The following is a 144179-nucleotide window of genomic DNA, read 5'->3' as shown; positions in this document are numbered from 1 at the left end:
CAAGGGAGTCCAAAGCTTTTTGCGAATGAGACTCAGGCCCCAGCAGAAGGCAGAACACGACTCGCCATGTGTTTCATCAAGCTAGCACTGCGGCCCCACTTTTGCCTGGAAGTCTCATCACTAGCTTTCTAACTCAAAGAAACAACAGTGTAGAGAAATCGTGCTTTAGTTACTGTCGACCTCCAGGCAGAGGAAGCAGTATACAGGGTACCGTGGGTGAGAGCCTGGGGAACGGTTTCCATGCGTGAAACCGAGGGAGAAACCGTTCCGGGCAGAAGGCACCTCTGGACTCAGCTCTTGCTACCTGAAGCTAACTCTACTGCTCCATGTGTGCTTGGAATGCTCCGTGCTCAACACTGCCTTTTAAGGAACAAGCCTGTAAAGAATCCCAGCTGCAGCTCATTCGCCTACCAGGCTACTAAGGCGACAAAGCAATGGTGTATAGTTACTGCCCTTTATGTAACATTGCCGTTCCTGAAGACGGAGGAATTTTAGAGTGCTCCTGTAGGAGAGACCGGGAAAGGGTCCCATACGTGAAATGGAGTGAGAAACAGGCCGGTGTGGAAGGGAGCTCTCAACTCACCTCTTGTTTCTGATGCTAGGACCCTTGCCCCGGGGGTGCCTGCAGGCCTAAAGCCAACCACCTAACTCAAGGGAACAACTCTTTAGAGAATTCCTGCTTCGGCTAAAAGAGCCACGCCTGAGGGTGGACGCATTTTGCTGTGTGCAAGGGTGAGCGCCCTGCAGCTGAGTCCCAAACCATTTTCTGTGTGAGACTCAGGCCCCGGAAGAAAGCAGAACACGACTCCCCACTTGTTTCATGAAGCTAGCACTGCGGGCCCACTTTTGCATGGAAGTCTAATGGCTAGCATTCTAACTCGGAGAAACAACACTAGAGAAACCGTGCTTTAGGTACCGTCGACCTCTGTGTGGGAGGAAGCAGTTTAGGGTGTACTGTGGGTGAGAGCCTGAGGACGGGTTCCATTTCGGAAAATCGGGGGAGGGACAGGCTGGTACACAAGGCAGCTCTCCGCTCACACCATGGCTATGGGGCTAGTACCGTTGCCCCGGGTGTGTGTGCAGGCTTAAAGACAACCACCTAACTCGAAGGAAAAACTTGGTAGAGAATCCATGCTTCAGCTAAAACAGCCACTCCAGAGGGTGGAAGCATTTTGTTGTGTGCGTGCGTGAGAGCCCTGCGAGGGAGTCCAAAGCTTTTTGCGAGTGAGACTCAGGCCCCAGCAGAAGGCAGAACACGACTCGCCCTGTGTTTCATCAAGCTAGCACTGCGGCCCCACTTTTGCCTGGAAGTCTAATCGCTAGCGTTCAAACTCGAAGAAACAACAGTGTAGAGAAAGCGTGCTTTAGCTACCGTCGACCTCTGTGTGTGAGAAAGCAGTTTACGCTGCACTGTGGGTGAGAGCCTGGGGACAGGTTCCATAGGTAAAATCGAGGGAGAGACAGGCCAGTGCAGAAGGCAGCTGTCAACTCACCTCTTGTTTACGAGGCTAGTGCAGTTGCCCCGGGTGTGCCTGCAGGCCTAAAGCCAAGCACCTAAGTCGAAGGAACAACTCTGTAGAGAATTCCTGCTTCAGCGAACATAGGCATTCCTGAGGCTGGAAGCATTTTGCTGTGTGCCTGCGTGAGAGAAGTGCAATGGGGTCCCAAACGATTTTCCGTGTGAGACTCAGGCCCCGGGAGAAGGGAGGACACGCCTCCCCACTTGTTTCATGAAGTTAGCACTGCGGCCCCACTTTTGCATGGAAGTCTAATCGCTAGCGTTGTAACTCGGAGAAACAACACTGTAGAGAAACCGTGCTTGAGCTACCGTCGACCTCTGTGGGAGGAAGCAGTATAGGGTGTACTGTGGGTGAGAGCCTGGGGACGGGTTCCATTTCGTAAAACCGGGGGAGAGACAGGCCGGTACACAAGGCAGCCGTCCACTCATACCATGGCTATGGGGCTAGCACCGTTACCCCGGGTGTGCGTGCAGGCTTAAAGACAACCACCTACCTCGAAGGAAAAACTTGGTAGAGAATCCATGCTTCAGCTAAAACAGCCACTCCAGAGGGTGGGGAAGCATTTTGTTGTGTGCGTGCGTGAGAGCCCTGCGAGGGAGTCCAAAGCTTTTTGCGAGTGAGACTCAGGCCCCAGCAGAAGGCAGAACACGACTCGCCATGTGTTTCATCAAGCTAGCACTGCGGCCCCACTTTCGCATGGAAGTCTAATCGCTAGCGTTCTCCCTCGAAGAAACAACACGGTAGAGAAATCGTGCTTTAGCGACCATCCACGTCTCTGAGGGAGGAAGCAGTTTCCAGGCTACCGTGGGTGAGAGCCTGGGCAACGGGTTCCTTACGTGAGACCGAGGGAGAAGAAGTCCGGGCCAGAAGGCACCTCTCGACTCAGCTCTTGTTACCTGAAGCTAACACTACCGCTCCATGTGTGCATAGGAATGCCAAGTGCTCCACACTGATTTGGCAGAAAGAAGCCAGTCAAGAATCCCAGCTTCAGCTCATTCGCCTCTCCACAGGGTGGCAGCATTTTCAACTGTGCTTGAGTGCAAACCTGGGGAATGAGTCCCAGCAGAATTCCGAGGGAGAAAGAAGCATGGGCAGGAGGTAGCTATCGACTCAACTCTTGTTTCAGGAAACTAGATCGGCTCTCCCGTGTGTGCGTGTAGTCCTAAGTGCCATCCACCCGACGCAAGGGAACAAAAGTGCAGAGGACCCGGGCCTCAGCAAAGATCGCCCTTCCTGAGCGTGCACTTCATCTATTGTGTGTTTTTGTGAAAGCATGAGAAATGGAACCTAAACGTAACTCGGAGTGAGAAGCAGGCCTGGAAGGAAGGCTGCTGTGGACTCACCTCTTGTTTGAGGAGATTAGCACTGCTGTACCCTGTGTGCCTGGATGCCTAGTTCCCAGGCTACTAACACCAAGAATCAATGCTCTAGAGTTACTGCGCTTTAGTTAACATTGCCGTTCCTGAAGCCAGGGGAATTTGACAGTGCTCGTGTATGAGAGCCCGGGGAAAGGGTGCCATACGTGAAATGGAGTGAGAAACAGGCCGGAGCGGAAGGCAGCTCTCAACTCACCTCTTGTTTCTGAGGCTGGTACCCTTGCCCCGGGTGTGCCTGCAGGCCTAAAGCCAACCACCTAACTCAAAGGAACAACTCTGTAGAGAATTCCTGCTTCGGCTAAAGTAGCCATGCAGGAGGGTGGACGCATTTTGCTGTGTGCATGCGTGAGCGCACTGCAAGGGAGTCCAGAACCATTTTCCGTGTGGGACTCGGGCCCCGGCAGAAGGCAGAACACGACTCCCCACTTGTTTCCTGAGGCTAGCACTGCGGCCCCACTTCTGCATGGAAGTCTAATAGCAAGCGTTCTTTTTTTTTTTTTTATTAAATTTTTTATTCTTATGTTAATCCCCATACATTACATCAGTAGTTTTAGATAGAGTGTTCCATGATTCATTGTTTGTGCATAACACCCAGTGCTCCATGCAGAACGTGCCCTCCTCAATACCCATCACCAGGCTAACCCATCCTCCCACCCCCCCTCCCCTCTAGAACCCTCCGTTTGTTTTTCAGAGTCCATCGTCTCTCATGGTTCTTCTCCCCCTCCGATTTCCCCCCCCTTCATTCTTCCCCTCCTGCTACATTCTTCTTCTCTTTTTCTTTCTTAACATATATTGCATTATTTGTTTCAGAGGTACAGATCTGAGATTCAACAGTCTTGCACAATTCACAGCGCTTACCAGAACACATACCCTTCCCAGTGTCCATCACCCAGTCACCCCATCCCTCCCACCCCACCCCCCACTCCAGCAACCCTCAGTTTGTTTCCTGAGATTAAGAATTCCTCATATCAGTGAGGTCATATGATACATGTCTTTCTCTGTTTCACTTATTTCGCTCAGCATAATACCCTCCAGTTCCATCCACGTCGTTGCAAATGGCAAGATCTCATTCCTTTTGATGGCTGCATAATATTCCATTGTGTGTGTGTGTGTATATAGATATAGATATTTATATATATATACCACATCTTCTTTATCCATTCATCTGTTGATGGACATCTTGGCTCTTTCCACAGTTTGGCTATTGTGGACATTAATAGCAAGCGTTCTAACTCGGAGAAACAACACTGAAGAGAAACCGTGCTTTAGCTCCCGACGACCTCTGGGTGGGAGGAAGCAGTTTAGGGTGTACTGTGGGTGAGAGCCTGGGGATGGGTTCCGTTTCGAAAATCGAGGGAGAGACAGGCCGGAGAGAAGGCAGCTCTCAACTCACACCATGCTTATGGGGCTAGTACCGTTGCCCCGCGTGTGTGTGCAGGCTTCATGAAAACCGCCTATCTCAAAGGAAAAACTCGGTGGAGAATCCATGCTTCAGCTAAAACAGCCGCTCCTGAGGGGGCAAGCATTTTGTTGTGTGCGTGCATGAGAGCCCTGCAAGGGAGTCCAAAGCTTTTTGCGAGTGAGACTCAGGCCCCAGCAGAAGGCAGAACACGACTCGCCATGTGTTTCATCAAGCTAGCACTGCGGCCCCACTTTTGCCTGGAAGTCTCATCACTAGCGTTCTAACTCAAAGAAACAACAGTGTAGAGAAATCGTGCTTTAGTTACTGTCGACCTCCAGGCGGAGGAAGCAGTATACATGGTACGGTGGGTGAGAGCCTGGGGAACGGTTTCCATGCGTGAAACCGAGGGAGAAACCGTTCCGGGCAGAAGGCACCTCTGGACTCAGCTCTTGCTACCTGAAGCTAACTCTACTGCTCCATGTGTGCTTGGAATGCTCCGTGCTCAACACTGCCTTGGAAGGAACAAGCCTGTAAAGAATCCCAGCTGCAGCTCATTCGCCTACCAGGCTACTAAGGCCACAAAGCAATGGTGTATAGTTACTGCCCTTTATGTAACATTGCCGTTCCTGAAGACGGAGGAATTTTAGAGTGCTCCTGTAGGAGAGACCGGGAAAGGGTCCCATACGTGAAATGGAGTGAGAAACAGGCCGGTGTGGAAGGGAGCTCTCAACTCACCTCTTGTTTCTGATGCTAGTACCCTTGCCCCGGGGGTGCCTGCAGGCCTAAAGCCAACCACCTAACTCAAGGGAACAACTCTTTAGAGAATTCCTGCTTCGGCGAACATAGGCATTCCTGAGGCTGGAAGCATTTTGCTGTGTGCCTGCGGGAGAGAAGTGCAATGGGGTCCCAAACGATTTTCCGTGTGAGACTCAGGCCCCGGGAGAAGGGAGGACACGCCTCCCCACTTGTTTCATGAAGTTAGCACTGCGGCCCCACTTTTGCATGGAAGTCTAATCGCTAGCGTTGTAACTCGGAGAAACAACACTGTAGAGAAACCGTGCTTGAGCTACCGTCGACCTCTGTGGGAGGAAGCAGTATAGGGTGTACTGTGGGTGAGAGCCTGGGGACGGGTTCCATTTCGTAAAACCGGGGGAGAGACAGGCCGGTACACAAGGCAGCCGTCCACTCATACCATGGCTATGGGGCTAGCACCGTTACCCCGGGTGTGCGTGCAGGCTTAAAGACAACCACCTACCTCGAAGGAAAAACTTGGTAGAGAATCCATGCTTCAGCTAAAACAGCCACTCCAGAGGGTGGGGAAGCATTTTGTTGTGTGCGTGCGTGAGAGCCCTGCGAGGGAGTCCAAAGCTTTTTGCGAGTGAGACTCAGGCCCCAGCAGAAGGCAGAACACGACTCGCCATGTGTTTCATCAAGCTAGCACTGCGGCCCCACTTTCGCATGGAAGTCTAATCGCTAGCGTTCTCCCTCGAAGAAACAACACGGTAGAGAAATCGTGCTTTAGCTACCATCCACGTCTCTGAGGGAGGAAGCAGTTTCCAGGCTACCGTGGGTGAGAGCCTGGGCAACGGGTTCCTTACGTGAGACCGAGGGAGAAGAAGTCCGGGCCAGAAGGCACCTCTCGACTCACCTCTTGTTACCTGAAGCTAACACTACCGCTCCATGTGTGCATAGGAATGCCAAGTGCTCCACACTGATTTGGCAGAAAGAAGCCAGTCAAGAATCCCAGCTTCAGCTCATTCGCCTCTCCACAGGGTGGCAGCATTTTCAACTCTGCTTGAGTGCAAACCTGGGGAATGAGTCCCAGCAGAATTCCGAGGGAGAAAGAAGCATGGGCAGGAGGTAGCTATCGACTCAACTCTTGTTTCAGGAAACTAGATCGGCTCTCCCGTGTGTGCGTGTAGTCCTAAGTGCCATCCACCCGACGCAAGGGAACAAAAGTGCAGAGGACCCGGGCCTCAGCAAAGATCGCCCTTCCTGAGCGTGCACTTCATCTATTGTGTGTTTTTGTGAAAGCATGAGAAATGGAACCTAAACGTAACTCGGAGTGAGAAGCAGGCCTGGAAGGAAGGCTGCTGTGGACTCACCTCTTGTTTGAGGAGATTAGCACTGCTGTACCCTGTGTGCCTGGATGCCTAGTTCCCAGGCTACTAACACCAAGAATCAATGCTCTAGAGTGACTGCGCTTTAGTTAACATTGCCGTTCCTGAAGCCAGGGGAATTTGACAGTGCTCGTGTATGAGAGCCCGGGGAAAGGGTCCCATACGTGAAATGGAGTGAGAAAACGGGCCGGAGCGGAAGGCAGCTCTCAACTCACCTCTTGTTTCTGAGGCTGGTACCCTTGCCCCGGGTGTGCCTGCAGGCCTAAAGCCAACCACCTAACTCAAAGGAACAACTCTGTAGAGAATTCCTGCTTCGGGTAAAGTAGCCATGCCGGAGGGTGGACGCATTTTGCTGTGTGCATGCGTGAGCGCACTGCAAGGGAGTCCAGAACCATTTTCCGTGTGGGACTCGGGCCCCGGCAGAAGGCAGAACACGACTCCCCACTTGTTTCCTGAGGCTAGCACTGCGGCCCCACTTCTGCATGGAAGTCTAATAGCAAGCGTTCTTTTTTTTTTTTTATTAAATTTTTTATTCTTATGTTAATCCCCATACATTACATCAGTAGTTTTAGATAGAGTGTTCCATGATTCATTGTTTGTGCATAACACCCAGTGCTCCATGCAGAACGTGCCCTCCTCAATACCCATCACCAGGCTAACCCATCCTCCCACCCCCCTCCCCTCTAGAACCCTCCGTTTGTTTTTCAGAGTCCATCGTCTCTCATGGTTCTTCTCCCCCTCCGATTTCTCCCCCTTCCTTCTTCCCCTCCTGCTACATGCTTCTTCTTCTTTTTTTCTTTCTTAACATATATTGCATTATTTGTTTCAGAGGTACAGATCTGAGATTCAACAGTCTTGCACAATTCACAGCGCTTACCAGAACACATACCCTCCCCAGTGTCCAGCACCCAGTCACCCCATCCCTCCCACCCCACCCCCCACTCCAGCAACCCTCAGTTTGTTTCCTGAGATTAAGAATTCCTCATATCAGTGAGGTCATATGATACATGTCTTTCTCTGTTTGACTTATTTCGCTCAGCATAATACCCTCCAGTTCCATCCACGTCGTTGCAAATGGCAAGATCTCATTCCTTTTGATGGCTGCATAATATTCCATTCTGTGTGTGTGTGTATATAGATATAGATATATATATATATATACCACATCTTCTTTATCCATTCATCTGTTGATGGACATCTTGGCTCTTTCCACAGTTTGGCTCTTGTGGACATTAATAGCAAGCGTTCTAACTCGGAGAAACAACACTGAAGAGAAACCGTGCTTTAGCTCCCGACGACCTCTGTGTGGGAGGAAGCAGTTTAGGGTGTACTGTGGGTGAGAGCCTGGGGACGGTTCCGTTTCGTAAAATCGAGGGTGAGACAGGCCGGAGAGAAGGCAGCTCTCAACTCACACCATGCTCATGGGGCTAGTACCGTTGCCCCGGGTGTGTGTGCAGGCTTCATGAAAACCGCCTAACTCGAAGGAAAAACTCGGTGGAGAATCCATGCTTCAGCTAAAACAGCCGCTCCTGAGGGGGGAAGCATTTTGTTGTGTGCGTGCATGAGAGCCCTGCAAGGGAGTCCAAAGCTTTTTGCGAGTGAGACTCAGGCCCCAGCAGAAGGCAGAACACGACTCGCCATGTGTTTCATCAAGCTAGCACTGCGGCCCCACTTTTGCCTGGAAGTCTCATCACTAGCGTTCTAACTCAAAGAAACAGCAGTGTAGAGAAATCGTGCTTTAGTTACTGTCGACCTCCAGGCCGAGGAAGCAGTATACAGGGTACCGTGGGTGAGAGCCTGGGGAACGGTTTCCATGCGTGAAACCGAGGGAGAAACCGTTCCGGGCAGAAGGCACCTCTGGACTCAGCTCTTGCTACCTGAAGCTAACACTACTGCTCCATGTGTGCTTGGAATGCTCCGTGCTCAACACTGCCTTGGAAGGAACAAGCCTGTAAAGAATCCCAGCTGCAGCTCATTCGCCTACCAGGCTACTAAGGCCACAAAGCAATGGTGTATAGTTACTGCCCTTTATGTAACATTGCCGTTCCTGAAGACGGAGGAATTTTAGAGTGCTCCTGTAGGAGAGACCGGGAAAGGGTCCCATACGTGAAATGGAGTGAGAAACAGGCCGGTGTGGAAGGGAGCTCTCAACTCACCTCTTGTTTCTGATGCTAGTACCCTTGCCCCGGGGGTGCCTGCAGGCCTAAAGCCAACCACCTAACTCAAGGGAACAACTCTTTAGAGAATTCCTGCTTCGGCTAAAAGAGCCATGCGTGAGGGTGGACGCATTTTGCTGTGTGCAAGGGTGAGCGCCCTGCAGCTGAGTCCCAAACCATTTTCTGTGTGAGACTCAGGCCCCGGAAGAAAGCAGAACACGACTCCCCACTTGTTTCATGAAGTTAGCACTGCGGCCCCACTTTTGCATGGAAGTCTAATCGCTAGCATTCTAACTCGGAGAAACAACACTAGAGAAACCGTGCTTTAGGTACCGTCGACCTCTGTGTGGGAGGAAGCAGTTTAGGGTGTACTGTGGGTGAGAGCCTGAGGACGGGTTCCATTTCGGAAAATCGGGGGAGGGACAGGCCGGTACACAAGGCAGCTCTCCGCTCACACCATGGCTATGGGTTTAGTACCGTTGCCCCGGGTGTGCGTGCAGGCTTAAAGACAACCACCTAACTCGAAGGAAAAACTTGGTAGAGAATCCATGCTTCAGCTAAAACAGCCACTCCAGAGGGTGGGGAAGCATTTTGTTGTGTGCGTGCGTGAGAGCCCTGCGAGGGAGTCCAAAGCTTTTTGCGAGTGAGACTCAGGCCCCAGCAGAAGGCAGAACACGACTCGCCATGTGTTTCATCAAGCTAGCACTGCGGCCCCACTTTTGCCTGGAAGTCTAATCGCTAGCGTTCAAACTCGAAGAAACAACAGTGTAGAGAAAGCGTGCTTTAGCTACCGTCGACCTCTGTGTGTGAGAAAGCAGTTTACGCTGCACTGTGGGTGAGAGCCTGGGGACAGGTTCCATAGGTAAAATCGAGGGAGAGACAGGCCAGTGCAGAAGGCAGCTGTCAACTCACCTCTTGTTTACGAGGCTAGTGCAGTTGCCCCGGGTGTGCCTGCAGGCCTAAAGCCAAGCACCTAAGTCGAAGGAACAACTCTGTAGAGAATTCCTGCTTCAGCGAACATAGGCATTCCTGAGGCTGGAAGCATTTTGCTGTGTGCCTGCGTGAGAGAAGTGCAATGGGGTCCCAAACGATTTTCCGTGTGAGACTCAGGCCCCGGGAGAAGGGAGGACACGCCTCCCCACTTGTTTCATGAAGTTAGCACTGCGGCCCCACTTTTGCATGGAAGTCTAATCGCTAGCGTTGTAACTCGGAGAAACAACACTGTAGAGAAACCGTGCTTTAGCTACCGTCGACCTCTGTGGGAGGAAGCAGTATAGGGTGTACTGTGGGTGAGAGCCTGGGGACGGGTTCCATTTCGTAAAACCGGGGGAGAGACAGGCCGGTACACAAGGCAGCCGTCCACTCATACCATGGCTATGGGGCTAGCACCGTTACCCCGGGTGTGCGTGCAGGCTTAAAGACAACCACCTACCTCGAAGGAAAAACTTGGTAGAGAATCCATGCTTCAGCTAAAACAGCCACTCCAGAGGGTGGGGAAGCATTTTGTTGTGTGCGTGCGTGAGAGCCCTGCGAGGGAGTCCAAAGCTTTTTGCGAGTGAGACTCAGGCCCCAGCAGAAGGCAGAACACGACTCGCCATGTGTTTCATCAAGCTAGCACTGCGGCCCCACTTTCGCATGGAAGTCTAATCGCTAGCGTTCTCCCTCGAAGAAACAACACGGTAGAGAAATCGTGCTTTAGCTACCATCCACGTCTCTGAGGGAGGAAGCAGTTTCCAGGCTACCGTGGGTGAGAGCCTGGGCAACGGGTTCCTTACGTGAGACCGAGGGAGAAGAAGTCCGGGCCAGAAGGCACCTCTCGACTCAGCTCTTGTTACCTGAAGCTAACACTACCGCTCCATGTGTGCATAGGAATGCCAAGTGCTCCACACTGATTTGGCAGAAAGAAGCCAGTCAAGAATCCCAGCTTCAGCTCATTCGCCTCTCCACAGGGTGGCAGCATTTTCAACTCTGCTTGAGTGCAAACCTGGGGAATGAGTCCCAGCAGAATTCCGAGGGAGAAAGAAGCATGGGCAGGAGGTAGCTATCGACTCAACTCTTGTTTCAGGAAACTAGATCGGCTCTCCCGTGTGTGCGTGTAGTCCTAAGTGCCATCCACCCGACGCAAGGGAACAAAAGTGCAGAGGACCCGGGCCTCAGCAAAGATCGCCCTTCCTGAGCGTGCACTTCATCTATTGTGTGTTTTTGTGAAAGCATGAGAAATGGAACCTAAACGTAACTCGGAGTGAGAAGCAGGCCTGGAAGGAAGGCTGCTGTGGACTCACCTCTTGTTTGAGGAGATTAGCACTGCTGTACCCTGTGTGCCTGAATGCCTAGTTCCCAGGCTACTAACACCAAGAATCAATGCTCTAGAGTTACTGCGCTTTAGTTAACATTGCCGTTCCTGAAGCCAGGGGAATTTGACAGTGCTCGTGTATGAGAGCCCGGGGAAAGGGTCCCATACGTGAAATGGAGTGAGAAACAGGCCGGAGCGGAAGGCAGCTCTCAACTCAGCTCTTGTTTCTGAGGCTGGTACCCTTGCCCCGGGTGTGCCTGCAGGCCTAAAGCCAACCACCTAACTCAAAGGAACAACTCTGTAGAGAATTCCTGCTTCGGCTAAAGTAGCCATGCCGGAGGGTGGACGCATTTTGCTGTGTGCATGCGTGAGCGCACTGCAAGAGAGTCCAGAACCATTTTCCGTGTGGGACTCGGGCCCCGGCAGAAGGCAGAACACGACTCCCCACTTGTTTCCTGAGGCTAGCACTGCGGCCCCACTTTTGCATGGAAGTCTAATAGCAAGCGTTCTTTTTTTTTTTTTTTATTAAATTTTTTATTCTTATGTTAATCCCCATACATTACATCAGTAGTTTTAGATATAGTGTTCCATGATTCATTGTTTGTGCATAACACCCAGTGCTCCATGCAGAACGTGCCCTCCTCAATACCCATCACCAGGCTAACCCATCCTCCCACCCCCCTCCCCTCTAGAAACCTCCGTTTGTTTTTCAGAGTCCATCGTCTCTCATGGTTCTTCTCCACCTCCGATTTCTCCCCCTTCATTCTTCCCCTCCTGCTACATTCTTCTTCTTCTTTTTTTCTTTCTTAACATATATTGCATTATTTGTTTCAGAGGTACAGATCTGAGATTCAACAGTCTTGCACAATTCACAGCGCTTACCAGAACACATACCCTCCCCAGTGTCCAGCACCCAGTCACCCCATCCCTCCCACCCCACCCCCCACTCCAGCAACCCTCAGTTTGTTTCCTGAGATTAAGAATTCCTCATATCAGTGAGGTCATATGATACATGTCTTTCTCTGTTTGACTTATTTCGCTCAGCATAATACCCTCCAGTTCCATCCACGTCGTTGCAAATGGCAAGATCTCATTCCTTTTGATGGCTGCATAATATTCCATTGTGTGTGTGTGTGTGTATATAGATATAGATATAGATATATATATACCACATCTTCTTTATCCATTCATCTGTTGATGGACATCTTGGCTCTTTCCACAGTTTGGCTATTGTGGACATTAATAGCAAGCGTTCTAACTCGGAGAAACAACACTGAAGAGAAACCGTGCTTTAGCTCCCGACGACCTCTGGGTGGGAGGAAGCAGTTTAGGGTGTACTGTGGGTGAGAGCCTGGGGACGGGTTCTGTTTCGTAAAATCGAGGGAGAGACAGGCCGGAGAGAAGGCAGCTCTCAACTCACACCATGCTTATGGGGCTAGTACCGTTGCCCCGGGTGTGTGTGCAGGCTTCATGAAAACCGCCTAACTCGAAGGAAAAACTCGGTGGAGAATCCATGCTTCAGCTAAAACAGCCGCTCCTGAGGGGGGAAGCATTTTGTTGTGTGCGTGCATGAGAGCCCTGCAAGGGAGTCCAAAGCTTTTTGCGAGTGAGACTCAGGCCCCAGCAGAAGGCAGAACACGACTCGCCATGTGTTTCATCAAGCTAGCACTGCGGCCCCACTTTTGCCTGGAAGTCTCATCACTAGCGTTCTAACTCAAAGAAACAACAGTGTAGAGAAATCGTGCTTTAGTTACTGTCGACCTCCAGGCGGAGGAAGCAGTATACAGGGTACCGTGGGTGAGAGCCTGGGGAACGGTTTCCATGCGTGAAACCGAGGGAGAAACCGTTCCGGGCAGAAGGCACCTCTGGACTCAGCTCTTGCTACCTGAAGCTAACACTACTGCTCCATGTGTGCTTGGAATGCTCCGTGCTCAACACTGCCTTGGAAGGAACAAGCCTGTAAAGAATCCCAGCTGCAGCTCATTCGCCTACCAGGCTACTAAGGCCACAAAGCAATGGTGTATAGTTACTGCCCTTTATGTAACATTGCCGTTCCTGAAGACGGAGGAATTTTAGAGTGCTCCTGTAGGAGAGACCGGGAAAGGGTCCCATACGTGAAATGGAGTGAGAAACAGGCCGGTGTGGAAGGGAGCTCTCAACTCACCTCTCGTTTCTGATGCTAGTACCCTTGCCCCGGGGGTGCCTGCAGGCCTAAAGCCAACCACCTAACTCAAGGGAACAACTCTTTAGAGAATTCCTGCTTTGGCTAAAAGAGCCATGCGTGAGGGTGGACGCATTTTGCTGTGTGCAAGGGTGAGCGCCCTGCAGCTGAGTCCCAAACCATTTTCTGTGTGAGACTCAGGCCCCGGAAGAAAGCAGAACACGACTCCCCACTTGTTTCATGAAGCTAGCACTGCGGGCCCACTTTTGCATGGAAGTCTAATGGCTAGCATTCTAACTCGGAGAAACAACACTAGAGAAACCGTGCTTTAGGTACCGTCGACCTCTGTGTGGGAGGAAGCAGTTTAGGGTGTACTGTGGGTGAGAGCCTGAGGACGGGTTCCATTTCGGAAAATCGGGGGAGGGACAGGCCGGTACACAAGGCAGCTCTCCGCTCACACCATGGCTATGGGGCTAGTACCGTTGCCCCGGGTGTGCGTGCAGGCTTAAAGACAACCACCTAACTCGAAGGAAAAACTTGGTAGAGAATCCATGCTTCAGCTAAAACAGCCACTCCAGAGGGTGGGGAAGCATTTTGTTGTGTGCGTGCGTGAGAGCCCTGCGAGGGAGTCCAAAGCTTTTTGCGAGTGAGACTCAGGCCCCAGCAGAAGGAGAACACGACTCGCCATGTGTTTCATCAAGCTAGCACTGCGGCCCCACTTTTGCCTGGAAGTCTAATCGCTAGCGTTCAAACTCGAAGAAACAACAGTGTAGAGAAAGCGTGCTTTAGCTACCGTCGACCTCTGTGTGTGAGAAAGCAGTTTACGCTGCACTGTGGGTGAGAGCCTGGGGACAGGTTCCATAGGTAAAATCGAGGGAGAGACAGGCCAGTGCAGAAGGCAGCTGTCAACTCACCTCTTGTTTACGAGGCTAGTGCAGTTGCCCCGGGTGTGCCTGCAGGCCTAAAGCCAAGCACCTAAGTCGAAGGAACAACTCTGTAGAGAATTCCTGCTTCAGCGAACATAGGCATTCCTGAGGCTGGAAGCATTTTGCTGTGTGCCTGCGTGAGAGAAGTGCAATGGGGTCCCAAACGATTTTCCGTGTGAGACTCAGGCCCCGGGAGAAGGGAGGACACGCCTCCCCACTTGTTTCATGAAGTTAGCACTGCGGCCCCACTTTTGCATGGAAGTCTAATCGCTAGCGTTGTAACTCGGAGAAACAACACTGTAGAGAAACCGTGCTTGAGCTACCGTCGACCTCTGTGGGAGGAAGCAGTATAGGGTGTACTGTGGTTGAGAAACTGGGGTCGGGTTCCATTTCGTAAAACCGGGGGAGAGACAGGCCGGTACACAAGGCAGCCGTCCACTCATACCATGGCTATGGGGCTAGCACCGTTACCCCGGGTGTGCGTGCAGGCTTAAAGACAACCACCTAACTCGAAGGAAAAACTTGGTAGAGAATCCATGCTTCAGCTAAAACAGCCACTCCAGAGGGTGGGGAAGCATTTTGTTGTGTGCGTGCGTGAGAGCCCTGCGAGGGAGTCCAAAGCTTTTTGCGAGTGAGACTCAGGCCCCAGCAGAAGGCAGAACACGACTCGCCATGTGTTTCATCAAGCTAGCACTGCGGCCCCACTTTCGCATGGAAGTCTAATCGCTAGCGTTCTCCCTCGAAGAAACAACACGGTAGAGAAATCGTGCTTTAGCTTCCATCCACGTCTCTGAGGGAGGAAGCAGTTTCCAGGCTACCGTGGGTGAGAGCCTGGGCAACGGGTTCCTTACGTGAGACCGAGGGAGAAGAAGTCCGGGCCAGAAGGCACCTCTCGACTCAGCTCTTGTTACCTGAAGCTAACACTACCGCTCCATGTGTGCATAGGAATGCCAAGTGCTCCACACTGATTTGGCAGAAAGAAGCCAGTCAAGAATCCCAGCTTCAGCTCATTCGCCTCTCCACAGGGTGGCAGCATTTTCAACTCTGCTTGAGTGCAAACGTGGGGAATGAGTCCCAGCAGAATTCCGAGGGAGAAAGAAGCATGGGCAGGAGGTAGCTATCGACTCAACTCTTGTTTCAGGAAACTAGATCGGCTCTCCCGTGTGTGCGTGTAGTCCTAAGTGCCATCCACCCGACGCAAGGGAACAAAAGTGCAGAGGACCCGGGCCTCAGCAAAGATCGCCCTTCCTGAGCGTGCACTTCATCTATTGTGTGTTTTTGTGAAAGCATGAGAAATGGAACCTAAACGTAACTCGGAGTGAGAAGCAGGCCTGGAAGGAAGGCTGCTGTGGACTCACCTCTTGTTTGAGGAGATTAGCACTGCTGTACCCTGTGTGCCTGGATGCCTAGTTCCCAGGCTACTAACACCAAGAATCAATGCTCTAGAGTGACTGCGCTTTAGTTAACATTGCCGTTCCTGAAGCCAGGGGAATTTGACAGTGCTCGTGTATGAGAGCCCGGGGAAAGGGTCCCATACGTGAAATGGAGTGAGAAACAGGCCGGAGCGGAAGGCAGCTCTCAACTCACCTCTTGTTTCTGAGGCTGGTACCCTTGCCCCGGGTGTGCCTGCAGGCCTAAAGCCAACCACCTAACTCAAAGGAACAACTCTGTAGAGAATTCCTGCTTCGGCTAAAGTAGCCATGCCGGAGGGTGGACGCATTTTGCTGTGTGCATGCGTGAGCGCACTGCAAGGGAGTCCAGAACCATTTTCCGTGTGGGACTCGGGCCCCGGCAGAAGGCAGAACACGACTCCCCACTTGTTTCCTGAGGCTAGCACTGCGGCCCCACTTTTGCATGGAAGTCTAATAGCAAGCGTTCTTTTTTTTTTTTTTTTATTAAATTTTTTATTCTTATGTTAATCCCCATACATTACATCAGTAGTTTTAGATATAGTGTTCCATGATTCATTGTTTGTGCATAACACCCAGTGCTCCATGCAGAACGTGCCCTCCTCAATACCCATCACCAGGCTAACCCATCCTCCCACCCCCCTCCCCTCTAGAAACCTCCGTTTGTTTTTCAGAGTCCATCGTCTCTCATGGTTCTTCTCCCCCTCCGATTTCTCCCCCTTCATTCTTCCCCTCCTGCTACATACTTATTCTTCTCTTTTTCTTTCTTAACATATATTGCATTATTTGTTTCAGAGGTACAGATCTGAGATTGAACAGTCTTGCACAATTCACAACGCTTACCAGAACACATACCCTCCCCAGTGTCCAGCACCCAGTCACCCCATCCCTCCCACCCCACCCCCCACTCCAGCAACCCTCAGTTTGTTTCCTGAGATTAAGAATTCCTCATATCAGTGAGGTCATATGATACATGTCTTTCTCTGTTTGACTTATTTCGCTCAGCATAATACCCTCCAGTTCCATCCACGTCGTTGCAAATGGCAAGATCTCATTCCTTTTGATGGCTGCATAATATTCCATTGTGTGTGTGAGTATATATAGATATAGATATATAGATATATAGATATATATATACCACATCTTCTTTATCCATTCATCTGTTGATGGACATCTTGGCTCTTTCCACAGTTTGGCTATTGTGGACATTAATAGCAAGCGTTCTAACTCGGAGAAACAACACTGAAGAGAAACCGTGCTTTAGCTCCCGACGACCTCTGTGTGGGAGGAAGCAGTTTAGGGTGTACTGTGGGTGAGAGCCTGGGGACGGGTTCCGTTTCGTAAAATCGAGGAAGAGACAGGCCGGAGAGAAGGCAGCTCTCAACTCACACTATGGTTATGGGGCTAGTACCGTTGCCCCGGGTGTGTGTGCAGGCTTCATGAAAACCGCCTAACTCGAAGGAAAAACTCGGTGGAGAATCCATGCTTCAGCTAAAACAGCCGCTCCTGAGGGGGGAAGCATTTTGTTGTGTGCGTGCATGAGAGCCCTGCAAGGGAGTCCAAAGCTTTTTGCGAGTGAGACTCAGGCCCCAGCAGAAGGCAGAACACGACTCGCCATGTGTTTCATCAAGCTAGCACTGCGGCCCCACTTTTGCCTGGAAGTCTCATCACTAGCGTTCTAACTCAAAGAAACAACAGTGTAGAGAAATCGTGCTTTAGTTACTGTCGACCTCCAGGCGGAGGAAGCAGTATACAGGGTACCGTGGGTGAGAGCCTGGGGAACGGTTTCCATGCGTGAAACCGAGGGAGAAACCGTTCCGGGCAGAAGGCACCTCTGGACTCAGCTCTTGCTACCTGAAGCTAACACTACTGCTCCATGTGTGCTTGGAATGCTCCGTGCTCAACACTGCCTTGGAAGGAACAAGCCTGTAAAGAATCCCAGCTGCAGCTCATTCGCCTACCAGGCTACTAAGGCCACAAAGCAATGGTGTATAGTTACTGCCCTTTATGTAACATTGCCGTTCCTGAAGACGGAGGAATTTTAGAGTGCTCCTGTAGGAGAGACCGGGAAAGGGTCCCATACGTGAAATGGAGTGAGAAACAGGCCGGTGTGGAAGGGAGCTCTCAACTCACCTCTTGTTTCTGATGCTAGTACCCTTGCCCCGGGGGTGCCTGCAGGCCTAAAGCCAACCACCCAACTCAAGGGAACAACTCTTTAGAGAATTCCTGCTTCGGCTAAAAGAGCCACGCCTGAGGGTGGAAGCATTTTGCTGTGTGCAAGGGTGAGCGCCCTGCAGCTGAGTCCCAAACCATTTTCTGTGTGAGACTCAGGCCCCGGAAGAAAGCAGAACACGATTCCCCACTTGTTTCATGAAGCTAGCAATGCGGGCCCACTTTTGCATGGAAGTCTAATCGCGAGCATTCTAACTCGGAGAAACAACACTAGAGAAACCGTGCTTTAGGTACCGTCGACCTCTGTGTGGGAGGAAGCAGTTTAGGGTGTACTGTGGGTGAGAGCCTGAGGACGGGTTCCATTTCGGAAAATCGGGGGAGGGACAGGCCGGTACACAAGGCAGCTCTCCGCTCACACCATGGCTATGGGGCTAGTACCATTGCCCCGGGTGTGCGTGCAGGCTTAAAGACAACCACCTAACTCGAAGGAAAAACTTGGTAGAGAATCCATGCTTCAGCTAAAACAGCCACTCCAGAGGGTGGGGAAGCATTTTGTTGTGTGCGTGCGTGAGAGCCCTGCGAGGGAGTCCAAAGCTTTTTGCGAGTGAGACTCAGGCCCCAGCAGAAGGCAGAACACGACTCGCCATGTGTTTCATCAAGCTAGCACTGCGGCCCCACTTTTGCCTGGAAGTCTAATCGCTAGCGTTCAAACTCGAAGAAACAACAGTGTAGAGAAAGCGTGCTTTAGCTACCGTCGACCTCTGTGTGTGAGAAAGCAGTTTACGCTGCACTGTGGGTGAGAGCCTGGGGACAGGTTCCATAGGTAAAATCGAGGGAGAGACAGGCCAGTGCAGAAGGCAGCTGTCAACTCACCTCTTGTTTACGAGGCTAGTGCAGTTGCCCCGGGTGTGCCTGCAGGCCTAAAGCCAACCACCTAACTCAAAGGAACAACTCTGTAGAGAATTCCTGCTTCGGCTAAAGTAGCCATGCCGGAGGGTGGACGCATTTTGCTGTGTGCATGCGTGAGCGCACTGCAAGGGAGTCCAGAACCATTTTCCGTGTGGGACTCGGGCCCCGGCAGAAGGCAGAACACGACTCCCCACTTGTTTCCGGAGGCTAGCACTGCGGCCCCACTTCTGCATGGAAGTCTAATAGCAAGCGTTCTTTTTTTTTTTTTTATTAAATTTTTTATTCTTATGTTAATCCCCATACATTACATCAGTAGTTTTAGATAGAGTGTTCCATGATTCATTGTTTGTGCATAACACCCAGTGCTCCATGCAGAACGTGCCCTCCTCAATACCCATCACCAGGCTAACCCATCCTCCCACCCCCCTCCCCTCTAGAACCCTCCGTTTGTTTTTCAGAGTCCATCGTCTCTCATGGTTCTTCTCCCCCTCCGATTTCTCCCCCTTCATTCTTTCCCTCCTGCTACATTCTTCTTCTTCTCTTTTTCTTTCTTAACATATATTGCATTATTTGTTTCAGAGGTACAGATCTCAGATTCAACAGTCTTGCACAATTCACAGCGCTTACCAGAACACATACCCTCCCCAGTGTCCATCACCCAGTCACCCCATCCCTCCCACCACACCCCCCACTCCAGCAACCCTCAGTTTGTTTCCTGAGATTAAGAATTCCTCATATCAGTGCGGTCATATGATACATGTCTTTCTCTGTTTGACTTATTTCGCTCAGCATAATACCCTCCAGTTCCATCCACGTCGTTGCAAATGGCAAGATCTCATTCCTTTTGATGGCTGCATAATATTCCATTGTGTGTGTGAGTATATATAGATATAAATATATAGATATATAGATATATATATACCACATCTTCTTTATCCATTCATCTGTTGATGGACATCTTGGCTCTTTCCACAGTTTGGCTATTGTGGACATTAATAGCAAGCGTTCTAACTCGGAGAAACAACACTGAAGAGAAACCGTGCTTTAGCTCCCGACGACCTCTGTGTGGGAGGAAGCAGTTTAGGGTGTACTGTGGGTGAGAGCCTGGGGACGGGTTCCGTTTCGTAAAATCGAGGGAGAGACAGGCCGGAGAGAAGGCAGCTCTCAACTCACACTATGGTTATGGGGCTAGTACCGTTGCCCCGGGTGTGTGTGCAGGCTTCATGAAAACCGCCTAACTCGAAGGAAAAACTCGGTGGAGAATCCATGCTTCAGCTAAAACAGCCGCTCCTGAGGGGGGAAGCATTTTGTTGTGTGCGTGCATGAGAGCCCTGCAAGGGAGTCCAAAGCTTTTTGCGAGTGAGACTCAGGCCCCAGCAGAAGGCAGAACACGACTCCCCCTGTGTTTCATCCAGCTAGCACTGCGGCCCCACTTTTGCCTGGAAGTCTCATCACTAGCGTTCTAACTCAAAGAAACAACAGTGTAGAGAAATCGTGCTTTAGTTACTGTCGACCTCCAGGCGGAGGAAGCAGTATACAGGGTACCGTGGGTGAGAGCCTGGGGAACGGTTTCCATGCGTGAAACCGAGGGAGAAACCGTTCCGGGCAGAAGGCACCTCTGGACTCAGCTCTTGCTACCTGAAGCTAACACTACTGCTCCATGTGTGCTTGGAATGCTCCGTGCTCAACACTGCCTTGGAAGGAACAAGCCTGTAAAGAATCCCAGCTGCAGCTCATTCGCCTACCAGGCTACTAAGGCCACAAAGCAATGGTGTATAGTTACTGCCCTTTATGTAACATTGCCGTTCCTGAGGACGGAGGAATTTTAGAGTGCTCCTGTAGGAGAGACCGGCAAACGGTCCCATACGTGAAATGGAGTGAGAAACAGGCCGGTGTGGAAGGGAGCTCTCAACTCACCTCTTGTTTCTGATGCTAGTACCCTTGCCCCGGGGGTGCCTGCAGGCCTAAAGCCAACCACCTAACTCAAGGGAACAACTCTTTAGAGAATTCCTGCTTCGGCTAAAAGAGCCACGCCTGAGGGTGGACGCATTTTGCTGTGTGCAAGGGTGAGCGCCCTGCAGCTGAGTCCCAAACCATTTTCTGTGTGAGACTCAGGCCCCGGAAGAAAGCAGAACACGACTCCCCACTTGTTTCATGAAGCTAGCACTGCGGGCCCACTTTTGCATGGAAGTCTAATGGCTAGCATTCTAACTCGGAGAAACAACACTAGAGAAACCGTGCTTTAGGTACCGTCGACCTCTGTGTGGGAGGAAGCAGTTTAGGGTGTACTGTGGGTGAGAGCCTGAGGACGGGTTCCATTTCGGAAAATCGGGGGAGGGACAGGCCGGTACACAAGGCAGCTCTCCGCTCACACCATGGCTATGGGGCTAGTACCGTTGCCCCGGGTGTGCGTGCAGGCTTAAAGACAACCACCTACCTCGAAGGAAAAACTTGGTAGAGAATCCATGCTTCAGCTAAAACAGCCACTCCAGAGGGTGGGGAAGCATTTTGTTGTGTGCGTGCGTGAGAGCCCTGCGAGGGAGTCCAAAGCTTTTTGCGAGTGAGACTCAGGCCCCAGCAGAAGGCAGAACACGACTCGCCATGTGTTTCATCAAGCTAGCACTGCGGCCCCACTTTCGCATGGAAGTCTAATCGCTAGCGTTCTCCCTCGAAGAAACAACACGGTAGAGAAATCGTGCTTTAGCTACCATCCACGTCTCTGAGGGAGGAAGCAGTTTCCAGGCTACCGTGGGTGAGAGCCTGGGCAACGGGTTCCTTACGCGAGACCGAGGGAGAAGAAGTCCGGGCCAGAAGGCACCTCTCGACTCAGCTCTTGTTACCTGAAGCTAACACTACCGCTCCATGTGTGCATAGGAATGCCAAGTGCTCCACACTGATTTGGCAGAAAGAAGCCAGTCAAGAATCCCAGCTTCAGCTCATTCGCCTCTCCACAGGGTGGCAGCATTTTCAACTCTGCTTGAGTGCAAACCTGGGGAATGAGTCCCAGCAGAATTCCGAGGGAGAAAGAAGCATGGGCAGGAGGTAGCTATCGACTCAACTCTTGTTTCAGGAAACTAGATCGGCTCTCCCGTGTGTGCGTGTAGTCCTAAGTGCCATCCACCCGACGCAAGGGAACAAAAGTGCAGAGGACCCGGGCCTCAGCAAAGATCGCCCTTCCTGAGCGTGCACTTCATCTATTGTGTGTTTTTGTGAAAGCATGAGAAATGGAACCTAAACGTAACTCGGAGTGAGAAGCAGGCCTGGAAGGAAGGCTGCTGTGGACTCACCTCTTGTTTGAGGAGATTAGCACTGCTGTACCCTGTGTGCCTGGATGCCTAGTTCCCAGGCTACTAACACCAAGAATCAACGCTCTAGAGTTACTGCGCTTTAGTTAACATTGCCGTTCCTGAAGCCAGGGGAATTTGACAGTGCTCGTGTATGAGAGCCCGGGGAAAGGGTCCCATACGTGAAATGGAGTGAGAAACAGGCCGGAGCGGAAGGCAGCTCTCAACTCACCTCTTGTTTCTGAGGCTGGTACCCTTGCCCCGGGTGTGCCTGCAGGCCTAAAGCCAACCACCTAACTCAAAGGAACAACTCTGTAGAGAATTCCTGCTTCGGCTAAAGTAGCCATGCCGGAGGGTGGACGCATTTTGCTGTGTGCATGCGTGAGCGCACTGCAAGGGAGTCCAGAACCATTTTCCGTGTGGGACTCGGGCCCCGGCAGAAGGCAGAACACGACTCCCCACTTGTTTCCGGAGGCTAGCACTGCGGCCCCACTTTTGCATGGAAGTCTAATAGCAAGCGTTCTTTTTTTTTTTTTTATTAAATTTTTTATTCTTATGTTAATCCCCATACATTACATCAGTAGTTTTAGATATAGTGTTCCATGATTCATTGTTTGTGCATAACACCCAGTGCTCCATGCAGAACGTGCCCTCCTCAATACCCATCACCAGGCTAACCCATCCTCCCACCCCCCTCCCCTCTAGAACCCTCCGTTTGTTTTTCAGAGTCCATCGTCTCTCATGGTTCTTCTCCCCCTCCGATTTCTCCCCCTTCATTCTTCCCCTCCTGCTACATTCTTCTTCTTCTTTTTTTCTTTCTTAACATATATTGCATTATTTGTTTCAGAGGTACAGATCTGAGATTCAACAGTCTTGCACAATTCACAGCGCTTACCAGAACACATACCCTCCCCAGTGTCCATCACCCAGTCACCCCATCCCTCCCACCCCACCCCCCACTCCAGCAACCCTCAGTTTGTTTCCTGAGATTAAGAATTCCTCATATCAGTGAGGTCATATGATACATGTCTTTCTCTGTTTGACTTATTTCGCTCAGCATAATACCCTCCAGTTCCATCCACGTCGTTGCAAATGGCAAGATCTCATTCCTTTTGATGGCTGCATAATATTCCATTGTGTGTGTGTGTGTATATAGATATAGATATAGATATAGATATAGATATAGATATAGATATAGATATAAACCACATCTTCTTTTCCATTCATCTGTTGATGGACATCTTGGCTCTTTCCACAGTTTGGCTATTGTGGACATTAATAGCAAGCGTTCTAACTCGGAGAAACAACACTGAAGAGAAACCGTGCTTTAGCTCCCGACGACCTCTGGGTGGGAGGAAGCAGTTTAGGGTGTACTGTGGGTGAGAGCCTGGGGACGGGTTCCGTTTCGTAAAATCGAGGGAGAGACAGGCCGGAGAGAAGGCAGCTCTCAACTCACACCATGCTTACGGGCTAGTACCGTTGCCCCGGGTGTGTGTGCAGGCTTCATGAAAACCGCCTAACTCGAAGGAAAAACTCGGTGGAGAATCCATGCTTCAGCTAAAACAGCCGCTCCTGAGGGGGGAAGCATTTTGTTGTGTGCGTGCATGAGAGCCCTGCAAGGGAGTCCAAAGCTTTTTGCGAGTGAGACTCAGGCCCCAGCAGAAGGCAGAACACGACTCCCCCTGTGTTTCATCCAGCTAGCACTGCGGCCCCACTTTTGCCTGGAAGTCTCATCACTAGCGTTCTAACTCAAAGAAACAACAGTGTAGAGAAATCGTGCTTTAGTTACTGTCGACCTCCAGGCGGAGGAAGCAGTATACAGGGTACCGTGGGTGAGAGCCTGGGGAACGGTTTCCATGCGTGAAACCGAGGGAGAAACCGTTCCGGGCAGAAGGCACCTCTGGACTCAGCTCTTGCTACCTGAAGCTAACACTACTGCTCCATGTGTGCTTGGAATGCTCCGTGCTCAACACTGCCTTGGAAGGAACAAGCCTGTAAAGAATCCCAGCTGCAGCTCATTCGCCTACCAGGCTACTAAGGCCACGAAGCAATGGTGTATAGTTACTGCCCTTTATGTAACATTGCCGTTCCTGAAGACGGAGGAATTTTACAGTGCTCCTGTAGGAGAGACCGGGAAAGGGTCCCATACGTGAAATGGAGTGAGAAACAGGCCGGTGTGGAAGGGAGCTCTCAACTCACCTCTTGTTTCTGATGCTAGTACCCTTGCCCCGGGGGTGCCTGCAGGCCTAAAGCCAACCACCCAGCTCAAGGGAACAACTCTTTAGAGAATTCCTGCTTCGGCTAAAAGAGCCACGCCTGAGGGTGGACGCATTTTGCTGTGTGCAAGGGTGAGCGCCCTGCAGCTGAGTCCCAAACCATTTTCTGTGTGAGACTCAGGCCCCGGAAGAAAGCAGAACACGACTCCCCACTTGTTTCATGAAGCTAGCACTGCGGCCCCACTTTTGCATGGAAGTCTAATCGCGAGCATTCTAACTCGGTGAAACAACACTAGAGAAACCGTGCTTTAGGTACCGTCGACCTCTGTGTGGGAGGAAGCAGTTTAGGGTGTACTGTGGGTGAGAGCCTGAGGACGGGTTCCATTTCGGAAAATCGGGGGAGGGACAGGCCGGTACACAAGGCAGCTCTCCGCTCACACCATGGCTATGGGGCTAGTACCGTTGCCCCGGGTGTGCGTGCAGGCTTAAAGACAACCACCTAACTCGAAGGAAAAACTTGGTAGAGAATCCATGCTTCAGCTAAAACAGCCAGTCCAGAGGGTGGAAGCATTTTGTTGTGTGCGTGCGTGAGAGCCCTGCGAGGGAGTCCAAAGCTTTTTGCGAGTGAGACTCAGGCCCCAGCAGAAGGCAGAACACGACTCGCCATGTGTTTCATCAAGCTAGCTCTGCGGCCCCACTTTTGCCTGGAAGTCTAATCGCTAGCGTTCAAACTCGAAGAAACAACAGTGTAGAGAAAGAGTGCTTTAGCTACCGTCGACCTCTGTGTGTGAGAAAGCAGTTTACGCTGCACTGTGGGTGAGAGCCTGGGGACAGGTTCCATAGGTAAAATCGAGGGAGAGACAGGCCAGTGCAGAAGGCAGCTGTCAACTCACCTCTTGTTTACGAGGCTAGTGCAGTTGCCCCGGGTGTGCCTGCAGGCCTAAAGCCAAGCACCTAAGTCGAAGGAACAACTCTGTAGAGAATTCCTGCTTCAGCGAACATAGGCATTCCTGAGGCTGGAAGCATTTTGCTGTGTGCCTGCGTGAGAGAAGTGCAATGGGGTCCCAAACGATTTTCCGTGTGAGACTCAGGCCCCGGGAGAAGGGAGGACACGCCTCCCCACTTGTTTCATGAAGTTAGCACTGCGGCCCCACTTTTGCATGGAAGTCTAATCGCTAGCGTTGTAACTCGGAGAAACAACACTGTAGAGAAACCGTGCTTTAGCTACCGTCGACCTCTGTGGGAGGAAGCAGTATAGGGTGTACTGTGGGTGAGAGCCTGGGGACGGGTTCCATTTCGTAAAACCGGGGGAGAGACAGGCCGGTACACAAGGCAGCCGTCCACTCATACCATGGCTATGGGGCTAGCACCGTTACCCCGGGTGTGCGTGCAGGCTTAAAGACAACCACCTACCTCGAAGGAAAAACTTGGTAGAGAATCCATGCTTCAGCTAAAACAGCCACTCCAGAGGGTGGGGAAGCATTTTGTTGTGTGCGTGCGTGAGAGCCCTGCGAGGGAGTCCAACGCTTTTTGCGAGTGAGACTCAGGCCCCAGCAGAAGGCAGAACACGACTCGCCATGTGTTTCATCAAGCCAGCACTGCGGCCCCACTTTCGCATGGAAGTCTAATCGCTAGCGTTCTCACTCGAAGAAACAACACGGTAGAGAAATCGTGCTTTAGCTACCATCCACGTCTCTGAGGGAGGAAGCAGTTTCCAGGCTACCGTGGCTGAGAGCCTGGGCAACGGGTTCCTTACGTGAGACCGAGGGAGAAGAAGTCCGGGCCAGAAGGCACCTCTCGACTCAGCTCTTGTTACCTGAAGCTAACACTACCGCTCCATGTGTGCATAGGAATGCCAAGTGCTCCACACTGATTTGGCAGAAAGAAGCCAGTCAAGAATCCCAGCTTCAGCTCATTCGCCTCTCCACAGGGTGGCAGCATTTTCAACTCTGCTTGAGTGCAAACCTGGGGAATGAGTCCCAGCAGAATTCCGAGGGAGAAAGAAGCATGGGCAGGAGGTAGCTATCGACTCAACTCTTGTTTCAGGAAACTAGATCGGCTCTCCCGTGTGTGCGTGTAGTCCTAAGTGCCATCCACCCGACGCAAGGGAACAAAAGTGCAGAGGACCCGGGCCTCAGCAAAGATCGCCCTTCCTGAGCGTGCACTTCATCTATTGTGTGTTTTTGTGAAAGCATGAGAAATGGAACCTAAACGTAACTCGGAGTGAGAAGCAGGCCTGGAAGGAAGGCTGCTGTGGACTCACCTCTTGTTTGAGGAGATTAGCACTGCTGTACCCTGTGTGCCTGGATGCCTAGTTCCGAGGCTACTAACACCAAGAATCAATGCTCTAGAGTGACTGCGCTTTAGTTAACATTGCCGTTCCTGAAGCCAGGGGAATTTGACAGTGCTCGTGTATGAGAGCCCGGGGAAAGGGTCCCATACGTGAAATGGAGTGAGAAACAGGCCGGAGCGGAAGGCAGCTCTCAACTCACCTCTTGTTTCTGAGGCTGGTACCCTTGCCCCGGGTGTGCCTGCAGGCCTAAAGCCAACCACCTAACTCAAAGGAACAACTCTGTAGAGAATTCCTGCTTCGGCTAAAGTAGCCATGCCGGAGGGTGGACGCATTTTGCTGTGTGCATGCGTGAGCGCACTGCAAGGGAGTCCAGAACCATTTTCCGTGTGGGACTCGGGCCCCGGCAGAAGGCAGGACACGACTCCCCACTTGTTTCCTGAGGCTAGCACTGCGGCCCCACTTCTGCATGGAAGTCTAATAGCAAGCGTTCTTTTTTTTTTTTTTATTAAATTTTTTATTCTTATGTTAATCCCCATACATTACATCAGTAGTTTTAGATATAGTGTTCCATGATTCATTGTTTGTGCATAACACCCAGTGCTCCATGCAGAACGTGCCCTCCTCAATACCCATCACCAGGCTAACCCATCCTCCCACCCCCCTCCCCTCTAGAACCCTCCGTTTGTTTTTCAGAGTCCATCGTCTCTCATGGTTCTTCTCCCCCTCCGATTTCTCCCCCTTCATTCTTCCCCTCCTGCTACATTCTTCTTCTTCTTTTTTTCTTTCTTAACATATATTGCATTATTTGTTTCAGAGGTACAGATCTGAGATTCAACAGTCTTGCACAATTCACAGCGCTTACCAGAACACATACCCTCCCCAGTGTCCATCACCCAGTCACCCCATCCCTCCCACCCCACCCCCCACTCCAGCAACCCTCAGTTTGTTTCCTGAGATTAAGAATTCCTCATATCAGTGAGGTCATATGATACATGTCTTTCTCTGTTTGACTTATTTCGCTCAGCATAATACCCTCCAGTTCCATCCACGTCGTTGCAAATGGCAAGATCTCATTCCTTTTGATGGCTGCATAATATTCCATTGTGTGTGTGTGTGTATATAGATATAGATATAGATATAGATATAGATATAGATATAGATATAAACCACATCTTCTTTTCCATTCATCTGTTGATGGACATCTTGGCTCTTTCCACAGTTTGGCTATTGTGGACATTAATAGCAAGCGTTCTAACTCGGAGAAACAACACTGAAGAGAAACCGTGCTTTAGCTCCCGACGACCTCTGGGTGGGAGGAAGCAGTTTAGGGTGTACTGTGGGTGAGAGCCTGGGGACGGGTTCCGTTTCGTAAAATCGAGGGAGAGACAGGCCGGAGAGAAGGCAGCTCTCAACTCACACCATGCTTATGGGGCTAGTACCGTTGCCCCGGGTGTGTGTGCAGGCTTCATGAAAACCGCCTAACTCGAAGGAAAAACTCGGTGGAGAATCCATGCTTCAGCTAAAACAGCCGCTCCTGAGGGGGGAAGCATTTTGTTGTGTGCGTGCATGAGAGCCCTGCAAGGGAGTCCAAAGCTTTTTGCGAGTGAGACTCAGGCCCCAGCAGAAGGCAGAACACGACTCCCCCTGTGTTTCATCCAGCTAGCACTGCGGCCCCACTTTTGCCTGGAAGTCTCATCACTAGCGTTCTAACTCAAAGAAACAACAGTGTAGAGAAATCGTGCTTTAGTTACTGTCGACCTCCAGGCGGAGGAAGCAGTATACAGGGTACCGTGGGTGAGAGCCTGGGGAACGGTTTCCATGCGTGAAACCGAGGGAGAAACCGTTCCGGGCAGAAGGCACCTCTGGACTCAGCTCTTGCTACCTGAAGCTAACACTACTGCTCCATGTGTGCTTGGAATGCTCCGTGCTCAACACTGCCTTGGAAGGAACAAGCCTGTAAAGAATCCCAGCTGCAGCTCATTCGCCTACCAGGCTACTAAGGCCACGAAGCAATGGTGTATAGTTACTGCCCTTTATGTAACATTGCCGTTCCTGAAGACGGAGGAATTTTACAGTGCTCCTGTAGGAGAGACCGGGAAAGGGTCCCATACGTGAAATGGAGTGAGAAACAGGCCGGTGTGGAAGGGAGCTCTCAACTCACCTCTTGTTTCTGATGCTAGTACCCTTGCCCCGGGGGTGCCTGCAGGCCTAAAGCCAACCACCCAGCTCAAGGGAACAACTCTTTAGAGAATTCCTGCTTCGGCTAAAAGAGCCACGCCTGAGGGTGGACGCATTTTGCTGTGTGCAAGGGTGAGCGCCCTGCAGCTGAGTCCCAAACCATTTTCTGTGTGAGACTCAGGCCCCGGAAGAAAGCAGAACACGACTCCCCACTTGTTTCATGAAGCTAGCACTGCGGCCCCACTTTTGCATGGAAGTCTAATCGCGAGCATTCTAACTCGGTGAAACAACACTAGAGAAACCGTGCTTTAGGTACCGTCGACCTCTGTGTGGGAGGAAGCAGTTTAGGGTGTACTGTGGGTGAGAGCCTGAGGACGGGTTCCATTTCGGAAAATCGGGGGAGGGACAGGCCGGTACACAAGGCAGCTCTCCGCTCACACCATGGCTATGGGGCTAGTACCGTTGCCCCGGGTGTGCGTGCAGGCTTAAAGACAACCACCTAACTCGAAGGAAAAACTTGGTAGAGAATCCATGCTTCAGCTAAAACAGCCAGTCCAGAGGGTGGAAGCATTTTGTTGTGTGCGTGCGTGAGAGCCCTGCGAGGGAGTCCAAAGCTTTTTGCGAGTGAGACTCAGGCCCCAGCAGAAGGCAGAACACGACTCGCCATGTGTTTCATCAAGCTAGCTCTGCGGCCCCACTTTTGCCTGGAAGTCTAATCGCTAGCGTTCAAACTCGAAGAAACAACAGTGTAGAGAAAGCGTGCTTTAGCTACCGTCGACCTCTGTGTGTGAGAAAGCAGTTTACGCTGCACTGTGGGTGAGAGCCTGGGGACAGGTTCCATAGGTAAAATCGAGGGAGAGACAGGCCAGTGCAGAAGGCAGCTGTCAACTCACCTCTTGTTTACGAGGCTAGTGCAGTTGCCCCGGGTGTGCCTGCAGGCCTAAAGCCAAGCACCTAAGTCGAAGGAACAACTCTGTAGAGAATTCCTGCTTCAGCGAACATAGGCATTCCTGAGGCTGGAAGCATTTTGCTGTGTGCCTGCGTGAGAGAAGTGCAATGGGGTCCCAAACGATTTTCCGTGTGAGACTCAGGCCCCGGGAGAAGGGAGGACACGCCTCCCCACTTGTTTCATGAAGTTAGCACTGCGGCCCCACTTTTGCATGGAAGTCTAATCGCTAGCGTTGTAACTCGGAGAAACAACACTGTAGAGAAACCGTGCTTTAGCTACAGTCGACCTCTGTGGGAGGAAGCAGTATAGGGTGTACTGTGGGTGAGAGCCTGGGGACGGGTTCCATTTCGTAAAACCGGGGGAGAGACAGGCCGGTACACAAGGCAGCCGTCCACTCATACCATGGCTATGGGGCTAGCACCGTTACCCCGGGTGTGCGTGCAGGCTTAAAGACAACCACCTACCTCGAAGGAAAAACTTGGTAGAGAATCCATGCTTCAGCTAAAACAGCCACTCCAGAGGGTGGGGAAGCATTTTGTTGTGTGCGTGCGTGAGAGCCCTGCGAGGGAGTCCAACGCTTTTTGCGAGTGAGACTCAGGCCCCAGCAGAAGGCAGAACACGACTCGCCATGTGTTTCATCAAGCCAGCACTGCGGCCCCACTTTCGCATGGAAGTCTAATCGCTAGCGTTCTCACTCGAAGAAACAACACGGTAGAGAAATCGTGCTTTAGCTACCATCCACGTCTCTGAGGGAGGAAGCAGTTTCCAGGCTACCGTGGCTGAGAGCCTGGGCAACGGGTTCCTTACGTGAGACCGAGGGAGAAGAAGTCCGGGCCAGAAGGCACCTCTCGACTCAGCTCTTGTTACCTGAAGCTAACACTACCGCTCCATGTGTGCATAGGAATGCCAAGTGCTCCACACTGATTTGGCAGAAAGAAGCCAGTCAAGAATCCCAGCTTCAGCTCATTCGCCTCTCCACAGGGTGGCAGCATTTTCAACTCTGCTTGAGTGCAAACCTGGGGAATGAGTCCCAGCAGAATTCCGAGGGAGAAAGAAGCATGGGCAGGAGGTAGCTATCGACTCAACTCTTGTTTCAGGAAACTAGATCGGCTCTCCCGTGTGTGCGTGTAGTCCTAAGTGCCATCCACCCGACGCAAGGGAACAAAAGTGCAGAGGACCCGGGCCTCAGCAAAGATCGCCCTTCCTGAGCGTGCACTTCATCTATTGTGTGTTTTTGTGAAAGCATGAGAAATGGAACCTAAACGTAACTCGGAGTGAGAAGCAGGCCTGGAAGGAAGGCTGCTGTGGACTCACCTCTTGTTTGAGGAGATTAGCACTGCTGTACCCTGTGTGCCTGGATGCCTAGTTCCCAGGCTACTAACACCAAGAATCAATGCTCTAGAGTGACTGCGCTTTAGTTAACATTGCCGTTCCTGAAGCCAGGGGAATTTGACAGTGCTCGTGTATGAGAGCCCGGGGAAAGGGTCCCATACGTGAAATGGAGTGAGAAACAGGCCGGAGCGGAAGGCAGCTCTCAACTCACCTCTTGTTTCTGAGGCTGGTACCCTTGCCCCGGGTGTGCCTGCAGGCCTAAAGCCAACCACCTAACTCAAAGGAACAACTCTGTAGAGAATTCCTGCTTCGGCTAAAGTAGCCATGCCGGAGGGTGGACGCATTTTGCTGTGTGCATGCGTGAGCGCACTGCAAGGGAGTCCAGAACCATTTTCCGTGTGGGACTCGGGCCCCGGCAGAAGGCAGGACACGACTCCCCACTTGTTTCCTGAGGCTAGCACTGCGGCCCCACTTCTGCATGGAAGTCTAATAGCAAGCGTTCTTTTTTTTTTTTTTATTAAATTTTTTATTCTTATGTTAATCCCCATACATTACATCAGTAGTTTTAGATATAGTGTTCCATGATTCATTGTTTGTGCATAACACCCAGTGCTCCATGCAGAACGTGCCCTCCTCAATACCCATCACCAGGCTAACCCATCCTCCCACCCCCCTCCCCTCTAGAACCCTCCGTTTGTTTTTCAGAGTCCATCGTCTCTCATGGTTCTTCTCCCCCTCCGATTTCTCCCCCTTCATTCTTCCCCTCCTGCTACATTCTTCTTCTTCTTTTTTTCTTTCTTAACATATATTGCATTATTTGTTTCAGAGGTACAGATCTGAGATTCAACAGTCTTGCACAATTCACAGCGCTTACCAGAACACATACCCTCCCCAGTGTCCATCACCCAGTCACCCCATCCCTCCCACCCCACCCCCCACTCCAGCAACCCTCAGTTTGTTTCCTGAGATTAAGAATTCCTCATATCAGTGAGGTCATATGATACATGTCTTTCTCTGTTTGACTTATTTCGCTCAGCATAATACCCTCCAGTTCCATCCACGTCGTTGCAAATGGCAAGATCTCATTCCTTTTGATGGCTGCATAATATTCCATTGTGTGTGTGTGTGTATATAGATATAGATATAGATATAGATATAGATATAGATATAGATATAGATATAAACCACATCTTCTTTTCCATTCATCTGTTGATGGACATCTTGGCTCTTTCCACAGTTTGGCTATTGTGGACATTAATAGCAAGCGTTCTAACTCGGAGAAACAACACTGAAGAGAAACCGTGCTTTAGCTCCCGACGACCTCTGGGTGGGAGGAAGCAGTTTAGGGTGTACTGTGGGTGAGAGCCTGGGGACGGGTTCCGTTTCGTAAAATCGAGGGAGAGACAGGCCGGAGAGAAGGCAGCTCTCAACTCACACCATGCTTATGGGGCTAGTACCGTTGCCCCGGGTGTGTGTGCAGGCTTCATGAAAACCGCCTAACTCGAAGGAAAAACTCGGTGGAGAATCCATGCTTCAGCTAAAACAGCCGCTCCTGAGGGGGGAAGCATTTTGTTGTGTGCGTGCATGAGAGCCCTGCAAGGGAGTCCAAAGCTTTTTGCGAGTGAGACTCAGGCCCCAGCAGAAGGCAGAACACGACTCCCCCTGTGTTTCATCCAGCTAGCACTGCGGCCCCACTTTTGCCTGGAAGTCTCATCACTAGCGTTCTAACTCAAAGAAACAACAGTGTAGAGAAATCGTGCTTTAGTTACTGTCGACCTCCAGGCGGAGGAAGCAGTATACAGGGTACCGTGGGTGAGAGCCTGGGGAACGGTTTCCATGCGTGAAACCGAGGGAGAAACCGTTCCGGGCAGAAGGCACCTCTGGACTCAGCTCTTGCTACCTGAAGCTAACACTACTGCTCCATGTGTGCTTGGAATGCTCCGTGCTCAACACTGCCTTGGAAGGAACAAGCCTGTAAAGAATCCCAGCTGCAGCTCATTCGCCTACCAGGCTACTAAGGCCACGAAGCAATGGTGTATAGTTACTGCCCTTTATGTAACATTGCCGTTCCTGAAGACGGAGGAATTTTACAGTGCTCCTGTAGGAGAGACCGGGAAAGGGTCCCATACGTGAAATGGAGTGAGAAACAGGCCGGTGTGGAAGGGAGCTCTCAACTCACCTCTTGTTTCTGATGCTAGTACCCTTGCCCCGGGGGTGCCTGCAGGCCTAAAGCCAACCACCCAGCTCAAGGGAACAACTCTTTAGAGAATTCCTGCTTCGGCTAAAAGAGCCACGCCTGAGGGTGGACGCATTTTGCTGTGTGCAAGGGTGAGCGCCCTGCAGCTGAGTCCCAAACCATTTTCTGTGTGAGACTCAGGCCCCGGAAGAAAGCAGAACACGACTCCCCACTTGTTTCATGAAGCTAGCACTGCGGCCCCACTTTTGCATGGAAGTCTAATCGCGAGCATTCTAACTCGGTGAAACAACACTAGAGAAACCGTGCTTTAGGTACCGTCGACCTCTGTGTGGGAGGAAGCAGTTTAGGGTGTACTGTGGGTGAGAGCCTGAGGACGGGTTCCATTTCGGAAAATCGGGGGAGGGACAGGCCGGTACACAAGGCAGCTCTCCGCTCACACCATGGCTATGGGGCTAGTACCGTTGCCCCGGGTGTGCGTGCAGGCTTAAAGACAACCACCTAACTCGAAGGAAAAACTTGGTAGAGAATCCATGCTTCAGCTAAAACAGCCAGTCCAGAGGGTGGAAGCATTTTGTTGTGTGCGTGCGTGAGAGCCCTGCGAGGGAGTCCAAAGCTTTTTGCGAGTGAGACTCAGGCCCCAGCAGAAGGCAGAACACGACTCGCCATGTGTTTCATCAAGCTAGCTCTGCGGCCCCACTTTTGCCTGGAAGTCTAATCGCTAGCGTTCAAACTCGAAGAAACAACAGTGTAGAGAAAGCGTGCTTTAGCTACCGTCGACCTCTGTGTGTGAGAAAGCAGTTTACGCTGCACTGTGGGTGAGAGCCTGGGGACAGGTTCCATAGGTAAAATCGAGGGAGAGACAGGCCAGTGCAGAAGGCAGCTGTCAACTCACCTCTTGTTTACGAGGCTAGTGCAGTTGCCCCGGGTGTGCCTGCAGGCCTAAAGCCAAGCACCTAAGTCGAAGGAACAACTCTGTAGAGAATTCCTGCTTCAGCGAACATAGGCATTCCTGAGGCTGGAAGCATTTTGCTGTGTGCCTGCGTGAGAGAAGTGCAATGGGGTCCCAAACGATTTTCCGTGTGAGACTCAGGCCCCGGGAGAAGGGAGGACACGCCTCCCCACTTGTTTCATGAAGTTAGCACTGCGGCCCCACTTTTGCATGGAAGTCTAATCGCTAGCGTTGTAACTCGGAGAAACAACACTGTAGAGAAACCGTGCTTTAGCTACCGTCGACCTCTGTGGGAGGAAGCAGTATAGGGTGTACTGTGGGTGAGAGCCTGGGGACGGGTTCCATTTCGTAAAACCGGGGGAGAGACAGGCCGGTACACAAGGCAGCCGTCCACTCATACCATGGCTATGGGGCTAGCACCGTTACCCCGGGTGTGCGTGCAGGCTTAAAGACAACCACCTACCTCGAAGGAAAAACTTGGTAGAGAATCCATGCTTCAGCTAAAACAGCCACTCCAGAGGGTGGGGAAGCATTTTGTTGTGTGCGTGCGTGAGAGCCCTGCGAGGGAGTCCAACGCTTTTTGCGAGTGAGACTCAGGCCCCAGCAGAAGGCAGAACACGACTCGCCATGTGTTTCATCAAGCCAGCACTGCGGCCCCACTTTCGCATGGAAGTCTAATCGCTAGCGTTCTCACTCGAAGAAACAACACGGTAGAGAAATCGTGCTTTAGCTACCATCCACGTCTCTGAGGGAGGAAGCAGTTTCCAGGCTACCGTGGCTGAGAGCCTGGGCAACGGGTTCCTTACGTGAGACCGAGGGAGAAGAAGTCCGGGCCAGAAGGCACCTCTCGACTCAGCTCTTGTTACCTGAAGCTAACACTACCGCTCCATGTGTGCATAGGAATGCCAAGTGCTCCACACTGATTTGGCAGAAAGAAGCCAGTCAAGAATCCCAGCTTCAGCTCATTCGCCTCTCCACAGGGTGGCAGCATTTTCAACTCTGCTTGAGTGCAAACCTGGGGAATGAGTCCCAGCAGAATTCCGAGGGAGAAAGAAGCATGGGCAGGAGGTAGCTATCGACTCAACTCTTGTTTCAGGAAACTAGATCGGCTCTCCCGTGTGTGCGTGTAGTCCTAAGTGCCATCCACCCGACGCAAGGGAACAAAAGTGCAGAGGACCCGGGCCTCAGCAAAGATCGCCCTTCCTGAGCGTGCACTTCATCTATTGTGTGTTTTTGTGAAAGCATGAGAAATGGAACCTAAACGTAACTCGGAGTGAGAAGCAGGCCTGGAAGGAAGGCTGCTGTGGACTCACCTCTTGTTTGAGGAGATTAGCACTGCTGTACCCTGTGTGCCTGGATGCCTAGTTCCCAGGCTACTAACACCAAGAATCAATGCTCTAGAGTGACTGCGCTTTAGTTAACATTGCCGTTCCTGAAGCCAGGGGAATTTGACAGTGCTCGTGTATGAGAGCCCGGGGAAAGGGTCCCATACGTGAAATGGAGTGAGAAACAGGCCGGAGCGGAAGGCAGCTCTCAACTCACCTCTTGTTTCTGAGGCTGGTACCCTTGCCCCGGGTGTGCCTGCAGGCCTAAAGCCAACCACCTAACTCAAAGGAACAACTCTGTAGAGAATTCCTGCTTCGGCTAAAGTAGCCATGCCGGAGGGTGGACGCATTTTGCTGTGTGCATGCGTGAGCGCACTGCAAGGGAGTCCAGAACCATTTTCCGTGTGGGACTCGGGCCCCGGCAGAAGGCAGGACACGACTCCCCACTTGTTTCCTGAGGCTAGCACTGCGGCCCCACTTCTGCATGGAAGTCTAATAGCAAGCGTTCTTTTTTTTTTTTTTATTAAATTTTTTATTCTTATGTTAATCCCCATACATTACATCAGTAGTTTTAGATATAGTGTTCCATGATTCATTGTTTGTGCATAACACCCAGTGCTCCATGCAGAACGTGCCCTCCTCAATACCCATCACCAGGCTAACCCATCCTCCCACCCCCCTCCCCTCTAGAACCCTCCGTTTGTTTTTCAGAGTCCATCGTCTCTCATGGTTCTTCTCCCCCTCCGATTTCTCCCCCTTCATTCTTCCCCTCCTGCTACATTCTTCTTCTTCTTTTTTTCTTTCTTAACATATATTGCATTATTTGTTTCAGAGGTACAGATCTGAGATTCAACAGTCTTGCACAATTCACAGCGCTTACCAGAACACATACCCTCCCCAGTGTCCATCACCCAGTCACCCCATCCCTCCCACCCCACCCCCCACTCCAGCAACCCTCAGTTTGTTTCCTGAGATTAAGAATTCCTCATATCAGTGAGGTCATATGATACATGTCTTTCTCTGTTTGACTTATTTCGCTCAGCATAATACCCTCCAGTTCCATCCACGTCGTTGCAAATGGCAAGATCTCATTCCTTTTGATGGCTGCATAATATTCCATTGTGTGTGTGTGTGTATATAGATATAGATATAGATATAGATATAGATATAGATATAGATATAAACCACATCTTCTTTTCCATTCATCTGTTGATGGACATCTTGGCTCTTTCCACAGTTTGGCTATTGTGGACATTAATAGCAAGCGTTCTAACTCGGAGAAACAACACTGAAGAGAAACCGTGCTTTAGCTCCCGACGACCTCTGGGTGGGAGGAAGCAGTTTAGGGTGTACTGTGGGTGAGAGCCTGGGGACGGGTTCCGTTTCGTAAAATCGAGGGAGAGACAGGCCGGAGAGAAGGCAGCTCTCAACTCACACCATGCTTATGGGGCTAGTACCGTTGCCCCGGGTGTGTGTGCAGGCTTCATGAAAACCGCCTAACTCGAAGGAAAAACTCGGTGGAGAATCCATGCTTCAGCTAAAACAGCCGCTCCTGAGGGGGGAAGCATTTTGTTGTGTGCGTGCATGAGAGCCCTGCAAGGGAGTCCAAAGCTTTTTGCGAGTGAGACTCAGGCCCCAGCAGAAGGCAGAACACGACTCCCCCTGTGTTTCATCCAGCTAGCACTGCGGCCCCACTTTTGCCTGGAAGTCTCATCACTAGCGTTCTAACTCAAAGAAACAACAGTGTAGAGAAATCGTGCTTTAGTTACTGTCGACCTCCAGGCGGAGGAAGCAGTATACAGGGTACCGTGGGTGAGAGCCTGGGGAACGGTTTCCATGCGTGAAACCGAGGGAGAAACCGTTCCGGGCAGAAGGCACCTCTGGACTCAGCTCTTGCTACCTGAAGCTAACACTACTGCTCCATGTGTGCTTGGAATGCTCCGTGCTCAACACTGCCTTGGAAGGAACAAGCCTGTAAAGAATCCCAGCTGCAGCTCATTCGCCTACCAGGCTACTAAGGCCACGAAGCAATGGTGTATAGTTACTGCCCTTTATGTAACATTGCCGTTCCTGAAGATGGAGGAATTTTACAGTGCTCCTGTAGGAGAGACCGGGAAAGGGTCCCATACGTGAAATGGAGTGAGAAACAGGCCGGTGTGGAAGGGAGCTCTCAACTCACCTCTTGTTTCTGATGCTAGTACCCTTGCCCCGGGGGTGCCTGCAGGCCTAAAGCCAACCACCCAGCTCAAGGGAACAACTCTTTAGAGAATTCCTGCTTCGGCTAAAAGAGCCACGCCTGAGGGTGGACGCATTTTGCTGTGTGCAAGGGTGAGCGCCCTGCAGCTGAGTCCCAAACCATTTTCTGTGTGAGACTCAGGCCCCGGAAGAAAGCAGAACACGACTCCCCACTTGTTTCATGAAGCTAGCACTGCGGCCCCACTTTTGCATGGAAGTCTAATCGCGAGCATTCTAACTCGGTGAAACAACACTAGAGAAACCGTGCTTTAGGTACCGTCGACCTCTGTGTGGGAGGAAGCAGTTTAGGGTGTACTGTGGGTGAGAGCCTGAGGACGGGTTCCATTTCGGAAAATCGGGGGAGGGACAGGCCGGTACACAAGGCAGCTCTCCGCTCACACCATGGCTATGGGGCTAGTACCGTTGCCCCGGGTGTGCGTGCAGGCTTAAAGACAACCACCTAACTCGAAGGAAAAACTTGGTAGAGAATCCATGCTTCAGCTAAAACAGCCAGTCCAGAGGGTGGAAGCATTTTGTTGTGTGCGTGCGTGAGAGCCCTGCGAGGGAGTCCAAAGCTTTTTGCGAGTGAGACTCAGGCCCCAGCAGAAGGCAGAACACGACTCGCCATGTGTTTCATCAAGCTAGCTCTGCGGCCCCACTTTTGCCTGGAAGTCTAATCGCTAGCGTTCAAACTCGAAGAAACAACAGTGTAGAGAAAGCGTGCTTTAGCTACCGTCGACCTCTGTGTGTGAGAAAGCAGTTTACGCTGCACTGTGGGTGAGAGCCTGGGGACAGGTTCCATAGGTAAAATCGAGGGAGAGACAGGCCAGTGCAGAAGGCAGCTGTCAACTCACCTCTTGTTTACGAGGCTAGTGCAGTTGCCCCGGGTGTGCCTGCAGGCCTAAAGCCAAGCACCTAAGTCGAAGGAACAACTCTGTAGAGAATTCCTGCTTCAGCGAACATAGGCATTCCTGAGGCTGGAAGCATTTTGCTGTGTGCCTGCGTGAGAGAAGTGCAATGGGGTCCCAAACGATTTTCCGTGTGAGACTCAGGCCCCGGGAGAAGGGAGGACACGCCTCCCCACTTGTTTCATGAAGTCAGCACTGCGGCCCCACTTTTGCATGGAAGTCTAATCGCTAGCGTTGTAACTCGGAGAAACAACACTGTAGAGAAACCGTGCTTTAGCTACCGTCGACCTCTGTGGGAGGAAGCAGTATAGGGTGTACTGTGGGTGAGAGCCTGGGGACGGGTTCCATTTCGTAAAACCGGGGGAGAGACAGGCCGGTACACAAGGCAGCCGTCCACTCATACCATGGCTATGGGGCTAGCACCGTTACCCCGGGTGTGCGTGCAGGCTTAAAGACAACCACCTACCTCGAAGGAAAAACTTGGTAGAGAATCCATGCTTCAGCTAAAACAGCCACTCCAGAGGGTGGGGAAGCATTTTGTTGTGTGCGTGCGTGAGAGCCCTGCGAGGGAGTCCAACGCTTTTTGCGAGTGAGACTCAGGCCCCAGCAGAAGGCAGAACACGACTCGCCATGTGTTTCATCAAGCCAGCACTGCGGCCCCACTTTCTCATGGAAGTCTAATCGCTAGCGTTCTCACTCGAAGAAACAACACGGTAGAGAAATCGTGCTTTAGCTACCATCCACGTCTCTGAGGGAGGAAGCAGTTTCCAGGCTACCGTGGCTGAGAGCCTGGGCAACGGGTTCCTTACGTGAGACCGAGGGAGAAGAAGTCCGGGCCAGAAGGCACCTCTCGACTCAGCTCTTGTTACCTGAAGCTAACACTACCGCTCCATGTGTGCATAGGAATGCCAAGTGCTCCACACTGATTTGGCAGAAAGAAGCCAGTCAAGAATCCCAGCTTCAGCTCATTCGCCTCTCCACAGGGTGGCAGCATTTTCAACTCTGCTTGAGTGCAAACCTGGGGAATGAGTCCCAGCAGAATTCCGAGGGAGAAAGAAGCATGGGCAGGAGGTAGCTATCGACTCAACTCTTGTTTCAGGAAACTAGATCGGCTCTCCCGTGTGTGCGTGTAGTCCTAAGTGCCATCCACCCGACGCAAGGGAACAAAAGTGCAGAGGACCCGGGCCTCAGCAAAGATCGCCCTTCCTGAGCGTGCACTTCATCTATTGTGTGTTTTTGTGAAAGCATGAGAAATGGAACCTAAACGTAACTCGGAGTGAGAAGCAGGCCTGGAAGGAAGGCTGCTGTGGACTCACCTCTTGTTTGAGGAGATTAGCACTGCTGTACCCTGTGTGCCTGGATGCCTAGTTCCCAGGCTACTAACACCAAGAATCAATGCTCTAGAGTGACTGCGCTTTAGTTAACATTGCCGTTCCTGAAGCCAGGGGAATTTGACAGTGCTCGTGTATGAGAGCCCGGGGAAAGGGTCCCATACGTGAAATGGAGTGAGAAACAGGCCGGAGCGGAAGGCAGCTCTCAACTCACCTCTTGTTTCTGAGGCTGGTACCCTTGCCCCGGGTGTGCCTGCAGGCCTAAAGCCAACCACCTAACTCAAAGGAACAACTCTGTAGAGAATTCCTGCTTCGGCTAAAGTAGCCATGCCGGAGGGTGGACGCATTTTGCTGTGTGCATGCGTGAGCGCACTGCAAGGGAGTCCAGAACCATTTTCCGTGTGGGACTCGGGCCCCGGCAGAAGGCAGGACACGACTCCCCACTTGTTTCCTGAGGCTAGCACTGCGGCCCCACTTTTGCATGGAAGTCTAATAGCAAGCGTTCTTTTTTTTTTTTTTATTAAATTTTTTATTCTTATGTTAATCCCCATACATTACATCAGTAGTTTTAGATATAGTGTTCCATGATTCATTGTTTGTGCATAACACCCAGTGCTCCATGCAGAACGTGCCCTCCTCAATACCCATCACCAGGCTAACCCATCCTCCCACCCCCCTCCCCTCTAGAACCCTCCGTTTGTTTTTCAGAGTCCATCGTCTCTCATGGTTCTTCTCCCCCTCCGATTTCTCCCCCTTCATTCTTCCCCTCCTGCTACATTCTTCTTCTTCTTTTTTTCTTTCTTAACATATATTGCATTATTTGTTTCAGAGGTACAGATCTGAGATTCAACAGTCTTGCACAATTCACAGCGCTTACCAGAACACATACCCTCCCCAGTGTCCATCACCCAGTCACCCCATCCCTCCCACCCCACCCCCCACTCCAGCAACCCTCAGTTTGTTTCCTGAGATTAAGAATTCCTCATATCAGTGAGGTCATATGATACATGTCTTTCTCTGTTTGACTTATTTCGCTCAGCATAATACCCTCCAGTTCCATCCACGTCGTTGCAAATGGCAAGATCTCATTCCTTTTGATGGCTGCATAATATTCCATTGTGTGTGTGTGTGTATATAGATATAGATATAGATATAGATATAGATATAGATATAAACCACATCTTCTTTTCCATTCATCTGTTGATGGACATCTTGGCTCTTTCCACAGTTTGGCTATTGTGGACATTAATAGCAAGCGTTCTAACTCGGAGAAACAACACTGAAGAGAAACCGTGCTTTAGCTCCCGACGACCTCTGGGTGGGAGGAAGCAGTTTAGGGTGTACTGTGGGTGAGAGCCTGGGGACGGGTTCCGTTTCGTAAAATCGAGGGAGAGACAGGCCGGAGAGAAGGCAGCTCTCAACTCACACCATGCTTATGGGGCTAGTACCGTTGCCCCGGGTGTGTGTGCAGGCTTCATGAAAACCGCCTAACTCGAAGGAAAAACTCGGTGGAGAATCCATGCTTCAGCTAAAACAGCCGCTCCTGAGGGGGGAAGCATTTTGTTGTGTGCGTGCATGAGAGCCCTGCAAGGGAGTCCAAAGCTTTTTGCGAGTGAGACTCAGGCCCCAGCAGAAGGCAGAACACGACTCCCCCTGTGTTTCATCCAGCTAGCACTGCGGCCCCACTTTTGCCTGGAAGTCTCATCACTAGCGTTCTAACTCAAAGAAACAACAGTGTAGAGAAATCGTGCTTTAGTTACTGTCGACCTCCAGGCGGAGGAAGCAGTATACAGGGTACCGTGGGTGAGAGCCTGGGGAACGGTTTCCATGCGTGAAACCGAGGGAGAAACCGTTCCGGGCAGAAGGCACCTCTGGACTCAGCTCTTGCTACCTGAAGCTAACACTACTGCTCCATGTGTGCTTGGAATGCTCCGTGCTCAACACTGCCTTGGAAGGAACAAGCCTGTAAAGAATCCCAGCTGCAGCTCATTCGCCTACCAGGCTACTAAGGCCACGAAGCAATGGTGTATAGTTACTGCCCTTTATGTAACATTGCCGTTCCTGAAGACGGAGGAATTTTACAGTGCTCCTGTAGGAGAGACCGGGAAAGGGTCCCATACGTGAAATGGAGTGAGAAACAGGCCGGTGTGGAAGGGAGCTCTCAACTCACCTCTTGTTTCTGATGCTAGTACCCTTGCCCCGGGGGTGCCTGCAGGCCTAAAGCCAACCACCCAGCTCAAGGGAACAACTCTTTAGAGAATTCCTGCTTCGGCTAAAAGAGCCACGCCTGAGGGTGGACGCATTTTGCTGTGTGCAAGGGTGAGCGCCCTGCAGCTGAGTCCCAAACCATTTTCTGTGTGAGACTCAGGCCCCGGAAGAAAGCAGAACACGACTCCCCACTTGTTTCATGAAGCTAGCACTGCGGCCCCACTTTTGCATGGAAGTCTAATCGCGAGCATTCTAACTCGGTGAAACAACACTAGAGAAACCGTGCTTTAGGTACCGTCGACCTCTGTGTGGGAGGAAGCAGTTTAGGGTGTACTGTGGGTGAGAGCCTGAGGACGGGTTCCATTTCGGAAAATCGGGGGAGGGACAGGCCGGTACACAAGGCAGCTCTCCACTCACACCATGGCTATGGGGCTAGTACCGTTGCCCCGGGTGTGCGTGCAGGCTTAAAGACAACCACCTAACTCGAAGGAAAAACTTGGTAGAGAATCCATGCTTCAGCTAAAACAGCCAGTCCAGAGGGTGGAAGCATTTTGTTGTGTGCGTGCGTGAGAGCCCTGCGAGGGAGTCCAAAGCTTTTTGCGAGTGAGACTCAGGCCCCAGCAGAAGGCAGAACACGACTCGCCATGTGTTTCATCAAGCTAGCTCTGCGGCCCCACTTTTGCCTGGAAGTCTAATCGCTAGCGTTCAAACTCGAAGAAACAACAGTGTAGAGAAAGCGTGCTTTAGCTACCGTCGACCTCTGTGTGTGAGAAAGCAGTTTACGCTGCACTGTGGGTGAGAGCCTGGGGACAGGTTCCATAGGTAAAATCGAGGGAGAGACAGGCCAGTGCAGAAGGCAGCTGTCAACTCACCTCTTGTTTACGAGGCTAGTGCAGTTGCCCCGGGTGTGCCTGCAGGCCTAAAGCCAAGCACCTAAGTCGAAGGAACAACTCTGTAGAGAATTCCTGCTTCAGCGAACATAGGCATTCCTGAGGCTGGAAGCATTTTGCTGTGTGCCTGCGTGAGAGAAGTGCAATGGGGTCCCAAACGATTTTCCGTGTGAGACTCAGGCCCCGGGAGAAGGGAGGACACGCCTCCCCACTTGTTTCATGAAGTCAGCACTGCGGCCCCACTTTTGCATGGAAGTCTAATCGCTAGCGTTGTAACTCGGAGAAACAACACTGTAGAGAAACCGTGCTTTAGCTACCGTCGACCTCTGTGGGAGGAAGCAGTATAGGGTGTACTGTGGGTGAGAGCCTGGGGACGGGTTCCATTTCGTAAAACCGGGGGAGAGACAGGCCGGTACACAAGGCAGCCGTCCACTCATACCATGGCTATGGGGCTAGCACCGTTACCCCGGGTGTGCGTGCAGGCTTAAAGACAACCACCTACCTCGAAGGAAAAACTTGGTAGAGAATCCATGCTTCAGCTAAAACAGCCACTCCAGAGGGTGGGGAAGCATTTTGTTGTGTGCGTGCGTGAGAGCCCTGCGAGGGAGTCCAACGCTTTTTGCGAGTGAGACTCAGGCCCCAGCAGAAGGCAGAACACGACTCGCCATGTGTTTCATCAAGCCAGCACTGCGGCCCCACTTTCTCATGGAAGTCTAATCGCTAGCGTTCTCACTCGAAGAAACAACACGGTAGAGAAATCGTGCTTTAGCTACCATCCACGTCTCTGAGGGAGGAAGCAGTTTCCAGGCTACCGTGGCTGAGAGCCTGGGCAACGGGTTCCTTACGTGAGACCGAGGGAGAAGAAGTCCGGGCCAGAAGGCACCTCTCGACTCAGCTCTTGTTACCTGAAGCTAACACTACCGCTCCATGTGTGCATAGGAATGCCAAGTGCTCCACACTGATTTGGCAGAAAGAAGCCAGTCAAGAATCCCAGCTTCAGCTCATTCGCCTCTCCACAGGGTGGCAGCATTTTCAACTCTGCTTGAGTGCAAACCTGGGGAATGAGTCCCAGCAGAATTCCGAGGGAGAAAGAAGCATGGGCAGGAGGTAGCTATCGACTCAACTCTTGTTTCAGGAAACTAGATCGGCTCTCCCGTGTGTGCGTGTAGTCCTAAGTGCCATCCACCCGACGCAAGGGAACAAAAGTGCAGAGGACCCGGGCCTCAGCAAAGATCGCCCTTCCTGAGCGTGCACTTCATCTATTGTGTGTTTTTGTGAAAGCATGAGAAATGGAACCTAAACGTAACTCGGAGTGAGAAGCAGGCCTGGAAGGAAGGCTGCTGTGGACTCACCTCTTGTTTGAGGAGATTAGCACTGCTGTACCCTGTGTGCCTGGATGCCTAGTTCCCAGGCTACTAACACCAAGAATCAATGCTCTAGAGTGACTGCGCTTTAGTTAACATTGCCGTTCCTGAAGCCAGGGGAATTTGACAGTGCTCGTGTATGAGAGCCCGGGGAAAGGGTCCCATACGTGAAATGGAGTGAGAAACAGGCCGGAGCGGAAGGCAGCTCTCAACTCACCTCTTGTTTCTGAGGCTGGTACCCTTGCCCCGGGTGTGCCTGCAGGCCTAAAGCCAACCACCTAACTCAAAGGAACAACTCTGTAGAGAATTCCTGCTTCGGCTAAAGTAGCCATGCCGGAGGGTGGACGCATTTTGCTGTGTGCATGCGTGAGCGCACTGCAAGGGAGTCCAGAACCATTTTCCGTGTGGGACTCGGGCCCCGGCAGAAGGCAGGACACGACTCCCCACTTGTTTCCTGAGGCTAGCACTGCGGCCCCACTTTTGCATGGAAGTCTAATAGCAAGCGTTCTTTTTTTTTTTTTTATTAAATTTTTTATTCTTATGTTAATCCCCATACATTACATCAGTAGTTTTAGATATAGTGTTCCATGATTCATTGTTTGTGCATAACACCCAGTGCTCCATGCAGAACGTGCCCTCCTCAATACCCATCACCAGGCTAACCCATCCTCCCACCCCCCTCCCCTCTAGAACCCTCCGTTTGTTTTTCAGAGTCCATCGTCTCTCATGGTTCTTCTCCCCCTCCGATTTCTCCCCCTTCATTCTTCCCCTCCTGCTACATTCTTCTTCTTCTTTTTTTCTTTCTTAACATATATTGCATTATTTGTTTCAGAGGTACAGATCTGAGATTCAACAGTCTTGCACAATTCACAGCGCTTACCAGAACACATACCCTCCCCAGTGTCCATCACCCAGTCACCCCATCCCTCCCACCCCACCCCCCACTCCAGCAACCCTCAGTTTGTTTCCTGAGATTAAGAATTCCTCATATCAGTGAGGTCATATGATACATGTCTTTCTCTGTTTGACTTATTTCGCTCAGCATAATACCCTCCAGTTCCATCCACGTCGTTGCAAATGGCAAGATCTCATTCCTTTTGATGGCTGCATAATATTCCATTGTGTGTGTGTGTGTATATAGATATAGATATAGATATAGATATAGATATAGATATAAACCACATCTTCTTTTCCATTCATCTGTTGATGGACATCTTGGCTCTTTCCACAGTTTGGCTATTGTGGACATTAATAGCAAGCGTTCTAACTCGGAGAAACAACACTGAAGAGAAACCGTGCTTTAGCTCCCGACGACCTCTGGGTGGGAGGAAGCAGTTTAGGGTGTACTGTGGGTGAGAGCCTGGGGACGGGTTCCGTTTCGTAAAATCGAGGGAGAGACAGGCCGGAGAGAAGGCAGCTCTCAACTCACACCATGCTTATGGGGCTAGTACCGTTGCCCCGGGTGTGTGTGCAGGCTTCATGAAAACCGCCTAACTCGAAGGAAAAACTCGGTGGAGAATCCATGCTTCAGCTAAAACAGCCGCTCCTGAGGGGGGAAGCATTTTGTTGTGTGCGTGCATGAGAGCCCTGCAAGGGAGTCCAAAGCTTTTTGCGAGTGAGACTCAGGCCCCAGCAGAAGGCAGAACACGACTCCCCCTGTGTTTCATCCAGCTAGCACTGCGGCCCCACTTTTGCCTGGAAGTCTCATCACTAGCGTTCTAACTCAAAGAAACAACAGTGTAGAGAAATCGTGCTTTAGTTACTGTCGACCTCCAGGCGGAGGAAGCAGTATACAGGGTACCGTGGGTGAGAGCCTGGGGAACGGTTTCCATGCGTGAAACCGAGGGAGAAACCGTTCCGGGCAGAAGGCACCTCTGGACTCAGCTCTTGCTACCTGAAGCTAACACTACTGCTCCATGTGTGCTTGGAATGCTCCGTGCTCAACACTGCCTTGGAAGGAACAAGCCTGTAAAGAATCCCAGCTGCAGCTCATTCGCCTACCAGGCTACTAAGGCCACGAAGCAATGGTGTATAGTTACTGCCCTTTATGTAACATTGCCGTTCCTGAAGACGGAGGAATTTTACAGTGCTCCTGTAGGAGAGACCGGGAAAGGGTCCCATACGTGAAATGGAGTGAGAAACAGGCCGGTGTGGAAGGGAGCTCTCAACTCACCTCTTGTTTCTGATGCTAGTACCCTTGCCCCGGGGGTGCCTGCAGGCCTAAAGCCAACCACCCAGCTCAAGGGAACAACTCTTTAGAGAATTCCTGCTTCGGCTAAAAGAGCCACGCCTGAGGGTGGACGCATTTTGCTGTGTGCAAGGGTGAGCGCCCTGCAGCTGAGTCCCAAACCATTTTCTGTGTGAGACTCAGGCCCCGGAAGAAAGCAGAACACGACTCCCCACTTGTTTCATGAAGCTAGCACTGCGGCCCCACTTTTGCATGGAAGTCTAATCGCGAGCATTCTAACTCGGTGAAACAACACTAGAGAAACCGTGCTTTAGGTACCGTCGACCTCTGTGTGGGAGGAAGCAGTTTAGGGTGTACTGTGGGTGAGAGCCTGAGGACGGGTTCCATTTCGGAAAATCGGGGGAGGGACAGGCCGGTACACAAGGCAGCTCTCCGCTCACACCATGGCTATGGGGCTAGTACCGTTGCCCCGGGTGTGCGTGCAGGCTTAAAGACAACCACCTAACTCGAAGGAAAAACTTGGTAGAGAATCCATGCTTCAGCTAAAACAGCCAGTCCAGAGGGTGGAAGCATTTTGTTGTGTGCGTGCGTGAGAGCCCTGCGAGGGAGTCCAAAGCTTTTTGCGAGTGAGACTCAGGCCCCAGCAGAAGGCAGAACACGACTCGCCATGTGTTTCATCAAGCTAGCTCTGCGGCCCCACTTTTGCCTGGAAGTCTAATCGCTAGCGTTCAAACTCGAAGAAACAACAGTGTAGAGAAAGCGTGCTTTAGCTACCGTCGACCTCTGTGTGTGAGAAAGCAGTTTACGCTGCACTGTGGGTGAGAGCCTGGGGACAGGTTCCATAGGTAAAATCGAGGGAGAGACAGGCCAGTGCAGAAGGCAGCTGTCAACTCACCTCTTGTTTACGAGGCTAGTGCAGTTGCCCCGGGTGTGCCTGCAGGCCTAAAGCCAAGCACCTAAGTCGAAGGAACAACTCTGTAGAGAATTCCTGCTTCAGCGAACATAGGCATTCCTGAGGCTGGAAGCATTTTGCTGTGTGCCTGCGTGAGAGAAGTGCAATGGGGTCCCAAACGATTTTCCGTGTGAGACTCAGGCCCCGGGAGAAGGGAGGACACGCCTCCCCACTTGTTTCATGAAGTTAGCACTGCGGCCCCACTTTTGCATGGAAGTCTAATCGCTAGCGTTGTAACTCGGAGAAACAACACTGTAGAGAAACCGTGCTTTAGCTACCGTCGACCTCTGTGGGAGGAAGCAGTATAGGGTGTACTGTGGGTGAGAGCCTGGGGACGGGTTCCATTTCGTAAAACCGGGGGAGAGACAGGCCGGTACACAAGGCAGCCGTCCACTCATACCATGGCTATGGGGCTAGCACCGTTACCCCGGGTGTGCGTGCAGGCTTAAAGACAACCACCTACCTCGAAGGAAAAACTTGGTAGAGAATCCATGCTTCAGCTAAAACAGCCACTCCAGAGGGTGGGGAAGCATTTTGTTGTGTGCGTGCGTGAGAGCCCTGCGAGGGAGTCCAACGCTTTTTGCGAGTGAGACTCAGGCCCCAGCAGAAGGCAGAACACGACTCGCCATGTGTTTCATCAAGCCAGCACTGCGGCCCCACTTTCGCATGGAAGTCTAATCGCTAGCGTTCTCACTCGAAGAAACAACACGGTAGAGAAATCGTGCTTTAGCTACCATCCACGTCTCTGAGGGAGGAAGCAGTTTCCAGGCTACCGTGGCTGAGAGCCTGGGCAACGGGTTCCTTACGTGAGACCGAGGGAGAAGAAGTCCGGGCCAGAAGGCACCTCTCGACTCAGCTCTTGTTACCTGAAGCTAACACTACCGCTCCATGTGTGCATAGGAATGCCAAGTGCTCCACACTGATTTGGCAGAAAGAAGCCAGTCAAGAATCCCAGCTTCAGCTCATTCGCCTCTCCACAGGGTGGCAGCATTTTCAACTCTGCTTGAGTGCAAACCTGGGGAATGAGTCCCAGCAGAATTCCGAGGGAGAAAGAAGCATGGGCAGGAGGTAGCTATCGACTCAACTCTTGTTTCAGGAAACTAGATCGGCTCTCCCGTGTGTGCGTGTAGTCCTAAGTGCCATCCACCCGACGCAAGGGAACAAAAGTGCAGAGGACCCGGGCCTCAGCAAAGATCGCCCTTCCTGAGCGTGCACTTCATCTATTGTGTGTTTTTGTGAAAGCATGAGAAATGGAACCTAAACGTAACTCGGAGTGAGAAGCAGGCCTGGAAGGAAGGCTGCTGTGGACTCACCTCTTGTTTGAGGAGATTAGCACTGCTGTACCCTGTGTGCCTGGATGCCTAGTTCCCAGGCTACTAACACCAAGAATCAATGCTCTAGAGTGACTGCGCTTTAGTTAACATTGCCGTTCCTGAAGCCAGGGGAATTTGACAGTGCTCGTGTATGAGAGCCCGGGGAAAGGGTCCCATACGTGAAATGGAGTGAGAAACAGGCCGGAGCGGAAGGCAGCTCTCAACTCACCTCTTGTTTCTGAGGCTGGTACCCTTGCCCCGGGTGTGCCTGCAGGCCTAAAGCCAACCACCTAACTCAAAGGAACAACTCTGTAGAGAATTCCTGCTTCGGCTAAAGTAGCCATGCCGGAGGGTGGACGCATTTTGCTGTGTGCATGCGTGAGCGCACTGCAAGGGAGTCCAGAACCATTTTCCGTGTGGGACTCGGGCCCCGGCAGAAGGCAGGACACGACTCCCCACTTGTTTCCTGAGGCTAGCACTGCGGCCCCACTTTTGCATGGAAGTCTAATAGCAAGCGTTCTTTTTTTTTTTTTTATTAAATTTTTTATTCTTATGTTAATCCCCATACATTACATCAGTAGTTTTAGATATAGTGTTCCATGATTCATTGTTTGTGCATAACACCCAGTGCTCCATGCAGAACGTGCCCTCCTCAATACCCATCACCAGGCTAACCCATCCTCCCACCCCCCTCCCCTCTAGAACCCTCCGTTTGTTTTTCAGAGTCCATCGTCTCTCATGGTTCTTCTCCCCCTCCGATTTCTCCCCCTTCATTCTTCCCCTCCTGCTACATTCTTCTTCTTCTTTTTTTCTTTCTTAACATATATTGCATTATTTGTTTCAGAGGTACAGATCTGAGATTCAACAGTCTTGCACAATTCACAGCGCTTACCAGAACACATACCCTCCCCAGTGTCCATCACCCAGTCACCCCATCCCTCCCACCCCACCCCCCACTCCAGCAACCCTCAGTTTGTTTCCTGAGATTAAGAATTCCTCATATCAGTGAGGTCATATGATACATGTCTTTCTCTGTTTGACTTATTTCGCTCAGCATAATACCCTCCAGTTCCATCCACGTCGTTGCAAATGGCAAGATCTCATTCCTTTTGATGGCTGCATAATATTCCATTGTATATTATACCACATCTTCTTTATCCATTCATCTGTCGATGGACATCTTGGCTCTTTCCACAGTTTGGCTATTGTGGACATTGCTGCTATAAACATCAGAGTGCACATACCCCTTCGGATCCCTACATTTGTATCTTTGGGTTAAATACCCAGTATTGCAATTGCTGGATGTATGGTAGCTCTATTTTCAACTTTCTGAGGAACCTCCATACGGTTTTCCAGAGTGGCTGCACCAGCTTGCATTCCCACCAACAGTGTAGGAGGGTTCCGCTTTCTCCGCATCCCCGCCAACATCTGTCGTTTCCTGACTTGTTAATTTTAGCCATTCTGACTGGTGTGAGGTGGTATCTCATTGAAGTTTTGATTTGGATTTCCCTGATGCCAAGCGATTTTGAGCACTTTTTCATGTGTCTGTTGGCCATTTGGATGTCTTCTTTGGAAAAATGTCTGTTCATGTCTTCTGCCCATTTCTTGATTGGATTCTTTGTTCTTTGGGTGTTGAGTTTGATAAGTTCTTTATAGATTTTGGATACTAGCCCTTGATCTGATATGTCATTTGCAAATATCTTCTCCCATTCTGTCGGTTGTCTTTTGGTTTTGTTGACTGTTTCTTTTGCTGTGCAAAAGGTTTTCATCTTGATGAAGTCCCAAAGCTCATTTTTGCCCTTGCTTCCCTTGCCTTTGGCGATGTTTCTAGGAAGAAGTTGCTGCGGCTGAGGTCGAAGAGGTTGCTGCCTGTGTTCTCCATTAGCATTCTGATGGACTCCTGTCTCACATTGAGGTCTTTCAACCATTTGGAGTCTATTTTTGTGTGTGGTGTAAGGAAGTGGTCCATTTTCATGATGAAGTCCCAATAGTTCATTTTTGCCCTTGCTTCCCTTGCCTTTGGCGATGTTTCTAGGAAGAAGTTGTGGCAGCTGAGGTCAAAGAGGTTGCTGCCTGTATTCTCCTTTATCATTTTGATGGACTCCTGTCTCACATTTAGGTCTTTCAACCATTTGGAGTCTATTTTTTTGTGTGGTGTAAGGAAATGGTCCAGTTTCATTCTTCTGCATGTGGCTGTCCAATTTTCCCAACACCATTTGTTGAAGAGACTGTCTTTTTTCCATTGGACATTCTTTCCTGCTTTGTCAAAGGTGAGTTTACCATAGAGTTGAAGGTCCATTTCTGGACTCTGTATTCTGTTCCATTGATCTATGTGTCTGTTTTTGTGCCAGTACCGTACTGTCTTGATGATGACAGCTTTGTAATAGAGCTAGAAGTCCGGAATTGTGATGCACCAGCTTTGCTTTTCTTTTTCAACATTCCTCTGGCTATTCGGGGTCTTTTCTGGTTCCATACAAATTTTAGGATTATTTGTTCCATTTCTTTGAAAAAAGTGGATGGTATTTTGATGGGGATTGCATTGAATGTGTAGATTGCTCTAGGTAGCATTGACATCTTCACAATATTTGTTCTTCCAATCCATGAGGATGGAACATTTTTCCATTTCTTTGTGTCTTCCTCAGTTTCTTTCATGAGTATTTTATAGTTTTCTGAGTACTCTTGCAGACAGCATATCGATGGGTCTTGTGTTTTAATCCAATCTGATAGCCTGTGTCTTTTGATTGGGGCATTTAGCTCATTTACATTCAGGGTAACTATTGAAAGATATGAATTTAGTGCCATTGTATTGGCTGTAAGGTGACTGTTACTGTATATTGTCTGTGTTCCTTTCTGGTCTATGTTGTTTTTAGGCTCTCTCTTTGCTTAGAGGACCCCTTTCAAGATTTCTTGTAGGGCTGGTTTCATGTTTGCAAATTTCTTTAGTTTTTGTTTGTCCTGGAAGCTTTTTATCTCTCCTTCTATTTTCAATGACAGCCTAGCTGGATATAGTATTCTTGGCTGCATATTTTTCTCGTTTAGTGCTCTGAATATATCCTGCCAGTCCTTTGTGGCCTGCCAGGTCTCTGTGGATAGGTCTGTTGCCAATCTAATGTTTCTACCATTGTAGGTTACAGATCTCTTCTCCCGAGCTGCTTTCAGGACTTTTTCTTTGTCTCTGAGACTCGTAAGTTTTACTATTAGATGTTGGGGTGTTGACCTATTTTTATTGATTTTGATTTTTGCCCTTGCTTCCCTTGCCTTTGGCGATGTTTCTAGGAAGAAGTTACTGGGGCTGAGGTCGAAGAGGTTGCTGCCTGTGTTCTCTAATCTGGTTCTCTGTGCCTCCTGGATTTTGATGCCTGTTTCCTTCCCCAAATTATGGAAGTTCTCTGCTATAATTTGCTCCAGTATACCTTCTGCCCCTCTCTCTCTTAAATCTCTGTTTTTAAAATCATTTTGCAATCCATAACTAATAGCTAATACTGGATGTAAACTTCATTTTGTACTAGATTTTTATCTCTTTAATCTTAATCCATTTTTACTGTTGGAACAAGAGCAGATAAGCATTTAAGTTTCTTCTCATTGCCCTAGACCCATAAATACTGAACAAAGTTGACTTTGGATTTCAGAAGATATTGGTAGTGATTTTTTTTTAATTCATTTATCATTCTCTTTTCTGTTCAAACTGTTAAGATGCTTTTGTAGGTATTTTTAAAGCATACATTCCCATATTATTGTGTCTCTTAGTGATAAACTAGGTACTGAATCTGTCTTGCTGACTGGGGAGGAAAAAAACAACACAGAAAATGAAGTTTTCTTAAAGTTAGTTAACCCAACATAACTGAGAGGCCTTGATCTGTTGTGTTTCCATGATGAAATAAGCATAGGAAGCTCAAAAGGAAAAATCTTGTGTGTAGATTCAGTTTGGAGGAGATGATTAAAAAGTCTTCTACAGTTCATCTGATTCAGATTTCAAGCACATTCTATACCCCACCCCACCCTCGCCTTTTTTTTTTTTTTTTTTTTTGTAGAGGTAATGCTCACTACATTGTGCTTTAAGATTTTTTAAATGTTCATTAGGAAACAAAAAACAAAACAGCCCATTAGTTCTGAACCTTTCCTGCTGAAGAAATGGTAGTATGCAGAGAGGAATCAGCAGCTGGATAGAAATAGTGAGAACGAAGACAGATACGAGCAATGCCATGCCTAATCAAGGAAGGTTTTTCTCAAATGAATTCTGGAATGAGCATATACCCAAAGAATGGGTACAGGGTATACTATTTGGGAGAAGTAAATGATATTTTATTATACCAATGCATGAGTAAAATTACCCATCTGCTGTGTTTAAAACAACAGTAAAGAAATTACATATCCTTTTACTTATTGTTGATGGCTGTTTTGGGGGGGATTATGCTTTGGGATTGAGTTGGTTCCCAGTGGACACCTAAAATATTTGGAACCCAGCTGGAGGGCAGCTGTTGGCTTTTGGTCCACAGCACAGTGTTTTTTGGTGAAGTAGTGAGTGCTGTCTTACTGGCTGCCTTAGTGTTATAATAACCCTCACTCTAATGGTCTTTCCTACCTTTATCAAATAATAAAAATCTGAATTGCCATATTGCCATGTGCTATTTGTATGTGGCCTTGCTATGACCTCTCTAATCTGGGAGCTCTTATTTTTGTAATGTCTCTGAGGGAAAAACACCTTATCACCCCAAGCCTGTTTCTTATTTGGGGTTAATGGGAATACCACCATTTGGTTGAAAATAACTAACGTACTACAAATTGTCTACTTATAATAATGAGGTTTCACTTAGGTGACTTGTCTACTTTGCCATGCTGAAAACACAATATTTTTTCAGCTTTAACTTTGCTCTGAGTCCATATAAAATCTTTCTCCTCCATGTGCTGAATGACATGTGAGCTTTTCTGTGTTGTTTTTTTCTGAATTGTAAAAGTAACATGTTTGGCAGCATTAGGATAAAGAATGGTTCCTTACATAGCTATGTAAACATACTGGAAAACTGGCTCATGTCACTTTTTTCTCATCTCACTTAATATATAAACAAGGAAGGTTTTAGGTTTTTTTTCTTTTTTTAATTATAATATTTAAATTAGTTATTTTAGAAATTGGAAAATATATTTTTTAGATGTGTTTTTCTTTACTAGAATAAATATTTCATAGAAATTTTGAGGCTTATGGAATATTCTTGTCATCTTTGCTTTTCTTAAATCTGGTTCATTATGTAAATAGTGAGTTCTTTCACACAGAGCCTATACCTTAACTTTCTATTTTATTTGCTGTGCATGAAAAGAAGAGATGTTTCATAATTAAGTTGAATAAAATTTATAAACTGTAATACTTTAATGGTGGTTTTTTAAAGGAATCTTTGAGAGAAATCCATGAGAGCTCAGGGGTTTTAGAATCACACTTGGTTTCTAAACCTACCTCAATTTCATAACTATCCATGTCTCTCTAAACATCTTCCCTGAAGTAAGGATAATAATCCCTACATTGCAGGGCTATTTTGAGGATTACATAAGGTAATATATGTCAAGCACCTAATACTGCCTGTGACATGCAGCAAGCTCAGTAACATCAGCAATTGATGTTGTTGGTGCATTGTTATTGTAATTATTAATATATGGAACTATGAAAAAATTCCCCTCCCTTTGTAAAAAAAAATGACAGACACTGGTTAAAAAAAATAATACATTGGAAGCATTATGGGGGTTATTCCTCCCATGGAAGCACTGTAACCACTCAATCAACATTAATAAGAATAAAGTATTTTCTAGAGGCAGAGGAGTGTAATTGAAAGCCTTGACTTTGAAATCGGAATAGTCTTGGCTTTGAGTCTTAGTTCAGCCACTAAATATTCTGTGATTTTAGGTGAGTAATTTATCTTCTGAGCCCACTTAAAAGGGGAGTAATAAAAACCTACCTTGAAGAGCTGTTGTTAGGATTAAAGATAATATTTTAAAAATACCTTTTATAGTACCTGGCACTGTTAATCAATAGCAGTTTATTATCTGTTTTATTCCTCTCCTTTCTTCTTTCTCCTTGTTTTCTGGTCCTTTTGATTGTCTTGAGTTACCTTTACTAACTTTGCATCTTTAAGCTCATCCATGATTTCTTTTGGCTTCCTTTTCACACTTAGTTCTTTTCCTGTTTGTTTTGAATTGCATTTTTAATGAATGTTAGTGACTAGTGAAATGACCATACAATAGAGAAATGGGTATGGGGAAAAAAAGAAGCAGCTGAGTATCTTGATAACTTTTAAATGTTAAGTCAGTGGCCAAACTTTACTTCCAATAAACTGCATTTCCTTTACCTGATCATAATTGAGATGCAAATAAAGTGTTGTGGGTGTATGAACGATAATGTCTAATTGGTATTTATAGACCAGAGAGTATGCTTTCAACGAATATTTTGTTCAGTGAATGAATTCACATCTTGGCTTTTACCTGACCATTACATTTAAAAAATTTTTTAAATAAGCACTGAATGTTTCTATGTATAAATCTTATCTTTGGTCTTTTAAATAGTTATTTAAAGCTATTTACTTTAGGAGAATTAACATTTTGTTGTTATAAGGAATTAACTTGCAAGTTGTGTAATTACCGTGTACTGAAATTTTTCATAGTTGTATACTTTACATTGTTTCATTTTTATGGAAAACAAAGTACAGTTTACTCACTTAGCCATAAAAGGACAGGAGGATATCATATAGGCTATACTTCCCAGCCACTATCTAACATAATTCGTTCACAACTGAAAAATTTCAAGGTTAATGTGTTGACAGACTTTATTTGCTGACCTTGAAGGTATAAATCAAGAATAGTCAGCAATGCAAGGAAGAGACTAGGCCCAAATTTTGGTCATATTTAGTGTAATTTCTTATACTCAGTGCAAATACTTTAAATTGCCAATATATATAAATATTCTGGGATTTGTCTCCTAGTATATTAGTGATGGTTTGCTTTGAAATAATTTCTTGTATGGTGAAAAAAATTGACGTAGGGAGTCATGGAATTTTGGAGTTCTGAAGAATCCTAGAGATTAACTTCTTTTAAAGATGAAAAAGTTAAGGTTTAAAAAATTGAAGTGATTTGATCAAGTTTTTAGTCTTAATCTGGAGAACCAAGACTTTTTTCTTACCTCTACTCTGGCATTTGTGACTCTAAAACTCCCCATAGGGTGTTTTATACTGTTCCTGTATTTGTTTTATCAAGGAAGGGAAATTTTAAAAAAATCATTAAGTAAAACTGCCAATCTAAAACAAAGGGACAGATTAAAAAGGTGGACTGTGTGTTAAGGGAGATTTTAATTACATAAGGATTTTTAAAAATTATGAAGCAATACATAGCTATTTAACTTGAGAATAGCACTGTTTAAAACTATGCATTGTCTAAAGCCAATCAATATTGTGATAATGATAAGTTGTGTGTTCAAAGTCAAAATGTATACACTGCAAGTTATGATAACACTCATTCATCCAGTAAGAGTGGTTTCTCCCAAGAGGCCATGCAGTGATCTGTGTTTGCAGAAAAGTGAAAAAATGCTTAGAGTCTAAAATTCAGCCTTTTAAAAAGTGTATGAATAGAAGTACTATTTAGTTTTTTGAAAGATGGATTCTATAAATAGAAACTAATATCATTATCAAAAGCCTTATATATCAAAAATCTATCCATGTATGGAATTAGGTGAAATAGAGACTGTCCTTTGGGACTTTGTGTTCTAAGTAAGTTCTGGTGGAGACATAAAAAAAGGTATATAGATGGCCAAAAAGCATTACCTAAATATGTCGAATAATTACAATAATAACATAATCAGATGTTTTGGTGAGTACCTCTTGAAGGGTGAAGTGTAAATATTCTGTCCTCATGTATCATATTGGAATGATTTGTTAATGTGCCTGCATTTCCACTAGACTGGCCTCATAAGGGCAACAGGTATCCATAATTATGTAGTTTTGTTTCCATAATATGCTGGCAATATAGCAAGTACTGAATAAATATATAAATAAAGGTGAGAACCTGTGTGCTTCTTTATCTGTTCTTTTTCACCCAAAGATCATGTGGGCTCCTGATCGTCTGGAGCTTACCTCTGTATAGCTCTCTCTTACAGACTTGCTAAGTCACAAAGTGTTCAGAAACACATAGACACACCAGATCAACTTTTGTGAATGGGCTGCTTGGCTGAAGTATGACTAAAGCACACATGGGCAAGGGGAGTTTGTTGCTTCTTTTACAGAAACAGAAGTGAGATTTCAGTATTTATTTGTGTCATGGAAGAAGAGGGCTCAATGAATATGGGGGAAATGGGCTTGATGAGTAATGAAGGCCAGGCAGCAAAGGGCGTCATTGTCTTTGGACACACTCAAGGAGTGATCAGGGACAAAGAACATTTAATCGAGTATGTTAAAGAAAAGCAGGAGAGCTCTGTGGTAGGAAGTAGTTAAATGTGCCATCTGTTTAGGTCTCTAGTAGGCTCTAAAATGACTTCAGGATATGTGTTTTAACCGTTTTGAGGTTTCTTTTCCAGGACATGTTCACATTGGGCTATATTCACATTTTTAATATTCCTGGTTATTTTTAGGATTTTAAAGTATTCATATATTGTGGTACTGTTTTTTCTTTGTTAGAGCCTTGAGAGGGATAGTTTTCATATAATTCCACATGACATAGTGAAGAGTAATAGTACAATTTTTTTTCTGCAAGTTTTGTAAAGCTCTATAGCAGGAAATGGTGTATTGTGAATCTATCACTTCCTAAAAAGGCATTCTGGAAGAAACTACTTTTCAGCTGAATGAACTTTACTTTTACATTATTTGTTATACTTTGTGTATAGTCTTGGCTTAAAATGTTCTTTTGGCATTGGACATTATGAGATTTCCTTTCCATGATTACTTTTATTTAACCGGTTATTCATATTCTTGGTGCAAATTGATAATAATGAAATAAATTCTATGTTTTCATGTAAGTATATGCAGTTTCAAAAAATATAAATGGTTTCTAACAGATCAACAATCCAAAAATAGGCAAAGGATATGAAAAAGAGTTAAACCAAATGACCTAAAAACAAACAAAAATGTTTATAAATCTGGGAGGCTCAGTTTCACTTACAAGAAAAATGCAACTATAATATGAGCTATCGCTTCTTTCATGCATCCAGATTGGCAAGAATAAATAGTTTGATAAAACACAAACTGGGTATGGGAAAATAGGTAGTGTAAGGAAATAAGTGCTTTCATATGTGGATGATGGGAATAAATCAAAATTAAAAATGCACCTAGCCCTAAATGCAGTGAATTCAGGTCTAAGAATTTATCTCAAGAGATATAAGTGCACATGTTTGCAAAATATACTTTGGTATTCAGTATTTTCTGGCTCCACCCACTCTAAATATCTATTCATATACTGTTTTTAAAAATGTCAGCATTTCCATATGGGGGGTGTGTGTGTGTGTGTGTAAAATTAGAAAGGAAAGTATAAAACAATGCCTTTATTAGGTATATATATACAAATGTGTGCACAGACAGGATATCAGAGACCTGGAATAGGAGGGGACTTTCTTTTCACTGTATTTTTGTTATTCAGTTTGCAGTTTTGTTTTTATTGTGTATATGCATTACTTTGTAAAAATCAGCTTGAATAGTTTTTGACATGTAATTTACATGCTGTAAAATTTGCCAGTTGAAAGTTAATTATGTGAGTTTTAGTGTATTTATAGAGTTCTGCATCTATCCATACAATCTAATTTTAGAAACTTTTCATCATCCTCAGAAGAAACTTTGTACCATTAGCAAACAGTTGCTATCACACCTCACTTCCCTAGCTCTAGACATCCATTACTCTACTTTCTGTAAATAGATTTGTCTCTTCTGGAATTCATATAAATGGTATCATACAACATGTGGTCATTTATAACTAGCTTCTTTCAGTTAAATAATATTTTTGAGGTTCATCCATGTTGTAGCATGCCCTATATTACTTTTTGAGTTAAAAAATGTTAAAATTAGGGCGCCTGGGTGGCTCAGTCGTTAAGCGTCTGCCTTCGGCTCAGGTCATGATCCCAGGGTCCTGGGATCGAGCCCCGCATTGGACTCCCTGCTCCGCGGGAAGCCTGCTTCTCCCTCTCCCATTCCCCCTGCTTGTATTCCCTCTCTCGCTGTGTCTCTCTCTGTCAAATAATTAAATATAATCTTTTAAAAAAAATGTTAAAATTAAAGTAAAAAAAGCAATTGGAAAATTATCCTTTTTAAGTATGTTGTGTAATGGTTGTGAAATGGAAGAGAATTACAGAGAAAGTATTTGTTGTCAGAGTTACTATTTATTGAGCATCTTTGATGTACTAGTAATTCTTTTAGGCTTTATGTATGTTATCTTATTTAATCCTTACAATATATGTAATAGATGGTATTGTATTGTTTCTACAAATGAGTAAATTAAGTGGTATGATTATAAGTTTTGTGTCAATTTACACATAAAAGCATAAAGTATAAAAATAGATGTATGCAGATATCTACAGCTAAAGTTAGAATATTTTACGTGCTACATAACACCACAATGCACAGTGGAAATACCACTCATTAGCCAGATAGTTCTAATAGAATTTTTTGCAATTATAGATCTATTCTGTGTCTCTTCTGTTATAGTATCCACAACTACATGTGGCTGTTGGTTACGTGAAATAGGACTAGTGTGAGTGAGGAACTAAATTTTAATGTTATATAATTGTAAATAATTTAAATTTAACTACACTCTGCTTCTGTCCTTGATGTAGTAACAGTTACCGGTTGATCACAGTAATCCTTACTCCTACAGCTGTAACAGTCAAACCCTGTGCAACAGATGAAACAGTGGTTTCAAGGTCTTGGTTATAAGACACCAAAGGGCAGAGAGGTCCCTGAGAGCAGGGAAACAAATGAAATGAACCCTACGAGTAGAGTATGCTAGCTTCCCGCTTGCGGGAGTTTCAAGGCTTGGATCAAAGAGGAGGCATTCAGACAAGGTCAAGGACTTTCTGAGTTGAAGAAACAGAGTGGAGAGTGAGAGAAGACAATGCTGGATAGAGTTCATAGAACAGAAGACTAGAGAGAAAAGTGCTTAGCTGCTTGCCTAATGATTAGGACAAGTACCTGCGGGAAATGCCCCAGGTCAAGGAAAGAACAACCTGAAAGGATTTGAGGTCCTTACTTGAGTGCTTGCCTTTCAGATAGCAGCAGGAATAGTGTCTTGTTTCTACTAGCCAGACTGGAAAAATCTCAAGATTCATGTGGCTTTGGGAAAAGTACACATAAGGGTCTTATCTCAGTTAATGGGGAGTAATTGGCTCTAAACTGAGCACTACTCTGCTCCCTCCTAAAATATCTTAAGAGCAAGTCCTTAAGTGATCAAACTGTTTCCAAATAACTGTGTCCCTGAACAAAGCTCAAGATCTATGAGAATACAGAAATATCGAGCACTCACCAAGGTAAAATTCAGAATGTCTGATAGCCAATCAAAATTACCAGGCATGCAGTAAGAAACAAGAAAATTTGACCCATAATGAGACAATAAATATGTCAATACCAAACCCAAACTGACAAAGCTGTTAGAGTTAGTAGGCAAGGACATTAAAAAGAGTTATTATAACTGAATTCCATAGTTTCAAAAAGTTAGAGATATGGAAAATAGGGAAAAAATCTAAATCAAACTTCTAGAGATGATAATTACACAGTGTAAGATGGAAAATCTACTGAATGGCATTAATGACACACATTGCAGAAGAAAATATTGGTGAACTTGAAGACATAATAATAGAAGCAACCCAAAATAAAACAGAGAGAGTAAAGAGATTTTTTTTTTTTTACAAAGTAAACAGAACATTAGTTGTGGGACAACTTCAGGGGACCTACTGTATATTAATTTGAGTTCCTAAAGAAGAAAAGGGGGAAAGAAAAAAATTAATGTAATTATGACTGAAAAATTTTTCAAATTTGGTGAAAATTGTAAACCCACAGGTCCAAGAAATTTAATGAAACCATAGTAGAAGAAACAAGAAGAAGACTACTCCAAGGCACATCATAATCAAATTGTATGAAGATATTGGAGTGACATTTGTTGAGCTAACTACTGAAATAAAATCCATCAACCTAGAAATCTACACCCTGCAAAAGTCTTTAAAAATAAAGGAAATTATTTTAGATCTATGTTTTTAAAGAAAAAAATATTAAAATGTAGTCATTTTGTAATATAGGTTAAAGTATGATAGATGACAATAATAGCACAAAGGGCAGAAGAGGAGGAATGGAAGTATCCTATTGTAAAGTTCCATATTATATATTAAGTAGTATAATATCCCTTGAATGGAGACTATCAATTTAAAAATCTATACTATAAACCCTAAAGCAAACACTAAAATAAGCCAACAAAGGAGAGAAAATGGAATCATAAAAAATAGTTAATCCAGAAAAGGCAGAAAAAGAACACAAATGAGAAACAATAGAAAAATAAATACCAAGATGATAGATTTAATTTTGAACTTACCAGTAGTCATGTTAAATATGAACACTCAATGCCAATGAAGAGATGGAGGTTTTCAGATAGCATGTAAAACAAGAAACAACAAGAATGCCTACACACATGAACTTCTAATATAAAGACCCAATCAGTTAAAAGTAAAAGAATGGACAACTAATAGTATCAAAAGAAATCTGAAGTTACAGACAAAATAGATTTCAGAACAAGGGATATTATCAGAGATAAGGTAATTTCATCATGATAAAGTGGACATAATTCTAAATATTTATGTTCCTAAAAACAGAGCTTCAGAATATACCAAGGAAAAACTGATAGAACTGCAAGGAGAGATTGTGGAGACAACGCCACAATTATAGCAGGACATTTTGATAACTTTTCTCAATAATTGATTGAACAAGTAGACAATTAGGGATACAGAAGATTTGAACAACCTAATCGATAGATATCTCTCTCAGCAACAGTAGAAGGCACATTCTTTTAAAATGCGCATTGGGGGGCGCTTGTGTGGCTCAGTCGGTTAAGTGTCTGCCTTCGGCTCAGGTCATGATCCCACATCTGGCTCTGCTCGGCAGGGAGTCTGCTTCTCCCTCTTCCTCTGTAATCTCTCTCACTTTTGTGCTCTCTCAAATAAATAAATAAAATCTTAAAAAAATAAAATGCACATTGGGGTGGGGGGTTGCCTGGCTGGCTCAGTCTGAGGAGCATGCAACTCTTGATCTTAGCATTGTGAGTTTGAGCCCCATGTTGAGTGTAGAGGTTACATTAAAAAAAAAAATACACATGGATATTTACCAAATATATGGAACATATTCTGATATGTTTTGGGACACAAAATAAGTCCTGATAAATTTAGAAATAATCAACTCATATAAAGTATTTTCTGACCATAATGGAATCAAATAAGAAGTCAGTAACAACAGAAAGGTCACTTAAAATCCCCAAATATTTGGAAACTAAACATACTTCTAAGTAAGTCATGTATCACAGAGGTAAGCAAAAGCAAAATTTGAAAGTATTTTGAATGAATAAAAATGAATAACGAACTTATCAAAATTATCAGGATACAGGTACAGCAGATCTTAGGAAGATATTAATAGCATTATATACCTATATTTAAAAAAAAAATCTAGATCAATGGCCTAAATTTTTGTCTTTAAAAAAATAGGAAAACAAAAGCAAATGAAATCCAAAGCAAACAGAAAAAGGAACTAATAAAGATCAAGTTGAAATCAATGAAATAGAAAACAGAAAAACGATAGAGAACATTAATGAAACCAAAAGTGAAACTTAGGTGGACCTAAATTCTTTTTAGCTTTAAAATTTTGTAATTTGAAACACAGAGAAAATACTCTTCTTTATTTACCTACAGATTTACATTTATTTGAAAAAACATTTTTTTGAAAGTCAAGATGTATAGTAAATTAGCACAATTAAAAAAAATTTGAAACACTAGGTCACTCAAATTTCAATCCTTTCTTTAGCATCTTTAACACAATACTGAATACCTTTCATAATAAGAATCAGAACCTTCCCATGGTTCTGTTGATATAGTCCCCTCACTTATCTCTCATTTCCTCAATGTCTGTACCAAGTCTCTGCATCCTTGACTACTTTGTATAAAACAACAACCCCTATTCTCCTGCATTTATTTCCTTATCCTGCTTTGTTTTTCTCCAAAACTGCAACCACTATCTTTTCCTTTAATATCTTCTTTTACCTAACTAAAAGATAGCTTTCTTTAGGGCAAGGAGTTTGTGCATTTTGTGTACTGTTGTAAGTTCTCGAACAGTGCCCAGCACATAATAGGCATTCAGTAAATACCTGTTAAATGAAGTGATCAATTATACATTAATATCCTTTAGATTCTCCTCCCCCCCACCCCATTTGTACAGATTTTCATTTCTTGAATTTGAGAGATTTTGAAAGGTCTGTCTGTTTAATAGAAACTTTCCAGACTTAGGTGTCTAGGTGACGTTTTTCATATCTAGATCACTTCTATAAGTAACAAAACAAAGTTAAAACAGTTTGCTGAACACCTCTAACAATTATCGTCTCATTGAATCTTCCCAGCAGTTCAAAGTGAGATGAAATTCTCACTTTACAGACAAGGGATCTAAGGCTTAGGAAATTAAGTAAGGCTTTGAAAGTCACATACAACTAGATTCAAACCCAGATCTGCCATACTCTAAAGATTGAGATATTAAACATTGTACTTTTTCCCAGTTTCAGATGTATTATTTGCAGAGATAAATGTTAGTTTAACATGAGTATCGATAGGTTTAGCATATTAGGTTAGAGCATAGCAACATTTTGAGGGAAAGAGACTAAGGAAATTTTCCTTAGAGAAGTTAGAGGGTGTGGGAAAGATTTGTGGGACACTTCTAGAGAGTTTTGTGAATAGGTCTGCAAAGGGGAAAATGACTAGGTCAGGGAAGGAATGAAACATTGAACATCTAGGAAGGATGGCTTTGCCCAAAGGGATAAAATGATAGGGAAATACAAATTGAGGTTCGTGATCTGGGTCATTGGCTGGCAAATTATAACCAGTAAATAAACTCAATTGGACTCTAATTTTTAATTGGTTAATCAATAATTGAAAATTATTCCATATGCTTTAAGTTATGTTGTCAAAAGCAGTGATATGAACCTTACACATCATTGATAGGGTATTTTTAAAGGTAATGGAAAGGAGAGAGGAAAGGAGGGAGTGAGGAGGACAGAAGATTGTGTGTGTGTGCTTATTAGAAAAAATTTTATATACTTTACATATAGAAAAAGATTTTATATATTTTCTGTATAATAAGTAATAAAAATATTTGTTTTGTAGTAATTGATACTTTCTTTTGGTTTGTAGGTTTATAGATTTCTAAGCCATTCAGGTTATGTTTATAGTGCTTATCTTAAGCCAAGGTGGCAAACTTGTCAAACTTAATTTGTAATAGCAAAACTATTAGACTTCCCTTAAGTTGACTAGAAATTATTTGTGTTGGAAGTAACAAAACACTGTTTTGCACAATATTCATTTTTGGTGCGCTTTGTGGTCAGCCATTTACAGTTAAAGATTGTCCATTTGTCATTTGTCTATGATGTGAGGCCATTGACAGTCATGTTTAGTTTACACTGTTGTTAACATAAGAACACATTTTACAACTTGTTTTTCAGTGATTTAAAACAACTTATGGAGATCCACTTTGTTGGCACAACTAAGCTTTTGGTCAGGACTTGGATTCTGGATTCTTTCCATATATACCTTTTTTTTTTTTTTTTTTTTTTAGGAGAGTAGCAGGGAAGGGGCAGAGGGAGAGGGAGAATGTTAGGCGGGCTCCATACCCAGTGTGGAGCTGGACGTGGGGCTTGATCTCGCAACACTGAGATCATGACCTGAGCCAAAATCAAGTCAGATGCTTAACTGACTGAGCCACCTAGGCACCCCTCCATATACATTTTATTTTGTTGTATTTAGTGTGATATGTTTGAGGGGAGCTTTTAAAGTTAGGTTTACTATATTCGGATGCCTGTTTTTAGAGGATTTTTTTATAGCTAGTCCATATCCCACAAAGGATGATTATATTTTTAGGAGTTTTTCTTATTGATTAGAATTGGTTGACAACTGAACTGTATTTTAGGTTTGAAAAAAATCTGGTCATCTTGGTATAACAGTTAATATGCTTATGATTTATTTGCTGACTTCATTATATAAGAGCCATTGTCTTTGTTCTTAAGTTACTTGCTTTTTCAGGCATTTTTAGATTATTTAAAAAATTGATCCTTTTTGAACCATGTTACCCTTCTACCTAATCTGTATACATATATACATATAGTAATATATATACATATTTTATACTACATAATGTAAAATGTATGTAATTTTATTTATATGTGTGTGTACAGACTCATTATTGCCTTAATATGGTTTATATGAAAGGTAGAGAATATGACACGTGTATGACTAGTTTTCACATCTTTAAATCAGGCACAAGATTTAATAGTGGGTATTTTGCTTTTATAAGACACAATGATGCAACAACATGGGTGGAGCTAGAGAGTATAATGCTAAGTGAAATAAGTCAGTCAGAGAAAGACAAATACCATATGATTTCACTCACATGTGGGATTTAAGAAACAAAACAAGTAAAGGGGAAAAAAAAGAGAGGAGAGACAAACCAAGAAACAGACTCTTAACTATAGAAAACAAACTGATGGTTACCAGAGGGGAGGTGCGTGGGGGGATGTGGATTAAAGAGTACACTTGTCCTGATAAGTACCCCACGATGTATGGAATTGGTGAATCATTATCTTGTACTCTTGAAACTAATATAACACTGTATGGTAACTATACTGGAATTAAAATTTAGAAAAAGAAAGATACACAAATGATGTCAGTGTTCTTTTGCAAGTAATATATTTTCTCCTTGTTGTAGGTCCTTTTGTTCTGCATCACAGCTGCCATGTACATGTTCTTTTTCAGGTATGTCCTGTTATACCTATTTATTTTAATAGAAAAAATAGGGTTCCTTTGTGTTTTTTAAATCAGCCATGTAACTAATGTTGTTCCCTAAATAATTATTTCTCACAAGTAGCACGAGGTTTTGTTTTGTTTTTGTTTCCTTCCTCTAGGATTGTTAGAGATAAATCACTGCTTCTTAGTGGATAGAAGAGAGGGAAAAAAGATTTGTTTTGTTTGTTTGTTTGTTTTTCATATTCTCCTTACAGGTTCATCTTGGAAAGCTGAATATATAAATTAATAATCTTAAATACTGATAAGTGAGTTTTTGTTTTTTGTGGACCTGATTTTAGATATTCTCCACTCTCCAACATTTTAAATCAATTTAAGTCAACATTTTAAATTTAAATAAGAAATTTAAATAAATTTAAATAAGAAAAAAGTGATGGTAGGGCTTAATCTAAATCTTCTGCCAAGGTAACCTAGCACATTAATAATTGTCTTTAAAATATTAAATTAGTCCATAATGTCAGAGTTGTATTTCTCATTGACATTGAAACTGTGAGGCCTGTGGAGCAGTGTTAGGATGGCTCAAGATTTCAAGGCCAATGAAAAGGATACCATCGTTCTATAGCCATAGCAGTACAGGAAGAGGATTTTGGATTGGGAAGAGTCCATTCCTTCCTAACCTTTATTGTCAGTGATACCAGTAATTCCCATTTATTTCAGTCTTATTACACTAATTTGAATAGACTTTTCTTGATTTTTCTGGATATAGGCAGAATTCAATCACAATAGGAAGGACCAAACTTTTAAAATTAAAATTTGTACTTGATTGACCAAAGCAGTTACAGATTTTAATAAGATATATTTGATAGATATCTTAATTTTTTTCTTTTTACCTAAATCAGACAATTCAACCATACCAGAATTTTAAAACAATTTCCTGCCAGAACATCCTAATAAATATTTGATAAGCACAATGATAGGATTTTAACTTACTATGACTTTATCCAAAATTTTACATGCACATTTAAAGTGATGCTGCTGCTGTTATTCTTGTAAAGGGACAGCCAGGCCATTAGAAGGGAAAAATGGATCAGATTTCAAGGTAGGGAGAACTTGATTTGTAAAGGATGGGTAATGGGTGCATAATATTTTTTGTCAGTTATTAATGACTGAAAAATCATTGCAGCTCTCCGGGGGTCTTTGTGAAATTGTTTGAGCTACCATATGGTCTCTTTCTTATATTTTAACAATTTAGGGGTGTCTACCATATGGTCTCTTTCTTATATTTTAACAATTTATGGGTCAGGTATAGGAGTTAGGGACAATGACTATATCATTTCATCAATTTCCAAAAATTGTATATTGTATTCAGATACATTATTAGGACAATATGTAAAAAGTTCACATGGTTGATCTTTATGTCTATCTAGTCTGAAGGTAAAGCTTACCTAGTGGGGAAAATATAAAAAAGAGAAAAACTTAGAAACCTATCTTCTGTTGACATGTACAGGAGGAAAATACAATATCAAGTAAATTTTCTTTTTGTGAAAATTCCCAAAAGCAGATAGTTAAATGCAACAGTCCTTCCAGTCTGACACTTAAAGACAGTGTATTTGATCAACAGTTAGCATTTCTTAGTCGTCAGTTTTTGAGGTTTAAAAAACAAATTGTATGTTGAATATCGTGATAATGCCCAAGTTTTAGCTTGGTCCTCAGAAATCATACTTTGAAAACTGCTGCCATCAACGTAGTATTTTTGGTGTAGAAAGAAAATCAGCCCTATAAATATGTATTTTGGTGTAGAGCTATGAAGCCTTTTCCTGTTTCAGTCACAAAGTCTAGGTTAAAAACAACATTTTAAAATACTTTCCGGAAGGCTCAATACAAGGTTTTAGTGCCAAGATAAACATTTTCAGTTTTCTGAGGAAAGGGCTTGTTTTCTCCTAAAAGAAGCACTATCACCAAATTCCTAGTGTTCTTGGCAGAAGTTAGTTTGAATAACTCAACAAAAGAGGTTTGGCAAATGGTAAAATAAAACCATTTATAAAGTACTACAATCAAACAAAACAATGTTACATGTTTGTCTGAACTCTGGCCTGTGTTTGGAATGAACAAACAACATTGTACATAGCAGTTAGCGAGTCTAATTGCATTAAAATATTTTATTCTTAAAACTCAGTTTAATATACAGATATTTGAGGTCATATTTTTTCCATTTATTAACAATTTTAATTCTAATTGCTTAAAATAGGTAAATATCAAATGATATTGTCCCTAGGTTTCCATTTATACTAATTTCCTTTGAGAAGAGAGGATAAGGGAATCATTTTATGTTAGAAATTAATAAGCTTGTGTTTTTATCCTAACCTATAAGTGGGAAAAAGGGAAATGAGACCCCCTTTCAACAGAGAGGAAATGTGCCAATTTTATTTATTTAGAGTAAGAACTTGAGGAAGTAGTTCTATAAGTATTTTCTAAAAGTGACATATAGGATGTGATGGTTATAGTATGAATTTACTTAAAAAGTAATGCAGTGTTCTTAGTATTAAAATCATGGCTATTAAAATGTGTAATGAAAACATCTTACTTTTGAGTAGTTCTTTTGTTATTTTTTAATAGGTACAGTTTTCTTTTCACATGCATTTTCTCATACACAGTGATCTTGATTTTCAATCTGTACATCAGAAATAAGGCTTACATTCAGATAGAATTCTAAGAAAACTTCAGAGGCTTGGGTTGAGGAACATGAAGAGAGTTCTAGTTCTTAGCCAGCTGGCCATCCATCCATCCAGGTGTCTGTTGATACCAACATATGCTGTGGATTCTGTTAAGAACTGGGGTACAATATTTTGAAGATATTTTGAAAGAAGTCTTTCTGTACAACCCCCCAGTGGGCATTCTTCATAATGATTCTGCTTCCATTGTTCAATCATGTTATTATTTTGTATGTTGTTGTCATAACTTCGTCTTAGAGCATGTCTGTCACTATGAAGCAGAAATCATAGTTGAAAATTTGGTAGAATATTTCTTCTCATGCATACCTTTAAAGCACATTTTTTTTTTAACTTCTAAATGTATACTTATGGGTAAAGCAACTTTTTTTTTTTTTTTAAGTCAAGGATTTATTATAGTTGTTGATTCAGGCTTTATTAGGGTCTTTCCAACAGTCATGTGGAGAGAAGAAATGAGTCTCTTTTGAACCATTAGCTCTTTCATTTTTTTAACTGAAAAGCAAAGGAGAGAATCAACAACAACACAAACAGCATGCCAAAACTAATACACATAATCCTGCTAACAAAAAACAATGAAACATGCTATACTTTTAAACAATTTATTTATTGGTTTTATTTCAACATTAGGTATCTGTGTATGGAGAACACATCGTTTAGAAAAGTGAAATAATTCAGTTTCACTTTTCTTTAATAATTTAATTTAAAATAGTATCATAAAGCATATCATGACAGCTTTGATACCATCCTGGTGAGTACCTAGCTAGAAATTCTTTCCACCTACCTTTGCAAAGGCAGCAACAAATCCAACAGTTTGTTTAAACATGTAGATTGAAAGGCTCAGACTTGTTGTCATAGCAGATAATCTATGGACTGTGTATGACTGATTCACAGGAGACATAACTTAATCTGCTATAAACATTGAAAAACGTATTTTTATTTAGAATCTAGTGCAAATTAAAGTTGATTGTTGTTGTGTTTAAAACATTATTTAGAAATAGTATTGATGCCTGCCATGGATGAATTCTGGTCAAGTCTCTGTGAAGGTACAAATAATAAACTGTTTCATTAGTCTCAAGATAATGGATGTATTTTGTTTTTAAGAAAATGAAATGACACTATTCATTGGCTGTCTGCATTTTTGAGTGAAAGACATTTGTGATTGTCCTTGAATCTCCTAATGTAAACGGAACCTAGTATCTTTGAAGTGACTTTAACAGCAAGTAAAGAACTTTTGATCTGGGTCTTTCGACAATTATTGATTTTAACAAAAGCCCTTTAAATATCAGTTAGGTTCTATTTTTTAAAGTACTGCCTAAAACTACACAGAAATCCAGTCTAGAAAATTATATATAGCATTTGAACTTTAAAAGTTTTACTTCAGGATTAGGAGAGTTTGCCCTAATGAGGTTTGTATTTTGAAGAGATTTCTTCCAGCAAAGCAGAGAGTGAATTGGGGGCTTGTAGGGGGCATAATGGCAGTTAATGGGAGGATACTGTTGCAGTTATCCTGGAAGAAAATGGTGGGGGCGTGACTGAAGGTTATTATGGTAATAATAAATAATAAACATAGTAAAGAGTGGATCTATATGAGATATGAGTATTGATGCTTGGATGAAGAAGAGAAAAACACTGGAAATTAGAAAATTAGCAAATTAGAAAATGTATGGAAATTGAGTACAGGTTTTGCAATTACTGAGATTGAAGTGCATTTAAGACACTCACATTAAGAGATATAAATGTATATCACTTGGGTATTTGGAGATTAGGACATAAATAGAGGCTATGCTTGATTGTCACACCAATTGGTTGAGTACAGACAAATTATACAACTTCTGTATGCTTAGTTTTTTCTTTATTAAAAAGTATAAATTATTATATGGACCTCATAGGTTGGCTTCTGGTGATTAAATTAGCACAGTGTCTTTCAAACTTTTTTGAATATGACCCAAAATAAGAACTACACACACACACACACACATAAATTTTCCAGAATAATACTTAACTTTACTACATGGAATACATTTGGATATTTTTTATTCTAATTTGTTTTATTTAAAAAGCTGCTTTGAACTACCAGCAGTGTGAAAAAACACTGAGCTAATACAGGTGAGCACCTTGCTCAGTGATTATTACTTTAGCAGAAGTAGAGTTATGAGTAGTGATTATTGTCTGTAAACTAGGAAAGAAAGTTAATTAAAATGGAGGATTTCAAGAATGAGGGCATTATCTTTAGTGTTAATGCTGTAAATATATTCATTAAGGTAAGGGCTAAAAATGTTCATTTGCTCTAGCAACCTGGTTGTCAGTGGTAACCAGCTAGAGAAATTTTTGTTGCTGAATTGGGATAGTAGATTGAGAAATGTGACATGATGTTCACTTTAAATATATACAATTAATTTTGTCAATTATTTTTTGAGGAAAGTTAGGAAAATTTTTTTTAATAAATGCAAAAAAGGTGTGAGCTGAGGAAGCGGAATGAGTATAATAAACTCAAAGTTTGAGCGGAGAAAGGGCAAGTTGTTATAGGAGTAAGGTTTTCTTTTGGATTCCTTCTTAGTTTATTTTTTTTTAGGCAAGAGAGACTAGACTATGGGAAAGTTTAAGTGAGTAAAAGAAGGTTGCACAAGCAGGAGAGATTAACAAGTTGGGGAAATAGGAAAGAGAAGAGAAATGGTCTAAAATGCAGTCCAGAATGTCAACAGAGATAGCTAGATTGTTAAACCTATTTGTCTGATAGAGATCATGTTAGATAATTATGAGGAAATTGAAGTTCCTTTTAAAAGCCTTGAACATACTGTTTAAGTGGAAGAGGATTGATAAATATAGAAGAGGTAGTAAATAGAAAAATCTTAGGTCTTTGGCTTCCTAAATTCATTGTCGTTCTTAAAAGGTATTAATTACAAGTTAATTAACTTGTTGATAAAAATTGACATGGGCTTGGGAAACCAACGTTCCTCAGAAGATATATGCAGGTGAACTGAGGTACTTTCATAAATGGCAACTAACTAGGGAGCTTACCAAGAATGCAAAATCTGTCCTATGCAAAGATAAAGGTAGAGATCCTCAGGACTGTTGCTTTCCTCAAAGCAAGTTGAAAAGGTGAGAAAACATAGGTTCAAAATTTTGTAAATCACTGTGTCTGACAATGCAGAGCTTATTATCAAGTCAAATGACTGTAATCTGACTTTCTTTTTGGGGGAGGTAGAGAATTAGTCTGCCCATGTGGTGAATATACTCCATCTATGGATGGAAGTTGTGGCAAATCTGTTTTCACTTTTTGCCTATCAGCCTTTGAAATACTGTGCCTCAATAAAGAAATTGCTCAAACATTTTATATCTAATATAAATGTTTGTTGTTTTTTAGTAGAAAGCAAAGAGAAATATTGTTTGGAGAAATACTATCAACTTAAAATGCAACTTCTTACAGACTTCGTGGCACACAATCACATTAGAAGTGGTCAGTTGTCTTTGCAGTTTTATTTTCAAGAATAAAAATGCATTTTTGGGTGGTTTTCTAAATGTAAATATTTTATTTATTTTTATTGATGTCGAAGTTCAAGAAGTGATGACATGTTACTAAGTCAGTGAAGAGTTTACACTGTTAACATGTCAGTAGGCTTGTTCTAGTAGTTCTCAGGTTCCACTGGATGTTGGAGCCTCTGTGAATCAAGATGGCAGTTTGCAGTTACAATAAAAGATAAACCATAATTATGCTTATCTTTTTTTTTTACTAAAACAATTTTAACTTATGTTAGCACTTTTCACCTAAATCAAGTTGGCACTATATAGTTGTATTTATTTTTTATTGAATCTGTAAGATACAATGTAGCTAGAATTTAATAGTAGTTAATAGCTATGTCATGCATAAGAAGTCATTTGTTCCAAGTTCTACACTTGTATTTATTTTATTAACAGAAGAATAATTCTTATAAATAATTCTTCTTAAGTATTTAGGAGAAATGAAAATGTTTTTGTTTTGGAAATGACAATTCACAGAAGATTTTAATAAAGCATTTCTGTTTTGAGCAACAAAAAATCACTCTTGGGTGTAAGAATCTGTTACCTTAACAGAAGTCTCAGCAAATCAAATATTCATAAGTAAGAGAAATAATATGGTAAAGTTCTAACATTAGTGGTGAATTCTTGAAATAATGTAGATACATTTTTTTTTCCCTGATGATGTCAGTCATAGTTTATTAGCATTGGTGATTATTGCTGGAGATGGTTTGAGTAAAAGAGTACCTGGTAAATGTTTGAATAAATGATACTGAGTTTAAAATATCTAATGATTGAGTAAAATTTTTAGCTTTTCAGAATTTTCATTTACTTAATGAAAAACATAGATGTGTTTTTGGAGGTTCCATGGTATAATGGAAATTGTATAGTCTTCAGTGCCTCACGTTTGAACAGACCTCTCTTTAGGTTTTGGCTCTTACCACTTACTAATTCTTTGGCTTTGGTAAATTATTTCTTTGGTTTCTTTTTAAATTTTTCATCCATAAAAGTATCCCTATAGTTATGAGAATTTAGAACAGATATCCCCAAGAAAATATTTTTTAAATGATATTTAAGTTTCCAAGCTAATCCTTTAAAATTAACCTATAAATGAATCCATAAAATGTACTTGGAGTATAGTGCCAGTAGTACTATAGAAACAAATAATATTTATGATAATATATTTTTGGGAAAATATATTTATTTCCAATATGTTAGAGCTAAAGCAAAAGGATTGGAAATTACCCAGTTCTTGAGCTATTCCACAGCGTCCCCTGTCAGAGCAAGAGCTCAGAGCATAGGAGACGGGAAATGAGGGGATAGAAGAACAGAATTAGACCTCTCAGGAAGAGAGTGGTTAAAAGCAAAATGAAACAGTGGCGCCTGGGTGGCTCAGGTGGTTAAGCATCCGACTCTTGGTTTTGGCTCAGGTCATGATTTCAGGGTCGTGAGATAGAGCCCCGCATTGGGCTCGTGCTCTGTGAGGAGTCTGCTAAAGATTCTCTCCCTCCCACCCCGAAATAAATAATCTTAAAACAAACAAACAAACAAAAACAGGCTAATACCGCAAATTTAAGAGCCAAAAGAGTGGGATTATGGTTTAACCTGGGGCTTTCCTTTTACTTGTCTTCCTTTTTCTTTCTTCTCCTCCCTATTCCCTACTCTGATGCCATCTGACTGGAGGGGTGTTGGGGCAGCACAGTAAGTGGGGCTAGAGAAGAAGGGGTCTTGGAAGTATAGGGTAGATGGGCGCTGTGGGGGTTGGGGTAGGTGGGTAGGGAGGAGAGTGAGGAGGAAGGAAGTGTATTGGCTCCAGATTCCCAGAGCAGCAAGATTTGGCTGTGTCTTTCTGTTGCCAGCCTTACTCTTAACTAGTTGCTAGTCCATCCATTGGAAATTGGTTTAAAAAAAATCTAAAGAATGGAACCAACCAAGGTTATGGGGATTAAGGAGTGCAACTTGTTGTGATGAGCACCCGGTGATGTATGGAATTGTTGAATCACTACACATACACCTAAAAGTAATGCAACACTGTATGTTAACTAACTGGAATTAAAATAAAAACTTAAAAAAAAAGAATGGAGCCAAATAGGGTATCCTTTTCACTCCACGTTCCAAATCTCTCTGGGCATCATATTGCATCATATTCTATCATAACTCAACAGAATAAAGCCATAGGTGATTCCTGAAAGTGTCTGCAGCACTTTTTTTGTCATTTTTCAAACAGCTACCGTGCACTTGACCCTGTTTTCACACAGTTGACTATTTCATCTCTTGCCTGTAGAGGTGGGAATGATAGAGAAGGGGAGGAATAAGGAAGAGGAAACAATTGCTAGAAGCAGTAGGTTAAGAGGAGGCCTAAGTTATGTTGCTAGAGTGGCCATTTGTATTGGAAGAATCTACATTCATTTTTGTGTATCTTCCGTGTAGTTAAAAGCCAGTATTTTCCCAGAATTTGCTGGTATATCATCTTCTTGTATAAAAGGGGCTGAGGAGAGTGCCCGTGCTCTCCTCTGCCATAGGAGGTTACAGGGAGAAGCCTCTGTCCATGAGGAGGTGGGCTGCACCAGGCACTGAGTAGGCTGGCACCCATGGCCTTGGACTTCCCAGCCCCAAGAGCCATGAGAAACAGATTTCCGTTGTTTGTAAGCCATCCAGTGTCTAGTATTTTGTTATACTAGCTTGAACTAAGACAACTGGGAAGGGCTTTTCCACTTTCTAATGTAATGCATTAATATTTCAGGTGTCCATTACAAAAATTGGCTTGCAGACCTGCTTGCTACCCTGAGGTGTAGGCCAACTACTGTCTCCATGTAAGCTTCCTTTCCCTTAAAGGAAAGTCTTTTAATAGGAGTCTTTTAAATGAAGTCTGAAATTATAAACTCCTTTGAATTAAATTTATTATTCATTCTTAACCCAAACACCACTCTACTGTATACAATAGAAGATCTATAGTATTAGCCAAAACCAGGGATTCCAGCTATGCAAACTTACACACCTATACACCATAGTCGTAATTATAACTTACTCCATTTCATTTGGGCTTGAGATATAAATATAATGGTTTTGAAAATATGAGATTAAAATTATTTGGAATTGAATATAATTTATAAATGATAAATATAGAAGCTTGAAGCGATTTAGCTGTGAAGAGACGATACAGAAGTAATTGCAGAAACTTTTAAGAATTACCTTTTGGCTTTATTTGGTTGAGTTATGATATAATGCCTAGAGAGATTTTTAAATTTGGGAATTATGATGAGTAAAGAAGAATGATAAAACTAACTCTATAATGAGAACTGATGCCTTGTGAATTAGAAAAATAGCCAGAATTTTGTAAAACACATTAGAGGACAAATAGCCTCAAATTAAGATTATATTGATTTTTTTGTAAAATACATATATGTATATATTTTGTTCATTGTAGAAAAATACCAAACAAAATATATGTGTATATCCTTATTGGCCATTTGCTATGTCTTTGTCTGTCTTTCCTCTCCACCTGCCTGCCTTCTCTCCCTCTGCCTTCCACTTTCCCTTCCTTCCTTATTCCTTTTCTTCCCCCCTCCTCATTTCCTCTCTCCTTCCACATCTTCTACATAGATATACTTCTCAAATGAGATCATATCATGTTGCTGGATGATGAAATGCCTTTTGTTGGCATATCTGCATTAGAAAAGACTAGGAACTTTCTGTGATTAGTCTAAGCAGCAAGCCTTCTCTTGAATTACACACACTTATACTCACACCCACTTGCCCAGGTGCACACAACAAATTATTAGAAGCGGTAGAAAGGATTCTGACACCAGTCTTCAGTTCTTCACTAAAAGAAACTGGTGATAACTCTTAATAATCTGAACATGACTAAAATAATGATTCCAAGCATCTATTCTTTCAAGTCCGGGGAATCCTCTTCTGTGTGCTATCTTCTTCTTGTTTAAGGAGAATTACTACTAATCACAGAAAGTTCTTAGACTTTGCTGATACAGATGTACAAATTTGAAGCAGTTAATTGCTTATTTTATTGGTTATGAGGAATGCTGTAACTCACTATGTTTTTTTCAAGCCTGACTTTGTTTCTGTTGTTTTCAACCGTGTGAGTTTGCTTAGAGGTAAGTAAGGGGCACTGTAGTATAGCAGAGTTGGTTAAGAGCGTGAACTGTGGAGCCAGGCTGCGTTACGTTCAAATCTTCACTTCATCTAACTTGTTTTGTGATCTTGGCTAAGCTACTTAGCCTCTCTGTGCATCAGCTTTCTCATCTTAAAGTGGGAATAGTAATAGTACTTACCTCATGGGATTATTATAAGAATTCAATGACTGTTGAGGCGCCTGGGTGGTTCAGTCCTTAAGCGTCTGCCTTCAGCTCAGGGATCAAGCCCCGCATCGGGCTCCCTGCTCTGCAGGAAGCCTGCTTCTCCCTCTCTCTCTCCCCCTGCTTGTGTTACCTCTCTCACTGTCTCTGTCTCTCTGTCAAATAAAAGAATTAAATGACTGTCATATTTTACACACTCAATAAATGTTAGCTATTTTTATTATTTAAGTCTGAGCTGTAAAGATCATTCATGTAGTCTATGATTCCATTTATATGATATGTCCAGAATAGGCAAATCCATAGAGATAGAAAGTAGATTTGCATTGCCTATGACTAGGGGACTTGCAGGGAATGGGGAATGACTACAAATGAGTATTTTTTTAATGGTGATGAAAATGTTCTTAAAGTAATTGTGATGATGGGTACACAAGGCTGGGACTATAAAAATCACTGAATGTTGCATTTTAAATAGTGATTTGTATATTATGTAAATTATATCAATTAGCATGTTATTAAAAAATCTGAACTGGAAACAAACCTTTGTTGCACAGAGGCATGGTGTTTCTTGTGTTACCACCATCAGATATCCCACTGGTTGCTGCCTCTCAGGGATGCTACTCGTTTTTGTGGGCGCATAGGCGTACACTGAAACAGAACATCAGGAGACTTCTCTTTTTCTCAGGTGTATTTGAAGGAGTGTTCCCTTGGAGAATGACAGAATGAAGAACATGCACGTGCCCTGTAGGGCTTATCAGCTCTCTTTCCAGAATTGTCAGAACTGCAGTTTAGGATATGTATGCTCTTGGTTATGAGACACTACACTTTGGAATTAGAAGGAAAACAAAAGAGGAAGCTGCCATAGAAGTCTCAAGTGTATATAAGATTGTTAATACAACATTGTGCTGAAATTCGTTTTTTGATATTTCTGAGTTAGGATGTTAAATTTTTTACTTGGTAGTAGCGTTTGAAAAGTGCAGTTTAAAAAAAGGTTTATAGGCTTGCCAACAAAGACTAATTTCAGAAATACATGCAGATATGGTACAATATCAAAAGTACTTATTAATTGGAGGAAAACAAGATGAAGGATGAGATAAAGTTATTTATATGAAACAGGCGTTTAGTGAAAATATTCTTAAATATAAGTCTGATGACTTATAGGCATCAGAATGAACACATGAGGAGAAGAACTGCCCTAACTGACCCGCAGACCTGCAGCATGACACAGAGCTGGCCCAGTCAACTTGCTTATTACATGCTATGCTCCGTAGATGACAGCTAAAACTGGGATAATAAATTAAAGTAAAATACACAATGAATGCTAAAAGAAGTTGATATTGAGAAAAATGTAAGAGAGAGGAAAAGAAACTTAATAATCGCTAAGCATCCAAAGTGAGTATATGAATACCTGTTTTCTATTTCATCTAAGAAAAGGACTTGGGTAAGCCCATTTCCCCTTGTTAGAGACATTTAGGATATTTGGGGAAAATGTCCTGACTCTATATATAAGTCTTGCTTATCAAAGTGAAAAGTCATGGATTGCCATTTAAAGACTGATCACGAGGATGTTCTTTAAATACCTAGAAAGTGCATTGCTAATACATCCCAATTTAGTTTGAATGAAAATTAAATTATAGTCTTTGGCAAAAGAAATTATTAGTTCATGACTTGATTATATTTTGAATATGTATTTCATAGATTATATTTGATTATATATTGAAGAATAATTTTGCTGCAGTGTCCTTTTATTTTGAGGGAGATGTTTTAAATCGCTGTCCTTGCCGTAGAAAATTATTGAATTGAATGGAAGGGCATAGAAGGAAATTATATTAGTATTTATGTCATGTATCATCAATTCTTTTTCTTTCATGATCTATTCTAGACATTTTTTAAAAAGTCACAGCAAAAATTGGAAATATTTGGATTTATTCCAATCTGTATCCTTAAAATGTCAAATAAAATCTCCACTCATGAAGGCTTATTTTTCGTGTTGCACAGGTTTAGTGACAGGGCTTCCTGGGGGAGGAAGTACGTTACAGCTGCACTGAGCTGAAAGTTACAGTAAAAGAATATTTTTCCACCATTATCAGTTTTCAGCACAGATTCTGTCTCTAATTTGTGATTGAGTCACTGAACCAGGAAGGTGTTTACCTGCAAGGTGAGCTGGTCGAAGAAACGGGAGAAGCTTTTAAGTTCTAAAATTTCAGCCATAGTCTTCCCTAGAGGAAGAAAAAAGTGGGTCTCCTCCTCCCTTTTTTATATGCTCTTGTCAATCACAAAGCCTCTTTGTACTGGTGGGGCCTGGATGGTGACTGAGGGCTGGCTGTTTATCGTGTTCCCGTCATCCTAAAACGCAAAATAAAAGGAGGAGGAAAACATAACTTTGGGTTCCCAGGCCTTAGAGAATTAAGTTGCTTGTGGCAGCCCGGGTCCTCTGAATCCAAGCTACCTTGGAATGCTTTCTGAGGTGATTTGTTTGTTCACTAAAATGGAGTATGTAATTCTTACAGTTTTAAGCTCCTTAAAGCACATTCAGAACAAGAATAATATTCAGAATCTGATAATGGAAAGCAGTTGAGCTTATCAGAGTTAATGTCTTCTATCACAGAAACATCAAGCTCTAGTAATAGGAGCACAATTGCTATTTTATCTTATGTTTCTTGCTTGAGTGTTAAAAAGATGCTTTTGGAATTGGATAATTCTCAATTGTACCAATTGTAATTGTACCAATTGTAATATTTTGTACAAACCCTTCTTGCAGGGTGTCATTTTAAGATATTTTCAGGGATTCTTATAGAAGAGGAGACTCCCCTCACCTTTTAAAATCACTAGCAACTTCTGGTATGAAACATGTAGGGAAATTTGTTATAGCAAGCCAACCTTGTTGAAATTACTTGAGTCCTAAGACTTACAGTCATTAAAGTTTTTGATCGCTTAACTAAAGTTATTGACTCTTTCTTTTGGATTTTAGCTTATATCCCTTATAATTTTCTATTACATTCTAATGATAGGAACAACTGTGTGAATGGATATGAGTTGGACTGATATGGCTTTCACCTTAAAAGAATATTGACCTGGTGAAATAGTGTTCTTTTAAATTATTCTTTAGAAGAGCAGAAATAAAATAGTTCCAATAAGGATGAAAAAGAAAGGTTTTGTTGTTAAATGAGGTATTCCTTTTTATTGATTCTGAAGTACACACTTACTAATGCTCAAGAGGTATAAAATGAATTATTACAAATTCAGATGTCTGATGTAAAAGCTATAAGGACATTCTCAAACTTGTATGTGCATACAGATCACTGGGAGATTTTATTGAAATGCAGATGATGATTCAGTTGGTCTGGGGTGGGATCTTAGCTTCTGCATTTCCAGGAAGTTCCCAGGTGATGCTAGTGCTGCTGGCCCTGGGATCACATCTTGAGCGGCACATCTGTAAGTCACCTCAAGAAACACATTATAAAATTAAAATGAAAAAAAAAAAAATCCAAGACTTTATAATCTCACTGCCTCTCTTGGCAACCCATTCTAGTAGTTGACAATATATAGAGTCAGGACATTTTCCCCAAATATCCTAAATGTCTCTAACAAGGGGAAATGGGCTTATCCAAGTCCTTTTCTTAGATGAAATAGAAAACAGGTATTCATATACTCACTTTGGATGCTTAGTGATTATTAAGTTTCTCCTTCTCTCTCTTACATTTTTCTCAATATCAACTTCTTTTAGCATTCATTGTGTATTTTACTTTAATTTATTATCCCAGTTTTAGCTGGCATCTACAGAGCATAGCATGTAATAAGCAAGTTGACTGGGCCAGCTCTGTGTCATGCTGCAGGTCTGCGGGTCAGTTAGGGCAGTTCTTCTCCTCATGTGTTCATTCTGATGCCCACGCTGAAGAGACAAAAGCTATGCAAGGAAAGCCGTCCTCAGGGCAGTGGAATGAGGTTTGTTTTCACTAACGCATTCTCCAAAATGTTTGTACGTGTATATCTTAAGTGCTTTATTAGCACACATCTATATTCGCTCATTTACCAAGGCATTTTCTTCGAGTATGAGTTCCCTAGCTGGGGTCCTGAGTTGTTTTTGTTGTATAAACCATACTTATAAGGTGTTGTCTTTCCAAAGCATTCAACTCAGTTTCCATGGAAAAAAAAATTTAATCCTTTTTGGTTTATGTAATGTGTAAGTCAGTTACATAATTACATTAATAAATATAAATGACATCAACACATCTGGGGACAAACACAACCGATTTTTGACAGGCATATAACTCAGCTAGTGTGAACAGATGTGTATGCAGTCATATTTGAGAGTGGTGTTTTTATTTCTGAGCAATCAATGTGAATATTAGAATGTTTTACAGAGAGAAAATAGAGACGCCAAGATAAATTTGTCTTATTTAATGTAGTCTCCTAAATGGAGGTTAGATAATTTTTTACAGTAAAGAGCACATTTAAAACATACTAACTTCTGATCCTACACCTTTTACCTCTGCAATATCATCATCCTGGCTTCTTTTCCATTCTTTCAGGATTTTTTTCTATGCTTTAAAGCCCTCAAAATTTGGCCGTTACCCTTTTTTTTTTGTTGGTGGTGGTGGGGGCGGGGGGCTTGTTATTTATCCTAGTAGAGCCAAACTTCAGTCATACTTTCACTGTAGGAATCAATTTATATATTTGACATAGATCTTGATGCTTATTTAGCCTAAAAATAACTGAATTTAAGAATTCATGGATTATATGCTGATTCAGTGTTATTTTAAATTCATTTGATATGTTGCAAAATTCCATAAACAAAAGTATTTTCCTTTGAAGTGAATAATACCAATACTTAATGTTTCAGAGGATCATAGATTTTTAGAGTAGGGAGCAAATTAGAGATTATGTAATATAGCATTGTCCCTTTTCTGTTGAGGAAACAGAATCTCTGAGGATTTTTGTGACTTGTCTTAGCTCAGTCAGCAATTAGGGCAGAGGTAGAAGTAGAATTTTGAAAAATTTGCTTTAAATACCATAAATCATTTCAAAACAGTTGAATATTTAGAAATTTATGTGAGAAACATGGCAAAAGATTCAGCTGTTTTTGTACTCTTAAATGTACAATGTAATGGAAAGCACTTTTTGAGAGGAAAGCTGAAATTAAACGGAAAGACCTAGAAATTAAGGAAGGTAAAAGTTTGGTCACAATTTTCTTAATGCATATTTTAGGTTTGTGTATGAAATAGTTTTAACTATAACAGAAATACCATCTCATGGGATTATTAATCTTTCTGTTTGAAATAATATTTCTGATAATTGCCATTAGAAATCCTTGGAACTCCTTTCTTGTGACTAGATTTTAAACCAGAAAGGAGAAAAGCTCCTTTGTAGTCAGATGGCTATGCTTTCTGTCTTTGTGTTTCAGCCTCTCTCCCTTTCCCTATCTTCCTCCCTGCCTCTGACCCTCCCCATCTCCACCGTTTCTCTTTCAATCTTTTTGTTTTTTGCTTTATTATATATTGTCAAGGAAATAACTAGAATTGCTTTATGGCACTTACCATTAAATATCCATCATGTCATTTTAAGTGTGACAAATGTGTCTGTGAATGGCATTTTAGAATGGAATTAAATTTATGTTACTCCTCCTTATGCCTTATTACTAATTTCTTAAAACGAAGAAACTATACATTAGTATATATTTATAATCATCTCTGAAATTTTATCATGAATATGTTTTTATGAAATGTAAAGAGATATGTATTAAACAGCAGTTGGTACATTTTAAGGACTTCAGTTTTAATTTCTGCAATATAGTTGCAGCCTTAAGGCCAGTGCATATAGTCAGTTGTCACTTACATTTAATCTTCTAAAGGTAAGTTATATTAATTTCATGTAGGAACTCAGAAACATATTAAACTTTATTCTGTATTTATTACCTTTGAGAACATTATTTTACTTGTAGCATTAAAGTTTATTTTGTTGAAAAATGACTGACTAGATTTCCAAAGAGATTTATAAAAAGAGATTGTTATTTTTTAAAGCTCTGAACTACTTGAAATTTCATAAGTCTGAAACTAGGTTGTAGAAGACAGGTTTTACATTCTTGGTTTTCAGATCAAATTGGCTACAGTAATAATAAGCTACAATTGAAATATGAAACTTTGACGTAAAGCAGAAATTGGAATGTTACTAACAGCTGTTGTCATAAAAGAGAGTGGCTAGAATTTTATTGTGTGTATAGAACATCTCACAAGTCTCATCTTTTAGCTTACTGAATTTAGTTCTAATTCTGCTCTGCTTCATTTCTCTTCAAGAACCAAATGTTTCCTCTCCAGAAATGAATTAAATGGATATTAGGCTGATCACACCCACCTTGTAAAACGTTCTGTCATGTCTAAAACTGATCACACCCACCTTGTAAAATGTTCTGTCTTGTCTAAAACTATTCTTTCCAAATCATAATTCCTTTGGGTTTAACTGTTTTTATGGGTTAATAATATTTAGATCTTGACCTCCTGCCCCATTTCTAACCCTGCAAATCTGACTAGATTCCCTCTCTTGGCTGTTGAACTTTTTTTTAAGATTTTATTTATTTATTTGAGAGAGAGTGCGAGAGAGAGAACATGAGCAGAGGGAGGGGTAGAGGGAGAAGAAGACCCCTTCCCCTGCTGAGCAGGGATCCCAGCACCCTGGGATCATGACCTGAGTGAGCCCAAGGTAGACACTTAACCAACTGAACCACCCAGGGGCCCTCCCCCTCTTTTTTTTGGCTGTGAACTTTTTGTTTAAATTCAGCCTATCTCTTCTTTTCAGCATAATTTCCCTTCTTTTTCTTTTTTTTTTTTCCGCCTGTCAGTGAAGTCTACCCTGTGAGTGGTCATCTACAAGGTGGGAGTCATTATACAGGTCACACTTTGGGCACAGCATGCCTTATTTCAGTGCCCAGTTTTGTGGCGTGTGACTAATGTACCCTAAGTAGAACCTTCTATATTCTCATATAGGAAATAGTGCAGAAAGTCTGATTTCTTGGCCTGCAACATGAGTGGAAGAAATTTTAAATGTTTATGGCAAGGGCTATCAACACACTAGTGAAAGAGACAAATATTGTGAATCTGAGGAACAGATATTTAAGTTTTATCAGCTTTGAAGGAGTCATATATTAATAGGAACTTTACATGTAAATAGTATACAAAGTTCCCGTGACTTAAAAAATCCACCCTACTAGTCAGTGTCCGCCAGAGCATCTGAGCCATTTTGTCCCTCTTTGGCAGTTGGAGAGGGCTGTGGATGGTGACACTCTGATGAAAGATGAAATAATTATAGCTAGCTAGTATTTACTGAATGCTTATTATGTGTCAGGCATTGTGTTTAAACAGTATTGGGTTAATCCTTCCTAGTACCCACTATACACTAGGGTAGGTACTATTATCTTCTCCATATTCCACGTGAGGGAACTGAGGCTTTGAGAGGCCAAGTAACTTGCCAAGGATTATAGAACTAGAAATAAACAGAGATGAGGTTTGCTTTAAGGTCTCTTTAATCTCAGAGCCTGTTCTCATTTTCTTACCTATCTGACCACACCAGTACTTCCAGTCTTTTCCACATCATGTCATACCTAGAAAATGTGCGTGTGTTTACAGCATGGTGGGGGAAACGGCTAGGCTGCTTACAACTGGAGGCAACTGACCTGGAGATGATGGATAACCTAGAGGTCTCTCCCTGGATCCCACTGAGTCAAGTCAGAGTAAAGAAGGATTTAGTACCTAGTGATACTGGTCAGTTATTTGTGGCAGGCCCACCCATTGGGAAGCTCTGCGCTACACTACAGTGTCCCTGTAGAAAATAGGACATGAGAGGTTTTTTTTTCCTAAGTTCACAATGCCTCCGGCTCCCCTTATCATCACAGACCAGGTGGTGGGAGTTTGGATTGGTGATGTGTTCTCAGATCTGTTATATTCCTCTCTTCCTCCCTCGCCCCCATCATCTGCTGAAGTAATAACAACATATATTATTGATGGTTGAGTTTTGTTCATTCAAGAAATATTTATTGAATATTTCTATGTGCAGCACTTTGGTAGTTAAAAAAGATTCACGGTTTGCCAGCAGAGATGATACTTGTTGCCATGGTCTGGATGTTTGTGTCCCCCTTCAGATTCATATATTAAAATTCTAACCTTCCAGGTGATGGTATAGAAGGAGGGGCCTTTTGGTGGTGATTAGGCTATGCAGGTGGAACCCTCATGAATGGGATCAGTGTCCTTATAAAACAGGCCCAAGAGAGATACTTTGGTCCTTTTGCCATGTGAAGACACTGCAAGAAAGTGCCATCCCACACACCAGGAAACTGGTTCTCACCACACACTGAATCTTACCAGACACTGGTGCCTTGATCTTGGACTTCTTAGCCTCTAGAACTATGAGCAGTAAGTTTCTATCGTTTATAAGCTACTAAGACTATGGCATTTTGTTGAAGCAGCTCAAATGGACAAAGACATTTGTACATCAATTACTTTACTATAGCGTGTACAGTATCCTACCCGTGTCATAAACAAAGTGCAACAAACAGGAAGGGTACTGTGATTAGTTTCAGTTAGTAAGTGTAGTGAATGTTTCACTAACAGGTAGCATCTTATCCAGGCCTTGAAAGATTAGTGGAATTTAAACACAGGAGGTTAAGAGGTTGGTGATGAGGACAGTAATGCAGATAGAGTTGATAGTATCAGGAAAGACTTAGACTAAAGTTGGAATGCTTAGAACAGTGTTTACCTGTTAAAAAGAAAGGGAGGGACAAGGAGAGGAAAAGAACCCTTTCTTGCCCCTTGTTTCTTCCAGTTAGTACCTTATTTCTTTCTTCCTTTGTATAGCCAAATTTCTCAAATCATTTGCCCATACTTGCTGTTTGGCCTTCTTCTGTGCCGCTGTAATCTGATTTCCACATACTATGCTTCTGAGATTCATTTCGCTGAGATCATCAAAGACACCCTGTAACTAAATCTCCCAGGCACGTTTATGTTCTTATCAGGTCTCTCAACTGGTTACAACATTGTTGTCCATGTGTCATCCCTTAAAACATTCTCCTTAGTTTCCCTGAAATCATGTTTTTCCTCTCTGTCTAGTCACTCCTCCATCCTCTTTTTGTCCCTCTCTTACTTCTACCATCCTTAAGTGTTCTTGTATTCAATATTCTTTTCTAGGACCTCACCTTTTCTTACTCTTCATACTCTCTGTGGGTACTCTTACACATTTCTCTGGGTTCAGTTACCATGTATATACTGACGACCCCCTAATCTATATCTGTGTCTCAGATCTCTCCTGAACTGCTTGCTTAGTTATCTCACTGCCCCTCAAAATAAATTTTTCCCAAATTGAACATATTGTCACTGTCTCAACCCCTCCCCTAACCTCTTCTACCCTAAACTCTGTTTTTCATCAAGTGTTGATTGCAATAAACGGAAATGCCACCTACCCCGTTGGCCCCAGTTGGAAATTTGGCCACCATCCCAAACTTCTCCTTTTCAATTACTACGATATCGTCAGTCGCCAAGAATTATCTATTTTGCCTCTTTAATAAATGTCGAATCCCTGAGACTCTCTCCATGCCCACTGTTGCTGCTCTCCTCCTTGATCAAGGCTTCCTTTGCCTTGGTACCACAACTGCCTTCTTATAGGTTTCCACGCGTCTCTTGTCTCACCTGTCCAGTTCATTTCCGAACTATAACCAGAGAGTATTCTGATCCTGTGCTTCCAGTTTAAAGCCATTCAGTGAATTTTTTGCCCTCAGAGTAAAGTCTAAACTCAGGTATTTATAAGTCTTTTTATAATGGTCTGGTCTCACCTGAGAGACTAGGATCCTGCTCAGGAATTGGAGTCTGTTGCTTGGATTTGGATACCACTTTGTGTGATGTTGGACCGATTATCTTTCTTTTGCCTCATTTCTTTGCTTTGTTAAAATGGGATTAGGATTATTGCTAGGATTGAATGAGTTGTTAGAACAATACCTTGTATGTAGTAATTAGTCAGTAAATGTTAACTCTTATTATTGCAATTGTTACCTTACCCAAATCCATTATTAAATCCAATCTTAGGGCATCACTTAATATGGTCATTCACTGGTTAGAGCACAAGGATTTCTGTGATTTCAGCATACGTGGGGAGCATGAGGTAATTGGTGATTGTTGCAGATATGTACTAGCAGAAAGTAAATGGTTTATATGTTAGGTGCCAAATGAGAGAATAGACATTTGAACACCATCAGATTTCAAAAGAGGAAGAAGATGTTTTGTGAAAATTTGATCTGTCCTTTAAAAAGATAATCAGTACAGTGGTAGCTGCAGTAGCTAACATTTACTGAGCCCCTGCTATGTGCCAGGGACTATGTTAAACATTTTATGTACATTATTTTCCTCAAAAGAGCTTTCAGAAATGTTATTTGTAGCCCTGTTTTACAGATGAGGAAACTGAATCAACAAAAATGAGGCCGTCCTATCAAATGTAGAGCTGGAATTCAAATCCAGAGAGATGACCAAGAAGTCTTCCAATTATTCATGTTTTCAAATGTTTTTCCTTATCTGTCACAAGTCTTTTGAGGCAATGCATGCACACACACAATCTCTTTGTCTCTCTAGTGGTGTTGAAAAACAATTTAGTTTCTTCATCCTGACATTATTTTAAATGTATATAAAATATGGCATATTTATCCAAACTCCTCATGCATAAAATACATTCTTCAAGTAAATTATAGTCTCAGCATGTAGAAAGAAAAAAAATTCCAAACATCAGCCGTGTAACATGAAAGGTTTCGGGAGTCAGTGTTCAAATGCACAAAACAAATAAATAAATATTTGACATGTTGTGTTACCTCAGGCTTTTTTTTTTTTTTTTTAAAGATTTTATTTATTTGACAGAGAGAGACACAGCGCGAGAGGGAACACAAGCAGGGGGAGTGGGAGGGAGAAGCAGGCTTCCCGCAGAGCAGGGAGCCCGACGCAGGGCTCGATCCCAGGACCCCGGGATCATGACCTGAGCCGAAGGCAGACGCCCAACGACCGAGCCACCCAGGCGCCCTACCTCAGGCTTTTAAGTGAAACATTCCGAGTTAAGTTTAGAGGAGCTTATGTTAAATATGTCTGTCGCTTTAGCCTTTTGTACTTTTGCAAATGTTAAAAAAGAACTAATATCCTATTGACAGTAGAGAAGTTCTGTTCGGGCTTGATTTAATCTGACTCTGTAGGCTTAGTACATTTCATGAAAGGAGAGCATTTGTTACAGAGCTTTTGTCTGAAGATTTGGGATGTTTATATTGGGTTTTTATTTTATTTGCAATAGACTTTAAATGGTGTTACAACAAGTACTATATTTTCGAACACCAAACACATTAGATTCTCTTGTGAGGATAGATTGGCTTTGGTTGCCACCTATGTGGTAATACCTTTTTCTTTCATTTCATTGGAAAAGATTATCCAACAATTATTGTCGTTCATCCCAGATTTAATTTGGTATTATGCATACCTATTGCATGGTTTGCTTTTTGTTCTTTCTTTTAAAATATCTAAAAGTTAATTTTGATTTTTTTTTTTGATAGCTTGCCCTAGCAGGCCAAAACTATGAACATTTTTCACTTTTCAGAATGTTATTTAGTCTTTTGTTCTTTCTGTTTCTTTGATAAAGAGATTATCAACTCTTTTTTCAACTGTCAGGATGTAGGGATGTAGACAACAATTCACAAGTTAATTGAGCTCTTTATGAAAAGAATATGACTTACTGCTTTTCACTAATACCAGATGAAAGAAGGTTTTTTTCTTTGAAATTTCTCACAGACATATTTATTTGTATTAGTGCATTTGTATGCCAAGTGACTTCTGATTTTTTCCCCCTTTAAAGAAAACATCTTGGAAATGAAGTCTTGGCAATTGGCTTCTCTTTTCCACTGTTTATATTTCTATCAGTGATTTTAGATCATCCATCCTGATGTTTTAGTTTGAGTTAGGATGGGGGAAAATGTAACCTTAAACTCTCTTTCTCCCTCTCTCTCTTTTTGACTGCCTTTTGAACATACAGTTGGCAATTTCGTAGTGGAGTGAGCAGGCTTTAGAATTAGACTACTCTGGATTCAGATTCCACTTTTACCATTCACTGGTTGTGTGCAACCTTGAATAATTTACTTAATCTCCTGGAGCCTATTTATTTATTCATAAAATACCAATAATTTCTTCTTTGCTGATTGTACTGAAGATTAGAGACAGTTCTGATAAGGCCTCGTTCAGTGCCTGACACATAGTAAATACTCAGTAAATTTGTGGGGATTGTGCCACTTCTGTGAAGGAAAAAGATATTTTAGTTTGAGAAAATATCTGTTAAATTTTGTAATAGTTGTTAGTGCTAATCACTAAATATTTCCAAATTTCTCCCCCGACCTTGGGTTACATGGTAGGCATGTACTTTACTGACCCTTGAAGCTAAATGTGACTAGATTGGGCCAAATGGATGTGAATGAATGTGATTTATGTATGTCACTTCCAGGCAGAAGCTTTAAGAATTCATGTATCAGTTGCCATATCCCCATTCCTGTCTTTCCTTTTTTTTTTTTTAAGATTTTATTTATTTATTCGACAGAGAGAGAGCACAAGTAGGCAGAGTGGCAGGCAGAGGGAGAGGGAGAAGCAGGCTCTCCGCCGAGCAGAGAGCCAGACGGGGGCTCGATCCCAGGACCCCAGGACCATGACCCAAGCCGAAGGCAGCTGCTCAACTGGCTGAGCCACCCAGGCGCCTCTATTCCTATCTTTCTGATAGAAGAAATACATGTCAAGATAGAGAGGACCCATCAGCCTGGGTTCCTGACTACATTGAACAGAGCTCCTCCTGCTGAGCTTGCAGCATGAGCTAGAAATAAACTTACTGTCTTATGCCACTGGGGCATAGTTCCTTACTGCTGTCAAACCATGTCCCGAATGATACAGAACTACTCAGAAATCGTGTGTAGTTTTTATGTGAATGAAGCAAAATCTTTACTTGTTGTAAATGAAGATTTGACCTTTAGAAAACACAAATTGTTTATGATTGTTCATTAATGCAAAATTGATCTTGAACATCGTGGCCTTTGAAAACACAGACTATATTTTATAAGAATGTAGTGCTTAAAAGGCACGTTGGAATCTAGAAGTTACATTCTTAATAAGTATAACATGGGGGTGGGGTACATTGTTAGGCAGTAGAAAGCCTCTGGGTTTCATTTAGTGTGGAGGACCCCATGCCTGATAGCAGCAAGAGTAGCTGTTTAACACCACTGAACACCACAGGTCCTGAGCGAAAGATAAAAGGTTAGGAACTGTAGATTCAGATTAATGGTATTTCATAATAGTTGCTGCCACTTGCATTGCTAGCATGATTGCCTATTTAAGCATCTGCTTTACATGCTTTGGGGGTTGAGTGAGAATGTGCACCACTTGTTCTAGCTGCTTCATCTCGAGCAAGTTCTATAATTCTTTTGGTTTTGTTTTCTTACCCATGAAATGGGCAGGGTAATGCCACCTGATGATGTAAAGATATGAGCTAATGTATTATGGAATAGCATATTCAATATTTAGCTCTGTGACTGTAATTTAGAAGGTGCTAAAAATATGGGAGTTCCTATGCTCTCCTGTTAACTGCATTTGTTGTGAAAGGTGGTGCTGATGCATTATTAAGACCTTCCTTTTTCTACATGTTTTTAGAAAGGAGTGATACTATTCCTTTTCTTGTGAGTAGTAGCGTTTATAAAATCCTTTTATTTTCTGTAATATCACATAAAACTCACTAGACTATGAGTTTCTTGAGGGGCATGAACTCTTTTTTTAATTCTAGAGGACTACCAAATACCTGTTAAAATAGGTCTTCATTTCTGTGTATAGTATAGGCCCTCAGTAAATGGTAGGTTAGATTCAATTTATTCTTTAATTATCCAGCAGCGTATTTATCATGCTCATACTTATACATATAGACTGCATATTGAATATAGAAATATTATTTCTTGACTTGCCTATATGAACAGGTGTTAGTCTAGAAACTTTCTATTAAATTAAATCGTCAGAACGCTGTTTGCTTTGTGCCCGTCTGATAATAAAAGGTTGTTGATGAGGGGCGCCTGGATGGCTCAGTCGGTTGAGCAGCTGCCTTCAGCTCAGGTCATGATCCCAGGGTCCTGGGATCGAGCCCCGCATCGGGCTCTCTGAAGTTCAGCAGGGAGCCTGCTTCTCCCTCTCCCTCTGCCTGCTGCTTCTCCTGCTTGTGCTCTCTCACTCTCTGTCAAATAAATAAATAAAATCTTAAAAAAAAAAAAGGTTGTTGATGAAACAAATTTCCCATATCATACCCTGTTTTGTCCATTGTCTTACATTTTGAAAAAAATCTTGATTCCCTGTTTAGGGCTTTCTGAATATTGTTGCCACGTGAGAAGAGAGGCAATATACATCTGAAACTGCAGCAGAGGTTGCAATTGCAAATTGCAGATTTATCGTAATCTATGTCAGGAGACTGTATACATTATTGATTCTGTAGAACTGACAAAATTTGTAGATTTAGTGATACATAATTGAAACATCTTCGGTGGCTAATGCCAATGTTAGAAACAGTTTAGAAACAAATTCTAGGGATGCTTGGGTGCTCAGTCAGTTAAGCGTCTGCCTTCAGCTCAGGTCATGATCCCAGAGTCCTGGGATGGAGTCCTGCATCGGGCTCTGTGCTCGGCAGGGAGCCTGCTTCTCCCGCTGCCTGCCGCTCCCCCTGCTTGTGCTCTCTCTCACTCTCTCTTTCTCTCAAATAAATAAATAAAATCTTTAAAAAAAAAAATTCTAGTTTAGTTTTAGGAATAGTCTTGCTTTATGTTTGAGTAGTCTTATTATATTCTTCATTATCATTTCATACCACCTAAGAATTGAATTTCCTTCAGAATGTGTAGTTCGTAACTAACGCTACTTTTGATTAGTATACTATATGACAGTGTAGTATCCAGAATTTTCATTCATTTGAAATACTATAAAAAAATGCTAATTATCAATTCATTGTGTTTTTTATTATGTTAATCACCATACATTGCATCATTAGTTTTTGATGTAGTGTTCCATGATTCATTGTTTGTGTATAACACCCAGTGCTCCATTCAGTATGTGCCCTCTTTAATACCAATCACCAGGCTAATCCATCCCCCCACCCCCTCCCCTCTAGAACCCTCAGTTTGTTTCTCAGAGTCCATAGTCTCTCATGGTTTGTCTCCCCCTCCGATTTCCCCCTCTTCAATTTTCCCTTCCTGCTATCTTCTTTTTTTTTTCTGTTTTTCTTTATTATGTTATGTTAATCACCGTACATTGCATCATTAATTTTTGATACAGTGTTCCATGATTCATTGTTTGTGTATAACACCCAGTGCTCCATGCAGAACGTGCCCTCCTTAATACCCATCACCAGGCTAACCCATCCTCCCACCCCCCTCCCCTCTAGAACCCTCAGTTTGTTTTTCAGAGTCCATTGTCTCTCATGGTTCATCTCCCCATCCGATTTCCCCCCCTTCATTCTTCCCCTCCTGCTATCTTCTTTTTTTTTTTTAACATATAGTGTATTATTTGTTTCAGAGGTACAGGTCTGTGATTCAACAGTCTTACACACTTCACAGCACTCACCATAACACATACCCTCCCCAGTGTCTATCACCCAGCCACCCCATCCCTCCCACCCCCAACCACTCCAGCAACCCTCAGTTTATTTCCTGAGATTAAGAATTCCTCATATCAGTGAGGTCATATGATACATGTCTTTCCCTGATTGACTTATTTTGAAATGCTCAGCATAATACCCTCCACTTCCATCCACGTCGTTCCAAATGGCAAGATTTCATTCCTTTTGATGGCTGCATAAGATTCCATTGTATATATATATACACACATACACCATATCTTCTTTATCCATTCATCTGTTGATGGACGTCTTGGCTCTTTCCATAGTTTGGCTATTGTGGACATTGCTGCTATAAACATCGGGGTGCACGTACCCCTTCGCATCCCTACATTTGTATCTTTGGGGTAAATACCCAGTAGTGCAATTGCTGGGTCTTATGGTAGCTCTATTTTCAACTTTTTGAGGAACCTCCATACGGTTTTCCAGAGTGGCTACACCAGCTTGCATTCCCACCAACAGTGTAGGAGGGTTCCGCTTTCTCCGCATCCACGCCAGCATCTGTCGTTTCCTGACTTGTTAATTTTAGCCATTCTGACTGGTGTGAGGTGGTATCTCATTGAAGTTTTGATTTGGATTTCCCTGATGCCAAGCGATGTTGAGCACTTTTTCATGTGTCTGTTGGCCATTTGGATGTCTTCTTTGGAAAAATGTCTGTTCATGTCTTCTGCCCATTTCTTGATTGGATTCTTTGTTCTTTGGGTGTTGAGTTTGATAAGTTCTTTATAGATTTTGGATACTAGCCCTTGATCTGATATGTCATTTGCAAATATCTTCTCCCATTCTGTCGGTTGTCTTTTGGTTTTGTTGACTGTTTCTTTTGCTGTGCAAAAGGTTTTCATCTTGATGAAGTCCCAAAGCTCATTTTTGCCCTTGCTTCCCTTGCCTTTGGCGATGTTTCTAGGAAGAAGTTGCTGCGGCTGAGGTCGAAGAGGTTGCTGCCTGTGTTCTCCATTAGCATTCTGATGGACTCCTGTCTCACATTGAGGTCTTTCAACCATTTGGAGTCTATTTTTGTGTGTGGTGTAAGGAAATGGTCCAGTTTCATTCTTCTGCATGTGGCTATCCAATTTTCCCAACACCATTTGTTGAAGAGACTGTCTTTTTGCCATTGGACATTCTTCCCTGCTTTGTCGAAGATTAGTTGACCATAGAGTTGAGGGTCCATTTCTTGGCTCTCTATTCTGTTCCATTGATCTATGTGTCTGTTTTTGTGCCAGTACCATACTGTCTTGATGATGACAGCTTTGTAATAGAGCTTGAAGTCCGGAATTGTGATGCCGCCAGCTTTGCTTTGCTTTTCAACATTCCTCTGGCTATTCGGGGTCTTTTCTGGTTCCATACAAATTTTAGGATTATTTGTTCCATTTCTTTGAAAAAAGTGGATGGTATTTTGATAGGGATTGCATTGAATGTGTAGATTGCTCTAGGTAGCATTGACATCTTCACAATATTTGTTCTTCCAATCCATGAGCATGGAACGTTTTTCCATTACTTTATGTCTTCCCCAATTTCTTTCATGAGTATTTTACAGTTTTCTGAGTACAGATCCTTTGCCTCTTTGGTTAGATTTATTCCTAGGTATCTTATGGCTTTGGGTGCAATTGTAAATGGGATCGACTCCTTAATTTCTCTTTCTTTCTTGTTGATGGTGTATAGGAATGCCACTGATTTCTGTGCATTGATTTTATATCCTGCCACTTGACTGAATTCCTGTATGAATTCTAGCAGTTTTGGGGTGGAGTCTTTTGGGTTTTCCACATAAAGTATCATATCATCTGCAAAGAGTGAGAGTTTGACTTCTTCTTTGCCGATTCGGATGCCTTTGATTTCTTCTTGTTGTCTGATTGCTGTGGCTAGGACTTCTAATACTATGTTGAATAGCAGTGGTGATAGTGGACATCCTGCTGTGTTCCTGACCTTAGGGGGAAAGCTCTCAGTTTTTCCCCATTTAGAATGATATTGGCTGTGGGTTTTTCATAGATGGATTTTATGATTTTGAGTTATGTACCTTCTATCCCTATACTCTGAAGAGTTTTGATCAAGAAAGGATGTTGTACTTTGTCAAATGCTTTTTCTGCATCTACTGAGAGGATCATATGGTTCTTGTTCTTTTTTTTATTAATGCATGGTATCACACTGATTGATTTGTAGATGTTGAACCAACCTTGCAGCCCAGGGATAAATCCCACTTGGTTGTGGTAAATAATCCTTTTAATGTACTGTTGGATCCTATTGGTTAGTATTTTGGTGAGAATTTTTGCATCCATATTCATCAAGGATATTGGTCTGTAATTCTCTTTTTTGATGGGGTCGTTGTCTGGTTTTGGGATCAAGGTAACAGTGGCCTCATAAAACGAGTTTGGAAGTTTTCCTTCCATTTCTATTTTTTGGAACAGTTTCAGAAGAATAGGTATTAATTCTTCTTTAAATGTTTGGTAGAATTTCCCTGGGAAGCCATCTGGCTCTGGGCTTTGTTTGTTGGGAGGTTTTTGAGGACTGCTTCAATTTCCTTAGTGGTTATAGGTCTGTTCAGGTTTTCTATTTCTTACTGCTTCAGTTTGGGTAGTTGATACATCTCTAGGAATGCATTCATTTCTTCTAGATTATCTAATTTGCTGGCATATAGTTGCTCATAATATGTTCTTATAATAATATGTTCTTATAATATGTTCTCATAATATGTTCTTATAATAATCTCTCTGCTTTCATTCATGATTTTGTTGATTTGGGTCATTTCTCTTTTCTTTTTGAAAGTCTGGCCAGGGGTTTATCAATCTTGTTAATTCTTTCAAAGAACCAGCTCCTAGTTTCGTTGATCTGTTCTCCTGTTCTTTTGGTTTCTATTTCATTGATTTCTGCTCTGATCTTTATTATTTCTCTTCTTCTGCTGATTTTAAGCTTTATTTGCTGTTCTTTCTCCAGCTCCTTTAGGTGTAGGGTTAGGTTGTATATTTGAGACCTTGTTTCTTGAGAAAGGCTCGTATTGCTATATACTTTCCTCTTAGGACTGCCTTTGCTGCATCCCAAAGATTTTGAACAGTTGTGTTTTCATTTTCATTGGTTTCCATGAATTTTTTTAATTCTTCTTTAATTTCCTGGTTGACCCATTCATTCTTTAGTAGGATGCTCTTTAGCCTCCATGTATTTGAGTTCTTTCCGACTTTCCTCTTGTGATTGAGATCTAGTTTCAAAGCATTGTGGTCTGAAAATAGGCAGGGAATGATCCCAATCTTTTGGTACCGGTTGAGACCTGATTTGTGACCTAGGATGTGATCTGTTCTGGAGAATGTTCCATGGGCACTAGAGAAAAATGTGTATTCCGTTGCTTTGGGATGGAATGTTCTGAATATGTCTGTGAAGTCCATTTGGTCCAGTGTGTCATTTAAAGTCTTTATTTCCTTGTTGATCTTTTGCTTAGATGATCTGTCCATTTCAGTGAGGGGGGTGTTAAAGTCCCCCACTATTATTGTATTGTTGTCGATGTGTTTCTTTGCTTTTGTTATTAATTGGCTTATATAATTGGCTGCTCCCATGTTAGGGGCATAGATATTTACAATTGTTAGATCTTCTTGTTGGATAGACCCTTTAAGTAGGATATAGTGTCCTTCCTCATCTCTTATTACAGGCTTTGGTTTAAAATCTAATTTGTCTGATATAAGGATTGCCACCCCAGCTTTCTTTTGGTGTCCATTAGCATGGTAAATGGTTTTCCACCCCCTCACTTTCAATCTGGGGGTGTCTTTGGGTCTAAAATGAGTCTCTTGCAGACAGCATATCGATGGGTCTTGTTTTTTTATCCAGTCTCATACCGTGTGGGTTTTGATTGGGTCATTTAGCCCATATACATTCAGGGTAAGTATTGAAAGATATGAATTTAGTGCCATTGTATTGCCTCTAAGGTGACTGTTACTGTATATTGTTTGTGTTCCTTTCTGGTCTCTGTTACTTTTAGGCTCTCTCTTTGCTTAGGGGACCCCTTTCAATATTTCTTGTAGGGTTGGTTTCGTGTTTGCAAATTCCTTTAGTTTTTGTTTGTCCTGGAAGCTTTTTATCTCTCCTTCTATTTTCAATGACAGCCTAGCTGGATATAGTATTCTTGGCTGCATATTTTTCTCATTTAGTGCTCTGAATATATCATGCCAGTCCTTTGTGGCCTGCCAGGTCTCTGTGGATAGGTCTGTTGCCAATCTAATGTTTCTACCATTATAGGTTACAGATCTCTTCTCTTGAGCTGCTTTCAGGATTTTCTCTTTGTCTCTGAGACTCATAAGTTTTACTATTAGATGTCAGGGTGTTGACCTATTTTTATTGATTTTGAGGGGAGTTCTCTGAGCCTCCTGGATTTTGATGCCTGTTTCCTTCCCCAAATTAGGGAAGTTCTCTGCTATAATTTGCTCCAATATACCTTCTGCCCCTCTGTCTCTTTCTTCTTCTTCTGGGATCCCAATTATTCTAATATTGTTTTGTCTTATGGTATCACTTACCTCTCGAATTCTGCCCTTGTGATCCAGTAGTTGTTTATCTTTTTCTCAGCTTCTTTATTTTCCATCATTTGGTCTTCTATATCACTACTTTTCTCTTCTGCCTCCTTTATCCTAGCAGTTAGAGCCTCCATTTTTTATTGCACCTCATTAATAGCCTTTTTGATTTCGACTTGGTTAGATTTTAGTTCTTTTATTTCTCCAGAAAGGGTTTTCTCTAATATCTTCCATGCTTTTTTCAAGCCCAGCTAGTATCTTTAAAATCGTCATTCTGAACTCTAGTTCTGACATCTTATTAATGTCCGTATTGATTAGGTCCCTGGCAGTCAGTACTGCCTCTTGTTTTTTTTTTTTGAGGTGATTTTTTCTGTCTTGTCATTTTGTCCAGAGGAGAATAGATGAATGAGAGAACACTATGCTAACAGGGTAACAACGACCCCAGAAAAGTACATGCTAAACAAATCGGAAGGGACCTGAAACCGGGGGGAAAAAAGGGTAAGAAAGAAAAAAGAAAAAGATATAAACCAACCAACCAAACAACAAAGAAACAAAAAAAAAAAAACAGAATATGATCAAATATGATCAGGCTGGTGCATAGATCAGTGCCACACACTAGATTTTGGGCGTATTTTGGTCTGTTAGAAGAAAGTGTGTCCCAAAATTTTAACGAAAGAAAACCTTATATATGTACAAAAATAAGGGTAAATACAATGAAGGGATGGAATATGACTGTAAAGATGAAAATTATCAAAAATTTTATAAAAGGAATTGATAAGATAAGAAGTTGGTTGAAAAAAGAAAGAAGAGGATCTTTTAAAAAAAAAAAAGGAGAGAATGTCATCAGGCAGGAGACTAGCACAAAGCCATACACTAGAGATTTAGGGTATATTTTGGTCTGTTAGAAGAGACTGTATCCCAAAATTTTAAAAAGAGAACAACTTATATATATATATATATATATATATATATATATATATATATATATACACCAAAAATAAGGTTAACTACTATGAAGGGATAGAATATGACTTAAAAATGAAAAATAAAAAGGATTTTTTAAAAAGGTATTGATAAGATGTTGGTTGAAAAAGGGAAGAAGAAAAATTCAAAAAGAAAAAGAAAAAGTTAAGAAAAAAATTAACTTTGAAATTCAGACTGAAGAATCATGGGAAAAAAGCCATGCATTCTATGTGCAGTATTCCCCTAGCCCTGGAGTTCTGCCGTTTTCATTGATGGTAAACTTGGTCTTGGCTGGCTGTTCTTGCTAATCTTCTGGGGGAGGGGCCTGTTGCTGTGGTTCCCAAATGTCTTTGCCTGAGGCAGAATTGCCCCACCCTTGCTGGGTCCGGGCTAAGTAATCTGCTTGGGTTTACTCTCGGGAGCTTTTGTTCCCTGCAAGCTTTCTGTACAGCTTTGGAGGATGAGAGTGAAAATGGCGGCCTCCCAATCTCTGCCCCGGAGGAGCTGAGAACTCAGGGCCCACTCCTCAGTGAGCCCCCAGAGAAAAGCAGTCAATCACTCCCGTCTCCCCGGTCTCCCGCCGCACTCCATGCTCACCCGGCCTGTGACCGAGTGTTTCTATCTCTGCTGGCACATGACCCCATCTGGAGTCTCCAAACCCAGCAGATCCCTGCAGCACGCTAGGGAGTCTCCCCAGATCTGCTGCTTGTTGGGTCCGTGCTGGAGGAGCAGTGGCCCGACTGTGCTGCGGATCACCGTTTATGGCAATCCCGAGCTGAGAGCCCGCTCCTCGGCTCCGTCTCTGCAGCCAGCTTCCCTGCTCTGACACCTGGGAGCTCTGCCACACTCAGGCACCCCCGGTCTTTCTGTGACCCCAAAGGTCCTGAGACCACATTGTCCCAGCGAGGGTTCCACCCCCCGCTTAGCCACTGGAGCGACATCTGTCAGCGGAGCCGACTTCTAGAAGTTCCGATTTTGTGCTCTGCTGCTCTATCATTTGCCGGTAGCGGCCAACGGAGGCCCCCTCCCCGCCATCTATCTTCCCCAATATCGCCTCGGATTCACTTCTCCGCATGTCCTACCTTCCAGAAAGTGGCTGCTTTTCTGTTCAGAGAGTTGCTGCTATTCTTTTCTTCGGTCTCCTGTTGAGTTCTAGGTGTTCAGAATGGTTTGATCCCTATCTAGCTGAATTCCTGGGTCCAGACGAAATTTAGGTCTCCTACTCCTCCGCCATCTTGCTCCTCCTCCTCAATTCATTGTTTTAAAGGTATGTTACACCCCAGAATTTTGTTCAATAATAAGCAGAATAAGGAGTGACACAAGTATGAAAAAGGACCATCCTTTATGAAGTTTATGATAGAAATCACACACTCTTCCTGAGTGGACACGTCCCTGGGTTGATAAAATATTTGTTTTATAAAGCACAATTACTAATGTTTAAATTACAACTCTGAAGTGAAGTTTTCCACAAGTACATGAAAGGTTTCCTGTATTGCATGCTCATGGCTCCTGGCTAGTACTGTCTTACAACAGGGAAGAAAAGAAAATCCTGTTTTCATATTTTAACTAGAATAATTTTTTTTTTTTTAAGATTTATTTATTTATTTATTTGAGAGAGAGAGAATGAGAGAGAGCACATGAGAGGGGTTAGGGTCAGAGAGAGAAGCAGACTCCCTGCCGAGCAGGGAGCCCAATGCGGGACTCGATCCAGGGACTCCAGGATCATGACCTGAGCCGAAGGCAGTCGCTTAACCAACTGAGCCACCCAGGCGCCCCTTAACTAGAATAATTTAAAGATGGCATGTATTCTTTATTTCCCATTATTCTTTTTTTTTAATTCTTTAATTTTTGTTTGTTTGTTTTATTTATTTATTCATGAGAGTCAGAGAGAGAGATAGAGAGAGGCAGCAGCAGAGGGAGAAGCAGGCTCCCTGCCTAACAGGGAGCCCGATGCGGGACTCGATCCCAGGACTCTGGGATCGTGACCTGAGCCGAAGGCAGACGCTTAACCATCTGAGCCACCCAGGTGTCCCTCCCATTATTCTTTTTACAAAATAGTATCGTTTCTATTTAAAATGTGCCTTCCTCCCCCAACATATTAGATTTCTATTTATTTAGACTTAGTTTAATGCATCCAGTAATACTAGCATAATGAATGTTTGGATTCAAACTCAAGATGAATCTTAGCTTCCTCATTATTAAAAATGTGTAGCTTTTTTCTGCCTATGTTATCCCAATACAATAAAGATTTTTATAATTAAAAGATGGCTATGGTGTTTGTCACAAATTTTCAGTTATTAGAAAAACTAAGAGAATCGGAGGTGAAATTTTTTATCATTTAGATAATAAAATAAAAAGTATCATATTAATTATATAGGGTACTATATAATTACTGTTATAAAGTAGTGTTAGTATTCCACAGCTGCAGGTCTGAGTATTGGGTTATATAAGAGCTGAGTGAACATCTGAGTATATGTGTACCCGTCTGGAAAACAGCCAGTTGCAGCTCACACATTTCCTCATAATGTTCATTAACTTTTCATAGAGAAAGTGTTTCACACTTAGATCAGCTCTTTTAGAAGGAGGAAATTTAGAGCTAGAACAAATAGTATTTAATTCTCATTTTATAGACCAACTGTGAGAAACCCAGCCAGAAGCCAAGATTTTCAGTCCTACACATCTGGTCATGATGATTTTGGAATCTTTACACACTGATGATATGTCTTTGTTATGACTTTAGAATATATTCTGGCCAACTCATTAGGCAGGTATGGAAACAAATCCTGAATGAGTCAGACCGAGTTCCTATCATGCATGAAGAATACTGGACTCTTTTCATTGTGAAAGAGAAAAACAATTCTGTGGATGGTTTCATGGAGCCATTTTGCCATATTGTACATAAATGGAGTATGTTACTCCTCAGTGTTTTCCCCTCTTCTACTCTTTTTCAAAAAAAAAGAAAAAGGAAATGTACTTCCTTTCATTTATATGCTACTTTTCCTTATTTTTAGACCAAAGTTTGATAAGGATCTGAAGGCTTTCAAATAATTCATATGCATCATTTATAAAATACTTAAATATTCTCTTAAAGACACATTTAACCTAATCAGCTGTCATTTTGATATAAAATTTAAAGAAAATGAAAGACATGTTCGTTTAAAAATAGTCTTTAGGGGGCTTGTATGTTATGCCAAATAATATAGTAATAAGTTATCTCTGAGATAAAAACAAGAATACGGGGTATTTTGATGTTCATTTCACCCCCTGAATCATAGCTTATTATTAAACACTATGCAAAAAATATCAGTGATCATTAAATGCATGGGGAGGATTCATTTCTCATTAAGCATCTTCCCAGTTTACTGAGTGTTCTTGAGGTACTGAGAAAATCAGTTAAGATCTTTTCATATGCATTTAATGAAGAATAGTATCCTGAACTATCTATTGAATATATGGACTTATATCTAAAAGACTTTATTGAAAACCTTTCTTTTTTAAACAAAGATTGAATCTCTTCCATGACTCAGTAATGAAAAAGGAAATATTTATTTTGAGGATAAGCCAATTTATATATTATTGGAAATAACACAGACCACCCAGGCCTGAAGCCTACTGTTTATAGTTAAGGATCTTAAATCTACATATGCTCTTGATGAGCAAGAGCTATCTTTATTCCAGCTAGAAAGTTTTATGTCTACAAAGGGTAATAATTTCATGTTTCTCCCCACCACCCTTGGCTAGTAAAATTCTGTCAAGGAGATTATTTCATTTCCACAGGGGAAAAGATTTTTTTGGACCTCAGCAATGATAACATTTCCAAATTTCATCTGCCAAAGGGCTAATGTTTAATATTGTTGGAAAACACTAGAGTTATATTTGCCTTCAAAACCAGTTTCTTGTATAAATATGAGTGTGTGTATGTATGTATGACTGCATAAACAAAGACACAAAATGTAGCTGACTTGTTTTTAGTGCAAAATTTATACCTTGATTTGAAGCTTCATTCTCCTCTACTCAGCCATCAAATCTTAGAATTCTTCAAAGACTGGTTCTAAACTCTCTTCTTATCTCTCTCTGAATTCTCACTATAAATAGCTATCTCATGTTCATAGCTTTAACTGCTGTCTAACGGTAGGAGGGAAGGAAAAGAAAATGGTGCAAAGCAGAAACTGTCAGGCATGAATGTCTTCCACTTTTCATTGAAAAGTCATGTCTGTGAACCTCTGTGTTTCTCAGTAAAGTAGAAGGTAGGGTCAGAATTTGGAGGATTTGAAATACTTGTTTTGTATAGATCAGAGAAAAAATGATAGGATTGCTGGGCCATATTCAGGATCCGTTGAGCATGGTGATTATATTTTGCTTTGTGGTTTTCCCTAGCAGCACATACCAGCTTCATTATATTTACGGAGAAAGTAGTTAGTTTCACGATGGTTGCAGTTTTGCCAATGGAGGCGATGCAAAGACTGAATGGGAAAGGAGTTTAGAGTAATAGAATGTTTCCTAGGATCATGGAATTTAAACTAGATTAGGAGGATAGTGAAGAAGAAAGCATTGATAGGTGGGAAGCACTACGCAGCTAATGAATTGGAAGTCTCTTAAGAGACGGATCTTCATGGTGAGAGTAGTTCATCAAGACAATTGGAAGTAATAAGATGGACTGCTTGAATAAACGATTCAAGAACAGTTAGGATGGCAAGATTATGATAATTGTGGAAGTAAATGGCTGAGCTGACGTGGAGTTACTTAATGGAATCGAGAAGGCCAGAGGACTACATGGATCACACATGTGGATACGGAAGTCACTCAGAATAATGGAAAGATTTGGAATGCAGAGAAGACTGAGTTAAGTTCCAAAGCCTTTGATGAATATGGAAGAATGACAAGAGATTAGTAGATACAACAGTGATGCAGAGGCAGAGGGGGTGGTATGACTGAATGGCATGAGCCTCAAGTGATCAGGGTCTTTACTAAAGAATCAGAGATAAATGGTGTAAAGCTAGAAATAGAGAACAAGGAAGAATGTGATTAGTAAACAAATAGCCTTCATCTGAGATGGCTACAGGGCATATATGTCTCTAAGGAACAGCTACTTTTCACTGGAGGAGGCAAAAAAACAAAAATACACATACACACCGAACCTTTTCAAGATGGAGTTAATATTATAGGACAAAACACAGGTAGTCGGTACTCAGTGAAAGGTGATTTAGTAATAAAGTTGATTGAAACACCAATATTACGTGCTTACTCCTTTTGGTTTTCATGTGTATTGGTGTTTGGAATGGAGTATGCCTATACAGATGGACTTTAATAATCTCACCATTAAAGAGATGAGGTCAAGAGTACTAGGATGGGTAAGAGAAATTATCAGAACGATGGGTGATGTCAGTGCAAAATGTATAAATCAAATGAAACATCTACTGTTTAAGGACTGTAGTATTCTATTTGTAAATGTGGTAAACTGATTATGCACCTGTTGGAATTAAATTTTCCTCAGTGTCTCATGCTGTTTAAAGAAAATGCTTCTAGGTTTAATATTCTTTGAGTTAATGATCATATGATCATGCTTATAAATTACCAAGATACAATAAAAATTGCTTTTTCTTTAATGATTCATTTAACCTACTAAGTGGTAAAATTAAAAAATTGTTTTCTCATTGAATGATGTCATTATCCTTTCTTGGAAATACTTTTTAAAAATTTCCCAGTGAAATAAATCTTCTCTTACTAAGCAGATATATTTGGCTGCACCCATCTTCCAGTGTTGGACTTGGTATATGTTTGAGAAAATCTCCTTGTGTTGAGCAATTTCCTCAAATCCATTTAGTATTGAAATATAAATTTATAATCAAGGCTATTTGTTGTTATTAAAAGTATCTACAGAGGTAATCATGTAGCTAACATAGATATAACACTTATATTGTGCCAAGTGTTGTTAAAGTACTTTACATGTATTAATTGATACTCAAAACAATCCTATGGGGGTAGTCCCATTATTATCATCATCCCACTTTTACAGATGGGTAAACTGAGGTACAGAGAGGATAAACTAACCTGTTGGTAAGTGGCAGAGCCAGGACCTGGACCCAGCTGTTTGAATCCAGTCTGTGATATTAACCATTATGCTAAATCACTTTATGTGATATCGGGAAGAATATGGCCCATGAAAAAATAAAACTTTTACATTTTCTTTCTTATTTTTTAGTCCCTGTGGATTACTTAGGATTCAGTGTTTAAGACTGAAGAACCCAAAATACAGTGGCTTAAACTTTGTGAGAGAAATTTATTTCTTACATAAAAGAGGACACGAGGTGGGCAGTGCAGGGCTGATATGGCAACGCCATAGTCATTGTGTCTGGACCCACTGTTTCATCAGCCTTGTGAGTGTATTTCATTCCTGAGATCACTTCCTATACTAGGATGGCAGCTGGAACTCCAGCCACTGTGTCTGTCTTACAGGCCAGAAGGGAGATGAATAGTGAAAAAAGAAAAAAATGGACCACTTCTATCAGATTCAGCTTTCTTTAAACAAAGCCCCACTAATACTTTTGCTCTCATTTCATTATTTAGAATTCAGTCATATGGCCATACAGGCTGGGAATTGTGGTCTTTTGTTCTGGATAACAGCATAACTAGACAATGATTTCTGTTACTTAGAAAGGGAGAATGGATATTGGGTAAGTATCCAGCAGCCTGCGAGACACCATCCTTGGTATCCACATCCTTTCCTACTGGTCTTTTACACTGATTTTATCAGAACATTTTGGACTGAAAATTCATTTTTTTAAAAATATTTATCTATTTGGGAGGGCCAGAGATGGAGGGAAAGGGAGAGAGTGGGAGCATGAGTGGGGGAGGGGCGGAGGGAAAGGGAGAAGCGGACTCTCCACTGAGCTGGGAACCCAATGCTGGAGCTCCATCCCAGGACCCTGGGATCATGACCTGAGCCGAAGGCAGATGCTTAACTGACTGAGCCACCCAGGTGCCCCGGACTGAAAATTTAAATAACAGACACAGGTGAGGAGAAGGATTGAAAAAGAGTAGAATGGGGATTTGGGGGGCACTCATAGCATATGGTGAGAGTAACACAAAAAGCAAATTGTGGCGGGCACAAGTCATAATTGCTGTAGTTTTCCTTTAGAGTAAAACTCTTCCATAAAGTGACTAGTGAAGTCTGATTATATATTCACATAAAATATGTTATTAACAGGTTAATAAAAAGCAGTACTTTTTTTTTGTACTGTTATGTTAATCACCATACATTACATCATTAGTTTTTGATGTAGTGTTCCATGATTCATTGTGTGTGGTTAATACCCAGTGCTCCATTCAACACATGCCCTCTTTAATACCCATCACCAGGCTAACCCATCCTCCTACCCCCCTCCCCTCTAGAACCCTCAGTTTGTTTCTCAGAGTCCATTGTCTCTCATGGTTCGTCCGCCCTCCGATTCCCCCCTCTTCATTTTTCCCTTCCTGCTATCTTCTTCTTTTTTTTTTTTTTTTAACATATATTGTGTTATTTGTTTCGGAGGTACAGATCTGTGATTCAACAGTCTTACACACTTCACAGCACTCACCATAGCACATACCCTCCCCAATGTCTATCACCCAGCCGCCCCATCCCTCCCACCCCCCACCACTCCAGCAACCCTCAGTTTGTTTCCTGAGATTAAGAATTCCTCATATCAGTGAGGTCATACGATACATGTCTTTCTCTGATTGACTTGTTTCACTCAGCATAATACCTTCCAGTTCCATCCACGTTGTTGCAAATGGCAAGATTTCATTCCTTTTGATGGCTGCATAATATTCCATTGTGTATATATATATATATATATATATATATATATGTATATATATATATATATATATATATATATATATATATATACACACCACATCTTCTTTATCCATTCATCTGTTGATGGACATCTTGGCTCTTTCCATAGTTTGGCTATTGTGGACATTGCTAAGCAGTGTTTTTTAATTGGGCTTCTTGTCCCTACATGGGAAGGGAGTGGATGAAAAAATTATCACTTTGTGTCATTTATTTAGGTATGTAAGAGAAGATTGATTATTGAACTGAGAGAGTTCTAAATGATCAGAGGGAAGTTCCTTTCTAATTCTCCCTCTCTCTTGTCCACCCCCCTTTAAAGAGTGGAAGACATGCTATGTCTGATTTCACATGGAGTTATGGGAGTTTTATTATACAGAAAAAGAAAAACAAAGTATTTTGGAGGAAAAACATTTCATTGGAAAAGTTTTGTTCCCCCCCCCCCCAACTGAAGGTAGTAGTAAGCTTCTGATCGTTACTTAAGTTTATTTCTTGTTTTATTTACAGCTTGGATCTCTTTATTGCTTTTGGTAATACATAAAAAGTTTTCATGAAAGTAGAGAATATTTTGCATGATATACATTTAAAAAAACAATATATGAAACTAAATGTCATGATCCATATTCTTATTTCCCTGTAAGTGTGCTTTGGAATACAGGGTAGCTATAGTAAAGTCTTATTTATTTTCAGGGGAGATTAAGTACACCTACTTTTTTCTAAAGATGGCCTAAGTATGAATATTTATATGACTTTGTCATTTATACACATTCTATCAACTATCACATTTTATTTTTTATTTTTTTTTTTTTTTTTTTAAAGATTTTATTTATTTGACAGAGAGAGACACAGCGGAGAGAGGGAACACAAGCAGGGGGGAGTGGGAGAGGGAGAAGCAGGCCTCCCGCAGAGCAGGGAGCCCGATGCGGGGCTCGATCCCAGGACCCTGAGATCATGACCTGAGCCGAAGGCAGACGCTTAACGACTGAGCCACCCAGGCGCCCCTCAACTATCACATTTTAGATGACTTAAGTTTTCAATAAGTGACCTGAGGATTTGAATTAGAATGAGAAAACCTTCTACATCTTTATTTCAAGAGTGTATTAGGAACAAATTCTGACCTTAAGGGTCAAAGGTACTGGATGGATGATCATGGATTTAACAAGGAATTCTTTTCTGTCTCCTCTTTTCTATTGTGTTTTTTTTGTTGCTGCACAATTAGTAAACCCAGTTTACTAGTGTTATTGATGTTCTTTGTTTTGTTTTGTTGCTTGTGGAAACCTGATTAGAGCTTTTGAGAGTGAATTTTCAGTCAGAAATGATTTATTTTGTGTATCTAAGCTGGATTCCAGCTGTTTGAGGTTTTTCTCTTAGAAGTCTAGGTTTCATAGAGCATCTAGATTGAAAAGGCAGTTCTGGTTAGATGCCTCTCCTAGTCTTTCTTTTTTTTTTTTTTAAGATTTTATTTATTTGACAGAGAGAGAGACACAGCGAGAGAGGGAACACAAGGAAGGGGAGTGGGAGAGGGAGAAACAGGCTTCCCGCCGAGCAGGGAGCCCGATGTGGGGCTCGATCCCAGGACCCTGGGACCATGACCTGAGCCAAAGGCAGATGCTTAACAACAGAGCCACCCAGGCCCCCCTTTCCTAGTCTTTCTTAAGCAGTTTAAATTCTTTGTTTTTCTAAGTTTCGAAGAATTTTACTTAGATTTTCATGTTAAAGATCGGTATTTAAGCTTCAATTTGTTACACTGATAGAATTATAGATTCCAAAATTTGCTTGTAAAAATGGCTAGTTTTTTATTTTGTTATGTTATGTTAATCACCATTATGTCATTAGTTTTTGATGTAGTGTTCCATGATTCATTGTTTGCATATAACACCCAGTGCTCCATTCAGTACGTGCCCTCTTTAATACCCATCACCAGGCTAACCCATCCCTCCACCCCCCTCCCCTCTTGAACCCTCAGTTTGTTTCTCAGAGTCCATAGTCTCTCATGGTTCGTCTCCCCCTCTGATTTTCCCCCCTTCATTTTTCCCTTCCTACTATCTTCTTCTTTTTTTTAACATGTAATGTATTATTTGTTTCAGAGGTACAGGTCTGTGATTCAACAGTCTTACACAATTCACAGCACTCACCATAGCACATACCCTCCCCAATGTCTATCACCCAGCCAAAAAATGGCTAGTTTTAAGGAAGGAAGGGTTTTTTTTAATTACTTGTGCTTTTCTAATTTCAATTAATCAAATCAGAATTCACTCCAAGAAAAGTGCCACAGTATATATCAAAAGAACATTTCCTTAGTGCTTCTGATTCAGAAATTATAACCTCTAATAATGTGAAGAGACAAACTTCTATTCATATTTACCATATGATTTATCATACATAATTTTTTGCATGAATTCTTGCCTTCTTATTTTTTTCACCAAAATGTAAGCAGTTTCAAACATATAGTTTTGACTTACATGACTTGTCAGACTCTTCTGTTTATTATTAAAGCAGAGTTGCATATCTTCCTTCATAATGCTACAAATGTTAAAAGTTCTACACAATAACATTTTCTGGAAAGGTATTGGCCATCATTATTCTTAAGACTACAGATTTCTGTTGACTTTCAAAAGTTGTTGGTTTTTTTTAGATAAGCTTTCAGTTTTATCATATTCAGATCATACATACCTGAGAGAGCATCTGTAAAAATCTCAATTCTGTTTTTATGTGAAGTCCCAGTTATAATATACTTCTCATGACACTATATCAGGTTACTTATCAGCTTACTTTTTAGAAAGGCCATTTGTGATTGTTTCCTTGTTGACTATAATCCTTAGAAGAAAAGCCCCCCTTGAAAATTATATACCAGCACTAAAAATATATGTCTGTAATCATAATCTTACTGGGTTCAATTGATCAATAACCACCCCCTGAACTACCGTATGGTCACATTAACTTAGTATGGATTTCTATGAGGTTTTCATGGTTCTAATATCAATGAAGAGAAGAAAGTTGTATCTCACATTCAATTATCACAATATTAATTTTAATCTTTAGAAAGTCACTTAACATACGCAGGCTGTCGTTACTTTTGTGATTATGTAGAAGTTCATTGTTCTGTATGGTAGCCACCAGCCACATACAGCTCTCGAGCACTTGAAATGGGGCTAGTCCAAATTTAGTGTGCTATAAGTATAAAGCACACACTAGATTTTGAAGACTTAGTGCAGAAAAAGGTGTAAATATCTCACTAATAATTCTTTTATGTTGATTATTTGTTGATACGATATATCTTAGATATATTGGGTTATGTAAAATATATTATTGAAATTAATTTCTCATCTTTCACTTTTCTTTTTAATATATGGCCATTAGCAGATTTAAAATTATATACACATAGCTTGCATTATATTTCTGTTGGACAGTGATACTTTAGCAGATATAAGACTAGAGATGATCTCTATGGATCCTTCTGTTCCCAGCATTGTGGTGATTCTGATTGATGTCCTGATTGACTATGGAGCCGTCATTTTATTTTTGATTGTTATGATATTGCTGTCTCTATTGAGGACTTTTACAGTATGTTACTTTGGAATGTAGAGCTCTTGGAAAATCCTTTCTGTTTCTCAGGGCATAAACCAAACTTCTTCGCTTTGGAGAATTTCACCTTTAAACTTTTTATTATGCCTAAATTTTCTCGTTTCTGAAGTTGGATCTTTCTACCTGGTAAGCTGTTATCATGCCTTTCTTCATCATTTTATTGTTAAAAACCTCACATTTATTGATTTTATCTAGTGATCGCATTTTTCCATCCAAAACTTTTGACTTCTCAGAGTTTGAGTTCTGTCTTCATTAGGTCTAGAATGGATAATAGAATGAATGAATATAGGATTTAGAGTGAAAAGTCTTAGATTCTAATTCTGGTTCCTCATCTAATAACTTACTAACTTAACAATCCTAGACAAGACAATTGTCTTCCTAAACCTCAATCTTTTTATCTGTAAAATGGATATTATGAGGCTCAAATAAAACATTATGTAAATATTGTTACCACTTACCCATGTTCTTATTCAGAAATATTTTCCTTTTAACCTTCTTGACAGCATTCGACTTCAAGGGTACTGTCCTTTCCTAGTGTCCTTTATTCCTTGCTATTTACTCCTATTATTATTTTAGGTCTTCTCTTTCTCTCATCCATTGATATTTGTGTTTCCACGATCTTTAGTCCTTCTAAGAAACTATGGTTATAAAGGAAAAATAGAGCAAATATCTTATTGCTCACAAAATGAAAGCATCACTTGGGATTTGCATGTAGATTTTTAATAGCCGAGATCATAGATTGAGAGAAAAGTTCCAAATACCAAGAGTGGGGGAAGGGAGAGCACCACATATTGAAGAATACAAGACCCTAGGTGAAGGGAGAACCCAACACATACTGAATACTTATCATGTGCCAGGCACTGCTCTTGATAGATGATTTTATGTTACCTCATTTTATTTCATGTTCACTACAATTTTTTAAGGGAGTTTTGTTTTTTCCTCCTATCTTATAGAGAAAGGAACTTCGGGCCAGGCCATTAAGTAACTTGCTTTCAAGTAATTCAAGTCTCTCCTTATTGTTTATCTGCATTCCCCCCCACCCCAGACCATTGTTTGGTAAACACTATTTACTTTGGGTGCTTGAGTTCTATGCTAACCATGTAGATAGAGTTGGTCTCCAGTGTACTAGTGAAACTAAATGAAATTTGAGTGTTTTTAAACAAGGATACCAGATACGATATTTATGAAATGAATTTTGTACTGTTTTGGGAAACATAGATCTCTAGACCGGTCTTTAGAGTGGGTGGAAGGAGGGTGGTGGTAATTCAGAAGGCCTTCCTTTCCCGAGCTAAAAATGCCAACAGAACTTTCAGGTCTGAAAGCTGCTCAACACTCAAAGTGAAACCCTCTCAGTGTCTGGTTTTCTTTCCCACATTCCCTTAGGACCTGGCTCTCACTCTTCAGCCAGCTACTTCCGTTACGGGTAGGCAAAGCTAAAATGGTAATTGTAAATTTGTGAATTATGCTGTGCCTTTCAGGGCTAACTCCAGACTCACTTGAAATGTCTTCACAAATGTGGCTTATAACAATCTGCGTGCTTCCCTCAAAGCTTTCCTCTCTGTCCATGCTTTTCTGCTTATTAGCTCCCTCGTGTTCTACCCCATACATGTCTCTTAGGTTCCACCAGTCCATTCTTCCCTCCTGACTTGCTGACTTCGTTTTTGGAATGGCCAAAAGATGCCGGATACTTTGTGCTTTCGAAGTCTTATGGCAAATGTGCTCTATGGACTCCAGTGTAGAATTTGTGGCAGGAATGAATGGACTCTTGAGAAAGAAATACCGTATTTTCAAGTCCATGTTCTCATACTAAAGAAGGCCGGACAAGACATTTATAAAATATGATTTCTAAGTGCACAGGTTTCTAAAGAAATCTTTTTTCCCTTAAGGAGAAAAGAGGCATCTGTTGTATTTCTAGAACAATTAACCCTTAACCTCTTTCTTCTTCATTTTCTCTTTCATTTACATGAATGAATATTTGAGAAGCTCTTATCTCCACGTTCAGACCTCTACAATTTTTCTACTTAAAAAAGAAAGTTATGTTAAGTGTTATTATTACATTGGGTAATTTTATTTCAAACTAAATACCAGAATATTATAATTCTTTTATCCTACTGTGTGATTGTCTTTTGTACTTTCACTTAATTCTCCCTCCTCTTTAGCCTCTTGGAATTTTGCCTCTGAAGCTTGAATTTCCTTCCCTTTCTTCTACAAAAATGAGATGCAGAACAAGGCATGGCTTGAAGTCAAAGTAAATTCCCATCTTTAAGTTCTAGCAACCGATACAGGCTCCTTAAGGCCAAAGCCTGCCTATTAGCCACTTGGCTGTTGGGTGACTATATGTTCTAGGAAAGGGTACTGGACTAACTCTAAGAATGTGGAGTGTTGATATACTGTTACCAAAAATTAAAAAAAAAAAAAACCACTCTGTGTATTAAGTATTTGTCTGGCAGGATACTGAAAACCTAAAATATAGCCCACACATACAAACTTGTTGGAAGACAAAATACATTTTTCACCAAGTTAGAGTCTCATAGTGAGAAAAGCCAAGCTAGTTTGGATTTTAAAGTTTTCCTCCCATTTTCCCCTACTACCAAGCTCCACAGGGCCCCCTAATCATGTAGCACTGAAAAGAAAGTACTTTCTGCATTTTTAAATACTGTTACTGCTTTTGACTCCCCAGCATCTCAGTTTACATATGCGAAGGAAAATAAAAAAACTATAAGGAACAGACATTAGCTAGGATGGTATTTAGGAGGGAATTAAGATGTAATTAGAATTACTTAGGTGTGCCCATACATCAGTTTTGCCATCTTTAAAGCAGAACATAGGTAATCCTAAAACTGTGTGTGTATATAAATCTTGTCAGCTTTTTAATATATTCTTAAACATTTCCCAGTGGAGGTTTGTTAAATGTTCTGAGATATTTTCTTGCTAAATATTAGATTATATACACATTAAATACTCTACAATATTTTCCTGTAAAATGTTGCACATGAATGTTTCACCTTTCAAAACTGGTAAAAGCAAGAGTATGTTGCAGAAAATCAGCTTATAAAAAATGTAGATGGTACTGTAAGCGGTATACCCTGGTTATTTGCTATAGTACTTAATTCAACAGAGCTCAGATAATTTCCACATATGGAAATATGATGGACTAATACAGAAATAGATAAGCCCTTGAAGGTAAAATATGATTTTGACCATTTGACTATTTAGTTGGTATTAGAAGTTTTTTTACTTTGGGTAGAGTGTTAATTTTACAATATTTTTTCTACTTAGAACAAAGAAGGTATCTTCAGTGGTCTCTAGAATATGTTCCAGTGCACCTCATACAAATTTGGTATTGATTTGGTTTTTTACTTTGGTTTTACTTCGAAACCTAGAATCAAACTGGGCCTGTATCAGGTTTGAGCAAATCATAAAAATTTGTGGATAATTTGCATCAGAATTTTTAAGTTTTGCAGAATCTGAAGGACCGTTCAATTCAGTCCTTTCATTTTACACTTGGAGAAACTAAGGCTGAGAATCTCAGTATGTTTCTGTTTAAGGTTTTGTAACTGTTTAGTCAAAGAGCCAGAACTAAAAATGAGAATCTCAGACTCTGGCTTATCATAAATTAATTATGGAGTCTAAACTGGGAGAAGAATGTTCACTAGAAAGAAAAGAGTTAACCTCTCACTATAGCAGAACATATATATCTCTCGACCTATTTGTAGATGAACCAGTCATTTCTGTCGAAATTCATGATAACCTTAAGACCATTCTAAGTCATTAATGTTGTTGGCTCCAGTAAGTGAAACACTGCTCAAGTAAGAATAGCTGTCTTTCCTTTCTCTTGCATTTCTAAATTATCAATGCCACATGATTGATATCTCAGAAATACCTTCCAGATGGCTTTACTGTTTGTTTACTGAACTGTGTTGCAAAACTGCTTGTTCCTTATTCAGGCTGGTCAGATAGGGTTGGTTTTTGTTTTTGAGGTAAAGAAGACTGTTTGCATATAAATTCATTGTGTTTTGTGTGTGTGTTAAAAAAAAACTTTATTTTTCCAAGTAGTTTGATGAATTAAAACCTTTTTATTTTAGTTTTTTATCTGTGTAGAATTTTACTTTTAATAAAACTTGGGGGAAAGTAAAACATCCTTTTCTAAAGTTTCTCAAAAAATATCAGGGTATCCCTGCAAACAGTCCCTTTTTCTTCCCTCCATTACTCAACTCAATCCCCCCAAAATATTTGCAGAAGTGGAGTTCTAAGGCTGGTAAGAGCCATCAAACTTAGGATTTCCCATGAGATCCTCTTAGAAGGGATTAAGAAGACTTCAGGAGCCCCTTCTCCTCCACACCCTCCCCTAGTGCTCCATCTTTTCTGTCTTTTGTCACTCATTTCCCTCCCTGAGGTTGATTTGCTGGTTTTGTCATCTTAAAATTATAATGCCTAAAGGATGATAAATTCTGTGTTCAGTGAGTAGTTTTGAGATTTTTATAACTCTTTAATTGCAGGCATTTAATCCTGTGTTTAGAAAGCTATGTGTTACGATGCTCAAACCCTCTGGCGCTTTCCCCGTCTCCTCCCCAAAAGACCACCAACAAAACCCCAGGCAGTAACAATGTATTGAGCACCTTCTCTGTTTCAGACCTAACTCTATGTCCTACAGCAGTGCTCTTACGGGAAGTCATACTATGTGATTTTACATTTGAGGAAACGGAAGCCCTCTGAGGTCAAGTGATTTAATCATTAGTCTCTACAAGTTCTCTTGTGCATTCAGTTTTGCAGTCACTTCCTACCCTTACCCCATCCCTGGTACCAGGGAAATGCCGATCTGCTTCCTGTCACTATAAATGAGATTCTTTCCCTAGAATTTCATATAAGTAGAATCACACAGTATACAGTGTTGGGTCTGGCTTCTCCTCCACATTTTTTTGAGATTCATCTGTTCTGTTGAGTATATCACCAGTTCGTTTTTTTTCACTGCTGAGTAATGTTCCCTTATATGCCACAGTTTACGCATTCATATGTCTGTGGAATCCTTTCCAGGTCCAGTCAACTTTTCATTTGACAGTTTATGTCATATGTATTGTCCCAGATTTGTAAATAATTAGGTTATAACGTGATTATATCTTTGTATCTTTGGAGGGAGGGCTGTAATGTTGGACCTTTTAGATAATGGTGTTAATGTCCTGGCAGATGCTGTCCAATTTCCTCTTGCTATTCGTGGCTCGATCTTTCAACTTAGGGTTTAAGCTGATGAGTTTGACATGGGTAGGGATTATTACATTTTCTTTATAGTCCTCCCACTACTGAGGACAGGAACTACCATACACTCACCTTTGTAGTTTGTAACGTCACAGTAATAACAGAAGCAGTAGTAATAGGTGATATTGAGCACTTAGTATAATAATTATATGAAGTTGGTGCTATTTTTTGCATTTTACCTGTAAACAGACACAGGATTTATACAACTTGCTTGTCTGATTCTGTAGCCCTCCCCTTTTAACTCTGCTGCCTCAGTGCTTAATAATTGTGGGACAAACAAATGAATGTGTAGAAGAATAAGGATTGCTTCATAGTTCTCCGGATATGGTGTTAGTTACACAAAAGTATATAACTTCGTCTGAAATGACTCATTGGTAGTCTTAGTTTTCATCATCCTTCCCTGTTCCCACAATAAATGATGTGACTTTATTAATCATATACACACAGAGCAATATCTAGAACTCCATTATGGTTGCCAGAAATGAGGTTACTCTCTGAGGCAGAGACAGTCTAGATGAATTCCTACTTGGATGGTGACAAGCAAGTAATCGGTCTTCATTATGTTAAAGCACTGAGATTTTTTGGCTTGTTTACTGCAACAGCTAGTGTTAATGACCTTGATTTTATTTATTTATTTTTTTTAAAGATTTTATTTATTTATTTGACAGAGAGAGAGAGAAAGAGATCACAAGCAGGCAGACAGGCAGGCAGAGGGAGAGGGAGAAGCAGGCTCCCTGCTGAGCACAGAGCCCGATGCGAGGCTCGATCCCAGGACTCTGGGATCATGACCTGAGCCGAAGGCAGACGCCCAACTGACTGAGCCACCCAGGCGCCCCATGACCTTGATTTTATAGTGTCATTAAGTTTCATACTTTATGTCTGTATTTAGTTGTGGTTTTGAAAGGAGTTATTATTTTTAAACTAATTTGTTAATCTATCAAAAGATATTAAAAATCTGTCTTAAAGTTGATGTGTGGTTTAATCTATTATCTTAAAGAACAATATAAGTTTTTAGATGGCTTTAATATCTGTTGCTTTCAACAGAATTCAGTTTGTAAGTTGACATGTTACAAAGTTTAAACAAATATTACTAAATTAGATTAATTTAGAAGTAAACAATGAGATGAGATTCAGTAGTAGGTCCTGAAAACTCCACTTGGAATATCATTGTTAAACACAAATCTGGTCATGTCATTCTTGTGGAGCATAGGGCCTTTTGCCTTATAGGTAAATTTCAAACTCAATTTGGGGTGGTCTGGCCTGTGCCAGTCTCCCTCCACTCTGCTTCCTTGTCTCCAGGCTCCAGTTACATTAAACTTCCTCAGTGCCCAAAATACTCAATGTTCTCTTTTCTCTAAATCTTATAGATACTGTCTCTCCCTGCTTTCTTCTTCCCCTTCTTCCTTTACATACCACCTTAAATATGGCATTTTTCTGGCTAGCCTTCCATGACAAAGCCAAGGTCAGGCACCCTTCCTTTGTGCTCCTATAAACACTGTGTCCCTTATATTGATACACTTTCTGTAATATTGTAGCACTTTTCACTTATATGTATACCCCACTGGATGGTGAACTTCTGGAAAACAGGGAAAATAGCTATTCCCAGCACTTGGCAACCTGCCTGGTACATAGTCAACTCAGAGTAAATATTTGTGAAATATTGAATGTGTGAATAAGTGAATGAATGATGAATGAATGTGAATAATGCCCCAATCTACAAACTTTACGGTCTTACTTTTTTTACTCAGGTACAGATCCTAGTCAATTAACAAGCTAACTATATCAGCGTCCCAGTCCTGCCTTTTAGACTTGATAGTTTTACATTACAGTCACTTACATTGCATTTGAGGTATTTAAAATAGCTCTAGGGGCACCTGGCTGGTTCAATCTATAGAGCATGCAACTCTTGATCTCAGGGTCATGATTTCAAACCCCATGTTGGGTATTGAGCCTACTTAAAAAAAAAAAAAAAACATTAAAGAAAGATGAGCGACTCATATTTTAGACTTACTTATGCATATTTATGTCTATATAAATTCATGCCAAATTATCAGTATAAAAAATTAATACAAATTGATATTAAGGACAATCATTGGAAGTTGTTAATAAGTGTCAGGGTAGCTAATTTAAACATATACAAATTTCTGGGCACCTGGGTGGCTCAGTCAGCTATGCATCTGCCTTTGGCTCAGGTGTTGATCCCGGAGTCGTGGAATCGAGCCCCAGGTCAGGCTCCCTCCTCAGCGGGGAGTCTGCTTCTCCCTCCCCCTCTGCCCCTCTCCATTGCTCGTGCTCTCTCTCTCTCTTTCTCTCAAAATAAATAAAATCTTTTTTAAAAAGTTTCTCAAAAAATATACACAAATTTCTTTAGAAACTGAATGTGAAAAACCCCCAAACTCTAGAATTGCTGTTAAAAAAAAGAATCCAAAAAAGTTGGTACCCAATTAGAAATATATGAAGTATGATGTTATCAGTTACTACACAGATAAAAATTTCTCTCTTTCAACATATATCTTTTGAGTGACTAATATGTTATGCATTGCTGTAGGCACTTGGGATACATAATTGAACAATGTTAACTTCCTGAATGCTTTAATAAATAGGAAAAAATGGAGCCTAGAACACATACACACACACACGTTTATGCGTATATGTAAAATACTAATTAGTATGTTTTAGATAAGCCTATTTCTGAAACCAATACCAAAAGATTTTAGGATTATTTAAAGTGAGATATTAAAGTTACTGTGAAAAAAACTAAATGATGGTAGGATTTGGGAGGAAAGGGGGAATTGTGCTTTGAATTTCCTTAAATGTAATAAACAAATACAATTGATCTTCAAGAATAATATACCTGGCCCGTATGGTAGACTGTGTTATTGTTCAGAAACCTTTGCTGCTCCTCCCTATCCTATTGGCCTCATGCCAGGCCTTAGCTTTGCCTTGACTAATAAAATAAGAGTGGAAATGATTTATGTTTACTTATGAGCAGAAGTTTTGAGTCAGAACATAGTGTCCTATATTCTCTTTTCTTCTCTGCTCTGACAACCAGCAGATCTGATAGATGCTTCTTCCTCACCCTAACGTCTGAAATAAAAATGACCTATAAGACGAGCCATTGCCAACCCTTGTTTGACATGTAACATGAGCAAGAAAAAAAAATGTTGAAAGCCATTGAAATTTTATTACGGCAACATAACCTCACCCAGTGGTTGTCCAACTTGAGCATGCATTAGAATCACGTGAAGATTCTGTTAAAAGGCGATTGTACAGGTTTTACACTGTTGGGCCCCTTAGAGTTTCTGAATTCAGTAGGTCTGGGGTGGGGACCAAGAATTTGCATTTCTAACAAGTTACCATCAGATGCTGAGGTGCTTCAGAGCCCGCACTTTGAGAACTCACCTTTCCTGATACAGCCCGTGAATTCATATTCCTGGATACTCTAATTACTTAATAAATATTACAGCAACAAAATGCGGAATATTTCCCAACTTCATTAATAAAGAAGTAAACTCTGTAAAATGCTCCTTTGATTTGTGGAATATGGACACACAAAATGTCGTAAGAAACCCTAAATTTGGTAGAGTGGATTAGATAACCATGGAAATTACTATCATATTAGTCAGATTCAAATAAAAGGTGCTAAAAATATACAAAGAGCAAAGGGAATTTGAGAAAGAAACAGTCACATCTGATTGTGGGAGAAAATGCCATCCTGATGGACTTAGTAGGAATTCTCTCAAAAAAGGAGGGTAGTTAAAGAGGTCATTGCATATGGAAGGACCACGGATGACCAAAATGAGAGAGGTGAGAAAGTGTGAAATGCATCTGAACGTAACACTAATAGAGTTCGCTACTGAGAGACAGATAAAGGAGAGTCTCTTTCAGAAGTCCAGTTTCTAACTTGGTCTGTAATGAAACACAGTGAAGCTTCAGTTCAGTACTGTTTTTTGTATTCATGTTTACATTGAGGTGCTTTGGGAGTTTTTGTTGCTAAAGGTGGCAAATTAATACCAAGGGTAGGCCTTATGATTGTCCAGGAAGTCCTGGAGAGACTGCTGTGAATAATAGCTATTGTCGAAGAGGAAGTGGGTGAGAGAGGCCAGCATGGAGTCTTGACCAAAGGACACTCCCCAGTACGTCAGGTTTAGCTAGGAGACATGTGGAAGTGAGGAAATGGAAATTGGTTCCATGCGCTTCAGTCCTGTGTAAAGTCTTTGCATAGAACTAGTTGGAAGAGCATTGCTCTCTGTGTTCACATGTTTTGTGGTTTCTTTTCTATGGCCCAAGGTCCCACTGCTTCTCTGTGGTATTTCTCCTCCACAGGGAGACCTCAGCAGGCAGAAAGGGAGTTGACTGGGATGTAGAATGATTTTAGTGTTGTGTGAGGGTGTCTAGGAACAAACTGTTTTCAGGGACATCACTTAACCTCTTTGGGCCTTGGTTTCTTAATTTGTAAAATATAATTCTCTCAGGTTCCAGTATTCCATTTTTCTAATACTTTCGGCCAACAAAATTCCGGTATGTGTTAACTTGCCCAATTTCTATTATACATACCACAAATTAAGTTCATAATCTTTGAGATGCATGAAGTACGCTGCAGTATTTGAAATAAATGTATTTCTTTTAGAGTTAGGATACTCTGTAGTGCTCAATCAGAAAATAGTTTTCTAAAAGCTTCCAAAATTTTGTTTTTACTCCATTACCTATAGATGGCGTATTTTATTTTTAGATTTGAACTTTGATACTGAATAAGCATAAACTTAGGAAAAAGCATGGCCTAATGTTATAGTTTCAAATAGCTGCTTATTTTGTTCAGTATGAAAACCAATTGCCATTATTATTTTAATGACATAGATACCAACATGCATTTGAAAACAAATTAATGTTGATTCAAAGATTCTGTATAATTGAAAACATTTGTTTTAATCTTTTACAACCATTATGGGAGGGAGAAAAAATGAAAATACTTGCCAGTCTTGAAGTCTTTAAAAAATGGATTGGTTCAGAATTGTGGTTATAATTCTGTTTAATGTAAATAATTTGTGGCTATTGCAATGCCATGATCTTAAGGAACTTGCAAAGTTTTTCCTTGGATTTACATAAAACACCATTTTGATCTTAAATTTGGCTTTTGCCTCTAGTTAATTTGTCAGGTCTAAACACATGCCATTTCCTCAGCAACTGCAAACAGGCCTTTCATGTTAGGTCCAATACAACTCAAATCTACTCCTTTTACAAGTATTTTAAAGCTTGACTAGTATTGCTATTACTGTTTCATTTTGGGAGGGAAATTCATCCTAATTAGCATTTCTTTTAGAAACATTCTGTAGGTGATTCTTGGTTCATATTTAGGACACACCAGAAAAAGTGCACAATAATCATCTGGGGACTTACAAACACACTTGATTACCCGTAACTGCTGCCTGCTTCAGTAACGTCCCTTAGGTTCTTGAGAAGAAAGCTAAACACCAATGTTCCATTCCATATGAAATAAAGTACTGTAAAATATTTGCCAGAATCAAAAATAACATTTTTGATGCTCTTGGAGAATTCACTTATATTTAAAGAAATCCAATTGAAAATTAGTTTGAAGATATATAATGTGTTCATGAAGCAAAGAAAATAATCGTCCTCAAATTTCTTGATTTGTTGCTATTCCGACTTCAGATTTTTGTATGAGGTTCTTAAGATAGGAACATAACATTAGTTATTTTGCTTTCTCATATACAGTGCCATATGCAGACTGAAACTGAGCTCTCTCAGTCTATTAGTCAAATAATATTAGATCTAAGAGAAAAAGTCTCTTGTGTGTATGTAAGCAATGAATGTATTTTAATTGAGCACCCCAAGTTCTGAGTAGTAAATTGAAATTGTTGATTTAAGCTATTGGAGCATGCTATGTGATTAAGACAGTGAAGTGTTTTTTTTGTTTGTTTGTTTTTTTAAACAAAACGAAAACAAAAGGCTGGAATTAATTCCATGTCGATCTTTTTTTGTTATTCTTATGATAAACAGGTGTCAACCAAAATTCTATAGTTGTTGATCAAGTTTCAGTTACTAATTTATAACTGAGTACTTAGATGAGTTTCTACACTTGAAAATGGATTAGGAAAATTAATTAGAAAAAGTGGTTTATTCTTTTATGTGAGTTTTCAAAACAAAATAAGAAAAATTTAACTTTAAGTTGAGTTCAACAAAGATGATGCAGATGGCCTCAAGAGCAGCCTAATCCCAGAACTTGCACATCCCTTGTGGAAACATTGACATTTTCATTAACATTAGGAAACCACCAAATACATTAATCCTGTCCAACTCTGCTGAATGGGCTAGACTTGGCATATATCTAGCCAGAAAAGGGAGCCAGAGAAATAAGAATATACCAGGGCTGCTCAGTCTCTAACATAAATATATTAATCAACTTATGGATATACTATAACCTTCCTTTTTTAGAAGTCAACTAGATTCAGGAATATGTCATTTTCAATGCTGTATTGGTTTAGGATATATGATTTTAAGATCTTCCAATGCTGTACTAAAACTTTTTTTTTTTTGAGAGAGAGAGAGAGAACGCATGCGAGTGTGCATGAGCGGGGGCGGGGGTGGGGTGGCTGGGAGGGGCAGAGGGCCAGAGAGAATTTTAAGCAGGCTCCATGCCCAGCGAGGAGCCTGCCCGCAGGCCTCGATCTCACAACCCTGATGACCCAAGCTGAAATCAAGAGTTGGATGCTTAACCCACTGAGCCACCCAGGGTGCCCAAGTGTATTAAAACATTTCAGTAAAATCATGGACTTTTTCTTTCATTTAAAAAAAAAAACTATATAAAATTGCATGAGTTTTCTTTATAATAAATACAACAATGAGTCACAAATTTGAAGCATTTAAATAGGCATTCTGGTTCCTTTTTTAACTTTCACATTAAACTTTTCAGTCATATGCACTCCAAATATATTTATGTTTTTAATACCAGTGATAATTAGACAAATCAAAACTTTGATTTTGATTCAGCTATTATCTGTAACTATTATTTATAATTAACTTTATATGTCATTCTTTTTATACCTTCTATATGCCTGAACTTTAAGCATTTTCTGTTTTAAATAATTTTGTTCACATATAATAATGTAACTTGTTTTTGATACTGAGTGACTTAGGTGATTACAATATAATCAACAGAATAGAATATTTTAAGGCTTATCAATGTACTCAACTATTTTAAATCTAATTCATCTCTATTTATTGCCAGTCTTTTAGCATCGTTAATTATGGTTTTGCATGTACTGCTTTTCTCAAATCAAATAATTTAAGAAGATAAATGAAGAAAAAGACTGGACAAAGAAATTTGAAGCTGAATTATAAATATAAAGCACGGTAGAGTAATTAAACTCTTGAGAAGCACTACTGATACAAGAAATTTTGTGTCATAACTTGTAGTCAAGGTTATAACTTTTAGTCAAGGTTATTTTTATTCTTATGAGAAACAAACACAGAGCTTTGCATATACCTTTTTTTTAATGGTCAGAGATGGCATATAATTTATCTTTCCCTTCCTCAAGAAATAAGCAATACAGTGTTTTCTGTGTATTAGCTGCCCGATAAAGAAATGACTGTTGAGCGAATAAAGATAGATGATGTAATATTTAATCAATATTTGAGTTTCCTTTTAATCAATTCAGTGATTAAAAATGGACAGAACTCTGAAATTGATACTTAATGCATGTTTCTTTCTTTCTTTCTTTTTTTAATCCTTGTAGTCACCTAATTATCCATGTTGATTGGGGATATAGTTTCTGAAAATTTTAATCTAAACTATCTACTTTAGTTAGTAATTTTACAAAACTTTTACAACAGTGAAGTTGACTACTTTGAGTTTACATTCTCTGCCATTGTGGGGGTGAAATAGAGATGAATAATTTGCACTGTTTAATCTGTTCCTAAGTACTCAAGTATTGATGTTTTAAATGAAACTACACAATATATAAATATATACTTGTAAAAATTTTTTTAGTAATATATAAATAGAGAGTAAAAGTTCTTTTCATGCATCTTAACCCATTCGACTTCATTAGGTAGCCTACTATCAAGGGTTTCAGATATTTCTTTTTGACCACTTTTTCATATGTATATAAACAACATTTTTACGTTTTCTCATTAATTATATTTCAGCATTGATATTTAATATAGATAATAATGTAACATTTAATCATTTTTGAGATTATATCTATAGAATTCCTTCTTTTATTTGATGGTGTTTCTTATCAGGTCTTTCTATAGCAGACTAATCCAATAGTTGGTCTTGTAATCTTAAAGTTAAAAAAGAAAAGGTTCCCTTTGAACCTTTGCAGGAATAAGTTCCACATCAGTAAGTATTACAAAACAATAAGCAAATATAATAATATTAGTAGCAGGCCAGTAATCTCAAGGCAAATTCAGGGGGTTTTTTTGTATGGTTTTTAAAAAAATTTTTTATTCTCGATGGTGAGATCAATTTTTTGTTTATGTTACTAGTGACAGAATAATTCATTCTATTTTTCTATTGTGATTTCTAATAACACTAGCAGTAAATAAAATGATAAAATAATTGGTAGAATTTCAGAATTAGAAGACATTCAGTCAGTCAATTATGAAGGTAATTTACTTCCAGGCTCTTGTTTAACAGACAACAAAATTGAACCCTAAAGTTAAATGATTTACTCCAGGTTGGTAGTGAAGTTATGACTGTGAATCATTCAAATCAAGAGTCTTTTCCACTGTAGCATGCACTGCCTTCAAGAAATATTTTAAAGATTTATTGAGTACTACATCTTTTATATTCCATTATGTTTACCAAATAAAAAAAGTGGGAAACAAAATAGTTTTCATTGTTTTCAGCTTAATAGAGACCATAATGATATAGCACATGTACATATCAGATTTTATGTTGGTGTCAAATGGTGGGGTGTTCTTAAAGATTTCATAACTGTATAGAATGATAGGAATGAACATCAGCTGTAATTAAAAGTCTAATATGACGATATTTACTTGTGGGAATTTAATGCAATGTAGCTAAGATTAACAACATTTCAAATGTCAGTAAATGTGTTTTTAAGGGAAAACATGCAAAAAATGATAAATCACCTCACAGAGCTACAAACTCTTCAAAAAATGGTTTACTAGTGACATCTGCTGGTGTAATTTGGTAATAAAAATAAAAGTATCTCCTGGAAATAATTTCATGGAAATTAAGCGTGAGACAAAGAATCTTTGTGGGCAAATTGTTTTGTTTTTTTTTTTAACTATCATTTACACTTACAATTTAAAAAAAAAATTGTGTTTGTGGGTTCCCCCTCTCATTGGCATTTGACCAAGTATATTATTCTAATAACAGTATTAAACTTTATACTTTCTTCTCCACAGTGTATAATTCCAGCCTGAACCTCTCTAATAAGTTGTGTATCACCTAAGTTGTTTGATATGGTGCTGCACTATTTCCTCCTCCTCTTTCCTGAACCTTGCACATAACCTTGCAAATGTAGAGATTCAGTAACTACGATTGACTCTTACTAGATATTTATGCCATTTATAGGCTAACTAATAGAAAAGTCTGTGTGTACATGAGTTATAGGCATTATATTTATGCACGCTCAAAAATAAAAATGAGACTTTGTATTAGAGAACAATTTCTTTAGGAAGAGAAATGACTTTGTTTTTTGTTTTTTTCCTATGGAACAGATTTTCTGCACTATAAAATAATAGAGAAATAAAATACACTCAGTCCCTGGGTATTTTCTCTATTGGCACTTATTTCCTAGATGATTGTACTGTGGATTTAAGTTCTACTTATAGATGAATCACCCCTCTTCCTTGACCCCCAAACCTGTACAGCAGCCACTTGTTTCATTAACATTTCCATTTGTAGGTAACAGTCATCTCAAACTTACCATGTCCGAAATAAAACTGATTTTCTCCTCAAACCTCTTCTTCCCGTAGTCTTCCTCACTTCAGTAAACGGACGTTTTATCCTTTTGCTTGCTCAAATCAAAAATATTTTAATAATTTGTAAATTTTCTCTTTCTCTTGTACCATCAAGGAATTCCACCAACTCTATTTTTGAAATACCTTTGGAGTCTTACCACTTTTCTCTACCTCTACCACTTAATGACCTAGTCAAACCACAATCGTCTTTCCCCTCCTAATTCACCTCTTTGCTGGTTTTTTTTTTTTTTTAAAGATTTTATTCATTTGAGAGACAGAGAGAGACAGAGCACAAACAGAGGGAGAGGCAGAGGGAGAGGGAGAAGCAGACTCCCCGCTGAGCTGGGAGCTGGGGCTCCATCCCAGGACCTGAGATCATGACCTGAGCTGAAGGCAGACGCTTAACCGCCTGAGCCACCCAGGCACCCCTCGCCTCTTTGCTGTTAACCTTGCCTTCCTGTGGTTTGTTTTCCAATGAGCAACCAAAGATTTCTTAAAATTTAAGACAGGTCTTTGTCACTCTTCTGCTGAGGTTTTGTTTTGGTTTTTTTTTTACCATGCTTAAAGGGCCCTACCAAGAACTTTGGACCACTCCTTCCCTCCTCCACTGTGACTGTGACCTCCTTTCCTACCACGGCTTCCCTCCCCTCTTTTGTTCCAGCTACAGTAATCTACTTTGCTCTTCTCCTTCAGTGCCACGAAAACTCCTAGTCAGGAGCTTTGTGCTTGCTCTTCCTTCAATCAGATACTCTTCCCTCCATCCTGTAAGGCTTCTGATCACATCATCAAATTTCACCTTCTTGGAGAGGCCCTTCTGGATTACACTACCTAAGATAAGAAGGCCCGACCACATCTGTTTCTCCTCTTCCCCTGCGTCGTGTTTTGCCATAGCACTTATCACCACCAGATATATTTACTTGTTTTCCTCGTACCTTTCCCTGGCCCAGAATGTCACCTGTATGGAAACAGAGATTCTGTATTGTCCGCTGTTACCTCCTTAGATCTGAAACTAGTGCTTACACATAGTAGGCATTCAGTCAGTATTTGTTGAGGAAATCAGTGAGCCTTAAGACGTGAATGTAGAAAGTAATTTGATTTGCATTATAATAACTGGATCTGTTAAATAGTGAGGCCCCTTCTAATGGGGTCTGTTCTGTATAAATCTTTCTGTGCATACCACACTTTTTACATTTAACTCAGATTACGATAGTGTTTCATAGTTAGGCTAAGGCTCAGACAATACTCTTGGTATCAAAATGCAGGGCGATATTATTATTTTAAAGATTCTTTTTAGGGGAGGGACGCCTGGGTGGCTCAGTTGGTTAAGCGACTGCCTTCGGCTCAGGTCATGATCCTGGAGTCCCGGGATCGAGTCCCGCATCAGGCTCCCTGCTCGGCAGGGAGTCTGCTTCTCCCTCTGACCCTCCTCCCTCTCATGCTCTCTGTCTCTCATTCTCTCTCTCTCAAATAAATAAATAAAATCTTTAAAAAAAAAAAAAAAAAAAAAAAGATTCTTTTTAGGGGAATAATTACTTTTTTGTTCTTTTGACATAGACATCTGACCCTCAATTACATTAACAGACCTTATACACATGAATGGAAAGAAGAATAGCCCCTTTTGAATTCAGGCTAAGACTTTATCAATATGAAGTGCTTCCCACAGGGTTCTGCTGAAAGAACCAAACTTCCATCATAATGAAATTGCAAATTCATTTGTACATGCCCTTTTTTATTTGAAAGCTACTTTTTGATGTTTGGTCTGCAATTAGATTTATTGTTTAAGGTCACAAATATGCAATCCTGACTAGACCAAGTTGTCAGAATCCTTTATCTATTCAGCATTGCACAAAGATAAATGGCTATCTCTTAACAATAGCATACCAAAGCCAAAATTTGTTCCCACTTGTATATAATCTTAATCAATCTGCTGCTTTCTGTTTTCCAGTCAGTAGACGCCTGGCCTAACCCGCTCACCACCCCACCTATCTAGAAATTGCCCAATTATGGGTTTTAAATTACTGAGAAACACTTCAGATGGAAAAAAGATAAGTTTAAGAATGTTAATGCTATAATTTTCTCATGCATATTTTTAGCTTAACATATGAATTCTTTTGCCTTTACCCTCATTCTGTGTGGGGTGAGTAATTATGTAGTATGTTAGCTAAATTCTGTGATTACATTTCTCACTGTTAACAATATCGCAAAGTAGATCATGTTTCTTAATTAAAATGAATTCTTAAGTGTTTTAAAAGATCTATGCACACGAATTAAATTCTTTTCTGAGATTCTGTGTGTCCCCCAGTAAAAATATCTACATTTAGACTTGTTCAGAAGGACTTCTTATATTTTTATGCATTTCCTTTGTGACCTTTCATATAAAAGGTATACTGAGAGAGTTGCCCAATTAGATTTGAGGCTGTACTTTTTATCCAAGAATATCCAGTGTCTAAAATTAACATACATTTGAGCATCATTGTATCACCAATCTCTATAGTTTCTCCAAAGGATTCTGATACTAGATATACAACAATTCTTTAGTAACTTGATCATACTTATAAAGCAGGCCATTAAGACTAGTATAGTAATGTCCCCATTTTAAAATCTTGTTTAAATATTTTTTGCAGATCTGAGAATCTTTTTTTAATTGTCATGCAGTTTGAACCTTCCCCCAGTTAAAAGGAATACACTATTTCAGAAGGAGGTATAAGAGAAAACCACAGTTTTTAAGTCAGAGGAACTTTTTTTTCCTGAATTCCGACTATTATTTATTTTGTGACCTCTTGGAAGTTGCCCGTTTTGGGGGAGGGGGCCTCTGCCCAGCTATAGAATAGAGAAATACTTATTCATAGAGGTGTGATATAATTAAATGAGACAACACATATAAAGTGCCCAAAACAATGCCCAGCAATAGTAAATACTCAATAAATATTATTTGAACTCCTGCCTCTGTGCCCTCCCCTTACCCCCACTCTGTTCCCGTTGCTATGTTATCCATTCTGATTGGGCTTACTCAAAAGTTAAAACTGTTGAACTAAACTTGAAGCCTTTTTGTGCCTGCCAGCTCTACATTGCTCTGCATTCACTGAATTAATAAGTAGGGAGAAGTCAGGACCTTGAATTGATCTATTCATAATACCCAGCAGGTGTATGTGGCCTTTTCTTCTCAACAATTTGCTCCCCCAGGGATTGGGTAAAATGAATATTCCACTCTGAGCCTTCATTTTAAGTCCACATGGAGCCCTTAGAAGATATACTTAAATCTCTCTTCCACCTGCAAATAGGAGAGTTGAGCCTTAAATTATGTTAATTTGACATAGGAAATTTTAATCATCCTGTGTAAGATGGCTTGCTTGTTTGTTGCATTTGTACTGCTCAGATCACTGTCCTAAAAGTTTCACCTTTTAAAAGTAATCTGTTTCAGGGGCGCCTGGGTGGCTCAGTCGTTAAGCATCTGCCTTTGGCTCAGGTCGATCCCAGGGTCCTGGGATTGAGCCCCACATCGGGCTCCCTGCTCGGCGGGAAGCCTGCTTCTCCCTCTCCCTCTCCCCCTGCTTGTGTTCCCTCTCTCGCTGTCTCTCTCTCTCTCTGTCAAATAAATAAATAAAATCTTTAAAAAAATAAAAAAATTTTAAAAATAAAAGTCATCTGTTTCAGAATAAATTTTAATAGCTACTTAATATACTACTTTATATCTCAAAAATTGTTACTTTATCATAATTTTTATTGTTTTAGGTGCAAAGATGGTTTGAAAGGATTTACATTCTCTGCTCTTAGGTAAGTAGTTTATTTACCTTATGTTAAGAGAGAATTTGCAAGTTAACTTTTTCAAAAAGTAATATTATTGCGCATAATTACAATAGATGTTTATCGACTCAGTTTTCTAGCCCAAAATAATTGCAGGAGTCACAGTCACTTTTACGATATTTTATTAAAAGAGTCTAATTTATTGGATTTCTTTCCCCCTAAAAATCAGTCAATCAACAACCGTTTTTGGAGGTGCCTGGGTGGCTCAGTCGTTAAGCGTCTGCCTTCGGCTCAGGTCGTGATCCCAGGGTTCTGGGATCAAGCCCCACATCGGGCTCCCTGCTCAGCGGGAAGCCTGCTTCTCCCTCTCCCACTCCCCCTGCTTGTGTTCCCTCTCTCACTGTGTCTCTCTCTGTCAAATGAATAAGTGAAATCTTTGAAAAAAAAAAAATCAACAACTGCTTTTGGGACCTATTGTGTGCCTCATATCACTGGGTGTTAGGAAAGAATTAGAAGAACTCTCTCTTCAAGGAGCATTGGAAAAACAAAGCTACATGTGAATAATTACTGCAAAATTAAATACTGAATTGTGTGGTACCACATTATGGGCTTCATTAGGACAGGGCTCATGTCAGACACATTTTGAATCATAAGCTTCACTAGAGTCACTAGAATCTGCTTTTCACCCTGTATGCCATCTCTTGCCATAGTTATTGGCCGATAGTAGTAGATAGTGTAGAAAAGTTGGTTGGCAGCACTTCCATTGTATTTTACAGTTCACCAAGCATTTTCACATAGATTAGAAAATTTTCACAGCAGTTCTGTGAGATGGGTATTTTTATGCCCATGTGACGTGAGGCTTAGAATACTTAACTAATTTAATGTCACACAGTGACTGCATATACTTACTTGAAACCTAATGCTCTTCCAGTTTGTATTATAAATGTTGCCTCTTTTATTCTCCTAAGTACATATAGTAGATGCTTAGTGAAGATTAGGTGTGGAGTATTTATTATAAATATAGGAGGGAAAAATTAGGGTAGCCTTCGGTATGCTAGAAGATTTCATATGACTGTCTTTTTTAGGTTATTTTGAGGATCAAATGAGTTAATGCATGAAAAGTGTTTAGAACTGTGCATGGCACATAGTGCTCAAGAAATGTTGGCTATTACTGTTATTATTATTCTTATGGGGATAAGCCTTAACCTGCACTTGAAGGATAGCTTTAGAGAACTAGAAGGGAAGAGGAGGAACCTTCTGGGTAGAAGTGAATAATGTTAGCAAAAGTATGAAAATTATAAACATGAAATATGAGGTAAGAGTGGGAAAATCAACTTAATTGGTATGAAAAGCTTATTTTAGGGATCATAAGGTTTTGTGGGGTTTTTTGATTTTTTAAATGATGGTCAGAGCAGGGCCAGATTTTGGAAGACCTAAACAGAAAAAAAGGAAGACAAATTTGAATTTGATAAGATGGGCAGTAGAGAGCCACTAAAGGGTTTTGAGCAGGGTAGTTGACATTGTTTCAGAAAGATTAGTCTGGCCACAGTATTTGGGACAGACATTGTGAAAGAGAGAATCAGAAGGAAGAAAGATGAAGTGATAAGGACTGGGATTTGGCGACAGTGGAGGATTAAAGAGAAAGAGGCAAAGTTGAGACTGGTGTCGAAGGAAATGAAGACCTACTGATTGATATTTTCCTTCTTCCTCTTTCCCTCCAATCCTTGCTACGAGCCAAGTTTTGAAAACCTAAGTACATGAAAAAAGGTGCTATTAACAGAAAATCAGATGGTGTGCAAGGAAGCTAGTTTGGGAGGGGACAAATTGAGTCCCCTGTGTGAATAAGAGTATCTTTGGTTGTGGAAACTCTGTGGTAACAGTAACTAAGTCATAATACACAGCGGTAATTTTTTCATATTATATTTTTCATTGAAAGATCATGAAACATTTCAGAAAATAACTTTTTGTTGTTGTTGCATTGAATGTGAAGATTCTATGTTATGTCAAAAGTTTATAACAAAACCAAAAGTTGGTTTTCCTAAAGAGAAAACTTTGCCTTTTCCCGTGTCTCTCCATAGGCTCCCAGAATCCTTACAGAAACTCAAAATGTATCCGATATTTTTGTGTCTCTTCGTCAAATCCACTCAAAATAAGGGGCTGGATAACTATTTGCACTTAGAATTTACTCTGTATTATAGGAAAATATTCTGGGAAAAAATGGTTATTAATTCTCGCTAAGTTAGTAGAAGTTATGAGAACAGATAGAGTCAAGGATAGAGTCAAAGGCTGGGAACCAGTTCAGGAGCCTTATGGTATACCAAACCTGCATCAACATAGTTTAATACTTAGAAGTGTATAGGCAGCTTAGTGATTAAGAGCCCAGGCTTTAGAGTCAGACAGTTTTTTGGGTCCAAGTAATTGTTTTTGGATGTGGTCAAATGCTTTTTCATGCTAACTCTCACGGAAATGATGGCACCTACTTACTTCGTAGTGTTGCTATGAGGATTAAATGATTTAATCCTCTGTACTGTCCTGTCATATAGTAAATGTTCAGAAAATGCTCATTATTACTATATTTGATCATTCAGTATGTATTAATTAAATTTTTACTATGTGCCAGTCCCTGGGGTGTAATAGCAAAAGATGTATAGAGTCTCACAGACCCACAGTTTAATGGGGGATGCAAACTACTAATAAGGTGCTTCTGCTATTGGGGACTCATTGGGCTTTGATAGCACAGGGAAGGATTGCTAACTCACTGCAGCTTGGGCGGGGACAGTTTCTCCAAGGAAGTGACCTCTAATCTGAGATGGTCAGTCCTGGCCAAAAGAGAAACAGTATTATGAACAGTGTGAGAGAGATGATTTTATCTGTTCTAACATAGTTTTTGTCTTGTTTATAAAGAACAGTAGTACAGACCTTGAACTCTCCATGCACACCCATGATTAAGAACCAAATTCTTTTGGAATAACAGCTACTGAGACTGCACGGCTGCCACCTTGTGACAATCTCATTACATGCCCTTTATGATTTAATAAGCTAGATATTTTACCAAGTTTGTCCGAATGAGATGGGATACAGTTGTTGATAGTAATAGCTTGTTTCACCTCTCTTTTCTGAGTGTTTACATTTTCTTATTCTATTTGTCATAGGTCCCATGTTCCAGAACCTTAGTGTAGTATTACTGATCCCTTGTTTTTGTCTGCATTTTATGGTATTTTCTGAAAGTTCAGCAGGTAGAGTTCTCTTAAGAAAGCTTAGTTATTCTTTAGAAGAGCAATGACTCATAGTGAAGGTACAAACAGCAAAAATGGAAAACTAGTAAAGGATACTGATTGAATGATATCTAATGGTAGCAATTCTTTTTTTCTTTTCTTTTTTCTTTTCTTTCTTTTCTTTCGCATTGTCTGGGAAAAAAATACTCCAGTTTTGATGAGATAAGAATAGTGTCTTCTCCCAGATATTAGGTTTTTCAGAAGAGAAATAACTAGATTAGAATAATATTGAGTTTAAGGTTTTCTAATGAAATTATGTGAGAATGCATGGAATCTTGACCATTTTATGATTCTCAGTCTTTAGTTTCCTCCATTTCCCTGAATATCTTTATATGACCTAATAGTGCATTGCAGCTATTTTATGACTCAAAGTGACATGAGATATAACTTTATACTGAAAAATGAGAACCTCATTCAATTGTAACTATTAGTAGAATTTAGACAAAAAAATAGAATTTTTTGATCAACTAGTAGACCCAAGTAAATATTTCACCTGCTTTTTTGTTTGAAAAAACTTCAAGGTGTGTAATATCTTTAAAAAGTGGTAACTTAAGTTAAAAGGGTGCATCATAAAAGTGTTATGCTGTATTTTACTTGGTTAATTTGATTTTAAAATACGTGCATTGTTGGGAAGCTTGGGAAGATGGTGGAGTAGCAGGACCCTAAGTTCACCCCATCCCATGTTGACAACTAGATATTACTCACATCGATGTAAATACGCTAGAGGGCAATCCAAAGATGGGCAGAACAAACTCCACAACTAAATGTAAAGAAGCTGCATCTGAGGGGGTGCCTGGGTGGCTCAGTCAGTTAAGTGTCTGCCTTCAGCTCAGGTCATGATCTCAGGGTCCTGGGATCAAGTGCCATGTCGGGCTCTCTGCTCAGTGGGGAGTTTGCTTCTCCCTCTCATTCTCCCTCTGTGCTTTCCCTCTCTCTTTTTCTCTCTCAAATAAATAAATGAACTCTTTAAAGAAAAAAAAAGCTGCATCTGAGAGGTTCCCAAGGGTAGAAACAGTGGTTGGGAGCTGCCCACAGGAGGGAGGGAGCTACGGGTGTAGAGAGGGGAAAGAAAACAGTCTCTCACACTAGGGATCCCAAACCATAACATCTGGCTTTGAAAACCAGAGGGGCTGAATTCCATGAGTTTGTATAAATCACAGGATTTGGAGTCTGGAGCTTAAAAAGTCAGCTGACTCAGCACCGGGCAAGATGGGAGAGTGAGTGATAGCTGGATCCTGCCTTTAAAGATACAGCAGCCCATAGAGAGGCAACATAGAAATGACAGTTTGCATAGTGCCTGGGACAAACAAGAGGAAGATATGTTTATACTGATTTTGAGTGTGTTAGGGGACTTCTCTGGGAACAAAGGAGGTGGCAGGCACCATTTTCCTCCCCTGCTGCCCAGCATAAACACAGGGCCACCTGTGGGCAGCACTGCGCAGACACTTGCTACCTAACCTGCTAGCAGTGTGCCTTGCCCATGTGTTCTCCTGAGGACTGGCACACTCCAAGCATGCTGACCTCAGCCCTTAGCTCACCTGATGTCTTCTCAGAGCTCGCAGCCTGTGTCTCACTAACACCACAGAAAGCAAGCAAAGCCCACAACAGATACAGAGTCAATGAAGATGTCTGGACTGAAAGAAAAAGTGACTCAGACACAACACAAGCAACACAAACAGGAGGTTCCCCTGAAGTGCCAGGTTCTGGTGAACAGGGGACACTATACTGCAGAGCAGTACAGGACCTCTTCTTCATGAAGCCATTACTTTCAAGAGCAGAAGGTGTAGCTGACTTTCCTAACAAAGAGAAACTGACACAGATAGACAAAATGAGGAAACAGAGGAATATGTCCCAAATGAAAAAACAGGACAAAATCACAGCAGGAGATTAAGTGAAACAGAAAAAAGTAAGATGTTTGATAAAGAATTTAAAGTAATGCTCATAAAGATAGTGGACTTCAGAAAAGGGTGGAGGACATCAGTGAAACTCTTGACAAAGAGATAAAAAATGGGTGCCTGGATGGCTCAGTCATTAAGTGCCTGCCTTCAGCTCAGGTCATGATCCCAGGGTCCTGGGATCGAGCCCTGCATCGGGCTCCCTGCTTGGCAGGAAGCCTGCTTCTCCCTCTCCCACTCCCCCTGCTTGTGTTCCCTCTCTTGCTGTGTCTCTCTCTGTCAAACAAATAAATAAATAAACTCTTTAAAAAAAAGAGAGAGATAGGGGCGCCTGGGTGGCTCAGTCGTTAAGCGTCTGCCTTCGGCTCAGGTCATGATCCCAGGGTCCTGGGATCGAGCCCCGCATCGGGCTCCCTGCTCCGCGGGAAGCCTGCTTCTCCCTCTCCCACTCCCCCTGCTTGTGTTCCCTCTCTCGCTGTCTCTCTCTGTCGAATAAATAAATAAAATCTTAAAAAAAAAAAAGAGAGAGATAAAAAATAACGTATCAGAGGTGAAGAACTTGATAAATGAAATTAAAAATACAATAGATGGAATAAATAAACAGTAGGCTACAGGAAGCAGAGGAGCCTGTAAGTGACCTGGAGGATAGAGTAATGGAAAGCAATCAAGCTGAACAGGTGAGAGACACATAAATACTACATAATGAGAATAGACTTAGAAAATTCAGTGACTCCATCAAGCATAAGAGAGAAAGGGGGACAGAAAATGTATTTGAAGAAGTAATAGCTGAAAACTTCCCACATCATGGGAGGGAAACAGAGATCCTGATTCAGGGGCACAGAAATCCCCCTGTTAGGATTCAACCTAAGGAGGTACACACCAAGACACACAGTAATTAAAATGGTAAAAAATAGTGATAAACGAAGAATTTTATTTTATTTTATTTAAAGATTTTATTTATTTGACACAGAGAGAGAGATAGCGAGAGCAGGAACACAAGCAGGGGGAGTAGGAGAGGGAGAAGCAGGCTTCCCGCCAGGCAGGGAGCCCGATGCAGGGCTCAATCCCAGGATCCTGGGATCATGACCTGAGCCAAAGGCTGACACTTAACGACCGAGCCACCCAGGTGCGCCAGGAAAGAATTTTAAAGATTGTAAAAAAAAAAAAGATGGTTACATATACAGGAAACCCCATAGGCTATCAGCTGATTTTTCAGCAGAAACGTTGCAGACCAGAAGGGACTGGTATGATATATTGAAAGTGCTCAAAGGGAAAAATTGGAAGCCAAGAATATTCTATCCAGCAAGGCTGTCATTCAGATTAGAAGGAATTTCCCAGACAAACAAAAGTTAAAAGAATTCATGACCACTAAACCAGCCCTACAAGAAATGCTAAGGGGGGCTTTGTAAGAGGAAAACAAAAATCATAAGTAAGAGTAAGAAAAAACAGGAAGTACAAAAACAACAAAAAAATAAGTATATCTATAAAAATCAGTCAAGAGAAGCACAAAATAAAAGGATGTAAAATATGATACCAAATATCTGAAATGTGGAGAGGAGAGGAGTAAAATTAAGCAACCATTAGCTGAACATAGACTGCTATATGCGGAAGATGTTATATATAAACCTAACGGTAACTACAAGTCAAAAACAGTAATAAATTGAATGAGATCTTGCCATTTGCAACGACGTGGATGGAACTGGAGGGTATTATGCTGAGCGAAATAAGTCAAACAGAGAAAGACATGTATCATATGACCTCACTGATATGAGGAATTCTTAATCTCAGGAAACAAACTGAGGGTTGCTGGAGTGGGGGGTGGGGTGGGAGGGATGGGGTGACTGGGTGATGGACACTGGGGAGGGTATGTGCTCTGGTAAGCACTGTGAATTGTGCAAGACTGTTGAATCTCAGATCTGTACCTCTGAAACAAATAATGCAATATATGTTAAGAAAGAAAAAAAGAAGAAGAAGAATGTAGCAGGAGGGGAAGAATGAAGGGGGAGAAATCAGAGGGGGAGAAGAACCATGAGAGACGATGGACTCTGAAAAACAAACGGAGGGTTCTAGAGGGGAGGGGGGTGGGAGGATGGGTTAGCCTGGTGATGGGTATTGAGGAGGGCACGTTCCGCATGGAGCACTGGGTGTTATGCACAAACAATGAATCATGGAACACTATATCTAAAACTAATGATGTAATGTATGGGGATTAACATAACAATAAAAAAATTAAAAAAAAACAGTAATAAATTAAAAAAAACAATAAGGAATCCAAATATTTTGCTAAAGAAAGCCAACAAATCATGAAAGAAGAGAGCAAGAGAAGAAAGGAACAGAGAGGAACTATCAAAATAACCATAAGTCAAGTAACAAAATGGCAATAAATACATACATATCAATAATTACTTTGAATGTACATGGACTAAATGCTCCAATCATGGCACATGATGACAGAATGGATAAAAAAGCAAGACCCATCTACATGCTGCCTGCCAGAGACTCATTTCAGACCTAAGGACATATGCAGACTGAAAGTGAAGGGATAGAGAAATATCTATCATGCAAATGGAAGTGAAAAGGTAGCCTGAGTAGCAAGTTATATCGACAAAATAGACTTTCATACAAGGACTGTAAAAAGGGACAAAGGACACTGTATGAACATAAACAATACAATCCAACAAGAAGATATAAAAATTGTAAATATTTATGAATCCAACTTGGGAGCACCCAAATAAATACATAAAGCAGTTAATAACAAACATAAAGAAAATGATCAATAGTAATACAGTAATAGTAGGGTACTTCAACACTTCACTTACATCAATAGACAGATCATTCAAACAAAATCAACAAAGAAACAGTGGTTTTGAATGACATATTGGCCCAGATGGATCTAACAGATATAGTCAGAACATTCCATCCTAAGACAGCAGAATACACATTCTTTTCAAATGTACATGGAGCATTCTCCAGATTAGATCACATATTAGGCCACAAAACAAGTCTCAACAAATTCAGAAAAATTGAAGTTATAAAAATACATCTTTTCTGACCACAATGGTATGAAACTAGAAATCAAGCACAAGAAAAAACATGAAAAGCACATAAATACATGGAGGTTAAATAACATACTACTAAACAATGAATGAGTAAATCAAGAAATCAAAGAGGAAATAAAAAATACATGGAGAGAAATGAAAATGCAAACACAATAGTCCAAAATCTGAGATATAGCAAAAGCTGTTCTAAGAGGGAAGTTTATAGCAATATAGGCCTACCTCAAGAAGCAAGAAAAATCCTAAATAAACAACCAATCTAACCTTACATCTAAAGGAACTAGAGAAAGAACAACAAACAAAGCCACAAGCCAGTAGAAGGTAGGAAATAATAAAGATTAGAGCAGAAATAAAGTAGAAACTAAAAAAACAATAGAACAAATCAGTGAAACCAGGAGCCAGTTCTTTGAAAAATCAACAAAATCATAAGCCTTTAGCCAGATTCATAAAAAGAGAAAGAGGACTCAAGTAAATAAAATTAGAAATGAAAGGGGAGAAGTAACAACCAAAGCACAGAAATCAAAAAGATTGTAGGAGAATGTTAACCTATGTCCCAGCAAACAAAAGTCCAGGACCAGATGGTTTCACAAGGGGATTCTACCAAACATTTAAAGAAGAGTTAACACCTGTTCTCAAACTATTCCAAAAAATAGAAAAGGAAAACTTCTTAATTTATTCTATGAAGCCAACATTACCCTGATACCAAAGCTAGATAAAGACACTACAAAAAAAGAGAAATACAGGCCAATATCTCTTTCTGAACATAGATGCAAAAATTTTCAACAAAATACTAGCAAACTGAACCCAACAATACATTAAAAATTCATTCACCAGAATCAAGTGGAATTTATTCCTGGGGTGCAAGGGTGGTTCAGTATTCACAAGTCAATCAATGTGATTCATCACATCAATAAAAGAAGGAATAAAAACCAAATGATCTTCTAGAGGGGAGGGGGTTGGGAGGATGGGTTAGCCTGGTGATGGGTATTGAGGAGGGCACGTTCTGCATGGAGCACTGGGTGTTATGCACAAACAATGAATCATGGAACACTAAATCTAAAACTAATGATGTAATGTATGGGGATTAACATAACAATAAAAAAATTAAAAAAAAAATTATATGGAAAAAAAAAAAAAACCAAATGATCATTTTAATGGATGCAGAAAAAGCATTTTAGAATATAAAACATCCATTCATGATAAAAACCCTCAGCAAAGTGGGATTAGAGGGAACACCTCAACATAATAAAAGCCATAAATGAAAAACCCACAGCTAACATAATATTCAATGGTGAAAAACCGAGAGCATTTCCCCTAAGGTCAGGAACAAGACAAGGATGTCCACTCTCACCACTCATATTTAACGTAGTACTGGAAGTCCTAGCCACAGTGATCAGAAAAGAGGAAGGAAGAAGTAAAACTTTTTCTATGTGCAGATGACATGATACTATATATGGAAAACCTTAAAGACTCCACCAAAAAGCTATTAGAACTGATAAATGAATTCAGTAAGATTGCATGATACCAAATCAACATATAGAAATTCATGGTATTTTTATATACTAATAAGCAACAGAAAGAGAAATTAAGAAAGCAATTCCATTTACAATTGCACCAAAGGTAATAAAATATCTAGGAATAAACTTAACCAAGGAGGTGAAAGACTTGTGTAAAAATATATAAATTATCTTTTATCAATGTTTTACAGTTTATATTTTATATATATATATTATATATAGTTTATATATTTATAAACAATATTTATAAACATTGATAAAAGATGTTGCTGTTTCTACACAAACAAGTGGAAAGATAATCTGTGCTCATGGATTGGAAGAACAAATATTGTAAAAGTGTCCATACTACACAAATGTATACAATCTACAGATTTAATGTTATCCCTATCAAAATACCAACAACATTTTTCACAGAACTGGAACAAAGAATCCTAAAATTTGTATGGAACCACAAAGACCCCGAATAGCCAGAGCAATTTTGAAAAAGAAAAGCACAGTTGGAGATGTCACAATTCCAGACTTCAACTTATACTACAAAGCTTTAGTAATCAAAACAAGCGTGGTACTAGCACAAAAATAGGCACATAGATCAATGGAACAGAATAGAAAACCAGAGGTAAACTCACAATTATATGGTCAGTTAATCTTCGACAAAGCAGGAAAGAATATCCAGTGGGAAAAAGACAGCCTCTTCAACAAATGGTGTTGAGAAAAGTGGACAGCAACATGCAAAAGAATGAAACTGGCCCACTGGCTTACACCATACACAAAGCTAAATTCCAAATGGATTAAGGACCTAAATGTGAGACATAAAACCGTAAAAATCCTAGAAGAGAGCACAGGCAGTAACTTCTCTGATGTCGGACATAGCAACTTTTTTCTAGATATGTCTCCTGAGGCAAGGGAAGCAAAAGCAAAAATAAAACTATTGGGACTACATCAAATAAAAAGCTTCTGCACAGCAAAGGTAATAATCAACAAAACTAAAAGACGGCCTATGGGATGGGAAAAGATATTTGCAAATGACATATCTGATAAAGGGTTAGTATCCAGAATTATAAAGAACTTCTATAACTCGATGCCTGAAAAACAACTAATTCAATTTAAAAATGAGCAGACAAGATGAACGAACATTTCTCCAAAGAAGACATCCAGAGTCCAACGGACACATGAAAAGATACTCACCATCAGTGATCATCAGGGAACTGCAAAGCAAAACTGCAATGAGCTATCACCTCACACCTGGCAGAATGGCTAAAATCAACAACACAGGAAACAACAGGTGTTGGCAAGGATGTGGAGAAATAGGAACCCTCTTGCACTATTTGTGGGAATGCAAACTGATGCAGCCATGCTGGAAAACAGTATGGGGATTCCCCAGAAAGTTGAAAATGGAACTACCCTACAACCTAGTACTCACAGTACTGGGTATTTACCCAAAAAATACAGAAACACTAATTCACAGAGACACTACGTGTATCCTCTGTTTATTGCAGCATTATTTACAATAGCTAAATTATGGAAGCAGCCCAAGTGTCCATCAATAGGATAAAGAAGAGGTTTTATACACACACACACATACACATATACACACAATGGAATATTGAGCCACAAAAAAGAATAAAATCTTCCCATTTGCAACAACATGGATGAGCTAAAGAGTATAATGCTAAGCAAAATAAGCCAGCTAGAGAAGGACAAATACCATATTATTTTACTCATATGTGGAGTTTAGGAAACAAAACAAATGAGCAAAGGAAAAAAAATGAGAGAGAGAGACAAACGAAGAAATAGACTCTTAACTACAGAGAACACACTGATGGTTACCAGAGGGTAGGTGGGTGGGGGTGGGTGAAATAGGTGAAGGAGATTAATAGTACACTTATCTTGATAAACACTGAATAATGTTGAGTCAGTGTATTATGCACCTGAAACTAATATAACACTGTATGTTAACTATGCTGGAACTAAAATAGAAAACTTAATAGAAGAATTTATTGCATTATTAAAGAAATGGCTGTCAGCATTTTCTTATAAAGGATAAGATTTTATTTAAATTTTGAAAAACATTTCAAATGATAAGGTACTCTCCAAAATGTATTTGTATATTAACAGAATCAGGATGGGTTTTTTTTCCTTATTGTCTTTTTCCTTTTATTTTTTAAAGGTGAAAATGCCTCACATTGTGCTCTTTTCTTTAGGTTTATTGTAGGGAAGGAAGAAATTCCCACACATTCTTATTCACCAGAAGCAGCATATGCAAAAGTGGAACAAAAGACAGAGAAACATGAAGAAAAGCCAAGAAGATTGAATATAATTGCTCTAATCAGGAAACTTGTGGATTCAGTGTAAGTTTTTTATCTTGATATTTAGCACACTGTGTTATTGTTTTATATGATATTTGTACTTTGCCAAGGTGTTTTATTTTCTTTTCAGTAATGATATACATATATATCATATCTATCTATCTTTTTTTTTTTTTTTTTTTTTTACCAGAAAGAGTGCATAGAGTTTTATAAAAGGCACATAATGGCAAGTCAGTGTTATTTATTATTTTTGTCTGGACTATAGACCAACATATGCCTTTAGAATAGATTTATATGAACTTGTAATAGTTTTCTATGTCAAACTAGACACAGTTGTAGGAGGCTAGAATGGGGAACTTTAGGAAACAGGTTAATATGTGCTAATCAAATATTCCAAATGTGGAAAGGAGAAAGAAAAGTTCTGGGGCACATTCAAGAAGATAGAGGAATAATAAGGAGCAAACCTTACATAAATGTTTTTTGTAAGAGTAGAAATTTTCAGGGCTTTGGAAATGGAATAAAACATCTTTATTTGTATATTATACAAAGAAGTCTGAATTTCATACAAATAGTACTTGTTTTTTTTTGGTTTGTTTTTTTTTAACTTTGTCCTTTTGTTGTTGTTGTTATGTTAGTCACCATACAATACATCATTAGTTTTTGATGTAGTGATCCACGATCCATTGTTTTCGTATAACATGCAGAGCTCCATGCATTATGTGCCCTCCTTAATACCCATCACTGGGCTATTTCAAGTATAGGAATTATACTTCTATATAATATTAAAATACATCTATAATTAATAGAAAATTTAGTGATTTAAAATTAGAACATCAGTCAATAAAAATAATCTTTGTAGTGATATTTTAGAGAGTGTTGAATGAATAGCCAATATAGAAAGTTAGGGATCAGTTATGGGAAGCTGAAGCCAATAAATCAGACCTTAGACTCTCATTTCACCCCTGCTGGCTTTGTGACTTTGGGCAAGTGATTTAACCACTCTGGACCCTAAAGTCCTCATCTGTTAACTTGGGTTAATGATCTCTGTTATGGAGTGTTGCGTCCATTAAATGAAATAACATGAGTTGCCTCACGTACATGAGCACAGAGTAGGTGCTCAAAATTTTTACTGTATTTAAAGACTTTGTCTTCATTTTAGTATACAGCACATACAGAAGGTAAGAGGGAGGGAAGGAATAACAGATGGCAGGAATAATTGTGGTAGTAAACTTTTTTTAAAAATTTATGTATATCCTTTTTTTATCATGATAAGTGCACTCCTTAATCCCCATCACCTGTTTCACCCATATCCCTAACTACCTCCCCTCTGATAATCAGCAGTTTGTTCTCTGTAGTTAAGAGTCTGTTTCTTGATTAGTTTCTCTCTTTTTTTTTCCCTTTGCTCATTTGTTTCCTAAATTCCACATATGAGTAATACGGTTGAATATTACTCTGTGTGTGTGTGTGTGTGTGTGTGTGTGTGTGTGTGTGTGTGTATACCACCTCTTCTTTATCCATTCATTGATTGAAATGGGCTGTTTCCATAATTTGGCTATTGTAAATAATGTTGCAATAAACATAGAGATGCATATGTCCGTTTGAATTAGTGTTTTGTAATTTTTGGGTAAATAGCCACTAGTGAGATTGGTAATGAACTTCTTAATTCTTAAGCAAGTTCAAAATAGTTACTGATCACCTGAGTGAAGAAAAGAGACAAGGAATCCCTATTCATGGAAATCATGTCACCATGAATCAGAGGGGAATGCGGAGACGGGAATGCAGAGAATGTATTATGTGGGTGAATGATGCCTTGGGTATCAGAACTAATCAGGTCATGGCAGAACTTGTCAGACTTGCCTCCGTGAGTCCACTGCTGTGGAAGCAGATGCAGGGTAATACATAAGCAGAGCAGATAAGACAGGAGATGGGGAGTCCAGGTTTTGAGAAGTTTTAATAACAGACTGAGGGAAGATTAAATGACAGTATAGCTGATACCAGAATTGAACTTCACTAGCAAAGAGAGTTTAACGATTTCTGTGTAGTTCCAGTAGCACTGGCTGAGGAATGCCTTTGAAGAGGACACTTAGAAGTATGAAGAGTGATGGTTTACACATGGCCACCCCTCTCTGATTTACCTCTTTTAGGTCCCAGCTTTAATCCCTCAACTTCACATGGCCAGATATGTCCCATCATCCTGATGACATAAGGGCTACGGGCAGCAGGAATCCCTGCCGTCCCCCTTGTCTGGGAAGGGCTACACGTATATGCCAGCTGTGGTGCAGAATTGGATTTCCGAAAGGGTTTTGCTAATCAGTTTGCAAATGGAATTAAAGAGGTGTGGAGCCAGAATATCACTCTACACATTATTGTTACAAACAAGAAGCTTAATGTGTTCCAACCATGAGATAATTAATTAACTGCAGTCTGCAAGAATTACAAAGACTACTCATTTTGGAACATGAACACTTCATAGAGAAAGGGGGAGAGCCAGACCCCTGTTAGATATTTTACTTACTTTTTTACGCCTCAATACAGTCCTGGAGTCAGCATACCAAATAATTAAAAATCTATGTGTCTTGAACAGTAGCCCCCCCAGCAGAAACATTTACTAAACACCAGAGGACCAAGTGGTTTGCATTTAAATCACAAATAACCTACTTTTGAATTCCCACATGATCTATTACTCTATTTATTTTAAAAACTGAATTTTGAATTCTAATACCGTATCATGTTTCTTTTCCAGATGTTTTCTCTCAAATATAATTAAGTATAAATTCCTGTAACCTGAGCACTTTCTCATTATGATTGTTGCTCAAGTACTGACTTCATGGGGGACTTATGACCGTTATACTCTACAGTAAGCAACTTAAAGCTTCCAAAAGATTTGGCAGAGTATAGAGATAATATATTACATATTTTTCATATTTAGTCACAAATATTTACCAATGTTTTTTCTGTTCTGCATTTAAGTATTTTGATTGCAGTCACATATTTTATGCACCGTGTCAAATGGTGAACTGAAAAGAAAAAAAAATCTGTTATCTTTGCTTTTTTATGTCCTAAGAAACCAAAAGATGCATGCATTTAGAAACAAGTAGGTAATGTTTTCTGCTTTTTTGGTTAGAGAGTGTTAAGCACATCTACACACATACACATCATTTATTATATTTGTCTTATTTCAGATGTAAGCATGGACCAAGGCATAGGTGTTGCAAACACTATGAAGATAATTGCATCTCTTATTGCATTAAAGTAAGTATATAAAAGTATCACTGTTAGCCATGGGGAATATATATAGAAATAACTTTTTAAAGATTGTATTTATTTGAGAGAGAGAAAAAACATGAGTGGGGAGAGGGGCAGAGGGAGAGGGACAAGTAGACTCCCCACTGAGCACAGAGCCAGATGCTTGGCTTAATCCAGGACCTGAGATCATGATCTGAGCCAAAGTCAGACACTCAACTGGCTGAGCCACCCAGGCGTGCCCCATATAGAAATAACTTTTGAATTAAAGCATGATTTCAAAGTAAATGGAAAAATAGACAGTAATTGCTATCATTCTTTGCATTTGACTTGAAGAATGAGAAATTTGTGAAAAATAGATAACAATTTAGCTTTTAGTATTCATTTACCAGATCTTTGGTTAATTAATTTTAAAATTCGCTTATTTAAAAGTTAGTGAAGGGGTGCCTGTGTGACTCAGTCGGTTAAGTGTCTGCCTTCAGCTCAGGTCATGATCCCAGGGTCCTGGGATCAAGCCCCGTTTCAGGCTCCCTGCTCAGGGCGAGTCTGCTTCTTGCCCTTCCTCTCCCTCTGCCCCCTCCCCTGCTCATGTTCTCTCTTTCTGTCTCAAATAAATAAAATTGTATAAAAAAATCAGTGTAAAACTTTTAAAGTAGAAGAGAAGGTGAAGCAACAACAGCAAAAAAGACAGAAAAATAAAGTTATTAAAATTTATATGTTGTAATGTGTTCTCATTAGAATGCGTGCTAGAACAAGGTCCCTGGGGTATGCTGTCTACTAGTGGATCAGCAGTCATACACATACCCTGTGCGCAATCTGATACAGTGGCATTTGGTGTTGGACTTGTAAAGCTGTTACATTTTTGAAGGCATGGAGGTTACTGGAGCATGTTCAACAGTTACTCTACATGAAGGAAGTTAGCTGTGCCCACTGGCAGAAATTCCTCCCTCCCTAGTATATTTGTGTACTAGAATGTCTCTGCTCACACCCGTCCCCCGTTCTGTGCCTGCCGTCCTTCCATCCTCCATCACCACCACCTCTGGGGAGGAAGTCATTTTCATTGCAGTTAGTCTGGTGCAGGTGGCACCACCTGCCACAAATTCTCTAGTTTTGTCTGTCACAATCCTGATGCTTTAAAAAGTTTATGTTCTTCCTTTATAATATCTGATCCCCACTCAGTTGGTGATGGGAAGTTGTACAGCACCCCCAAAAGACAGCCTCCCAGCAGTCACTCTGAGGAAGAGGGACTGTATCACATTTTGCTTCTGAATGTGAATGCCTGTGGTCTAATATTGATGGTGGCATATACCCAAGCTAACAC

General features: G+C 41.5%; 1 protein-coding gene across 1 annotated transcript; it reads left to right on the top strand.

The window, feature by feature from the left end:
- The first annotated feature begins 65244 nt into the window (after positions 1-65244).
- On the top strand, positions 65245-142879 carry LOC144382655 (transmembrane protein 135-like). The gene is made up of 4 exons (XM_078078660.1): positions 65245-65549; positions 127555-127596; positions 139511-139657; positions 142798-142879. Exons 1-4 carry the CDS (start codon positions 65530-65532, stop codon positions 142877-142879), a joined length of 291 nt encoding a protein of 96 aa, XP_077934786.1. The 5' UTR covers positions 65245-65529.
- Positions 142880-144179: the final 1300 nt, after the last annotated feature.

Source organism: Halichoerus grypus, chromosome 7 (assembly GCF_964656455.1).
Source record: "Halichoerus grypus chromosome 7, mHalGry1.hap1.1, whole genome shotgun sequence".
NCBI classification, from domain to species: Eukaryota; Metazoa; Chordata; class Mammalia; order Carnivora; family Phocidae; genus Halichoerus; species Halichoerus grypus.
The sequence above is the reverse complement of the archived record's forward strand: the minus strand, read 5'-3'. Positions and strand labels throughout refer to the sequence as shown.

Bases quoted from the DNA above. Each gene is read 5' to 3' on its own strand.
- LOC144382655 (XM_078078660.1), top strand. From the start codon at position 65,530: ATGTACATGTTCTTTTTCAG. The intron at 65,550-127,554 runs GTATGTCCTGTT...TTATTGTTTTAG, and splicing joins ATGTACATGTTCTTTTTCAG to GTGCAAAGATGGTTTGAAAG. The intron at 127,597-139,510 runs GTAAGTAGTTTA...TCTTTTCTTTAG, and splicing joins TTTACATTCTCTGCTCTTAG to GTTTATTGTAGGGAAGGAAG.